At 47.0% G+C, this 144,179-nt stretch overlaps 5 protein-coding genes across 22 annotated transcripts in view; 1 reads left to right on the forward strand and 4 right to left on the reverse strand.

The window, feature by feature from the left end:
• The window catches only part of LOC147010439 (basement membrane-specific heparan sulfate proteoglycan core protein-like), a 57,764-nt gene extending 48,418 nt beyond the window's left edge, over nucleotides 1-9,346 (forward strand). The window contains exons 8-13 of the mRNA XM_085860184.1: nucleotides 601-840; nucleotides 1,181-1,495; nucleotides 4,797-5,096; nucleotides 7,910-8,200; nucleotides 8,522-8,627; nucleotides 8,809-9,346. Of these exons, the coding sequence (XP_085716310.1) occupies nucleotides 601-840; nucleotides 1,181-1,495; nucleotides 4,797-5,096; nucleotides 7,910-8,200; nucleotides 8,522-8,627; nucleotides 8,809-8,839 (1,283 nt within the window). The 3' untranslated portion in view covers nucleotides 8,840-9,346. The remainder of the gene's footprint in view (nucleotides 1-600; nucleotides 841-1,180; nucleotides 1,496-4,796; nucleotides 5,097-7,909; nucleotides 8,201-8,521; nucleotides 8,628-8,808) is intronic.
• Nucleotides 9,347-19,397: 10,051 nt separating this feature from the next.
• LOC147010440 (uncharacterized) lies at nucleotides 19,398-41,593 on the reverse strand. 4 transcript variants are annotated; one of them, XR_015052597.1, is made up of 5 exons: nucleotides 41,498-41,581; nucleotides 21,590-21,627; nucleotides 21,288-21,408; nucleotides 20,874-20,979; nucleotides 19,398-20,786 (listed from the first exon to the last, which is right to left on the reverse strand). XR_015052597.1 is itself a non-coding variant. In XM_085860659.1 (4 exons), exons 1-4 carry the CDS (start codon nucleotides 40,768-40,770, stop codon nucleotides 20,695-20,697), a joined length of 324 nt encoding a protein of 107 aa, XP_085716785.1. In that variant the 5' UTR covers nucleotides 40,771-40,989; the 3' UTR covers nucleotides 19,398-20,694. The 4 variants fall into 4 exon arrangements, 1 of the variants encoding a protein (XP_085716785.1); XR_015052596.1 differs by lacking the exon at nucleotides 41,498-41,581 and adding an exon at nucleotides 40,766-40,990; XR_015052598.1 differs by lacking the exon at nucleotides 21,590-21,627 and having other exon boundaries at nucleotides 41,498-41,593.
• A 1,168-nt stretch (nucleotides 41,594-42,761) lies between these two features.
• Nucleotides 42,762-78,211, reverse strand: LOC147010441 (uncharacterized). 7 transcript variants are annotated; one of them, XM_085860042.1, is made up of 10 exons: nucleotides 78,053-78,211; nucleotides 71,629-71,769; nucleotides 69,634-69,712; nucleotides 69,283-69,504; nucleotides 68,894-69,116; nucleotides 67,645-67,860; nucleotides 66,941-67,173; nucleotides 53,997-54,144; nucleotides 47,006-47,305; nucleotides 42,762-43,339 (listed from the first exon to the last, which is right to left on the reverse strand). In XM_085860042.1, the coding sequence occupies exons 2-10, from the start codon at nucleotides 71,751-71,753 to the stop codon at nucleotides 43,011-43,013; spliced, it is 1,875 nt and encodes a 624-aa protein (XP_085716168.1). In that variant the 5' UTR covers nucleotides 71,754-71,769; nucleotides 78,053-78,211; the 3' UTR covers nucleotides 42,762-43,010. The 7 variants fall into 7 exon arrangements, 6 of the variants coding, with proteins under 6 accessions (XP_085716168.1, XP_085716165.1, XP_085716166.1 ...); XR_015052480.1 differs by adding an exon at nucleotides 46,327-46,732 and having other exon boundaries at nucleotides 43,202-43,339; nucleotides 47,036-47,305; nucleotides 66,941-67,860; XM_085860039.1 differs by having other exon boundaries at nucleotides 66,941-67,860; nucleotides 69,283-69,495.
• Nucleotides 78,212-78,761: 550 nt separating this feature from the next.
• Nucleotides 78,762-102,294, reverse strand: LSR (lipolysis stimulated lipoprotein receptor). Of its 3 annotated transcripts, XM_085860550.1 has the most exons (13): nucleotides 102,116-102,294; nucleotides 94,285-94,484; nucleotides 94,056-94,197; nucleotides 83,854-83,973; nucleotides 83,373-83,426; nucleotides 81,575-81,721; nucleotides 81,327-81,458; nucleotides 81,168-81,224; nucleotides 80,884-81,003; nucleotides 80,507-80,759; nucleotides 80,238-80,397; nucleotides 79,969-80,094; nucleotides 78,762-79,443 (listed from the first exon to the last, which is right to left on the reverse strand). In XM_085860550.1, the coding sequence occupies exons 1-13, from the start codon at nucleotides 102,159-102,161 to the stop codon at nucleotides 79,411-79,413; spliced, it is 1,590 nt and encodes a 529-aa protein (XP_085716676.1). In that variant the 5' UTR covers nucleotides 102,162-102,294; the 3' UTR covers nucleotides 78,762-79,410. The 3 variants fall into 3 exon arrangements, with proteins under 3 accessions (XP_085716676.1, XP_085716677.1, XP_085716678.1); XM_085860551.1 differs by lacking the exon at nucleotides 83,373-83,426; XM_085860552.1 differs by lacking the exons at nucleotides 83,373-83,426; nucleotides 83,854-83,973.
• A 24,987-nt stretch (nucleotides 102,295-127,281) lies between these two features.
• LOC147010443 (zinc finger and BTB domain-containing protein 16-A-like) overlaps nucleotides 127,282-144,179 on the reverse strand; it is a 36,167-nt gene continuing 19,269 nt past the window's right edge. For 6 of the 7 annotated variants that reach the window (XM_085860561.1, XM_085860563.1, XM_085860562.1 and 3 more), the window contains 2 exons: nucleotides 143,462-143,632; nucleotides 127,282-128,438 (listed from right to left, as the gene is read on the reverse strand). In XM_085860561.1, coding sequence (XP_085716687.1) covers nucleotides 128,209-128,438; nucleotides 143,462-143,632 — 401 coding nt within the window. In that variant the 3' untranslated portion in view covers nucleotides 127,282-128,208. Of the gene's footprint in view, nucleotides 128,439-143,461; nucleotides 143,633-143,760; nucleotides 143,937-144,179 lie in introns of all 7 variants that reach the window. The other variant, XR_015052590.1, reaches the window with a different exon arrangement.

The raw sequence follows: 144,179 nt of genomic DNA on the forward strand, positions 1-144,179 counted from the left end.
GCCATCTCCGGCACCATGAACAAATTAAATTCCTGCTCCAACCCACAGTGGGCACTGCATCAGCGGCACGGCCGCGCTCCCAGCAATGATGCAACCAGCAGCCATAGGCTGCATATGAAACGAGAACAGCACTCAGTAGAGTGCATACCTCCACCAAGCTGAACAGTATCCTATTGATAGGTGAGATCTGATTCCAGACCTTCACCAAAATCGAATTGGCTTGTTTTTGTCACCTACCCAAGTCATTCACCAAGTTTCGTTCAAATCCGTCCACAATTTTTTGAGCCATCCTGCTCACAGACAAACAGACAAACAAACAGACATGGTGAAAACAACTTCCATCCACCTAATGTGGCAGACGTCATGAATGAAGCTTCGAAACAAGAGATGGAATGTCAAGATCGATATCGTTAAGATTCAGGAAGAGAAAGAAAGGGGAAAAGAGTCGCCAGGACTTTGGTTCAAATGATTCAGGTGATAAAAGTGATGCAGTGTAAGTTGTGACTTGTTGCTCATTTGCATGATCATTATAAAGTGTATAATTGCTTCCTGCTCAAGGTTCCTTGGGATGTATCACATTCCATCACTTTCTCTCCCTAGCCGCTCCGAAGGTCCGGATTGAAAAAGACGCTCCACCGTTGGTCACTCTCATTTGTGACAACATCCCCGCATCTTCACATGTGGAATGGAAAAAGGACGATGGACTGTTCGATGAAAACGCACGCTACAAGATGTTTTCGGACAGGCTGGAAATCTCTCCCGTTTCTCGAGAGGACAAAGGAAGCTTCACCTGTGAAGTCGACGGAGACCAGAGTGAACCAGTTTTCTTGGAACTTTTCCGTGAGATATTTTACCTTTCTTGTTTCATACACACTTTCACCAACATCCAGGTACACATATGCTATTGAAATGAACCAAGATAACTAGTCAGTGGGACAACGACGATGAGTAAACTAGAACAGGAATTGACACAGAATGACCCGAGTCCACATACAGATAGATTGTGAAAATGTTTTTTTTCTGAAATATACTCAAGAAGATATTTAGCAAATAAGTTCTTTCCAAAATGTTTCAAATTACTGCAGAGATTGAAATACAAGATGAACTTACCTTCTAATTCTGACTTTGTCTACCTTTCTATGTTTCTGTCATTGTCCTCTGACCTCATGCCTTCCCGCAGCATCCAAGCCATTCATAAAACCCAGCACATATGGAATGCAGATGGGGTCCAACCTCTCCCTCGAATGCAGAAATGTTTCTCCCAAAAGTGCAAGAGTGGCATGGAAGAGAGATGGACACATCGTAGCGAATAATTCAACCTCATTTTCAAATCTCAGTCGCTCAAACTCAGACATCACGGGCTTTCGACTGTCCGACGATGGACACACTCTCATATTCGATAACCTATCTCGCGGGGACAATGGAATTTACAACTGCATGGTCAAGACTCCTTATGGGTCTTCCTCTAGTGAGGACTTGTCTGTGGACACTACCTGTGAGTATGTAACCCTCCGCACCTGCTTACATGGTCATGTAACGTACAGTCAGGGCATAATGGATTAATCCACATCATTATTACCCCACATGCGCAAAGCGAAAAGCGTGGTTAAGCAATTGTTTCATTTTGTGTGTGTGTGTGTGTGTGTCTCTGTCTGTCTGTCCAAAAACGTCAGTTTTTGGTCTCGTCAGATCGTCAGGTCTCGTTTTGGCCTCGTCAGATCGAGGAATAACTTAGTTTACAATTTAAATGGATTGTTATATTTTCAACACTAATTGAAAAACGAAGCTGTAGTTTAACAGTACTTCAGCTCTGATTTTGTCCCAATCATACATGCGAAGAGAGGAGTGAGAATTTTTTTTTTAGTCTGTCTGCCTGTCTGGCAGTCAAACAAAATAAACAAGAAAAAGAGCAGAGATTGCAGACCCTCGCCAGGACTTGTGTTTGTGTGGTTTGTGTAGTTTGGTGTGTTATGTAATTTATGAGACATAACTGGAACTGCCACTGCATAACTGCTGGCAGTGACGACCGGGTACCAAGACGTCCCGCTTTGATTGGACACCTGACCCTGACTCATGACGTTTTTCATTATTATTCAATTTAACCTCGAATGGGATTAAAATAAATTCAATTCAAATCAAATGGAAGACCAGATAGGTACAGCCCTGCATAGGAGTCATCAGAAGGAACCCGAACAAGAAAAAAAAGCAAAGACGAAGTCATCAGGAGGAACCTGGATAGGATTTGCATTTCAGATGCTACTCCTCTCAAACTCATCCAAGCACAGCCAAGTGAACCTTATTCAAAAATATAAATAAAAAAATATACAAAAAAAAAAAAACATCAAAAAAATCAATAAGAAACCAGATCAAAAAATCAAATAATTCTGGCTACCAGACCATGTGTCTGATCAGGTTGAAATTTTAAACTTCTATTCCCCATCACAGCTTGATCATAATTGTAAAGTTTCACTTCGGTTGAATAACCAATTCAAGAGAAATAATTTTTTTTTTTAAGATTTTCGCTCAATCCACTATGGCTGTCAGACCATGTGACATCAATTATTCGTGAATACCCTGGTATCCCCATGGCTTAGGGAATATTTTTTGTGAAGTTTCCACTCGCCCTGTCCAGCCGTTCTGGAGAGGAAGATTTTTATTAATTTTTGTGTAAATCCAATATGGCTGCCAAACCATGTGACCTACGACATCATATGTGTGTGACCCTTTTGTTCCTCATGGATAGATGGTCATACGTGTAAAGTTTCGCCTTGATCTGTTCAGCCACTTTAGAGAAGATTTTTGAAGGTTAAAAAAAACAAAAAAACAAAACAATATGGCTGCCAAATCACACGACCGATGATGTCAACAATTTTTTGTTGTGGACCATTTTATCCCAAGATGACCCTCAAAACTTTTTCATACTGATCAGATGTAGCATTCTACATATGCAATTATGACATCATAACGAAGGCACCTATGACATCATTTTTTTAAAAAATCACACTTATTCCCCATGAGGAGTACTTGCCATGTGCCAAGTTACAATTTTTTCCTTGGCACGCTTTCAGAGATACAGAGGTCCAGATTTTTCTGTTTTTCCAACATGACTGCCACACCACGTGACCCATGACATCACGATTAGCAATAAAACATTCCACATGAGTAGTCGCTCCGATGGTGAAAATTTCATCTCAATCCGACAAGCGGTTGCGGAGAAAAACACGAAAGTTCTGTGCGGAACAAACAGACAAACAGAGAAATGGACCCAAATGCAGGGACCTCTCCTTCGGTGAGGGTAAAAATCATTCCAAACACGAAACCGAGCTCTTTTTAGCAACATCATAATGGACACAAACAACAGAGATGAAGAACTAAAGCAACATGTTAAATAAGATGGTGTAAACGAGGGTAAACATCAATTTTCTACAACCTTTTCTCATCTTTACTTTATTTTATTTGAATTATATACTTGAACACCGTAGAACACGTATCGCGTTTTTACCATTTTCAAAACCCTTTCGTTTAGTCGTACTTGGACATAATGCGGCATCAAATTTGCTGCTCGCAGAGCCTGCACATGTCCTATTTTCCTTCTTCTTATTATTATTCTTTCTTCTTCTCAACACTGCGTGGGGTAAGGTGTTCTATGAACTCTCTAGTTGCTTTTGACAAATGTGCAGACACTGGGTGAAGTGGTTTAATGAACAACAACAACAATGAAGAGGGGTTCAGACGTTGTGGGGCCAAGGGGGATTCTGAAAGCACATAGGGGGGCACGTGGGCAGTGGGCCGAGAAGCGGAATGCAGTCGAGTCGCAAGCCTACATTTTGTCTCTCGGAATGTTAACGAATGCCAGACCAGACAATGGATGTTAATGTCCCTGTTCACAACTTGGGAAATGATTAACACTTCTGATTAACACTACAACAGCCTTAGTGGCTCCGCAACCTCCAATTGGACAGCTGAACACTGAACAGGCCCCTCCCACCTCGATCATTGGGAGGTGATGACGCATTAGTGGAGAACGTCCAATGAGAATATGAGAATATATATATATATATATATATATATATATATATATATATATATATATATATATATATATATATATATATATATATATATATATATATATATATATATATATATATATATATACAGTGCTGTTCATGAGTATGTTGCGGTAACGGTACTAATGCTTAAGGTAATGTCTCGTCAATGATACTGTGGGATCTTCGTCAGTGTGGTTTGCAGATCACACACCGTGATTTATAAAGGCCGATATGCTCCATAATGCAGTGCCTCCTCCTAGAACTGCATAAAAGAACAGCAGTTTTCATCTGACATGAGATTGTCAGTAATCAAATGCAGGCCGACTCGGTTCAGGGGGTATCATGATGCAAAGAGTGGCACTCTGCATCCTATGTCGCCTTAAACCAAAAAGAACATTTTTCAAATGCATGATTTCCCAAAAATGTCTGAATCCTTACACTTTATGACTTACAAAGCACTTCAAAAGACTGATGTTTTTAAAACACTTAAACCTTTTTGCAGAAGGTCGCTTAGCATTGTTTGATCCTATTTAAAGTTCAATCCTCTAGCATATCACCAGGAAGGGGCTTTATGAACAATCGATAATCATGTCGAGGTTAATCATGCCAAGGTATCTGTCGCAAGACATCATTTGCATCTCGAATAGTTTGTTCCATGAAAATTGTACCCTGAGCCCATCTGATACTTGTATATCCCCAACGATGTACCACCTGAAGAATGTCTATTTCTTTGTCTGTTTTTAGATGGTCCACTGGATGTGACCGTCTGCGTTCTCATCAGCACCGGGGAAGAACATTGCTCCACATCGAACAAGCCTTCAAAACCGGTGCCGATCCTTTCCTCCACTTCATTCACACTAAACTGCACATTCGACTCCAAGCCACACAAAGACCATAAATGGAAGCTTCCAGATGGGAAAGTGAAAACGAGACAAATTGAGGTGAAGCATCCACGGAAGGCTGACTCGGGACCTTACACGTGCGAGGTGTGGAACGAAGTGACCGAAAAAGGAGTCAACATGAGCATCTCCATTGTTATCTGGGGTAAGTTTCATATTTGCATTAAATTCATTTATTCATGGTACCTATTAAAGGTGAATCCGTTCAATTACAGCAACAATTATTCATCGGGTGCAAAGGCAAGTATGGAGCTTGGTATCAGTTGTGATCATCCGAATGGTGTACTGCTCGATCCAAATGCTCTGCACGTGTTGCAAAACGTTCAACAACAACATAAACCCAAACTAAAGTTCGTATGTTATGACACATTCACTTTTTGACAACACCACCCCATGGATATCACAATCACTCATCCATATGCAAGCTCCCTCCTATTCCTGCTTCCAGATACCGATGTAATTCCAATATCAACCTACCTACCCCTATCTCCTGCCACTACCTTTCGGGGTAGACCTTCCCATGCATTAACTACTCTCCGACTTAAAGACCCCTACCTTAATCGTGTCCTCGCTCTCCTCTTTTTCACTCTCAAGCCTTAACCCCTGGTCCTATCACTGTCCATTCTCCTGAAAAAAAATTCACGATGTCTATCTTGTCCACACCCTTCATTATCAGAAACATCTCGATCAGATCTCCTGGTTATCACCTCCTTTCTAATATATAGAATCCTGTCTCCCTCAGCTGCTGCTCATACCTTCGTCTAGCTAAGCTTAGAATCAATCTAGTAGCCCGACACTGTACACCTCACTCTGGCATTAGACTAATAACACGAGAAGGGCACTTGGAACAGTGCATACCTCCACCAGGCTGAACAGTTGATGATTTGTATCCCACTGATCGGCTCGATCTGCATCCAGACATTAAATCAAAATCCTTAACCCTTCAACAGAAAATTGTTGATGTCACCAACCAAACTCATCCACCAAGTTTTGCCTGATATGAATCCGTCAATAACTTTTTGAGATATCATGCAATATATATATATATATATATATATATATATATATATATATATATATATATATATATATATATATATATATATATATATATATATATATATATAGTTTTTGGCCCTATCGCTCAATGGTGAAGAATCATTAAAATAATTTTTAAAAATTATCGTATCCGGATCCAGATCTTCACCAAAATCAAATCAATTCGTCCTTGTCACGAAGTAAGAAAGAAGTACGAAGTATAAAGGCCCGAGAAAGGAAAAAGCGATTTACAGGCAGTGCATATCAACGAGCATGATGGACAGATCAACCATTGAATTCAGATTGGTCAAAATCTCGAGCAAAACGAATCGCCATTCCAGATCCACGTGCGCCCTTTGGTAAGCGTGAGAGCGAGTATTGGCGACTACGCTAGTTTACTCCTTTAAGTCCACACAGGTCCTCCAAAACAGGAGACTTGGACCTCTCAACCGTCAAATGGACATTTCCTACTCACGCCAATTTCATCCAGGATTGTGGTGGCCCAGTGGATTACAAGAATCTCAGAAAGTCATTATAATCCATATGTAGCTGTTCGGGTTAGGATTAGCGTTGGTTCTTGATCACAGTATCAGGAGTGTTGCTGATACAGTGCCCCCTATACGTTTCAGCAGGAATTTGTAATTTGTTCAGGGTGCTGGCGATTGCTCATCTATTCTTCATGAAGGATACCGTGAGATATTTGAGGTCCACAGACTAATGCTGGCGGATGGGACACCCGGCTTAACGTCCATCCGATTAATGGCACACACATTGACGAATTGCTCTGCACGTGAAACATCAGAATTTATCATGCATTTGGGATTCTAACCGAGGCTAGACAGCTCAGAGGCGAGTGGACGTTGTCTACGCCATCCTGCCAGTCCAAAGTAGTCATTGTCGGACATGGTGGAAAACAAGACTCTCACTTTTCAGATAAAACAAAGTTAGTTGTGAAGCAGAGCAGCATTTCAGCTAAAATAGCATGATTCAGCTTACCTAGGTTTAGCAGCAACAAGCACTTATGACCCAAGATAGTCATAATCCCTTCCAACTTCAAATCTTTTGGGTATAAATTCTGCATCTGGATAAAGGAGAAGTCCCTTTATCATTGAACATTTCCGCTAAATAAACTTAACTTGGAACTCCTGACATCCGTAAAGAGTTGCAAAGTAAACAAGCAGCACAGCCTGCCATTTCCTTCCCCTTCTATTTTGGAACCGTCTCCCTTTGTTGATATTCTCTGCACATCATCCGGAGTTCATGTATTTTCACCGTATCATGGCAACAGCATTTTCTTATAATATGCTTGTGCAGTGCATCCATGCTTGGATAGTTTATACACACCATTTTCCATCTCCCAGCATATTTTATACACACATTCTGCAAATAAAGACAATGGGAGGCTGACGTGGAGAGCCTAGAGGTGTGTGCACCCACCTCTGATCTGTCGAGCCTTGGTTTGAATCCCGACCCAACCAGACTACCATCCTGGTGTTTCGCTTGTAGGTTGAGGCATCGATGTGTGCACCGTCCCTCAGATGGACGTTGAACTGGGGCGACCCATCTGCCGGAATTAGTTGGTAGGCGCTAACTCCCAACGGTAGCCTTCTCGAAAAGTAGGTGAGCTGTCACAGGCACCCTGAACAAATTACAAATTCCTGCCACCTTCGGTTTAACCTTGGGCCTGGGCAGCCGATTCGTGAAAGACTCACACAAAAAAATGGTTCCCCAACTGGCCTGAAAAGAGGATAGAAATAACAGGGGCCTACAAAGAACCATTAGTAGTCTGCCGATAAAGACGATGCACTACCCACTGCATTCCTGAACCTGAAAATGACAGTTTGTCGGATAGTGCAGAAGCTCACTCGTTCAATGAAGTGCGGCAAGTTACTTTCTTCCTTTTGCTTTGTGCATTCCCAGAACCCCTTCCACATCCCATCATAGAAATATCTCCATCAACACCTGTTAGCGGGTCCAAGGTGAACATTTTGTGCAAGTTGCCTCGACCACACAATACCAGCGCCGTTTCCGAAGGCCCCGAACAAAAGTTGATTTACTCGTGGAAGCTGAATGGAATGAGTGTCGAGGGAGCCAAAAGTTCGGAACATTCCATCCCGAAGGTCGGTCCGGAGCACGAGGGGAAATACGTCTGTGTGGTCAGCAACGAGCTCGATCAGGGTCAGAGCGAACCGGCTGAACTCAAACTCACAGGTGAATAACAAAGCAGCATCACAATGAAAGTTTTGTTTGTGTACCATCAAACTGATCACACTGTAATTACAATAAACCAACTATGAAGATCTAGTATTAGACACAGGAAGCAGACAGCAATATACTGCCAATGACCTATGAAGCAGTCATAAATAATTAATAACAAAAATTGATTGTAAAGTGCTACAGATCACAAAAGTTTCAGGTTACTGTACAGTGTTGGCTCCTGGAATAGCATTGCGATGATAAAGACAACTGGATGAACTTGCTTTGTTTTACTCAAAGGATTTCCTTTGTACAACTCTTTCTTGTGTTCTCCAGGGAGCACGCTGCTCATAGGAGTTATCGCTACCGTTGCAGTGCTCGCAAGCATCATCACCATGGGAGCTACTGTTTATGCATACAAATTCAAACAGAAGCAAGGATGGTAATACTCATACGGAATCTATTTTTTTTCAACACTCGGTACACCGTGAACCCCACCCCATGACCCTGCCAAAATCGCCACACACGTTACGTGACCCTCGACCACTCCCTTTTCTCTTCACCTGAACCATTCACTAAAAGATTAAAAAAAAAAATCCTTTTCTTTCTTTCCTCGTCAACAGTTACAATGTCGCAAGAACGAGCAACTGTTAAAGGTGCCTGCATACGAATGAGGAGGAACGAATGTCAGATGGTGACATGGAGAGATCTCTCAAGCAATTCCTGCGAGAAAACAGCAAGGACTGTAAAGGTATATCTGATGTGCAGAATGAGATTCCATGACCAGGAATGCAAATATGGGCGACTGGACTGTGAAGGCGGTGATGGAGGAAGGACGCCGATGGGGGAATGAACCCCAAAAGGACTAAACGAGCGATACTCACACTCGTTCTGTTGTTTCCCTTCTATTTATAGTTTCAATGTCCCCCGACACTATGTTTTGTTTTGTTGAGTTTTTTTTGTGATTGACGTTGCTCGCTATCGTCGAGCACGTGATGTAATATACATTGTACAATGTTGTTATATAGCTCATTTATCTGTGTTGATGTTCTCCGATATTTGTAAATGTACGTTGTGCGTGGCTCAGGCCTCCACGGAGATCACGATGATGTGCCACAATGTAAAACTTTTAAGAAATAAAAACGGTTCCTTATCGGCTTCCATCCTTTGACGTTGAGCAATGTATATGTCAAAATAATTTGCTTATGTACGATTTGCAAGATACGATCGAAACGTTTGCAAGGCCTCATGCACAGTTGATAGAGTGGTGATCACAGTGGACGGCGGCCTTCGTCATGACCCAAATGATATCAATTTTATTTTAAACTTACAAAGACGATTTCAGAAAAACGTGCCAAGTACAATGATGCTTTGGAATATTTATTCGCCAACGATGTATTACGTAAGCAGTGCGGACTTTCCGAATGCCGGAAGTGATGGCCCAAATATCATGACAGCCAAGTGGACACTCCCGCCACAATCAATGACCACACTAGGTGCTTGTCATTCCTCGTGGGGACTATCATTCAAGAAGACAGGGGTGATGGAATAATAAAAGTACTGTAACAGCACTCAGTAGCGAGCATACTTCCACCAGACTGAACAGTTTGTTTTGTATCGTACTGATAGGCCGGATCTGCCTCTGGACCTGAACCAAAATCTAATCGGTTTGTTCTTATCACCTATCAAACTCATTCACCACATTTCATCCAGATCCATCCATAGCTTTTTGAGATGTCATACACACAAACAGACAGAGACACACAGACAAACAGGGATGAAAACATAACTTCCGTTAACCTTCGGTGGTGAAGGTATTAGATTGAACAACTAAACTCGTTTTTGTTTCCGAAACTTCCATAATTCTTGTTCTGCACTCTGTCCTCTTCCATTCCTTCCATCACAACATTTATCATTTGATCAAGCTCCTTCCTCTTCTGCCTCAACCATACATTCACTCGTACCCTACACCATTCCCAACCCTCCCCCCACCTTCAAAACAATGAAGCAAAAACGAGACAACACCCCCTCAATCTCGGAATTTATTCCTTAAGGATGTGATGAACAGTCTCCTCGCGGCTATCCAACTTGCTGTGAAACCTCAATATGATGTATCCAAATAGGGGAGTTCCATGCAAGCTGGAAAAGGAAAGTCTCAAAATTGTTGAAACTGGACCTCACATGAACTTTTTTTTGCACCCTTTTTGAATTCATGGCACTTTCATGGTGAGGCACCAAACGTGGAAAGCTCAGAGTGTATAACTCGAACCGACAAATAATGAACCAATCAATCTCAGAGTTAGAATTCGAAAGAATTTGTTAGCATTTGCAATGGAGTAAGAATTCCCAAACATTTGGAATGGAGTAAGAATTCCCAAGTGTTTGGAATCGAGTAAGAATTTCCAAGCATTTGGAATAGAGTAAGAATTCCCAAGTGTTTGGAATTGAGTAAGAATTCCCAAGCATTTGGAATGGAGTAAGAATTTCCAAGCAGTTGGAAAAGAGTAAGAATTCCCAAGTGTTTGGAAAGGATAAGAATTCCCGAGCATTTAGAATGGAGTAAGAATTCCCAGGCGTTTAAGATGGAGGAGGAATTTGTTAGCATTTGGAAAGGAGTAAGAATTCCCAAGCATTTGGAATGGAGTAAGAATTCTCAAGCATTTGGAATTGAGTAAGAATTTCCAAGCATTTGGAAAAGAGTAAGAATTCCCAAGTGTTTGGAAAGGATAAGAATTCCCAAGCATTTAGAATGGAGTAAGAATTCCCAAGTGTTTGGAAAGGAGGAAGAATTCCCAAGTGTTTGGAATGGAGTAAGAATTCCCAAGTGTTTAGAAAGGATAAGAATTCCCGAGCATTGGCCGGTAAAGCATTCCAAAGATTGTACTTTTAAATGAAATAGAGATTTTCATGTCAATAATAGCTTATTGGTTATTTTCTCCCTGTCCTCGATTCAGTCTTCTTGTTTTCAATTTGTGTACATCTAGTGGTTTATTAAAAGGGGATGTTAAGGAATTGTAAAGACCCAGAAAGACTGCCTGCTCAGTGCATAATAAGGACAAACCTTCCCTTGATTGGTATTTTGTATGAGAAACGTGCTGTGTTGAATTGTCACAGAATAATCCATCCATCCATCGGGACCAGACTCTGTACAGAGTGTTGGTGCTGCCAAAGCAGTCGCCTTGGCTATTGGACACAATCCTGGATGGGTTGCCACTCCGACACAGGATACCAGCATGCTGGCACTCATTTTGCTGACCTCGGAAGGATGATAGGCAGAGTCAACCCCACCTGTTATTAATTCAACAGCCGAGTGGGATTTGAACTCAGGATCCTATGGTCCCAAGCCCACCACCCGAACCATTAAGCCAACACCAGGCTACACAAAATAATGGAAGATCCACATCACACACTTCATGCTTGTTATCCCCATGTTTTTTAAAAAAAATGGGTGGGAGATGTTGTAATCGTTTTCATCTGTCTGTCTGTCTCATTCATTCATCACATCATCTCCTAAATGGTGGTGCAGAAATTCACCAAACCTGGTCGTTGTGATCACCACATGACAAGAAGGTGCAAGAGCGACATCACTTTGGCCCCACCCCCTGGGGTTCCTGGGGCAGGTTCAAAAGGTAAAATCCCCAAAAATGCAATTACAGGCACATTTTAAAACATTTTTGTAATCAAACTTTGTTCTGTATATGCAATCAACATTAGGAATGCATGAAATATGTAACGAGTTTTGGATTTGATCTCCGGTTCATGCCCAAGGGGTGAGGGCGGGGTCGTAGGGGTCAAAAAAATTGAACTCTATTTGATATTGGGTCATTGCTGGTGGAACTTTTTTTTCCCCATCTTTCAACTTTGCTTTAGGTGCGAGGTGTGGGGATTTGCCATTGACTTCACTGCAATTATAGTTTTAATCAATCAAATATTTCCCTTTGCACCCCACTTACCTTCTGCTGTGGTTTTAGACCATCATTTGTTGTGCCCAATTCAATCCACATGTTTAATGCCAATGCAAAAATGATGTGATTGATGCACCCTTTTTGAATTGCGTTGCCAGTGGATGGAAAAAATTCCATATTTCACCTGTAAAATAAGTAATAAAATGGAATGATGGAGTGCTTTGCCCACAAGGAGTGCACGAGTTTGGAAAGAAGCATCACTAGTCATTCAAAGTATGCGGAGAGTGAAAATCCTGAAGATGATGGGATGACAAACCGGGAAAAGATTCATATCAAGGGCTTTATAGGAATTGCAGCAGCAAACTTTATCACCATGGGATAGAGAGGAAAGGGGGGAGGGGGGGATAAATTAGGTCGATGGATAAGTGATTCTCACTACACACTTGAAAGGAATCGTGAAAAATGTTTTCAAGCCAGTTGATAATGTGACTTGTCGGGTAGAACGGAAGGGAGCATGGGATGTGGAACATCCTGTTTCACAATTACATTCTTACCAGAATTCTCGGGTCCCATAAACTTGCGTTGTTAAGACCCCTTCACTTAACCTTCAACATCGTCATATCCCAGAGTTTTGTTCCCCTGGCACACCACATCAAAACATGGCTTATTATACTTCCTTTCAGAAGCAACACGAGGCTATGGGTTGCAGCATTTGCTGGGGGCACAGCTTTGTCGCTGAGCCAGGTCGGATGCATATTCATCTGAGTTTGAACAACACTTTGCTCATTGCTGTGACTTATCAACGTATGGGTTAAAGACTTGTTATTGAGCCAATGAATCAGCTGTTCGAACCACTCCAGAATTTTGAACGAGCATGTCCCACCCCACCTTCTTGGCGCTCACTTCAATTAACGAGCAGCTTAAAGAACTAAGACAATAAGTTAGAGCTCCAGCACCCACCACCGAAGAAACAGCCATGGGATTTGAACGGACGCCCTTCGAATGAAGAACTATCATCTTTAAACACCTGAATAACTCCAATGCCATTCATGACAATTTATCATTATTTTAACCAATTAAATACATTAACATTGTTGAACAAGTAAAAAAAAACAAAGACATAGAATGTCATGTTCATGTAATTTTGATGAATGGAGTTAAAGAGCTAGCCCATACTTATGTACAACAAAAATGGCCACCTGTCTACCAGTCGACCATCTTTGATTAGATCGCAAAATAAAGTGAGGGGCACGTATATGCCAACATGTACTGTGTTTGTGCCAAGTTTGAACACAATCAGACCATGCATGTCTGAGAAATGGTTGGGGACACATTTAGTAACAAAATGGCCATCAGCCGGCCATCTTGAATCTTCTCTGGCAAAAAAATGACGTGCACACGTAAGACATCGTTCATTGTCTGGGTGCCAAGTTTAAACAACATTGGTATATGCATGTCCGAGAAATGGTTGAGGACGTGTTCAACATCGGGGATTTTTACAACTAAAATGGCCACTAGTCTACCAGTCGGCCATCTTTGATCAGATGGCAAATTAAAGTTAGGTACAAGTGTATGCCATCATGTACTGTACTCATGCCAAGTTTGAACAAAATTGGGCCAAGTACGTTTGATAAATGGTTGAGGACGTGTTCGACACCGGGTCTTTGTTTTACAACTAAAATAGCCGCCAGTCGGCCATCCTTGATTGCATCGTGAAACAAAATTATGTGCATGTGTATACCATCATGTGTTGTCTTTGTGCCAAGAACGAATAAAATCGGTCCATGTCCGATATATGGTTGCGGACGCACGCACGCATGCACACGAAAATCGAGACCAAATCTATATTATGCCCCCCATTTCGGACTAAGTCCAATAGGGGACAATAAAGGATAAAATCATGGGATTCGAACCCACAACCTCACCAGCCAATGCTTAACCCACTCAACCTGTTAGGTATTTAAATTTAATAATTTCAGCAATCAAGTATTTAACTTGAAGAGCGCATAACTCTGCCACATAATGCCTGATCCATGAGAACATATCAGGCCCAAATTTTTTTTGAGATATCATGCGATATATCGTTTTGGGCCTATCTCTCAATGGTAAAGAATCACTTTAAAATTTCAATAATTATCGTATCCAGATCCAGATCTTTACCAAAATCGAATCAATTCATCCTCGTCACACACCCAACCTGTCCACCAAGTTTCATTTGAATCCGCCCACAACTTTTTGAGATATCCTGCACACAAACAAACAGATGGAGAGGTGAAAAGATTGTTGTGGGCCGGGGTTCGGTGGCGATACACGACCACTAGGTAGAGCAGTGGAGTCGTCTCCCACCGAACACCCGGAATTTAGGTCGTGACTCTCAGACAACTCCGAAAGGTCATGGGTCACTTAGAGGACCGTGGTCGCCAATATTTTGACGGTGTAAGGTCGGGTCCACTTGTCTAATTCCAATATACCTAAGTACTCACACCGTCCAACTACCGGGAAAACCACACCCTCGGCCGACTTTGTCCGAATCGAGTCGCTATCACCGACTCGGGTCCGGCGTAACCAAGCGGAAGTTACCAAAGCCATGCCGGACCAAATGGACAATTTATGGCACGAACGGCCTTACTATTTCTAAATACGCACCATGCTAGGTCAATGGGAGAAAGCACAGAAAACGAGCTGGTACATTTAACAGGGGTTTATTACAAATAATAATCGGGAAGGGAGACACAGAGCAGAGTTATCACGAATAAAGAAATGTAATATAAAATGAAAGGAAAACACTTATAAAATTCTACTTGCAGACAGGGCCCACGAACACACACACACACACACACACACACACACACACACACACACACACACACACACACACACACACACACACACACACACACACACACACACACACACACACACGCACACACCCAAAAAGAAATGGACCTCAATGCCCTATTTTCGGTCCCTCAGCTCAGGAGGGAAAGGCGAGCTGGGGATCAGAGCCTAGCCGGGTACCTCCCCGCCTCGTGATGTTTCACCGGACCCGCACTTGTGGAGCTCAGAGTCCGTGGACGGGAACGGGGATCCCACCTCGAGCGCTCCAACGCAAACCACCATGGTGGGACTCGAACCCACGACCCGAAGTTCACGGCCCACATCCCCGGCAGCACGGCCGCCACCACCACGAGAATCCACTGCAAAGGGCCGCAGATGCTTGAACCACGACCGCAGACCAAGCCAATCACCACAATCAATGGAGAACACACTCGTCCTGACCACTACACCCCTCTCCTTGAGGTGGGAGGGGTTTCTTTTCCTCGCCACTCGCCTCCTGATTGGACGGTCGGTTGTCAGGCGACCCGTGGCGGCCCTTCATTGGTCGGGCTGAACACTCCATCTGGCTAAGGCGGAGCCAGCCCTGAGGTGACAAAACCTCCGCTCAGGTCCGTGGTCCTGAACACGTGCGTAATGGCGACCGTGTCGGGTGAGGGTGATGTCGTTGTTGATATATAAATTCTAACGTTAAAATAACTCGTGGCGCATACACGAAATTCCCATTAGACAGAAGGAAGGATTCTAACTATAAACACATACTTATTGAAATAACTAAGCTTAGGGACTGCTGTCTGTTTGTGTGCAAAAGGCTTCCAGATTCGTAACAATATCCTCCTCTACCTTCGGTAGTGCAGGTAATAATCCTGAAATAATAGCTGAAACCACAAGATTCAAACCAGCAGTCCCTCACAACAAACACACTCTTTAACCAACGACACCAAACTCGTCCTCAAAACGGCCTTTTCCACCAAAAACGAATTCATAATCTTCAACCAAACGGAAAAGAAGGAACTGGAAGGGCACTAGGTAAAGAGGACAGAAAAATGAATACAATAAGAAGTTATAAACATCAATTATATACAGAAGAGATAAATAAGAAAGCGTTAGGAGCTTTTGATGATAAAAGATATATTTTAGAGAATGGAATCAATAGTATCCCTAATGGTTATAAGTATAAGTGTTAAGATATTGGGTTGGGAATTTTAACAGGCTACCGCCGTCTTTTAGTGGTTTATAAATGATAGAACCAAGCAATAACCAAAGCAAAGAGTGGAGATGTAATCAGCCTTGGTATTTAAATGGGAAACATAAAGAATGTGGGAAATATCAAATAAGTCTTATTGAAGAAATAACCGGGGTAAAAGTAGATAAAACAAATAAGCGGATAAATTTAATTACAAATAAGTTGGAGGATGTGAAGAAAAAATATATATATCCTTGAATGGACTAAAAACTTTGATGGTTATCAATTGAACAATGGAAAAACAATTTACTGCAATCTCAAAATGATATGTGGCTCAGGAGGTGGTCAAATAAAAGCATTAAGGGAAGTTTATCATTTCATTTCTGCTCAACAAAGACACTTATACCAAGAACCAAGTTCCAAGTTATTCTTTGTGAATATACTCAATGGAAATGAATGTAATAGGAAAATTAAGTTATTCCCTAAAGCAGAACATGGGTAAATATTAGTTGGTTAGCTCTTTGAGTGGAATGAAAATATGAAAGGGAAGAAGTGCTTTAATCAGTGTCAATTTTACATTTGCCTGTGTGGGAGGGGGAGGAAATGAGTCTCAATTTTACATTTTCTTACATGGGAGGGAAGGAGATAGGTGGGGAGAAAATCAGTCTCCTATTTTGGGATTTTGGGGCTTGAGTCAGAAAGTTTTTTCCCTTTTCCCCATTCATTTGAATGGGCGTCCCAGAAGCCCCATTTATCCTCTTCTTGCGTTCGTCAAAAGATAGTTCAACAATTTATTATATATCAATTTTTTGTTCTTAAACGTCCTCTTCTTCGTAGTTGAGCAATAGTGTGAAAGTATTTTGCACTTTGAGGTAAAAGTATGAAATGTGGCATAGTAGCCACTCGCCACTTCAATAAAAAAAAAACTGAATGCAGTACAAGGCTGCAAGGATTATGGATATCACATTGCACGTACCATTGTGTCACCACTGCGCAGCTACTCGCCGCCATGTTGCTCGGCCCAATGAATGATTCACCGTGCTCGCATGCCTTTAGTTTATGTGAGAAAACGTTCACATCATTGACTTTGACTTTCAATTCAAAATTAACATTCAATACTCAAGATCTCCCTAGAATTTATCACATGACAAAATGAGATTTATTAAGAACCTAGAATTTGTTTTTCTCTCTGTTATATAATAATATTCTCATAAAAGAGAAACCTGAACGCGTTGAGGTGATACTGCTGAGACTAGAACTCAATCGGTCGAGACGTCTAGGAGATAGAAAAATAAAAATTGACAGATAGACGGACAGACAGACAAGCCATTAGGCGGACATGGGTAGTCGACTACCCAATAGAACCTGACGCGATGTGCCCGTTCGATGGGGAATGACCTGAGGATTAAGCACAAGAAAATTCATAATTCTAGCTTCAAGGGTTAATGCTGCAGATTGTTTTTTCGTTAAAATACCCCCACATTTAGAGGTTTTTCAGCCATTGCTAGGCAACGGAAGGGTCCATAGCAACTGTTCTTTCTCACACAAAACTAGGACATACCATGAACCTACCATACCAGTTTCATGTATATCTGACGCATAGTCTCTGAGATATAACGAACTTCGTTTTTTTATTGTTTTCGACCAGGGTTCATTCAAAGTCTATCTTCGACAGTTTTCATAGGATCCGGCTGGAAATTTTTGACAATATAGCTGAATGTACTGCCCACAGTCGCTCGTGGCCCGATTTTTGATTTTCTAAAAAATTAATTTTTTTATGATTTTTCAAAAATTTCAAAGTCCCGTTGCTAGGCAACGGTGGTGTCCATTGCAAGGGTTCTCATTTGCACACAACTTGGTCATGGTATGAACCTACCAACCAAGTTTCATCGAAATTGGCATTGTATTAATGGAGCACTGGACCGAACAGAGGGACAGACAGACAGACAGACAGACAGACAGACAAACATATCGATGGAAAAAGTGATAATAAGGGTAGAACAAATTTCAAAAAGATATTTTTTTGAAAAAAATATATTTTTCGGCTAGATCGACTACCTAACAGGCGGACAGACAGACCTGAGGACATCGAACGGTTTTGCTGACCTAATAAACCATTTATAACGTATATTCGCCTATGTTTCCAGACTTTATGGCCATGCTGTATAAAAGTATCTTCTCATCAGACTTTATAAGTTTGCATTTTGTTCAGATTTCTTATTTACAACCAGCAAAGGTACCCAGCGTTTCCAGGCAATGCCGGGTCCCTTCCTCCTCCCATCCACACCTCACTCCGGGCTCCCACCCCCTTCCCCTACCTCCTCCCCCTCTCCCTCCGGACTCACACTCCACCCTACCCCTCTCCCTCCGAACTCCCACTCCACCCTACCCCACCCCTTCCCCTCTCAATCCTCCCCCTCCCTCCAGGCTCCCACTCCACTCTACCCCTCCCTCCTCCCACCCCACCCCTTCCCTCTAGACTCCAAACCCCTTCCCCTCCCTCCCCACCCTTTCCCCTCCAGACTCCCACCCCACATCTCCTCACTCCAGACTCCCACCCCTCCCCTACCTCCTCCCCCTCCATCCTCCCACCCCACCCCTTCCCTCCTCCTCCCATCCCCTCCCTCACTCCCACTCTACCCCTTCCCCTGCCTTCTCCCACCTTTCCCCTCCCTCCAGACTCCAACCCTTTCCCCACAACAGGTGGTGTCTCGTGTGTTTACAAGTTATGAATTGTAAGAAAACGACTTCTAAACCCCTAATATGGTATATCGTAGTAAAAAAAATGTGGTCCTATGAAGACAATATGAAAAAGTAACACATGCATTCACATCCCAAGTATAAACTCCAACTGAAGGTGTTGCTACTGCAATGCCATAGATTGAGCACTTTCTAGGACAGTAAATCCCAGCGTAAACAAAATCCACGTAAAACAAAACCAAGGGCCTATGGGAAAAAGGGGGTTAGGTTACAAGTTCAGTCCTCTCGCCTATAAACTCACGCCTCATGTACCGGTGCGGTATACAAGAATCACCTTTGCGTGCCGTATAAAACCAGAACATTCACTACCCCTTATGTTTTCTGCTCGTTCCTTTATTTGGCAGACATTAGATTCGTTAACGCCATAGCATTTACCCTGTGATGCCACACCGTGCCCTCGACTAAACTTATCCAAAACCTCAACTTTCTGTGTCAGACATCACTTTCCTCAACATTTTTGCACTTGGTTAATCACAAGCAACAGTTTTCCTCTTGGAAGCCATGGTTAAAAACCACAAAGGGGAAATAACCAAAAATAAAGGAATTTATTACAATTCCACGGAGCGTAGTGTTTCAGTGGAGAGAGAGATGGGTACAGCAGAATCCTCTACGCACTGTCTCAGTTACCCCTTGCACTGCATCAGTGCCGCTGAGTGCACACGACACTATGGCGGAGGAAGAAGAAGAATACCCACAAAACCGTGGGGGGGGGGCAGGGGGAATATCACATAAAAAAGTCGAAACCACATCAACCAAACGTTTAATGTAATGATGTATGACCGAAGCAGTGACTGCAACGGATGTAACTTAGGTCTGCAAGGTTCTTTTAACGCAGAAGAGAAGATCTTTGAAAAGCATTGCCCCGACATCAGCAGCATTACCCCCAGCACACTAAGCATGTCATTGTTAGGGTCAATGTCTGCTGCTGCCCACTCCTAAGTTACAGTCCCAATGAGATTTGAGCTAAAACAACACTCAGAAGACCAACATTGGAAGTCACGGTGGAGCACACACCACAGGAAGCATCTAAAGGCTGCCAGGAGCTTTTGAGGTATGGATGTCAGGTCGACAATTTAAAAGATACTTTTCTGATTTAGTAATGATTTATGGAATATTTTGGTGGCAATCTTGGATGTATGGTGGCCATTTTGGAAAATCCCAAGAATGCCTTTATCAGATATTGATCAGTTGGACAATTACAAGTGTGCCAAGTTTCATGCTTTTACCTCAATTCCCTCAATCCCACGCATCATATTGCTGTACTATCATCGACTGTGGTGAAGAGGAGCATCCTCCGTTCAGCCCCTTCATCCCCCTATCCATCCCCTCCCAGCACAGTCTGTCAATCATGTGCTCACTTACTGCATTCCTTCTCAACGTGAACTGTTGCATTTTCACTCGATAATCGACTTCAGACCGGAAAGAAAGTAAGAGGGTATTCCAACAGCGTGGTTGAGTGGTTTGGGACTCTCATCTACCATCTCGTTCTTTGTCAGTTTGACATTCAAATCCTGGCACTGGGTTTAACTACTTCAAATACATTGAACACAACATGTCAGATGTTTCCTTCCTGTGCGTGGTTGTGCGAGTGATCTTATCATGGACCAGTGTCTATTTGACGAACCCGAGCATGGTAAAAAAAAAGAGAAAGATTCTGATCGGCTCTTTGGGTGGTTGAGTGCAGGTTAGGCTTTAACAGTTTCTCCGAAGGGTGAGGAAAACAGAAGGTTCCACCTGCAAACGTCCCAGGTCCAGGAACGGTGAGCGAGAGTTCTCAAAATTAAAACCCACGCCTTGGTTGAGCAAGTGTGGTCTCTGTGAGTTCAACACGGACACAAAAGGTGCAGATGAGCAGCAAACACAGGAGAGAGATGCTCAGCAATGTCCACCGCCAGATAAACAGCTTGTCTGTCAACTGAGGGTCCCAAAAAAAAAAAGTGAGAACGAGTTAAAACAGGTCCACTTCCATCTACCCCCCCCCCCCCTGCTCCCCAAGGCTTACCTCCATGCTGGAGCTTGGTGTAAGAGAGGTCGAATCCTGCTTTGGAAAATAAATAAGGAGCAATGAAATGAAGGAAGAAAATATGAAAATGCCCAGCGACAGCAATCTATGGGGGACAGGTGATATCACGCACGTAAATGGGTGAGATGGCACAGGTAAGTCTGAAAACCTCAAAACGTTGAGAATCCAGTTCCAAATCCCATAAATTCCAAATCCCACACAGCACAGATTTGTCCATAGTCTACTCACATCTCTACAATGAATGTAACAGCACAACGATGGCTCCTGACGTCCTTGTTTTGCATATTATTTACTGTGCACCTGAGATCAATCAATTACCACTGTGCATGGCCTTACCTGATTTTGTTCCAGTAGTCACATCTAACATCACCTTTTCCAGCACCATCATCTTACCTCATCTTTCTTCCAGCACCAGCCAGCAAAATGCAAATGAAGAGACTGAAGACCCAGAGGGCAGCCAGAATAAATATTCCTATTCCGATCCCCATCCATTTTGGAGCACCCATCTTGCCACCTGGAACGTGCACCGATCGGATTACATCATCTCTGCTGGGACAATCCGCGTCTCGAAAATCCACGAGGTCCAAATGCCTCACCCCTTCCCTTATCGAAGAACTTTAGTTGTGATACACAAGCACATCTTTTAGTCCGACGAAGAGTTAATACCCGAAATGTCAGTACGGTGGTTAGCATACCTGGATCAACATTCTCTTGATTTCTTACATTGTTCTACCTGTCAAACACATATTGACACTAGTCTTCACCAACAAGGCTTGTTCTTCATTCTACAACATCCTAACGAGTAGGCTCATGATCACATCAACCTTCACTGTTAAAGTGATCCCTCCTTATGACACACACAAAAAAAAAAACACACACACACACACACACACACACAAACACATGATAATTTTATAATGACTTTAATAGTGGGGCAACTTAGCATAACAATTGTGCATTTTGTCAGGAAAGCACCAAATTTGGCACACTAGTAGCCTAACATATTATGAACAGATTTGGATATTGGGCCAACTCTAAATTTTTGATGGCAGTGGAAAATTGCTGCCACAGCCATCAGCGGCTGAATTTGAGATGGCCCAATATCCAAATGTGTTCATAATATTGTAACGAATTCGCGCCCACCAGCGTGCGATCGACCGCGTTTCCCTAATAGCAGCCGCGTCACCCACCGGACGGACAATTCAGTCGTGACCTTCCGGAACAACGCCGGAACCCTGTCACGGGTGGGTCTTCAACCCCACCACGGCCTAGTCAATTTTCTACCAACGCAAAATAGGGTCAATCGCCAAATAGATATACCTAAGTACCTGCGCGGGTAGCCTACCGGGAGACCGTACCTCGGCGCAGTTCGGCTTGGACACGAACCGCTCAAGCGGTCCGTTCCGTTCTAGAGTAATAACCAAGCAGGTATTATCGGCCGACCTCGCCAGATGCGATTCTATTTAACGGGTATTTAAAACCAAACTAATTTCCGCAATACGAGATGGCGTTCCAATAAGGGAAAGAGGACACGACGAACAGGTTAACATTTAAATCAGCACATTTATTATACACAGCACACATGCACATATACAGCCATGCAATGAAAAACACTTATACAGTAAAACAATCATGCACGGGATGGGGACAAAGACACGAGCAAGGTGAAAGCACTATGACCATCTATCAGCAATTATCTAGTCACTTAACAGTTTTTACTTACAGGACACGGCACCACCAACATTCATTCAAAAGAAAGGAAAAGGCCACCCTCAAAGATGAGGGCACCAGACAGGGTCCGTAGACCTTTAGGGCGTGGAGCCTGGATGACCGAACGGGCCCCACGAGACCGTTGCAGGTTACCTGCACCCTCGTGGTGCGATGGTGGGCGAGTCGCGACGTCTGTCCCCACGGCAGCTAGGACAGCCGCGGCTGAGCTCGGCCTTCCACAGGGCCGGCGACCTCTCTCCGGCGCTCTCCACACAGATGCACAGGCTTGCGCGACAGAGCTGGCAAAGTGGCGCCTCCCGTCCACGTCCCCCGTGCCACGCCCGGACTCCCTACCGACTGCGAACTCTGACGACTCGACCCGAACCACCGAACCCAAGACTCTCCGAAGACCAAGACGAAACCACCACGAAGACCCAGACCTGGCATCCTGCGCGCCCTTATATTCCTAAGTTCCAATGCCCTGCTCCTCCCCGTTTATCGCTCCGCCCCCCTTCCAGCTCCTGCGGGAAGCTTCGAGAAAAGGGGCGTTCCTTATCTCCAGCGCCTCACTTCCACGAACCGACCAATGACGAACGATCTCCCGATCGGCGCGCGGGAAAACAGGCGGGAAAATCCGCGCGCCACCGATGGAGGGTTGTGGCTTGGTTTGTGGAGAAGGGGATCGGCAGTTGGCGTAGCGGGGAAGGTGGTTAGGTGAGGTTGGTGGTTGAAACCTTGTTTGGTCCAAAATAACGATAGTAAAGAAAAACGGCTATCTCAAAGGATCACAGCCCTGTTAATACGAATAAATCCCATTAAACAATGGTGGGGAAATCTAACTGAACACAGACTTTTCGATCTAACTGAACTAAGGACCTTTCTGGTGTTCTGCGAATTTCCACAGCCGTAGCAATATGATAGGCTACTATTGTGCCAAATTTGGTGCTTTCCTCACAAAATGCACAATTGTTATGCTATATTTAGCTAAGTTGCCCCACTATAATGACAGACTGTCCCTTTGTGCAAAATAAGTGGGGACAATGTGGGGTCCTCTCAAACCTTTGCATATTTCAAATGCGTATGAGTGGCAGAGTGAATGAATGACTGTGTCAATGACAGAATGACTGGGTGAGTGGCAGTGTGAATGAATAATTGTGTATCAAGGAAGTTGTTGCAAATTCATTCCTTTGAAAATAATCTCTAACTTGCTCTTATGCCCTTTATCCCTCCCCCATCCACCACCCACCATCCCAGAGCCCCAGACCCAACTGGAGTCATGTGACAGTGTGAATGAATAAATTTCTAACAAGGAAGTTGTTGTCAATTAACTAATTTTTAATAATCTTTAACCTGGTCTTATCCCCTTTATTTATCTCTCCTCCACATGTGGAAGATGTGAGCCATGAACAGTGAAAAATAAAGAAAGGAAAAAGATTGACTCTTTTAATGTGGTTTTGGAGACGAATATTAAAAAATTCTGTGTTGTTCTGTGGGTTGTTGGGTACATAGCGTGGTTGTTTGGTGGTTAGCTGGTTGTTGGGTAGATAACTGGGTTGCTTGGTGGGTTGTATGGTATATGGCTGGGTTGTTTGGTGGTTAGCTGGGTTGTTCGGTACATAGCGTGGTTGTTTGGTGGTTAGCTAGTTGTTGGATAGATAACTGGGTTGCTTAGTGGGTTGTTCGGTAGATGGCTGAGTTGTTTAGTGGTAAGCTGGATTGTTCAGTGGTTAGGTAGGTTGTTATTTAGGTTGTTGGGTACATAGCATGGTTGTTTGGTGGTTAGCTGGTTGTTGGGTAGATAACTGGGTTGCTTGATGGGTTGTTCTGTAGATGGCTGGGTTGTTTGGTGGTAAGCTGGATTGTTCAGTGGTTAGGTAGGTTGTTATTTAGGTTGTTGGGTACATAGCGTGGTTGTTTGGTGGTTAGCTGGTTGTTGGGTAGATAACTGGGTTGCTTGATGGGTTGTTCTGTAGATGGCTGGGTTGTTTGGTGGTTAGCTTGTTGTTCTGTGGGTTGTTTGGTGGATAGCTGGGTTGTTCAGTGGTTAGGTAGGTTGTTATTTGGGTTGTTGGGTACATAGCGTGGTTGTTTGGTGGTTAGCTAGTTGTTGGATAGATAACTGGGTTGCTTGGTGGGTTGTTTGGTAGATGGCTGGGTTGTTTGGTGGTAAGCTGGATTGTTCAGTGGTTAGGTAGGTTGTTATTTAGGTTGTTGGATACATAGCGTGGTTGTTTGGTGGTTAGCTGGTTGTTGGGTAGATAACTGGGTTGCTTGATGGGTTGTTCTGTAGATGGCTGGGTTGTTTGGTGGTAAGCTGGATTGTTCAGTGGTTAGGTAGGTTGTTATTTAGGTTGTTGGGTCCATAGCGTGGTTGTTTGGTGGTTAGCTGGTTGTTGGGTAGATAACTGGGTTGCTTGATGGGTTGTTCTGTAGATGGCTGGGTTGTTTGGTGGTTAGCTTGTTGTTCTGTGGGTTGTTTGGTGGATAGCTGGGTTGTTCAGAGGTTAGGTAGGTTGTTATTTGGGTTGTTGGGTACATAGCGTGGTTGTTTGGTGGTTATCTGGTTCTTGGGTAGATAACTGGGTTGCTTGATGGGTTGTTCGGTGGATGGCTGGGTTGTTTGGTGGTAAGCTGGATTGTTCAGTGGTTAGGTAGGTTGTTATTTAGGTTGTTGGGTAGTTAGGTAGGTTGTTATTTGGGTCGTTGGGTAGATAACTGGGTCATTTGGTGGATTGATTGTGCTTGGTGTTGGCTTCATGGTTTGAGTGGTGGGCTTGGCATCCTCGGGTCCTGAGTTCAAATCCTGCTCGGCTGTTGAATTAATACCAGGTAGGGTTGACTCAGCCTGTTATCCTTCTGAGGTTGGCAAAAATGAGTTTCCAGCTTGCTGGTATCCTGCGACGGAGTGGCGACCCATCCAGGATTGTGCCCAATAGTCAAGGAGACTGCTTAGGAAGCACCAACATTCTGTACAGAGTATGGTCCTAATGGACGGATGGATGGATGTTGGATTATTCGGTAGATGGCTGGGTTGTTTGGGAGATAGCTGGGTTGTTGGATGGTTATCTGTGTTGGTTGGTGATTAGCTGGTTGTTCTGTGGGTTGTTCGGTAGATGGCTGGATTGTTCGGGAGATAGCTGTGTTGTTTGGTGGTTAGCTGCGTTGGTTGGTGGTTAGCTGGTTGTTCTGTGGGTTGTTCGGTAGATGGCTGGATTGTTCGGGAGATAGCTGTGTTGTTTGGTGGTTAGCTGGTTGTTCTGTGGGTTGTTCGGTAGATGGCTGGATTGTTCGGGAGATAGCTGGGTTGTTGGATGGTTAGCTGTGTTGTTTGGTGGTTAGCTGGTTATTCTGTGGGTTGTTCGGTAGATTGCTGGGTTGTTTGTTGGTTCGGTAGGTTGCTCGGTGATATCCTGGGTTGTTCGGTAGATAGATGATTGTTCTGTGTATTGGTTGCTACTTTGCTGGGTTGTTTGGTGGTGTGGTAGGTTGCTCGGTGATTAGCTGGGTTGTTTAGTACATAGCGGAGTTGTCCAGTAGAGAGCTGGGTTATTCGGTGGTTAGCTGTGTTGTTTGGTAGATAGCTGCATTGTTCAGTGGAAAGCTGTGTTGTTTGGTAGATTGCTAGGTGATTAGCTGGGTTATTCGGTAGTTAGCAGAACTGTCTGGTAGATAGCTGGGTTACTAGTTAGATAGCTGAGTTGTTCAGTGGTTCGCTGGGTTGTTCAGTTGTTAGATAGGTTGTTCGGTGGTTAGGTAGGTTGGTCAGTGGTTCGCTGTGTTTTTAGGTAGATAACTGCATTGTTCAGTAGGTTGCTAGGTGATTAGCTGGGTTGTCCGGTAGATAGCTGCGTTGTCCAGTGGTTTAGTCGGTTGTTTGGTGGTTAGCTGGGTTGTTTGGTGGATAGCTGGGTTGTCTGTTAGATAGCTGGGTTGTTTGATGGTTAACTGGGTTGTTTTGGAGGTTGTTCTGTGGTTGTTTGGTTGGTTGTCTGGTAGATAGCTTGGTTGTCTGGTAGATAGCTTGGTTGTTTGGTGGGTTGTTCGGTGGCTTGGTAGGTTATTCAGTAGATACTGTAGCTGGGTTGTCTGGTAGATAGCTGGACTGTTTGGTGTTTCGGAAGGTTTTTCAGTGGTGAGTTGGGTTATTATGGCTTGATTGCTTTAGCTGCTGGTTCAGTGGCTAGTTAAGAGGTTGATTGAACACAACTGGATGAACGGTTCTTTGAAACGTTGGCTCATCCTCACTTCAATTCACGGACCGGTGTTTGTGGGTTTGTTTGGTTGTTTTGTTGCGCGACTCCTCCTCCAGCTCTGACCTGTTTACATCCAGACTTGCTACAGAGGATCAGCAATGACCCCAGTCAGTGTACAGGGGGGTTTTTATCTTTCCCACTGGTCTTGGGGGGGGGGGGGGAGGTTCTCGATGTAAATGGGACGTGCTGAAGTTCACCAAGTTACGGAAATATTACTTTCATATATTTGTGTTTTACTGTACTTATATTGGCAACTATGGAAATACATGTTTTTAGAAATGTTAAAAAAGGGGTGTGGGGGTTTTACCTCACTTATTAGATCCTCGTGGAGGATCTCTAAGTCTTACTCACGTTGTTGTTCTTCATCGTCTTCTTGTGGACTTTTTTGTTTCACAGCCTACAGTTTTCATTGAAACTTCCTGAAACTTGGCATATATATATATATATATATATATATATATATATATATATATATATATATATATATATATATATATATATATATATAAATATATATATATATATATATATATATATATATATATATATATATATATATATATATATATATATATATATATATATATATATATATTGTTGTGGTTACCAGATTCGCAAACCACCATTCAGGTCCCTTAGGTGAGGTATCTCGGTAAGTGCATGTGTAGTTAGGCCCAAACCCGTTGTCTAGTGGGAATACATGTCATTTATGCGAGCTGCGACTCTTCAGGATAGCCGTTTTTCTTTTACTATCTTTATTTTGGACCAACCGCCATGATCACAACCACAACATCAACCACCGACCACAACCACCGCTTCACCACAACCGCCACGACCTTCACGCGCACCTCACAACCGTAGCATCGCCACCGTTCTTGCCCCGCTGTGGGTACCGGTGTTGGATTCATGCAGAACGCGCGTCGAACAGCGTGTACAAAATCACGGATTTTCTGCTTCAAAAACGGATCAAAAACGACACACGCCCACTTTTTGCCGTCCAATCGGTGAGCGAGGGGCGATTTGGCCCCGCCTCCAGAACGATCGATATATGCAAATTTGTGGATCAAAAAGCCTTCACGTCCACTTTTTCTCGGGCCAATGGGGAGCGAGGTGAAAGGTCAAAGGGAGGGGGTCAAAGGCGAAGTTACGGGGGGATAAAAGGACGGTGTTCGTCAGTCAGAAAGAGTCGGAGTCAGCAAAAAGGGAACGAAGAGTCAGAAGAGAGTCGCAAACAAGAACGGGTCGGAGAGTCAAGAAGAGGAGAGTCGGAAGCAGAGGGTCAAGACTTCGCGGGCGGTGGAGCTGCTCGTCGTGTGCGTTGGAGTCGGAACGGAGGGGACGGAGCTGTGGAAAGGCGGCGACATCGGACGAGGGGGTGCTCGCGTCGGTGCCAGGAGCTGCACGCCCGAGGGAGGCCGGCAGCGCGACCTGGCCGAGGTGGAGACGCACACCAGGGATAATAAAGATCCTCTATACCCCGAGCATCAGCAACCCCCTCCTGTTTCCCCCCGCGCTGAGATAGTGCGACCAAGGGGGCCCCGTTCCCACCCCCTGCCAGGCACTGTCCACGAGGCCCGCGGGTTGCGGGGCCATCGCCGCTCCGCGTCTCATCACCAGACGGGTAGGCCCGACCCGGTCTCGGCCCCAGGCCTACCTCATTCTTGGGGGATGTTCTTTTCCTTGGTTTTGGGTATGTGTTGTCGGCGCCGTCTGTGAAGTAGAATTGTATAAGTGTTGCCGTGTGCTCGGTAGTCGGTATTAGCTCTGCACTGTGTTTTCACTTTTATGTTTGCTTTTTGTGTAAATGGAATTGTGTTTTCTTTTTTTGTGTGCATTTGGTGGAATTGTATTTGTGTGCTTCCCGTGTGCCGCGAATAAATGTGCTTTATTGTTGAACTGTTCTCCCGCTTCGCTTCGTCTTTTCCTCCATTGAATCCCCATCTTGCTTCACGTAAAGGGTTGGTAGTGGGCTGAATACGCCCGATAATTAATCGAACCGTCGAGGTCGACGATAACACCGCTCGGTTATTCTGATAGTACGGAACGGGTCGCTTAAGTGGCCCGTGTCCGAAGTCGACCTGCGGCGAGGTGCGATCGCCCGGTCTACCCTCCGCGTGGGTACTTAGGTAGTTCGAATTTGGCGAGCAACCCTATCCCACGCGGGGGCTGATTGGCTCGATCGCGGTGAGACCGAAAGGTCCACCCGTGACTGGTTCCCGGCGTTAGTCCGAGAGGGTCACGACTGGATTGTCCGTCCGGTGGGCGACGTGCCGCGATTCGAGTTACGTGGCCGTCGCACGCCGGCGGGCGCGAAGACCGCAACACTGGTGTCAGGAGTGGGATACAAATTCATCGCCCTCCTCACGGCACTGGTAACGGAGAACAGGAAAACGGGCTCTCCTGTCTCCGGCTAAATTCACGGGAATCGGTCCAGGGGTGAGAGAAGCGACCCCCGATTCCCTCCAAATTACGAGCGAGCGAAATTAACCCTTCACGAGAAGCAAGATGGCGTCTCAAGGCGAGCGGGTGCCGGGTGGATTAGGTATGTGTAATAGTAATGTAGAATCCATGGCTCAGGACGAGATCACCGTGCAAGAGAAACCCGTACCAGAAGGTTGGGAAAGGCATCGATGCAGTTCATCTGGTCGGTTTTTTTATTATAACCCCACCGCTAAATGTAGTCAGTGGGAGTGGCCAGGGCAGGTGACGATACAGCACGTTATGGAACTCGTGCAGAGCATAACCAACGAAATGAAGAGAAATACGCAACAAATGGAAAATAAAAAAATGGATGGAAACGCACTCGAAGCGAAAAACCAATTAAAAGAAAGCCAGGAGGAGACAGAGGAGGGATTGAAGGTCGAAACGGTGGAGTGTGAGAAAAGACTTCAAGACATGAAGAGAGTTGATAAGCTGGGACTGGAGGTAAAAACGGAGACAGAGGAACTGGGAAGACGGGTAGAAAACCACAAGCGCAAGCCGGAAGAACAGTTAGAAGCCAAAGCAAAGTCTGAGTGTGCGGAGATGAGAAAGGAATTGGAAAATAAAGTTTCTGAGTTACAGAAACACCAAAACAAAGAGAGGGAACTACAAAACGAACTGAGAGTGTTAAAAGAGGAAAGGAAGAGAACGGAAAATGAAACTTTAAGAAACCACACTGTACAGATCGAACAGCTGGAAGCGAAGGCCAGACTAAAGAATGAGGAACAAGAAAGAGTAATGAAGGAAGAACGAATGAGACAGGAGAGAGAAATCAGTCAGTTGAAAGAAATGACGAGATTGCAGAAGGAGGAACAAGAAAGACAGTGGAATAGAAAACTGAAAGAGTATGAATTTGAAACTGAACGACAAAAGGAAAAAAATAGGTTTGAATACGAGGAGAAAGTAAAGGAGCAAGGAATGAAGCAGGAAGGAGAAATCAGGAGATTGAAGGACACAACGAGATTGGAGAGGGAAGAACGAGAGGAACAATGGAATAGAAAACAAAAAGAACATGAATCTGAGGTTGACCAATTGAAAGAAAAGCTGAGGCTGGAGTACGAGATGGACAAAGAACAGCGAATGAAACACAAACAGGAGATTAACCAAATGAAGAAAACCATGAAACTGGAGAAGGAAGGACAGGAGAGGAAACGAAGAAGAGTAATTCGACAGCAGCAAATGAAACACAAAAAGGAGATTAACCAAATGAAGCAAACCATGAAACTGGAGAAGGAAGGACAGGAGAGGAAACGAGGAAGAGTCGTGAGAGAACAACGAATGAAACACAGGAAGGAAATGAGCCAATTGAAAGAAACGATGAGATTGGAAAACAAAGAGCAGGAGGAACAGTGGGAAAGAAAACAACAACTCTATGAGTGTGAAATTGAACAACTAAAACGGAGGGAGAACGAACAGCTAATGGGGCTCAGAGAGAAAGAACGACTCAGATGGGAAAGGAAAAGGAACCAGGAAGAGACAGAAAAAAGGAACCAGGAGAGAAAATGTATAGAGACACGGGAGACAGACAAAATAGAGGAGAGACTGCACGATGAAGACGGGGTAAGTGACGCGCACACACACACGGAGGTGGTGGAGGACAATGGGGGTGAGCTCGCGGAGCGTGTAGAGACCCAGTGCGAGCACCTGGATGGCCTCCTCCAGGAACGAGGGGAGGGAGTCTGCCCCCTTGAGGCGAGTCACAACCAGGTGAGTTCGGTCGTGCTTTGCGAGGTTGAGGGGACGAGTGCTGTGGACGGGTGCACGGAGAGCTTGGGGGGTGTAGAGGCCCCGGAGACCCTTGTGGGGACACGAATCCCCAGTGTGGTTGTCCCTGTGTGTGTGGTGCAAGGTGTGAGTGCGTCCCCGTGTGTGGAAGCGACCCCGTGTGTGAGTGGTGTGGTGGCGATGGTGCCAGAGTGCGTGCTTCCCAGCACGCCGGGTGTGGATGGGGCACCGTGTGTGAGTGAGGCCGTGTGTGTGAGTGAAACGGCCAGTATGAGTGAGGCACCACGTGAGTGGTGTGGTGGCGATGGTGCCGGAGTACGTGCTTCCCAGCACGCCGTGTGTGGATGAGGCACGGAGTGTGAGTGAGGCACCGCGGGTTAGTGCCCCCGCGTGTGTGGGTGAGGCACCGTGTGTGGAAGAGACCGCGTGTGTGAGTGTCGCCGTGTGTATGAGTGAGGTACCGCGGGTGAGTGCCCCCGCGTGTGTGGATGAGGCACGGTGTGAGAGTAGTGAGGCACGCGTGAGTGAACGGCCGTGTGCAAGGTCGCTGTGTGCAAGGGAGACCGTGTGTGTGAGAGAGCGGTATGAGAGGGAGATGTCGGTTGGCATGCGGGAGCACGCAGCCGCGTCTCCCCGTGTGAATGTGATGGAGTGGACTGTGTGCGTCGTGACACGCAGGTGTGCGTGGGTCGAATGGAGACGGAGACGGCGACATGGGAGAAACGAAAGCCGAGTAGCGGCTGTAGTTGTTTCGAGGACCGTGCCGGGTTCACCCAGCAGTGAGCACGCGGTTCGTGCTGTGCAACGCACGAGACCGCCACGTGCTCGCTTGCGAGAGTGAAGTCCCGGTCCGGAAACGCACGCGGTGGATTTGCCGATCCCGCGGACGGACAAAGTTTAGGCAGGTAAATGGATTTGGACCGGACGGGTTCTCCACGCGATCGTGTGTGTTCAGCTCCAACGGGCAAAGCACATGTGTTCGCGTGGGAAACCCCTCGAGACGTGGGGCTTGTGTTTTTTTTTTGCGCACGGTGACGTCATGGCTGCACGTGTGGTTGGAATCCGGCAGGAGGGGTATCTCTGCCGGATGGCACCGTCCAAGGAGGGACGAGGAACACGTGCAGCTGCATGACGTCACGGACAGGTGCAAAGTGCGCGAGCTCTGAGTTGCCGCGCAGGTGCTGCGCATGGGAAAAAAAAAAAAAAAAAAAAAAAGCAAGCCTCACTTTCGGGTGTACAGGATTCCTGGGCAAGGGGTGAAAGACCCCCTTACCGGGGCACAGGATGGAAACTAGTTAGGGGGAAGGGTTAGCTTAGTTAGACCGACTTCATGGGGCAGGGGTAAGTCCTCATGCAGTCCGTGGAATGGATTAGTTAGAGGGATTGTAGCCAGATTTAGGTTGGGAAATAAAATGATTTTAGAGATTTGAGGACATGGACAGACTTTGGATGTGTAGAGGGGACGTAGTTTAGCTACGTAGTGTTAAAAGGAACGTGCTGTAGTTTAAGGGACGACGTGGGAGCACGAGTTAGTTAGGGGATGTAGTTAGAAGGATGGCAGAGTTCAGCGGTGAGTGTGTTGAAGAGTTGGAGAGTTTGAGGTGAGTACTTGTTGAGTGAGTGAGGCCAGCGGGTCTGTGTGAGTGGAGCGAATGGGGAATGCATGGTGCGATGAGTGATTGGGGGGAGGAGTGACTCCCGCCCAAGGGACCCCGGGGTCAGAGTAAAGTGAGTTAGCTGGGTTAGTCAAATTGAAAAATGGAGGTCGTTTTGCTGTTGGTGGGAAAGTAGGCTCGAGACCCATTTGGAGGGGTGCAGGAGCCCTGTTGACGGGCTTGGGAGCGTGGCTGCGAAAGGTGAGTATCGCTGAGTGGGTACCCCGGGCACCAGGCTAGTCGGCCGCGGTAGGCCATGGGCCCATGGGGGGCCGGGATAGAGTAGTGGGCACGGGTGCGCCTGCTTGGTGCGGGGGCAAGGGGCGCCATTAGCCGCGTGGGCAGTGCAGTGGGCACGGGTGACCCTCGGAAAGGGGCCCGGGAGGCCGGCCTGCCACGTGTGCGTTTCAGGGGAGGTGCCATGGGGGGCACTCCCCGGTGTTAGGGAGCTGGTAGGCTCGGAGGCAGTGTAGTGCCCGGGGGTGCCATAGCGGGAGATTCGGCAGAGGGTCGTGCCTGCCAAAGGGAGCCACGTGTCCCAGCCAGGAGACCGTGTGAGGGCACGGAGAGAAAATTGGGGGGCGAGGCCCGAAATTGTGAGGACACCAACACAGGCGACGGGAATCTGGGTTGTTAAAACCAATAGTTTAAGCGAGAGGCGCTTGTTGAAAGCCCCGGGGTAGTTTAACAGTTAAATGGTTAGGGTAGATTAGGAGATGTACCCCTCCGCACCATCCATCCCCTCGCTGTCGTTGTGGGCCGCTGGACCCACTTGGTGTTAAGATCGCCGAACTCTGGGGAGGCCATCCTGAGGCTTCGTTGGGCCTCGGCACAGGACGTTAGCTCTCCCTTGTTCCCCTCCGGGAAGGGAACGTAGGGGTTGGGAGTAGGCTAGGTGACAGGATAGGTTAGCCGAACAAGGACGATAAAGGGGGTTAGGGGACGATTTATAGTGGGGAAGTAAAAATAAAAACAATAAAAAAATAAGTTGGGGCTAAATTGGTTTTTCACAAATTAAGGGAGTGGGTATGTACAGTGACAGGCAAAGGCGATAGGTTGGGAGGGAGACAGGTAGGTAGGTCCGAGCCCGCCTTCCCAGTGGCCAGCACCACCGCACTCCCTCCACCAACCTCCATTGAACGGCAAAGGCTGGCCAACTTCATCGGCTGGCCGTGTTTTGCTTCAAGGCGGAGGCCGGCCAACTTCATCGGCAGCTGTGTGCTGCAAGGCCTGTGCCGGGCCAGTTCATCTGCTGGCTGTTTTTCTTCGAGGCCTGTGCCGGCCAGTTCATCTGCTGGCTGTTTTTCTTCGAGGCCTGTGCCGGCCAGTTCATCTGCCGGCTGTGTTTGCCTGCAACGGTCTTCTTCTGCGGGCTGTGTTTGCCTGCAGCGGCCTTCTTCTGCGGGCTGTGTTTGCCTGCAGCGGCCTTCTTCTGCGGGCTGTGTTTGCCTGCTCACCTTTGCCATGCCTTTCCCACTGCCCACGTTCACCAGCCCCGTTCAATTTTTGCTTTGCCCCCCCCCTGTTCATTTCCATGTGCGCCAGGATCCGCAAGGCAACAGTTTGCAAGCTGCGAGAACTGCCCTGTTGGCAGCTACAACACGGGCCTGCAGTGGCAGCCCGTGCACCGTGTTTGTGTCCATGCATCCATTCGTTGTGCTCATTGCGTGTGCCACTTGAGCTGGCACGGAGACTGCGTTTGTGCAGCCCAAGCACCGTTGTGGTTCACTGAGTTCAGTTCAAAAGGGAAGGCCTTGGACTGTGTGAGCAGCCAGCCACGTTCCCTGTCACCTGCATTATTTGAGCCAGAGACTGCATGTGGGCAGCCTGGCTCCCTGCTAACTGCTTTCTTTTGCAGAGTTCAATGATCCTGGGCCATGGTTTAGTGTAAGATTTGTAAGTTAAGGTAAGATGTACTGTACATATGAGTGCGCCCCCGGCATGTTTGTCTTAGCGCCGGCAATTTTATTTAAGTCGTCCGTGTGAGTGAGTTTGTTTAGATAGTTACGCAGCCCTCAGGTTATTTATTTTGGGGACACGAATACCATGAATGTCGCACTCAGGGATCCGTAGGTAAAATGTACTAGGGGAAAACTACACATGATGGCACACGAAAATTTGACGACTCGGGACGAGTCTGTAAAAAGGGAAGGGGGTAGTGTTGTGGTTACCAGATTCGCAAACCACCATTCAGGTCCCTTAGGTGAGGTATCTCGGTAAGTGCATGTGTAGTTAGGCCCAAACCCGTTGTCTAGTGGGAATACATGTCATTTATGCGAGCTGCGACTCTTCAGGATAGCCGTTTTTCTTTTACTATCTTTATTTTGGACCAACCGCCATGATCACAACCACAACATCAACCACCGACCACAACCACCGCTTCACCACAACCGCCACGACCTTCACGCGCACCTCACAACCGTAGCATCGCCACCGTTCTTGCCCCGCTGTGGGTACCGGTGTTGGATTCATGCAGAACGCGCGTCGAACAGCGTGTACAAAATCACGGATTTTCTGCTTCAAAAACGGATCAAAAACGACACACGCCCACTTTTTGCCGTCCAATCGGTGAGCGAGGGGCGATTTGGCCCCGCCTCCAGAACGATCGATATATGCAAATTTGTGGATCAAAAAGCCTTCACGCCCACTTTTTCTCGGGCCAATGGGGAGCGAGGTGAAAGGTCAAAGGGAGGGGGTCAAAGGCGAAGTTACGGGGGGATAAAAGGACGGTGTTCGTCAGTCAGAAAGAGTCGGAGTCAGCAAAAAGGGAACGAAGAGTCAGAAGAGAGTCGCAAACAAGAACGGGTCGGAGAGTCAAGAAGAGGAGAGTCGGAAGCAGAGGGTCAAGACTTCGCGGGCGGTGGAGCTGCTCGTCGTGTGCGTTGGAGTCGGAACGGAGGGGACGGAGCTGTGGAAAGGCGGCGACATCGGACGAGGGGGTGCTCGCGTCGGTGCCAGGAGCTGCACGCCCGAGGGAGGCCGGCAGCGCGACCTGGCCGAGGTGGAGACGCACACCAGGGATAATAAAGATCCTCTATACCCCGAGCATCAGCAACCCCCTCCTGTTTCCCCCCGCGCTGAGATAGTGCGACCAAGGGGGCCCCGTTCCCACCCCCTGCCAGGCACTGTCCACGAGGCCCGCGGGTTGCGGGGCCATCGCCGCTCCGCGTCTCATCACCAGACGGGTAGGCCCGACCCGGTCTCGGCCCCAGGCCTACCTCATTCTTGGGGGATGTTCTTTTCCTTGGTTTTGGGTATGTGTTGTCGGCGCCGTCTGTGAAGTAGAATTGTATAAGTGTTGCCGTGTGCTCGGTAGTCGGTATTAGCTCTGCACTGTGTTTTCACTTTTATGTTTGCTTTTTGTGTAAATGGAATTGTGTTTTCTTTTTTTGTGTGCATTTGGTGGAATTGTATTTGTGTGCTTCCCGTGTGCCGCGAATAAATGTGCTTTATTGTTGAACTGTTCTCCCGCTTCGCTTCGTCTTTTCCTCCATTGAATCCCCATCTTGCTTCACGTAAAGGGTTGGTAGTGGGCTGAATACGCCCGATAATTAATCGAACCGTCGAGGTCGACGATAACACCGCTCGGTTATTCTGATAGTACGGAACGGGTCGCTTAAGTGGCCCGTGTCCGAAGTCGACCTGCGGCGAGGTGCGATCGCCCGGTCTACCCTCCGCGTGGGTACTTAGGTAGTTCGAATTTGGCGAGCAACCCTATCCCACGCGGGGGCTGATTGGCTCGATCGCGGTGAGACCGAAAGGTCAACCCGTGACTGGTTCCCGGCGTTAGTCCGAGAGGGTCACGACTGGATTGTCCGTCCGGTGGGCGACGTGCCGCGATTCGAGTTACGTGGCCGTCGCACGCCGGCGGGCGCGAAGACCGCAACAATATATATGTAAAAATACCTTGCGCAGACAGTAAAGATCTCCGATTTTGAAAATTCCTCCAAGAAAAAAAAAGTTATGACGTCAACATATCTCCGCTAATGGAAATCGCCTAAAAAATTATCTCCGAAACTTAGCAAGCTTTTTGAATTCTGTTTGCGGGAATCGAACAGGGCATTAGCAGAGATTAATTACAGCACATATGATACATCACTATGATGTCATATCAATTTTTATGACGTCATTCCTATTTTTTGACATTTTTTGTTTCACAACCCAAAGTTTTCATGGGATCTTCGTGAAACTTGCCATGTATATGCAGAAAGCCCACGCGCAGACAGTAACCGTCTCCGATTTTGGAAATTCTTCCCAGAAAAAAGTTGACGTCATAATATCGCCGCTAATGGAAATCGCCTATACCATTATCTCCAAAACTAGGCTAGCTGTTTGAATTTTGTTTGCGGGAATCAAGCCGGGCATTAGCACAGATAATTTATCGCAAACCTGATACATCACAATGATGTCATATTCATTTTTATGACGTCATCATTAAGAGGACGAGGATCTTAGCTCATTTGAGCTTGTTTTGTTGTTTTTTTTTAATCTTTTTTAAAACTTCCATTTACTTCGGTGGAGCTCAATTATTCATTTTTTATTAGTATTATTTTTAAATTTTTTTAAAGTTACCGGTAAATACTGTGATGGCTGTGGAAATTCGCAATACACCATAAAGGGTCCTCAGGTGAGATATATCGATAAGTTCATGTGTAGTTAGCCCACACCTGTTGTTTAGAGGGAATATGTGTGATTCATCAGGGCTGCGACGCTTTGAGTGAGCCATTTTTCTTTCTCTGTCGTTATTTTGGACCATTAAGCCGCCAACAACTCAAACACCACCACCTTTGCCTCTTTACCTCTACAACTCCATCCCGCAAACATCACTTCACCACCATTCCCAAACGACGCCCGCCAACCACCACAGCAAACCCCCCACCACCTTCGCCTTTCTCCATCCACAACCATCGACCCCACTACCAGTCAACACCGAACGTCATACTGTCCGAAGTCGTTCGGTGATTGCTGCTGAACGCAGCAAGCCGCGAGTGCAATGGATGCCTTTACGGGAGAGAAATTCGGATCAGGAAGGCTTCACGCCCCTTTTCCTCCGTCCAATGGGCGAGCGCCGGGTGGCATGGCCTCACCTCCAAGCGCGATGAATGTGGATTCTTTACGGGAGAGAAATTCGGATCAGGAAGGCTTCACACCCCTTTTCCTCCGTCCAATGGGCGAGCGTCGGGCAGTATGGCCCCGCCTCCAAGCGCGATGAATGTGGATTCTTTACGGGAGAGGAATTCGGATCAAAAGAGGCTCACGCCCCTTTTTGCCACACCAATGGCTGAACAGAGGGTGGCGTGGCCCTGCCTCCAATTGCGTTTTGATCCTAAAATCTGCATACAGGCTCCTCCCCCCGTCTATAAAAGACGCGAGTCTGTGTGAAACTCAGAGTTGTAGTGTGGTGTCGTCTCGTCGCTGGGCTCGTCTCGTCGTTGGAATCGAGCCACCTTCGCTTCCACAAGCGACCAAGCCAGCCAGCCATTCCCCTCGCTCGACCCTGAGCATCAACAATTCCCCCCCCCCTCCACCCCATCCGCGCAGAGATAGTGCCGGTTTCCCCGTTTATTCCCCACCCTAACTGTGGTGCCGACCAAACCGTGCTTGCGCGGAGCACGCCAGAGAGGGCTCACCGACCACGCCAAGGGCACGGAGTCGGGGCGCAGCTGCGGCGACATTGCGGCTTGCCCGCCATCGTGCCACGAGGGCGCAGGTAGGACCCTTCGGTCTCGTGGACCTGGCCGCTCCTCCAGGTTCCACGCACATTTGGTCCACGGACCCCGTCTACCTCCCTGTCTATGGGGAGGTCTTTCCTGTTTATTTTGAATGCATGATGTGGCGCCGAGTCCCGACAAGTATAATTGTTTAAGTGTTGTAAATAATTATAGTCGGTAGTAGTGCTTTTGCTTTTGTTGCATTTTGCTTTTCCCGCATTGATTGCATGGCTGTACATACGTGCATGTGTGTGAAATAAAGGTGCTTTCTTGTTGAACTGTTTGCCGTTTCGTTGCGTCCTTTCCTTTGTTTGAAAGTTCCATCTTGCATCACGTAAGGGATTTGTAGTGGGTTGAAACACCTGATAAGTAATCTGAACCGTCGAGGTCGACGATAACTCTGCTCGGTTATCCCTGCAGCACGGAACGAGCTGCTTAAGCGGTTCGTGTCCGAAGTCGACCTGCGTCGAGGTACGATCGCCCGGACGACCACTCGCGCAGGTACTTAGGTAGGTCGAATTTGGCAAGCAACCCTATCCTACGCGGGTGGGCAATTGGCACGACCGTGTTGAGGTTAAACCCACACCCGTGACTGGCTCCTGGCAGTAGTTCTAGGAGGGTCACGACAGAATTGTCCGTTCCGGTGGGCGACGGGCCAAAATTCGCAACAATACTTACAAAAGCTCTTTTGTTTGAAGTCATAACCTAAACTTATAAACAATTTACTGATTTCCCAAACTGCAAGGATCATCAGCTGGGGGTCGTTTTTCATTGATGTTAATCAATAAATAAAACAAAATGTGTATCGTGTGGTGCCACCTCCAGGTTTTCCCTGGTATTACCACGGACTTCTTATAATAACCTGGACCAGCAATGCCATCTCCTCACAGCAGTGAGAACTGAAGTCACTGGAAATGGCTCAGCGGCCATGTTGCGTTGCCACTCGCTAGTTGCGCGCAATTCAAAAAACCTGTTAATGCATTAAGAGTTTTAACTATTTTGCCAGTATTTTGAACCGGTAAACGTAAAAATGCCGCAGTGCGTGGCGTTCGGATGCAATAATAAGTGTGGGAAGAGCTCCACATGCACCTTTCATCGGTAATAATGCGATTATTGATGCTTTTTTTTCTTTTCATTCGTCAATCTATTTGTAGGGTATTATTTTAAGAAGTTACAACTTAAACGCTAAACGCCAGTATAACAATCTAAATGATGGCAAAATACAGTCGATAATTTGAAAGAAAATGTAAAAAAACGATATTATCCAGGAATATGCCGGAAATTAGTTTTCCAGGCGTCTAGAATTCAATTTTTTTTCCAGAGATTCATTCCCCCCATCGACCGCCCTGGCTGCGTAAATAGTTGGGCGGGTAGCTCACAATATTTGTCCATTTGGGGGCACAGACCCTCCCTATCCCGAGGGTCCTGGCTCCGCGGTCCACCTAACCCGATGTTACCCCCAAAATCATTTTGCTTCCTACGCGCCTTAGGGTTAGGGGGTCGTATCTATCTTGATATCAGTGATCACATGTTTGAGACGGAGGCAGACTGTAATCATGTATTTTCTCTCATACATCACATCTGTGAGTGCTATACAAAGATTCGTCTCCACCATGTTGCTCAAACCATGAACACTGGATTGAAAGATAAACCCATCAGGAAAAAAATTCAGCAAACTGATCCTATTTGAACATCAATAGTTTACTAACCATTTGCATTGAAGTGTTTCTCCTTGGTTTCGACATGTCTTATGTTTCAACCTACTGCGATTATAACAGTTGATCGTAATCTTCTATAGGTCAATGCATATTAAACCAGTCCTCATTGGTGTGTAGATTATAGATCATGTTTATTAAGGTTGTCCAATGTCTGTTCAATGTTTTCATCATTCATCAATATATTATAGGCCATACAGGGTAGCTTTAAGCTACCCACTATGGCCTATAATATATTGATCAATCATGAAAACATTAATGAGACTAGTACTGGTTCAATATGCTTCAACCAACTACAGAAAGCTACCCTCTATAATATACACATATTAATAGGAGGCCATATAATATGAGGTCTGTAGATTATACATCATATTTATTAAGGTTGTCCGATGTCTGTTCAACATATTATTAATTATAGGCCATAAGGCCTATTATTATAGGGGGTAGCTGAAAGCTACCGCCTTATGGCCTATAATAACACAAATATTCTAGGCCATAGGGGGTTAGCTATACACATTACATTGATTATCATCAACACATTACACTGATAATATCATCAGATCATATGACATATGATATGATAATCATTCATGAGAATTGTGACACCTCGTACTCACTCACCTCATTGATTCGTGCTGCAGAGCTTAAATGAGCTTGGTAGTGATAATGGGCGGCGGAGACTGTTGTTAGTGAAATGAAAATCCTGTTCTTCTTATTAAGCTGTACAAAAATGTTGTTTCCAGAGAGAAATTCTGCACAGATTAATATATTCAATCCGTGAATTCGGATTGGCAATGCAACATGGCGACTTGAGTTGACAGAGGCCGTTGCTGGTCCAGGTTATTATAAGAAGTCCGTGGGTATTACAAGTCTCCACCATTTACAGTACGTACAGTATTCCAAATCTCCACGTTTTCCAATGCAATGTGAGGTGTTTTAAATTATAAGCAGTAGGTATGTTTTTGCTTCATACATGTAACCGGGTTTTTTTTTTGCCTATACACCGCCCAAAATAAAGGTATGCGTCAGGAGAACGCGTTGCATGTTTGGAACCAGATCGCCGGAAAGGCGAATACTCCACCGGGTGGAGAACCAATTTGAGAAAGGTAATGGCAATATGTGGTGGCGAGTGGAAGATGATTAAAAGGGGAGGAACGGCATGGTGGTACACGGGGGAGGCTCTGAGAGGGGAGTTTGAAGAAATATTCCGCCATATTGGCGAATTGTAAAGTGAACAGCGTGATACAATACAGATCGATCGGAGGATGAGAAATGAGGAACATCAGGAACCGTGGGAATGAAACAAAAAGAAAAAAAACAGTTGATGAAAAAGATTAAAACTGTCTGCTGTACCTTCTCGCTGTCGATCACACACCGCCTGATGTTTCCTCCTCGTGCATCGCGCGCTTGGAGAACGTTGCCACAGCAACAGTCCGCGCTCTCATTGGCTCCCCGCAAGGTGTGGGAGGGGCGTATTCGCTCATTGGCTCCCCGCAAGGAGTGGGAGGGGCGTATTCGCTCCGCCTCTGCCCGGAAGTTATTTCGCTTTTAGATTATATCCGTTTGATGGACACACGAGGTAAAGGTTCCGGTGAGACAGAGGACGATTTTACTTATTACGTACGCAATTATGCATTAATTATTTTTTTAATCGCCCCGCCCCCACCAGCTTACTTATATAAATCTTCTTACTCATTCTCTCAACTCCACGACCTGTTCTATCCCATCATCCTCCTTTTCCTATTGTGGCTCCCTCCCACTCTCGCATAACAATTGGAACACAACCCGAAAAACAGACTGGACAAAAGTTAGCAGACAAGGGGGGGAAAAAAAACAAAAAAAATCCCCAATTCAAAAGATGTTGTCAAAATGCCATGAATGTCCTTGACCCATCAAAATGTCCCTGAAAGTTTCATCCACAAAAGACGACTCCATGGAACCATCTCAGGTTTGGAGAGTAAAACCAGACTCGGGAGCATCGTGCCAAGAGAGCTTGCTCTGACTCGGCACGGTCTGTGGTTCAACTCCGACCTTGGTTGAGTCACACCAAATGCTTCTCCTCGGTCGATGTTCAGCATTTATAGGACAGAGCACGGACAAACCCCGGAGGAATTGGCATCGATGGGGAGGAGGGAATTCCTCCTTGATCCCGCGTTGAGAAAGCGTGTCGTCGTAAAGACGTCGATGGTCCACGGAATGTCCCAGAAGTTACGTCGCTTCCCCAAAGCTCAGTAGTTGTCAGAAATGCAAAGTTTAGCGTTCTCTCACCTGCAGTTGATGTTACAGCTCCTCCAGGATCCTTAGAGCTTGCAGAAAAAAACAAAAAAACGGAAGCATTTTAATGTTCCAACCTCAACACAATAACTTCAAATAGAATGATGGGTGTCAGCACCCGAGTGTGCATATTTCGGGGACACAGGTGCAGGGAGGTTCACTTCTGATGTCCAAGGAGTCTCTGTACGTGCCAGGACATTGCCATGTACGGCAACACAAAAATGAATATCGAGGAAGGGACGGGGTTTGAACGTGAAACAAAATTCCCATTTTAAAATTGCTAAAACACAGTGAAAGGTACGTGGTGGGGGATGAATACATTCTAGAAAAAATATGTAAAACATAGATTGTAAAATTCAAACTTTATTCACAGAATGTAAACTCAACAAGCAGGAGCAACATATATTGCATAACTTAATCTTAATTTCCAGGAAACGTAAAAGAAAATAATAGAAAACCCAAAGGGAAATACGAGGAAGAAGATGAGAACAGATTCGGTGTTGTGGGGGAGGGTGAAGAAGGCGTGGAGGAGATCCGGTGGTGGAGAGGATAGCGGAAGATAGGATGATTCAAAAGAGATCGACGGACTGAATCAGCCGGCATCTCTGGGTGCTGCCATCCGGGATAAACCAGGCGAGGCTCGCCGTTGTCTGGAATGTTCTGGTCTAAGAGGAGGATGTCCTCCTGGCGGAAATGGAGCCGCACCGGGGGCACCGGCGGGGAACGGATGGCAACTGTAGGTGGAACTTGCAAAGTGGCCCGGATGTTGTGGTGCCTGCGGACCGGGTAGTGTGGAGCCAGTTGGAAAGTACTGTAGCGTCTGACTCGGTCGCTCTGCAGGCATGATTAAGGTGAGATCAAACTCTGGAAGTCCACTGGCTCCAGATCGAATGATAGGAATCGGAGGCGAGAGCTGGGAAGCTGTAAAAGGGAGTTGGGGTGGCGTTAGAAAGGGAGGCAAAGAGATGGACATGAGAGAAAGGGAAAATGGAAAGAAGGACAAAATGATTTGCTTTGAACTTTCAAAAAACAGTGCATCAAAAACAGAACAAAACAAAACAAAACAAAAAAGTCCTTTTGTGCTTACTTTATATTCAATAGCAAAGTACATGATCTCTCCTAAGAACTTCGGAAAAGCAAAAGTTTCCTCTTCTAACAAGGACAATCCAATGGAAAGTTGACATCAAACTTGAGAATAAGGACACCAGAAGAAGATCTGCAACTCGGTCATGGCACATTCAATCAGATCGAGCCCAAAAGGGATGCTGAACATCCACAAGCAACGAGACAAGACGACAGATTCACATCCTCAGTAAAAGACTAAGCACTATGATGAAGCACCTTCCTGGCATGCAAAAAGGATGAATGAGAGGCAGGTTGTAATCAGTGGACAATTAGAGGTGTAGGTCCTCCTCGGTGGATAATTAGAGGTTTTGGTCTTAATAAGAGGACAATCAGAGATATGGGTCCTACGAGGTGGATAATTAGAGGTGTGACCTGCAGTATTTGTGCTGGGATTTTGATATGACAGGAATGGTATAAATCGTATTTTGAGGTCCAAGTACCCACGCTAAAGGCTCGGAATTTACTCTGTTTACCGAGTTGACAACTTCAGTAGCAGGGTTCACCTGTAGTGTGAAAAGGGCTTGAGAAAGAGAAAAATAAGTATTGGGGGGCGCAAGGAAAAAAAAAAAAAAAAGAGAAAGATAAAGGACAATGCTAAGCATAACCAGGGTTGTGTCGATGAACTTTTCACATGGTATCGTACATATACTACACTTCATGCCAAATATCAGGATGTACGTCTAGTCTTCTTCTCGAAAGCTTATATTCCCTCCACCTCTGCAAACAGCAAGGCCATCTCTCTTCCATACTTCTTCTGGGAAAGGGGTGTTCCTGGTCAGATGTTTCAGTTTATCGAACTTCTCCAGCTTTTAGATCTGTTGATCCAGAGAATATCGAAGACTGAACAACCACCTGGATAATGACCTTCAACCCTGGGCAAGTCTCGTAACAACAGGCAGGACCATCAGGAACACCAACTACATCTTACTGTGATAAACCACTTGCAGATGTCCTGTCAATGAAACATGAAGTCTCACTACCAACTAGAAGAGCACTCAGTAGAGCGCTGACCTCCACCAAGCTGATTAGTTTACGTTTTGTATCCCACAAATAGCCCAAATCTGGATTCGGACCTGAACTAATATTTTAATCGGCTTGTTCATGTCACCGAACCAACTCATCCACCAAGTTTTGTCCGAAGCCATCCATAACTTTTTGAGATATCGTGCAAGATATCGTTTTAGCACTATCACTCAATGGTGAAGAATCACTTGAAAAATTATCGGATCCGGATTCAGATCTTCACCAAAATCGAATCAATTCTTCCTTGTTGCAGACCCAACCTGCCCACCAAATTTCATCTGAATCTGTCCGCAACTTTTTGAGAAATCCTGTTCACAAAGAGACAGACAGACAGACGTGAAAACATAACCTCCATCCACCTTCGGTGGTGGAGGTAATGAATAAGACTGTGAAAGATGGCCTCTCATGGGAGGGAAAAGTGGCCTTGAGAGCCTTCTCCACTCAAAGTGCACAAGGCTTTTGTCTTATTTGTTGGGTTTCATGTTCTTTCACCATGGGCCAATCCTCTTCATCACGTAGAAGCTTCCAAGCCAACAGCATCAAGGATTGTTGGCATTTCCCATCATGAAGTCCACAACCAGAACTGTGTCTCCTCAAGACCTTCAGAAGGACTCAACATTCTGTTATTGATACAATGAATGTTTAACAGAAGTTGCTTACTGTGTTCATGAACCTCAATCTGGAAACAAGGAAAAGTGAAAACAAAAAGGTGATGAAAATGTAGAAAGGACAACAAAGGATAGAGGCCCTCGATTTCAGACATGAGATCAGGGCCGTCTCTCTCGACATACATCATGCTGTTGATGCAGTGTGACATCCCACATTACTCTCAAAACTCTCTGCCTATGGCATACAAGGTCAACTCCACACATGGCTGACTGACTTCCTCTACTCTCGTAATGAGGCATCAACAGAATCCTTTCATCCTGTCTCCCTGTCAAGGCTGGACTGCCCCATGGCAGTGCTCTGGGCCCAATCCTATTCATGATTTTCATAAATGATCTCTCTGTCTGGAAAATCCCCTTTATCGATTTGCTTATGACTACACCCTCTGCCATGACACCCCTCATCCTTTAGAGTTTAGACAGACAGGCAGGCAGCAGCCTCTTCCCTCTCTTTAGACCTTGAGAGAATCACAAGATGGCCAAACACTTGGAATATGTCTATCTATCCAGACAAATCACATTCACACTATTTCTGTCTGAAAGGACCGTCTGGCAACCCCCACCCCCCACCCCTCATACCCCTCCCCCAAACCCATCGACTTTCTCAACAATCCGCTTGAGGAAGTTGTCACTCAAACTCCTGCTGGGTCTCACTATCATTCACGATCTTTCTTGGGCAAACCACATTCCAAAGTTGGCCTCCAAAGCCAGTCCCTGACTCGACATTCGCCTGCCATCGTACAAAGTCATTCCTTGGCACACCTGAACTCCTATCTACGTACAAGGCATCCATTTGCAGGTTCATAGAATACTGCTCCTCACTTTTGGCTGCCACCTCACACTTTGCTCTGCTTGATGCCGTGAAACCAGGGTCTTCAAGATTATTGGTATCTCCTGCGATGAAGCTGAGTCGATGAGCCTATCACTATGCCATCACAGACAGGTCGGTAGTCTCTCGGTCTTCTACCACCTCCTTTCTGGTCTTTCACCCTCTGCCCTCTCTGCTCTGCTCACCTCCAGGTTCCTGCAGGATGCACACAATCCACCAAAAAACCCCTTCTGATGAAACTCCAAAAATCCAGGATCCCTGCTCACCTCCACTCCTTTGTTCCTCTTTTTTCTTGCCTTTGGAACCAGCTTCTACATTCTCTTCAATCTCATTATCCCCTCCAAGTCTTCAAGAAAGCTGTTCAACACCATCTCACATCATCCCCAATCCAAAACCATTCTGCCCTCGTTAACCCCCCCCTCCCCCAGCCCCTGCTCCTTCCAAAATTTCCAGTTTTTCCTTCCTGAAAGTCTCCTTCTGTATCCATATTGTCCACCTCGTATGCATCTTTTACTGCACCCCATTCCTCCCCACACCCATTCTTTGTCCAATTCTCCCTCTATTTTGTCCTTCAACTCCACTGTTGGTGTTTCACCCCCGCTCTCTACTGTTCCTTTTGTCCCGTTGCGTCCTGATCCATTCAGTGTTCCAGCTCTTCCATTAGCATCAACTCTGATGACAAAAAAAGAGGGAAGAGAACAACAATAATGTCACCATGTTCCATATCTGATCAAGGAACAAATGCAGATGCAAAAGATGGTTGCTTAAGGCCGAGTGCATCCATAGCTTTGTAGGTGGAAATTTGAGAAGAAGTTGGGGTAAGTGGGGGTGTAAAGTGATAACTAATAAATACTAAGTTATAACACCAGGAAGGTACAACATGAAATAAACAAGGAACTGTTTTCATTAAGACTGATAATGTTCAAGATTCTCTGGTGTACGCACAGTAATGGTGGATAGGCAGATGAGACTCACCCACAAGAGTCGGCGAAGCACCCTCCCTTCCATCCATGCCTGCTCCCCCTTCCTCCTCAGAGCTCGCAATGGTTTTGATGGCGTCGTGGAAGAGTGGTGCACCGCTGGGGAGTGCAAATTGGGACATTCTCGACATGAGGGACAACGGGTGCTGGAGGCTGGCCGGGGTGAGCGGAGAGAGTTCATCCTCTTGTCGCTCTCTCCCTACAGAACAGGTAGCCATGTTGCCACTTTCTGTGGTTTTCAGTAACTGTTGGAAACAGTTTGGTGCTGAACAAAGAGGTGGGGGAGGACAGGTTCGTTTGGGAGGACAATGCGATTACGAAGGTTAATTTTGGGCAAGTATCCACCATTTATAATAAAATGTATTGCTTTCGTCATCCAAGTGTGCAGTGAGGATTAATCTTTTGATCAAACTGTTCAAAGCGACAGGCACTGCAAATAAATGTCAAAAACAAAAACGTTGATGTTGATAACTTGACTTCCGGTTCCGGGTTTGGGGCGACGGCAGCTTCTCTCAGTAGTCCAAGAGCATTAGGGTTTAACCTGGACATTTTTGGTAACAAGCTGATTTTTTCAGGAAAGGTCCAGGAATGTGTGTGAAATAACATACTAAAAGTCCTCATGAATCCTCCTTGAGCGTTTTCCGCAATCCAAGATGGCGTCCAAAATGGCCGCCATTTCATATTTTTCTCTTAACTTTGCAAGTAGGTTTCCCCAAAACGCACTTTAGATGTCTAAATATATGTTTTGAAGTACAAGGAACTCAATAGAATACATTATAAGAGATGTAGAAGCACACAAGTGCCAATGCCATCACATGATTGCCATCACATGATTCTGCAATTTCTACAACACATCACAATCACAGTACTCTATAGCATGTTTACATATTGATACCTGTGAAGTTAAATTACGGATGAATCAACTCATTGTGGGGTGCCAGAATGTCTGGTAGGAATTGTATTGGGCAGAGAAAATCTCGCAAGGAAACCCGAGAGGAAAATGATGATGATAGTGGCTACTCCACAGAAATTCACTGCCATGTAATATGTGACTTGAAGATTAACTTATTTTGTTATCCCTAGATGTGCACTGCACTTGTACTGTCACAGCCTGGTAATATATTTTATCTCCTATGACAACCAGGGATGACATCTCATAGCACTTTGTATCCAATGGAAAAGGCACTTTAAAATGTCTGCTATTATTAATAATGAATGTATACTGGCATATCACAATATAGGAATGACATGACACACACAAAAAAGGAACCTTTTATACAAATACAGCATACATGTACCAATAGGAAGGAGTGTCATACACTCTCTAATTTCTATCATACTATAATTCTTTTCATCTGCATGAAACAAATAAAATGATTCAATACAATGTTTTAGGTGTAACGATAGACTACTCCACAGAAATTCCCTGTCAAGTGATATTACACAGTACTGTGTAGTACATGCATGAAGACACAAATTTTGATCATGCATTTAGTCTGGGTACCAAAAATAATAGTTTTACTTCCTTAATGATAACGGAATGTTTCAAATAGAACTCACCTCATGGTAGACATCAACTGCATCTTGTTGGTAAAAAAAGGTTAGCACCAAGTTTTCAATTTCCGAGCTTTAGGTGACGAAAATGGACCATATGGCAAATTTATGTCGCCCTGTCTGTTTAGCATCAAACTGATGGTACAATGTTTCCCTCGTAATGTCATAAGCGATTAAGGGCACACTTCTAGACTTTAACATTCAAATTGATTTGAATACTGTATGCACAGCAACCACATTTATAATTGAAATGTTTGTTGAATATTTTCAGGATGAAATATCACAGTTAATTAATTAATGATAAATATTTAAGCAATTTTGAGATAAAATTGTTGATGACGGCCATTTTGGACACCATTTTGGATTTTTGGAAGAGCTCAAACAGTTTTATTGGTACTTGCGTGCTTCAACATCTCTTAAAATGTATTCTATAGAGTTCCTTATACTTCAAAACATATATTTAGACATTTAAAGTGTGTTTTGGGGAAACCTACTTGCAAAGTTATGACAAAAAACAGTAAATATGGTGGCCATTTTGGACGCCATTTTGGATTTTTGGAAGAACTCAAGAGGTCTTATTGGTACTTGCGTGCTTCAGCATCTCTTAAGATGTATTCTAATGAGTTCCTCATACTTCAAAACATATATGTAGACATTTAAAGTGTGTTTTGGGGAAACCCGCTTGCAAAGTTATGAGAAAAACAGAAGAGGCGGCCATTTTGGACGCCATCTTGGATTGCGGAAAACGCTCAAGGAGGATTTATGAGGACTTTTAGTATGTTATTCTAGACATATTCCTGGACCTATCCTGAAAAAATCAGCTTGTTACCAAAAATGTCCAGGTTAGGGCCTATTTTGACCTAATGCTCTTGGACTACAGTGGTCTCTGCCAACTTTCTCATAGTTAAGTTTCCAGTAGTTATATGTCAGGTTTTAACTGTTTGTTTTCTCACCTCCATGTTTACTGTGATGCGAGTTCAGTTTTGTTTCAAAAATCGTGCTATTTTGAGAGTTTTCGTCGACCTTGTCTTATCGGGTTCCTTGAGCCGACTCGTCCTTCCCATCGAGGTGTATGATCGTTTCCTTTGTATTCTCTCCCTATTACCTTCAATTTCTATTTTCCCCACTTTTCCCAACGTCCCCCATCTGTCCCTCCCAATGGCACCCTCTGTTTCTTGTCTTAAATTTTTTAAAAAAACAAAAAAAACAACAACCCTTCCTCCATAGCGACGAGTACCAATCCTTCTTCTTCCCCCTTCTGCCGGCACACCATCTTTCTTCTATTGGAGCTGACACTCAACATTACCTTCATGATTTCTTCCCACAACCTTCCATTCCTGAATCTTACCTAATCTTCAAAAATCCATAAAAAAAAAAAAAACAATAATTTTTCCTTGTATCCTTTCTCACTACACACCTCCTGTAACCACGCGTCTCTCTCCACCTTCTTCCTGGTACTTTTCATTGATCTATCAGCTTCACTCTGCGTTTACCGTTCCAAATTCACCATACACCTCCACGATTTTACTTCAACCTTCCCTTGTCCGAATGTTATGCATTTCTTATTTTAAAAATAAATAAAATAAAGACATAAATTCACTTTTAACTACACACCTCCCGTAACCACGTGATCCGTTTCCACCTTCTGCGATTACCAATCCAAATTCACCATTTACCTAACAATTTTTTTCTTAATCCTTTCCTTTACCGAATCTGATGAAAACTCTCTCAAAAAACAATAATAATAATAATAAAAGCAATCTCTTTTAATGCTTCATCTTGCTCTTTCACACGTGTGGTTCTCATTACTGTATCATAATGCACTACTCTTCTTCTATTTCAACAGACTGCTCTCAATTCGACCTTTCCTTCATACCTTGTCAAAAAAATCCAACTGCTACATCGTTTTTTTTTCTCTCCAATCTCAATTTGCCTTCATTGCATCCATCAAGAAATGTCTATAGTCGCATCTCTGACCTAAAAAAATTTAAAACCCCACTTTGCTATGTATGTTCGCTTTCCTTCAATCGTCATTTTTTTTCCAACATCAGTGCAAATTCATCCCTCGCACCTCCCCCTCTCAAGGCAACCATCATACTCCTCCTCCAAGCTTCCCGATCACCTTTCTCAAAAACGCCCCCCCTCACCTTTTCCCTCAACTCTCCCCACTCACCCTTCCCACTCCATTCACAAAGCTTCCTCCTTCCCCTGCCCTCTCTCCTCCATCTCATCACTCTACCTTTTCAAATCCTCAACTGCCTTCTGCTCCCTCTCTTATTACTCCCAACTGTACCTCAACTCAGCACCACAGGGCCTTTTCTCCTCCTCATCTCGCTCTTCTGCAATCGCCCACACTCTTTCAACAACTCTCCTTACCTCCCCCCCCTCCTCCCTTGACCTCCCCTCCCCCCTCCCCTGCACTCAAAGCTTCCACCCCTCAGTCGTCATTAACAGTGTGGACCTCAAATATCCGGGCATTTGCTCAAACCTGACAAATCTTTCCATACAGGTTGCCACTGACAAACCAGGAATAATCTGCCTAACAGAAACTTAAATCCCTCAAGATGTCTCTGACTCCTAAGTATCTCTCCCTGGTTACTCCCTCCTCCGGTATGACAGACCTGAGCCTCATCCTGGTGGAGGATATGCTCTCTTCATCAAAGACTTTATTCCTCACTCTCCATACACTGCCCTCACTCCCCCACACCCCCAGGAATACCTCTGGCTACGGCTTCCCTTCCACTTCCACCTCATGTTCATATGTGTGCTGTACCATCCACCAAACAGTGATGACTCCATCTACACCTCACTATCTGAAAACATGGACCAACTACTATCCTCTCATCCGAACTCTCACTTCCTCATAAGTGGTGACTTCAATTGTCATCATGCCAGTTAGCTCAGTGTGGGTACCTCTCTCACCTGTCATGGCACTTCAGCAAAAGACTTCTGCGACTCATTGGGACTGACTCAATCGGTCAACTTTCCAACCCGGATCTCAACCCACGGTACTCCATCTCTTCTGGATCTGATTTTGACAAATTTCCCTGAAAATATCTGCTGCTCTTCCTCCACTCCAATCGGTTCTTCTGACCATGTGCTTGTCAAAGTAAACATCTCTGGCTGTTATTAGAGAACCACCTCAGCACCGTTGAGTCTGACATTTCATTCAGGCTGACTGGCAGGGTCTCCAAGCAGCCATCAAACTTCAAGACTGGTCTCCCATCTCTACTTTCTCCAACATCAACTCATCCTGGGAATTCTTTCAAAGAAACTTGCTCTCTCTCATGCACATATTTATCCCCTCTCGTCTTCAGTTATCCTTCCCTTCCTCCCGCCCATGGAACACTGAAGCTTGTGGCGTGGCAGTTGTCCTGAAACAACTTGCCTTTGCCTTATGGAAAGCAAACCCAACTGAGGGTAATCTCAGTTCCTTCCATAAAGCTTGGAACAGTGAGTGTGTGTCTACCCTCAGGAGAGCCAGAAAACAGCATCTTTCAAATCTCAAGTCTGGACTCTCAAACCTCTCTCCCTCCTCCAAATTCTGGTGGTGTCTACTCAAATCTGTTTCTGGTGTATGGTTCCCCCTCCATCCCCTCCCTAACCTCAAATGACCACACTGCTGGTACCGCACATGAAAAGGCTCAATGCCTAAACTCGGTGTTTGCATCTGAATCTTGTATCCGAAACCCATCGCTTTCTGTACCCACCTGACCCAGTCGCACCCATCTTTCCCTGGACTCTGTGTCCTTTTCTCCTGATGAAGTGGAGAGTTTGCTGTCAAACCTCGACTCGGATTCTGCAACCAGTCCGGAGGGCATCAGCCCACGTGTCCTAAAAACCGGATCCACTGCTCTTGCTCACCCTCTCTCTGTTCAATTCACCCTATCATTTGCTCAAGGTCAAGGTCTTTGCTGATGACTCCACCCTCTGCCGTACCATCTGTCATCCCTCAGATCGACAAGCAGAAGCTTCTTCACTTTCTGCAGATCTGGATAAAGTCACAAGCTGGTCCAACATGTGAAACATGTCTTTCAATCCTGACAAATCTCACACTCTACGTCTCTCCGAAAGGACCGTTTAATCCCCCCCCCCACCTACTTTCTCAACAATCCTCTGGAAGAAGTCCTTTCATTCAAGCTTCTGGTTCTCACTATCTGCCATGATCTTTCCTGGGAAAGCTGCATCTCCAAACTGGCCTCCAAAGCCAGTGGCCGACTGGGAATCCTCTGTCATGAAAAGTCCTTCCTCGGCCCACCTGAGCTCCTGACCACATACAAAGCTTTCGTTTGCAGCCTGAAGGAGTACTGCTCTCCCTTCTTGGCTGGTGCTCCTGCCTCTCACCTTTCTCGGTTTCACGCTGTGGAAACCAAGGCATTTTGGATCATTGACATCTCCTGCGATGAGGCTGAATCTTTGAGCCTCTCACTCTCTCACCGCAGGCAGGTTGGTGGTCTTTCTGTCTTCTACCAACTCCTCTCCGGTTTCACACCCCCCTCCCCTGCTCTGTCTGTGATATCCTGGGAATTCTTCCCTCCCCCCCCCCCAATATTTCCGCAGGACGCTCAGCGTCTGTCAGCAACCCCCATCTGGTAAAACTACCAACATCACGAATCACTGCTCACCTTCACTCTTTCATTGCTCTTTTTTCCCGCCTTTGGAATAAACTCCCACACTCTCTTCAATCCTATTCTTCCATCCAGGCCTTCAAAACAGCTGTTCACTACCACCTCTTATCGTCCCCCATCCAAATCCTCAAACTTTTCTACCCACGTTAATCCACCCCAAACCCACCTCCTTCCAATTCCCTGCTTTCCTTCCTCAAAGTCCCTGTAATGTCCATCTTGTATTCCCCATGTTCCCCACCCCATCCGTCTCCGTTCCACAGATCTCCTAATGTCTCTGTTCCCCACTGTTTTGTCCTTCCCTCTCCCGCCCCTCTTGCTTCATGCCCCCCTTGTTGTGCGTTGTGTGTTAGCTCTCATACAAGTCTCCACAACGTTTTCAAAATAAAACAAAATAAAATAAAATCCCACTCTTCCCTCAAAGTCATCAAAACAGATGTTGACCATCATCACTCATCTTCCCTATACAAAACCATGATCTTTTCTACCCCTGTTAATCCATCCCAAACCCACCTCCTTGAATCAAATTCCCTGCTTTCATTCCTGAAAGTCCCTGTATTATCCAGCTTGTTTACCCCATGTACCCCACCCCATCCCTCTGCCTTCCACAGATCTCATGTCTCTGTTTGTTCCCCCACTGTTTTGTGCTTCCCTCTCCTGCCCCTCTTGTCTCCTGCTCCCTTTGTTGTACGTTTTGTGTATTAGCTCTTATACGAGCCTCAATATTGTATGCAAACAAACAAACGAAAAACAACAACAACGCCTTGACAAACTTACCGAGATTCATCAGCTGCTGGCTCTCTCTGCTCGGCCCCGGGCTATGAATGGGGGTTGGCATGGGGCCGGGAGATTGGTGGGGGGAACCGCCCCAGGCAGGGAGAGAGCCTGAGATGGGAGAGTGGAGCAAGGAGGGGGAATGGGGCAACTGGAGAGGGGATAGAGAGAAAAATGAGTGAAATAAGGGAAAATCAAAACAAACAGGAAGGGCACTCAGTAAAGTGCATACCTCCACCACGCAATGCCTGAACCACGAGAACATATCAGGCCCAATACATTTTTGAGATATCGTGCTATATATCGTTTTTGGCCCAATCTCTCAATGGTGAAGAATAACTAAAAATTCTAGTAGTCGGATCCGGATCTTCACCAAAATCTAATCAGTTCGTCCTTGTCACACACCCAACCCATCCAAAAATTTTCATCGAAATCTGTCCACAACTTTTCGGTTCACGAAACAGTCAATGAACCACTGTTTGGTTGCAGCGCCTCAAGCCCAGCCTTCCTGTTTGTGATCTCATCATGACGGGCTTGCTGGTGCGAGTACGATAAGTGTTGATAAAATTGTCACTTCCACCTTTATAGTATTGCACAAGCTCAAGCCTTTGGAAGATCCCAAAAGATTGATATATGCTCTCGATGGCACATCGGGCTTCGTGAGCCTGGCAATGGGGACTACAACAGAGGACCCAGCCAAAATAGCCATTGACGCAGCATTCAAGCGAGCTCATTTCTAGGATGATGTCACACCTAAATTACTCACTTTTATTCACCTACTATAGCTGTAATCTCATGAGATTATCGTGCCCTCGAAACTTTGAATGAACTGAAGAGAACGTGTTTTCTATTGTGTGCAAATTGTTTTTGGGACATGGCATTTTGAATGGCCTTTTGTAGGGCTGGGCGATATCTCGATAAGCGGTTTGTGACGGTTTTTGGAGACCCCGGGGAGGCACATACAAGACACATAAAGGAACCCTCATGTAGTTATCTCTGTAGTACAGTATATTGTGTCGCTAAATTGACTCTCCCCATATCAGTGAAAAGGGAACATGCATTGTGTTTGTGCAGGAATCGAATCCCATTGTGACTGTGTGCGCTCTCACACTCACGCACGCACACCTGGTTTGGTTGACGGTGGCGCTGTAGGTCCTGGGCACAGCCAATGGGTTTCACCTGGACACAGGACAGGCCAATAGGAGGGCAAATCCCTGCCAGCCTCGACAGCAACCACGGGAACAGAAATCGCAGTAACCCGAAAGGAAGCTGTACAAAGGCCACACCATGCTTCCACACAGCTTATAAAAGCCAGAGTGGAGCGCAGATCGGAATTGACGCATATGGGATTCGACACAAACGAACTGGTGGCACGAGAGCAAGCTGGTGACCGCAGAGCAGTGGACGGCTGTTGGAAAGTGTGAGCGAGCGAGGTTCCGAACAGGGAACGGGCCCGGCGAGTGGAGAATTCCCAGACGCGTTTGAAACTACACAATGACTCACTCTACCTATCTCTTGCTTTCCCAAAATCTACTTCGTTCACTTTGGACGCATTGAGCATTAAACGTGCCAACGGCTCTTTAGAGCACTGACTTGCACCTCACACTGTTTTCCTCTAAGCTACGCACAGACAGCACCTGCACCTCTCCCTACACGTTGCATCACACTACCTACTCTCCTCTTCTTTCTTCCCCTCCCCCCTCTTTTGTTGGGACCAACGTAAACCCACCGGCTTGCGTACGGTGACCGAGAGGCTGCCAACACACCTCGTACTTTTCTCTTCTCTCCCTAGCCCCTTTCCTTACCTTATTTCCCCAGAATGACTGAGGTGCCTGTGTTGCACAACTGTGACTAAGTAACTGAATAAGAAGGGCTTCTGTTCTCGGGGTAAGAGCTTTCCTTTTGTGACACTGCCTTGTACATACGTGCCTTTTGTTAACTCTATAAACCATTTCCCAAACTGTCTGATTGCAAGTTTCCATTGGTTTGACATGGTGTGACGTAGTAACAGGGAGTTCACCCCTGCCACAAGTTGCACCGGTACAGTCATCACATCTGAACTCCAACTCAAACCTCATTCAGGAGAGCTTTTATCAAGATGACAAAGCGTGCCAACAAAAAGCATTGCCCCCAGGGCAGCTCATAAATATGCTGCTCTCAGAGTGGCAAACAGCATAGTCAAACATAACACTCACCCACCACTGTATATACTGTTACGATCGTGCGGGTAGATGGAGGAATTTAATTGGGAATATAGGCATTGTGTTGAGTTGCTTGGTCTGTGGATATGGAGGAAGTATCTCAATGGAACTAAGTAGGGAACCTGTGAGCTTAAGTTTTGTGTCACCACACGGGGGGTGGTGCGATGTTAATTAGCCGAAGGAGTAAGAATAAGTTCCCCAGTATGTAATCGCCCCCCTGTGATTTTCCCCTATGTTTTTATATTTCAAGATCGGCAATAAAGGTGGGGAACATCCCTAAAACAACGACAAGCGCGCAGAAAGCCCCGCCTTCAAAGCGTGACAACAGGTGAAGTCATGCCCCCGAGGCTGATGATTGATGGGCGTGACGTCAGCAGCTAGCTGAGCAGGCAGAATCCCCGCCTTCCTGGGTTTTGTGCGAGCAGGCCACACCTCGGAGACGGAGGATATATTGTGGCGCATCTGGAAGCCATGAGCACACAGACATTCAGGTTCCTATAGCTTAGTTATTTCATAAGTATGTGTTTTCCAGTTAGAATCCATCCCCTAGTCTAATGGGTGAATAAATGTAAATGCGCTGTGAAGTTATTTTAATAGTCAGGTTTTCTTATATTTAACAACACCAACGACAACAACAACAACGATAACAACACCAACGATAACAACACCAACGATAACAACGCCATCTTCACTTCTATCCTGACGCCATGAGGCTCGCAGCATTCTTCGCGCGCTCGCCAGCAGGTGCGCGTGTGTGCAGAGTCAAGCGTAGGTATGGCGTCCCTCCTTAGCCAATCGGCAAGGAGCGGGTGTCTCACCCTCCCCATTTCCGACTCAACCCGATCGCCATTAAGCACGCGGTCAGAGGTGAGGAGGTGGGTGGAGCCACAAACGCCTCCGCTCGGGACTCCGCCCAAGAGGGTGGGAGTTGCCCCACCTACCGTGCGTCTGTCCAATGGAGGGTGGCCAGGGAATCGCGTGATGGTTCCTGCCAATCAAGAGGCAAGTGGTCAGGAGAAGAGGCCCCTCCCTATGAGAGAAGGAAGGTTGGTGATCTTTTGGACGAGGAAGAGAGATTGGTGTGATCCTGTCGCCGGCGTCTACGCTCATCGGATCCCGACGCTTGCTGGTCAGCTCGAGCGCGGGTCGCATCTGGACGCTCGCTGGTCATCTCGGGCATGGGTCGCAGCTCAACGACGCTGGGCTGGTCTCGTCCTGGTTCGCTCGTCTCGTCGAAGACCACACGAGGCAGTAAGGTCCATGTCGTCCTGGGTTTTTGTGTGTGCATGTGTGTGTCCTGTGGGCCCCGTCTTTAAGTAGGAATGGTTAAGTGCTTTTTGCCTGTACATTGACTGCATTGCTTTTATAGTCGGTTTAATTCTGCTCTGTTTCCCCTTTCCCTGTTGTGAATAAATACCCCGACTGTTCAATGTTTTCAGCTCGTTCGTGTCTATTCTTGCATTGACCGAGCGTGTTGCGTGTGAGGGATTAGCTAGCCATTTCCGTTGTCACAGGATAATCGGGTCCGGCGGTTCTCGGCGATGAAACCACTCGGAATCGCACACGGAACGAGCGCGCTAAGCAGCTCGTTTCCGTACGAGTTCCGTCGAGGGTGAAATTCCCCGGTAGTGGACCACATGGATATTTAGGAAAATTGAAATTGGCAATCAACCCTACCCCACGTGGTCTATCCATTGGCGAATTTCGGTCCGATAGAGGACCCATCGACTCTGGATTTATCTGGGGCGACGATCTGAATTCCGGGCGATCGGTCGAGCAGACTCGCGGCTCCATCAAGCGGACAGACCGCAGCCAACGTCCTGGCCCCGCAACATTGGTGTTCAGGAGCGGAATTTGAACCCATCCGCCTCCACAAAATTAACGGATTCGGATCAGGTGTGTCGGGAGCGAACCCCCCCCCCCCCCCCGTGTCCCCAAATTGCGAGCTATTAAATTTTATTTCCAGCACGCAACATGTCCAGCCAAGACGAGTTGAGGCAGGTGAGCAGTGATAATCGTGTAAACGGATCTATGGCCCAGGACGAAATCAACGTGCAGGAAACCGCCATGCAGGTTGACTATTCCCCCGCAACCAAACTCAGAGCCCAAAAGGGGCGCGCGTGGCGGTGTATGACAACCCCCCCCCCCTCCGTCAAACTTCCTCCCCGATCCCGGCCGTTTCTGCGACCGATCATGGCGGATCGGCTGCGCCAAGTTCGTTTGAAATGGGCCAGTTGTTCGCAATGTTGACAAAGATGGATGCGAACATGCAAACAATGGAAAACAGGATGGGAAACAAAATGGATGCGAGTGCGCAAAGCATCAGGGATGATATGCAAACCCAGCGGGGTGAGATGCAGAGCATGGGGTTGGGCTTGCATGCAAGTGTGGACGGCATGAAGGGCATAATGGCGCCTGCGCGTGACGAAACGCGGACAACGGAGCACAAAATGGCGGCGGCACGGAGCAGTACGATCGAACCAACGAGGGGGAGTGTGGAATGTGACCGGCCCGCAATGGATACGGGTAAGGTCGGGGTGACGAGAGACATGATTAATGGGGTGACTGAAACGTGTAGGGTGAAACACGAGGAGACGACGAAGGAAATAAAAACGAAGATCCAGGAAGAAACTAATAAACACGAAGAGATGACGGAAATAAAAACAGAGACATGGGAGATGGAGGGTGAATTAAATGAAATTGACGAGCACACACACATGGAATTCGTGAGGGACAATGGGGTTGAGCTTGGGGAATGTTTTGTGACCCGGTGCGAGCAGCAGGATAGCCTCCTTCAGGAACGGAGGGAGGGAATATGCCCCCTTGAAGTGGATCACGACCAGGTGAGATCGGTCGCATCGTGCGGGGTTGAGGGGATGAGTGCTGCGAATGGGTGCACGCGCAGCTTGGGGGGTAAAGAGACCCGGGGACCCCTTGTGTTAACACGATTCCCCGAAGTGATTGTCCCGGAGTGTGTGGTGAAATGTGTGGGTGGAAAAGGTGAGTATGGGGCGAGTGAAATAGCATGCGTGAGTGAAACGCGGACGTGTCCAGACGGGGGACGCGAATGGCGAGCCGAAGAGGCCACTTAGGGTTATTGCGGGAACCGCGCCGGTTTCACGGGACGTCGCGAACGGCCCTCGCACGCGCGCCTTCGTGGAGGGATCTCGGCGCGGGAACGTCCCGCGGTTCGGGAAAGACCGTCGCACGGACGGTTAAAATGAAGGCGGGTGTCGGGGAAATTCGGCAAATGGGGGTTCCCATGTACGCACGGGCACGTGTCCAGGGAATCACGTGCTGCATACCGCGTGTTCTGTTCACGGAGCGGGTTCCCGGAACGAAACACGCGCGCCGGCTGCAGGCTCGGTGCACGGGTGATGTCACCAGGCATCTCGCGGCACGAATGCCGGGTAAACGGCGCACGTCGTCCCGCGTGGGGAATTCCCCACGAGCGAGCGCTTGTTGCGATGTGCAGAGTGACGTCATGGCTGCACGCATTGCCCGTTGGAAGGGACGTTGGCATCGCCCATAAGGACGAACGGGCGTGCCCTAAACCACCACCATGGCATTGCAGGAAGGAAAAAAAATAAAATAAAAAAAAGAGAAAGAAAAAAGCCTCGCTCCCAGGCCACAGCCCTGCAGAATGTGGTGGACATCCTGTGTTTTTGGCCAAAGTGGGAAGCGTTTTTATTTTTATTATTTATTTATTAGGAAGCGTCCCACTTGTTAGTGGGAAGGGTTAGCGTTAGACCGGCTTCATGGGGACATGGGTTGTTCCTCATGGAGCCCGTGGAATGGGTTAGTTGGAGGAATTTAGGTTAGATTTAGAAAATGGATTTTAGAGACGTGGACAGACATGGAATGTGTAGTGGGGACGTAGCTAAGCGACATCGAGTAAAAGGAACGTGCATGAGAATAAGGGATGACAAGGGAGCATGAGATATGGGAATTTAGTTAGCAGAATGGCAGGGTTGGAGTGTGATGTGAATTGAAAAGGGAAAATATGTACAATGAGTGAGTATGGGCCAGCAGGCCTAAGTGTGTATGGAGTGAATGTGGAATGCATGGTGCGAATGACTGATTGGGGGGAGGAGTGAAACCCACCCAAGGGACCCCGGGGTCAGTGTAATGTTAGTTAGTGGGTTAGTTAAATTTACAAAAAAAAAGGAGGTCGTTTTGTTGTTGGAGTTGAGAGAAGGCACGAAACGAATTTGGAGGGGTGCAGGAGTTAATGGACCGGCTGGGCGCGTGGCTGTCGAAAGGCGAGTATTTATTAGAGGGCACCCCGGGCACCGGACTAGTCGGCCAGAGTAGGCCAAGGGTCCACGGGACCGGGGTAGTGTAGCGGGCACGGGCGACCCTAGGAAAGGGACCCGGAGCTTCAAAATGCCACGTGGGCATCGGTGGGGGGCAATGCCAGAGAGGGAAACCCCCCACGTTCATAGGCAGCTGGTAGGCTCGGAGACAGCCTCAGGGCCCGGGGGTGCCATGGTTCGAGTTCGGCAGAGGGTAGTTCCTGCCAAGTGAGCCACGCTGCCCAGCCATGAAATTGTGCGAGGGCACGAATGAAAATTGGAGGGCTAGGTCCAAATTTATAATGGACGCCAACACAGGCGACGGGAATCATGGTTTTTAGAACCGATAGTTTAAAGTGGTGAACTGTGGTAAACTGTCTCACATTAGGTGAACTGTGGAAGGGAGAGGGATGGGAATGGGACGGGGAACATGGCGAAGAGAAGATGGACATTACAGGGACTTTCATGAAGGAAAGAAGGGGAATTGAAGGAAGTGGGCTTGGGTGGATTATCGGGGGTAGAAATGATCGAGGATTTGGATGGGGGAAGATAAGAGGTGGTGGTGAACAGCTGTTTTGAAAGCCTGGAGGGAAGAATGGGAAAGAATAGAGTGAGGAAGTTTATTCCAAAGGCGGGAAAAAAGAGGAATGAAAGAGTGAAGATGAGCAGTGATTCGTGATTTTGGTAGTTTTACCAGAAGGGGGTTGTTGGCGGACCTTGAGCGCCCTGTCGAAATGTGGTGGGGACAAATCGCAGAGAGAGCAGGGGGGGCAAGGCTGGAGAGGAGTCGGTAGAAGACAGAAAGACCACCGACCAACCTGCGGTGATTGAGTGAGAGGCCCAAAGACTCAGCTTCATTGCGGGAGATGCCGATGATCTTAAATGCCCTGGTTTCGACAGCGTGAAGCCGAGAAAGGTGGGAGGCAGGAGCACCAGCCCAGAGGGGAGAGCAGTACTCCATCAGGTTACGGACAAAAGCTTTGTAAGTGGTCAGGAGCTCAAGAGGGCCGAGGAAGGACTTTGCACGACAGAGGATTCCCAGTCGGTGACTGGCTTTTGAGGCGAGGTTGGAAATGTGACTTTCCCAGGAAAGGTCATGGCAGATAGTGAGACCCAGAAGCTTGAAAGAAAAGACTTCTTCCAGAGGATTGTTGAGAAAGTGGATGGGGGGTTTTCTAAACGGTCCTTTCGAAGAGACATAGTGAGAGTGTGAGATTTGTCTGGATTGAAAGACATGTTCCACGTGTTGGACCAGTTTGTGATTTTATCCAGATCTGCAGTGAGCGAAGAAGCTGCTGCTTGCCGGTCTGAGGGATGACAGATGGTACGGCAGAGGGTGGAGTCGTCGGCAAAGAGAAATAGAGGATTTTCCAGAGAGCCGGAGAGATCATTGATGAAAACCAGAAAAAGAACAGGGCCCAGAATGCTACCTTGAGGAACTCCAGCCTGCACAGGAAGAAGGGATGAAAGAACTCCATTTAGGGCCACACGTTGACTGCGACAGGAGAGGAAGTCTGCGAGCCATGAGTGGACATGGCCTTGAATACCATGGGAAGAGAGTTTGGTGAGTAGTGCAGGCTGCCAGACTGTGTCAAAAGCACGTGATATGTCCAGAGATACGGCTCCGATTTCCTGTCTGGCATTGAGGACCTCCATCCATTAATGTGAGAGCAGAAGCAGCATATCCAGGGTAGAGTGACCTGGTCTGAAACCAAATTGATGATTGGAAATCAAGCCATTGGAGAAGAGGAAGGATTTCATGTCTGAAGCGATGATGGATTCCATAACCTTGCTGATGATTGGGAGAAGGCTGATTGGTCTGTAGTTACAGGGATCTGTTTTTGCACCTTTTTTATGCAGGGCAGTGATGTTAGCAGATTTCCAAGCAGATGGCAGATGACCTTGGGCAAATGAGAGGGTGAATAGAACAGAGAGAGGGTGAGCAAGAGCAGAAGAGCAGGCTTTGAGGACACGTGGGCTGATGCCGTCTAATGTGTGTTCCCCACTGTTTTGTCCCTTCCACTCCCGCCCCTCTTGTCTCATGCCCCCTTGCTGTGAGTTGTGTGTTCGCTCTCATACGAGCCTCGGCAAGGTATACAAAAAAAAATATATATATATAAAAAAAAAGTGAGAGGCATTTTGGAAAGCCCCGGGGTAGTTTAAAGTTAATAAAAAGCAGGATAGTTAGGAGATGTACCCCTTCGCACCATCCATCCCTTCGCTCTCGGTAGGCCGCTGGACACACTGTGGAGAAGACTGCTGAATTATGTGGGAGGCCATTCTGAGGCTTCGTTGGGCCTCAGGACAGGACGCTAGTTTCTTCCCTATTCCACTCCAAAATGGGAACGTAGGGGTTGGGAGTAGGCTAGATTGACATAATAGGTTAGCCGGACAAAGACAGGAAGTGGGTTAGGCAGACGGAATTATAAAAGGAAAAAATAATAATAATAAATATAAATAAAATAAAAATAAAATGGGCTAAATTTTTGTTGGGTTTGTGTTGCAAATTAAGGGAGTGGGTATGGACAGAGACAGAAAGGCGATAGGTTGGGGGGAGACAGTAGGTTAGGTCCGAGCCCGCCTTCGGAGCGGCCGGCACCACCGCACTCCCTCCAGACCCCCAAGGAACGAGACCAGAGGCTGGCCAGCTTCACATGCCGGCCTGTTTGTGCTACAGCGGCCTGTTCCGCGTTTGCCTTACCATGCCTCGTTTGCCTGCCTCTGCCCTAACCCCATTTGCCCATGTCAGCAACCATCACCATGTGCACCAGGATCCATCTCCAGTGTGTTTTGCAAAGACTGCCCTGCAGGCAGCCACATCACGAGGACTGCATTCGTGCAGCCCGTGCATTGTTTTGCATTCCAGCCCATCCAATTCATTCTTGTGTTTTGCTTCCATCCAGTTCACTTCAGGGAGGAGCCAGGGACTGCATTGGGCAGCTGGCTACCTTCTGTTCCTGCACAAGGGAGCCAGAGACTGCATTTGGGCAGCCTGGCTACCCCCTTCAAATGGCCTGTGGGATGGCATATGACATGCCGGGTCAGGGTGAGTTGCCTCCAGCAGCTGGAAACTGAAAAAAAAAGGTTCAGTGAAAAAAAAAGGGACCTTTTGAACAGGCCCTGAAGACGTCTGACCTTCAGCTGCGGAGCACTCACCCTCACATAACTGTTGACATTGCTATGCCTTCTTTCCCACAGATGCCAGGTCCTGGGCCATGTTAGTGTAAAATAAGAGATAAGTTAAGGTAAAAATTGTAAATAAGTTTACACCACCTGCATGTTTGTCGTAACGCCGGCAATATATTTAAGTTGTCTGAATGAGTCTGTGTGAGTTTGTTTAGTTAGTTACGCAGCGCAGTAGGTTATTTATTTTTGGGACACGTATTTGAAAAAAAAAAAAAAAAAAATGTCGCACTCAGGGATCCGAAGGTAAAATGTACTAGGGGAAAACTTACACATGTTGGTCACACGAAAATTTGACGACTCGGGACGAGTCTGTAAAAAGGGGAGGGGGTAGTGTTGCGAATCTGGAAGCCATGAGCACACAGACATTCAGGTTCCAAAAGCTTAGTTATTTCAATAAGTATGTGTTTTCTAGTTAGAATCCATCCCCTAATCTAATGGATGAATAAATGTAAATGCGCTGTGAAGTTCTTTTAATAGACAGGTTTTCTTTTATTTAACAACACCAACGCCAACACCACCAACGATAACAACACCAACGATAACAACACCATCTTCACTTCCATCCTGACGCCATGATGCTCGCGGCATTCTTCGCGTGCTCGCCAGAAGGCGCGCGCGTGGGCGGAGTCTTGCGTAGCCATGGCGTCCCTCCTTAGCCAATCGGCAAGGAACGGGCGTCTCACCCTCCCCGTTTCTGACTCAACCCGATCGCCATTAAGCACATGGTCAGAGGTGAGGAGGTGAGCGGAGCCACAAACGCCTCCGCTCGGGACTCCGCCCAGGACGGTGGGAGTTTCCCCGCCTACCATGCGTCTGTCCAATGGAGGGTGGCCAGGGAATCGCGCGATGGTTCCGGCCAATCAAGAGGCGAGTGGTCAGGAGAAGAGGCCCCTCCCTATGAGAGAAGGAAGGTTGGTGATGTTTTGGATGAGGAAGAGAGATTGGTCTGATCCTGTCACCGGCGTCTGCACTCATCGGATCCCGACGCTCGCTGGTCAGCACGAGCGCAGGTCGCATCTGGATGCTCGCTGGTTATCTCGGGCATGGGTTGCAGCTCGACGACGCTGAGCTGGTCTCGTCCTGGTTCGCTCGTCTCGTCGAAGACCGCACGATGCAGGAAGGTCCATGTCGTCCTGGGTCTTTGTGTGTGCGTGTGTGTGTCCTGTGGGCCCCATCTTTAAGTAGGAATGGTTAAGTGCTTTTGCCTGTACATTGACTGCATTGCTTTTATAGTCGGTCTAATTCTGCTCTGTGTTTCCCCTTTCCCTATTGTGAATAAATACCCCGATTGTTCAATGTTTTCAGCTCGTTCGTGTCAATTCTTGCATTGACTGAGCATGTCACATGTGAGGGATTAGCTAGCCATTGCCATTGTCACAGGATAATCAGGTCCGGCGGTTCTCGGCGATTAAACCGCTCGGAATCGCACACGGAACGAGCGCGCTAAGCGGCTCGTTTCCGTACGAGTTCCGTCGAGGGTGAAATTCCCCGGTCGTGGACCACGTGGGTATTTAGGTAAATTGAAATTGGCAATCGACCCTACCCCACGTGGTCTATCCATTGGCGAATTCCGGTCCGATAGAGGACCCGCCGACTCCGGACTTATCCGGAGCAAAGATCTGAATTCCGGGCGATCAGTCGAGCCTACGCGCGGCTCCATCAAGCGGACAGACCGCGGCCGACGTCCCGGCCCCGCAACAATATAGGCGTAATCGAGAGGAAGGTTGGCTTGCGCTTTTTTGGAGAGCCATGGTCAGAGCGGAGGCACGCGGCACATTTTGGAGGCGAGAGTTGAGGGTGAGTGCACATGACGAGGAGGACGGCATGATCCTTGTATTCATGGTGAGGCGATTTGGCCCACGTGGTGAAGCAAAACGCCGGCCTTTGACTCTTGGTTGGGTGGGTGAAGATGATCGGCGCACGAAGTCGTTACACTGGGTCTCTGAGCCGCTGGTGTGGAGTGCCGCTCGTGGATTGCCCGGCATGTGTTTGTCTCGCTACGAGAGAAACAACGTGGCACCATTTTTCCTCGATTCCAAGTTCCACAAACATCAGCTCGAGGCCAAGCCAAATCTAAGAATACTCGAAAGGAGGGTGTTTTCTTTTTATTTTGTTTTCCCTTTATCTGTATTCAAGTCTGTGTGAAGAGGTGCCTCGACTTTAGGATTTATTTATTATTATCATCATCATTACTCTTTTGAATTATTGCCCTTTGTAAATATTTGTTTATTTTCATTAAATGTATTCCTTTTAAGAAGCTGTAGCCGTATATTTGTAGTGAGGTTTGAGTATAAAACTCCCTTGTGCTGTGCTCCTCCACCCCTCCGCCATTGCACCCCCTTTCTGCGTGCGTATTACTCTCCGAGTCTCGGTTGTCGGCCTTCAAGGGAGAAGCTTTGCCATCCTTCCAGGTAGGGGTTACACCACCTGGACACGACAATACATATATACATCCACACATACATACAAACACACATAAATTAGCACACAGACACAGATATATTATGCACTGGTAGGTACTTACAAAAACTATTTTATTTGAAGTTATAACCTTAACTTATAAGCAATTTACTGATTTCCCAACTGCCTGGATCTTCAGCTGGGCACCGTTTTTCATCGAGGTGGTTGCCTGATTGCACAATGTCAATATATCGCTATATCATCGATATTTGGACAGATGATAATAACTCGCAAAAATATATAATATCGCCCAGCCCTAATCTTTCATCAATATGCATTTGACGATGAGATGAAGACACTTCTGACACTCCACGACATTAGGACTACAAAAAAACGGCCACTTGGAAATGTGCGACAAAATTTGGGAACATGATGATGACATTTCGTGAAGCCACAATGGCCAAGAAGTTGAGCAGACTCTTCTTGATAAGTTAGGTGGGAAACCTGAAAATCCAGGGAGGTAAAGTAGAAACACTCAGTCTTTAGATGCTTCCTTGGATGCGAACATGTAGTATAAATGGGATTCATGAAGGAAGCCCGCAAATCAATCACTGAACATTGTATGAAATAAATGCGTAAAATAATTTGAAAAATAGCAGCAGTCATGAAAATAAATGGGTTGATAAAGTACTGTAAACGTGAGGTTGCCAAGGTGGACGACAACCAGAGCATGTCCCCAAAATGGTACAATTGTCCCTTGTGATATTTTACATTGAGGGGTTGTTGAAAGGATGCAAACAAAAAACAAACAAAAAAGGTATCCCTCACATAATCCCAGTGCACATTTGCATTCTCAATTCCTCACCAAAGCTGGTGACCTTATCGAAGGTCCTGAGATGAGGCCTACACCTGATGGTGTGTGGACAATTGGCGACACGTGCCCTCCTGCTCCTCCGCTGACTCCAGGAGACACCGGGAGTTGCAGCGTAAGAATACGGCGACCGGCCGCACGGACCAGAGCCTCGGGCCTTGGCCCTGATTCCCCGTGCCTCCCAACCCCAAGTACCACTGGTTGCTCCAAAGCCGCCTCATGGCATTCTGGGAAAACAATGCCGGACGGCTCAGCAAATCGCGCTGGCGGGCGGGCATAAGGTCGGGGAGAGGAACGCAAGAACTCTTCCGCCAGCATTGATCGCACAGGAGAAATAAAGACAGTTCCATTTGCAAAGAATTTTGGAGAGAAGTTCTGGCGTTGCTGCTGTTGTTGCTGTAGATTGAGATATTGAAGCTGCTGATAATTGCACGTCTGTGATGGTGGCATGCCTAAAACAGACGCTGTGGCCAATTGTTGTTCCATTGTGTAATCCTGCCCCATCTCAGATCGCACTCGACATCCCATTGCAACATTAGGCCCTTGTGCCCTAAGTTCCAGGTTCATATCTGGCCCAGTAACAAACGAAGCATCACCGGGGTCAAGCAAGCGATACGGTGGAGGGGGCGGACGATTTTGCTGCATGTGCAGCCTGCTGCCGTGCTTTTGCCTCCGACGTTTTTCCTCGTAAAACTCACGTTGCAGGTGCAGCCAGGCCAACTGGTCCGCATTGAGATGCCCTGAGGGGTTGGGCATCTCCGTGAAGTTCAAAACTCTAGCCTGCAATTGCATGGCTTGAAGAGGGTCTTCAAACTGCCTCCTGGGTGGTCTGTGGCCCCAATTCTGCTGGGTCGTCGGTGTGCATGTTGGTTGCAGCAGGTCCTGTTGTCGAATTTGTGACGTCAGGTCCAAACCTGACACACATACACACACACGCAAGAATGGTACTTAAAAGATGTGATTATAGATGTCCAAAGTACAAAAAGAAAGAAAGCACTTGCAAGGAGCTTGCACAGTAAATGCATGAAAAACTCAAGGACATTCAGACACACAAAGGAAAGCCAGAGAAGATGTGGGAAAAAGATTGAAAATAAACTGCAAAAGAAACAATACAGCATATTTAACAATGCAGACCATTGCTGGGGTATGTGGATTCCAGTAGATCTGAGAACTAGTGCGGTCTCACTCACTTGTTGACTGACACACAACACCATTACAATAGCTTTTCAGGTTCTTTGGGAATGTGCGAGGTTAATAAGTCATCCATTGAAGAATATATCGATCAGTGATGGTTCATAAATCGTGGAAGTTAACCAGTTAAATGACAATCATTCATTAATTTTATATGAACTCGCAGGATACCTGCCACACAGAGACAAACATCCCATATAAGTAGAAAAGATAGGAAAGGTATGACCCTTGACAACAACACATAGATGCACAAACAGACTTGGGATGAAGAGACAATATGATTTATAAAACCTCAAGATTAATCGTTTGGATGAGAGACAGGCTGAAGTAGTTGAGGTTTGGATGAGAGACAGGCTGAAGTTGTAGATGTTTGGATGAGAGAGAGCGTGAAATCGTCGAGATTTGGATCAGAGAGAGAGAGAGAGAGAGAGAGAGAGAGAGAGAGAGAGAGAGAGAGAGAAGGACCAAAGGGGCAAGATGAAACAACATGAAACCAATCACGAACTACATTCACTAACCAAGTACATGTGTTCACATTAACTCCTGCCCTCTGCTCATAATCTGTCGATATTTTGATCTAAAATGACCCGAAGTGGATGGAACAGAAGAAAATACGAACATGACGCACTCATACACCCGCTTTGTGACACGACACACTCGTACACCCGCTTTGTGAACCTGTCTGTCACTGTGGACGAGAAATTCTCTAAACGCCCACCCTGGCGGCACGTTTGGTCCACTCGAATCAACACGCACCTGGGTTGCTGGGTGCTGAAGGTACAGACTGTGCCGTCAATGTCGTGAGAGCCTGTGGTACTACAAGACCGGGGGGATTTAAGGAGGCCGGAGTTCTTCTTTTCTCCCCCTCCCTGTCTCCTTCCTTGTCTGCCTCCCTGGGTCGCTCTCCCTGTTGAGGGAACAGCATGCGGTGGATGTGACGAAGTTTCTGTAGAGACAGTTCTCTGTGCTGCAATTGTTCCTGAGGAAGCAACACAAAGGAAAAAAATATTGGTGACTCAACGAGGAAGAAAAACGAAGCCCGATACCTCATTTGCACAAAACAAGTAATCAGTAGTGACAACACCACACATGACTGCTGTTACAGATTACATGGAGAACCTTTCGTGCTTGCAGATGGCCTTTACCTGCGATAATCCTTCGGGATTCATAGGCATTGAGGGACGAGGGGAGATGGAAGGTGAGGGTGAAGAAGAATGTGAGGAAGAGGAGGGAAGTGGAGCCTCTATAGGGGTCAAAGGAGCATTGTGAGAGTGAGGAGAAGCAGCTTGATTGGCCGGTGCCGACTGTGACTGGACAAACAGTGGAACGGCCGTGCTGAGCGCTTGGGCGTTCTGTGGCTGCACAAGCTGTGGTTAGAATGTAGAAAATGAATGCAAGGAGCGAAAACTGAAGGAAACAGTTTTGCATCTACAACCAGTAAGAATGTGTAAAAGTGCAAAGAATATAAATTTTAACAAAGAAGTGAAGGAAGTTACTTTGGTGTGTGCAGTTTTCTCTTGTCTGTGGAAGGTTAAAATGGAATCTACGTGGCCTTGGCACACAGCTTCTGCCGCCCTTGGGGCATGGGATGTGGGAAGGGCAAAGGGGTTACCAACACATACTTCACCCCCATTTCACTGCTCAAAAGGTTACAGAGGAGGAGAGGGTGCTACGATGGAAAACGAGGTTCAACTGCAGCAACAGCAGGAAGTAAAGAGGAAAGTCAGTCGTGGTGGAAATAGGGATGTTTGGGTTTCACATGTGCCAGTGAGAAGTAAAAAACAACAAAAGGGGGGGGGGGGGTGGGGAGAAACAAATTATTCATCTTTCAAAACAGCTGTTCACCACCACCTCTTATCTTCCCCCATCCAAATCCTCGATCTTTTCTACCCCCGATAATCCACCCAAGCCCACTTCCTTCATTTCTCCTGCTTTCCTTCCTGAAAGTCCCTGAAATGTCCATCTTCTCTTCGCCATGATCCCCGTCCCATCCCCATCCCTCTCCCTTCCACAGTTCACCTAATGTGTCTGTTCCCCACTGTTTTGTCCCTTCCACTCCCGCCCCTCTTGTCTCATGCCTCCTTGCTGTGAGTTGTGTGTTAGCTCTCATACGAGCCTCGACCAAGGTATACAAAAAAAAAAAAAAAAAATTATTCATCTACATATTACGTAAAGAAAATGGCAAAAACTTTCATTGCACAGCCATACATCGGGACATCCGGCGTTTCAATAAAAAAGATCCTGCGGGACTTTAAGAAGAGCAGGCCTTTCGGCCGGTGTTGTGAATTAGTACAGGATAGGTGGGATTTACACTGAATTAATGTGGTGGGCCTTCAAAACGACAATCAGCCGGCCATATGCACAATGCGTTCACGGATGTGCACTCAATAAAGCGGCATGTCTTCTCGTTTCGCCGAAACCTAATTCCATCCATTTCACGTCATCGCCCTTCACGTCACTCTTCCACAAGGCTCGATGTCTGTGTGCAATCACACTTGTAAAAAAAAATAAAAAAAAACAACTTGTGTCAAGCCTCCACAGGCAAAAATTAATTGCCACGGTAACATTAGTAACTAGAACGGCACTCCATAGAGCGCATATCTCCACCAGGCTGAACAGTCCACGTTTTGTATCCCATCGATAGGCCGGATCTGGATCCGGATCCGGAGCTCAACCAAAATCTAATTGGCTTGGTATTGTCACCTACCGAACTCATCCACAAAGATTTGTCATAACCCGTCCACAACTTTTTGAGACATCATGCTATATCGTTTTCGGTCATATCTCTGAATGGTAAAGAATCACTTAAAAAAAAAAATTCTCACATCCAGATCCGGATCCACATCTTCACCATAATCGAATCGGTTCCTCCTTGTCATATACCAACCCTGTCCACCAAGTTTCAAGCGAATCTGTCTATGTCCTTTTGAAATATGTTGCCAATATACAAGCAGACAGCGGTGAAAACATCACTTCCCGACTTCCGCCCCACCTTCGGTGGGGGAGGTAAAACCCGAGCGATTCTGATTCTCATCTCAAAATTAACATCAGATTTGTAAAGGTGATGTAATTTGCCACACAGATATGGAAAGCAGGTAAACGACGTGACGTCACTCACATGACACCAATCCGATCCCATGCAATCCAATCCGACCTGAATCACTTTCAATTAATTAATTAATATGCAAATCAACCTTCACAGCACTCCCCCCCCCTCCCTCCTTCCCTGCTCCCCTCTCCAGAAATAATGTTTTTTCACTCGCGTTCATCTTGACAATGACCGATTTGGAGAAAAGAAAAAAAAAAAGAAAAACTTCATGATTAGCGAAAGTCCAGCACATTTTTTTTGTTTGTTTGTTTTAATCTTTTAAAATTTGTATTTTTTTTTTAATTTAAAATCCACTTTAAAAATCGGCATTTTACACGATCCATTCGGATGAAGGAGTTACGATGTAGAGAGCAATGTTAACAGGAATGGCATCATCACTTACCTGTTGGCAAGTTCGGTGGAGAAGAAGAGCCGACAATCTGCTTCTCCCCTTTTTACAACCTTTGGGTTCGCTTCCTCGTGAGGAGGGCTTTGAGGAGGATGATGCGCAGGTGGAGGCTCCTTCATAATGGATGGTTATCAGCTGGAGGAGAATGTCGGAGGTGAGTGAAACAGACAAAATACAAGGTAGACCAATATAAACATTCAATAAAACTAGATTATGTTCATTACTCTGGCAAAATTAAAAATAAAAATAAACGCAAGGAGCCGATAATATCGGTCCCCCACCTTTTGGGTGGTATGAGGAATAGATCTGTGTAATATGAAAACTAAATCTTGAACGTTTTTTTTTTTTTAATAGCACGTACACAAGCCAAGCTACCAAGATGGGTTTCCATGACAACATAATTCAGCCAATCACCGCCGTTATCTCATCAGGTTGAGATAATGTCACGATGAATAGATATCTGCAATATGAAAGCTCCATGTTCAACGGTTTTTGGAATATCGTGCACGCAACAGGACATGGACAGATGGTCGTTCGGTCGGTCAGAGCTCATTTTAATGCCCCCGTCTCCAACCTTTTCGGAGGGGCAGGGGACAAAATACACACACACACACACACACACACACACACACACACACACAGTTAAAGGCCATTTTCCCCGCTAAAGCAGGGGTTAGCCTTGTGGGCCCCATGACAATCTTCTCCACTTTACCGTTTTCTGCATCTCCCCTTAATCCCCTTGCCCACATTTCCTCTTCCACCACATTGAGCCAAGTTTTTCTCGGTCTTCCCCGTCCTCTACTTCCGACTACACTCATTTCCAACACTCCTCTCACCCAGTCACTTTCATCCTTCCTCAACACATGACCCAACCATCTCAACCTGTTTCTCTTCACAACCTTCATCACAGACTCTATTCCCATCATCTTCCGCAAGTCATCATTTGTCTTCCTCTCTCTCAACGATACTCCACACATCCACCGAACCATTCGCATTTCCAGCCTTTGTTGCTGCTCCATGTTCAGTACTCACGTCTCACTCCCATAAATCATCGTACTCCTCACACATGTAGCATACACCTTTCCCTTCAGCTTCAACGACACTCCCCTCTTTGTCAGCACGCCTCTCAGTTCCCGAAACTTCTTCCATGCACATCTCACTCAAGCAACCGTCGAAGAGTCTGATCCACCTTCTCCATTCATCATGTCTCCGAGATAGCAAAATGTTTTCACCCCTTCCAGCTTCACACCATCTCCGAGATCCAACTCAACCTTCATCTGCTGCTCCCTCGATGCACAACTTACACTTGAATGTAGCTGCCACACTGGTTAATGACCCTCTCACCCCACTACATTTTCGACGAACCCATTCAGCACACATTGTACACTGAATGGAGTTCACTCCGACACCCTTCCTGCACACAGCACACGGCCACTTCCCAGTCCTTTCCACCTCACCACATGCTTTACCACTTGCCATCACCTTCGTCTTTCCGATATTCACCTTCAAACCTTTTGCCTCCAAACATTCCTTCCACTTGTTCATCTTCTCCTTCAGTCCATCCATACTCTCTGCAATCAACACCAGATCATCTGCATACAGCAGCTCCCACGGTAAACCCTCCTTTACCCTCCGAGCCAGCACCTCCATCACAACTACAAATAGAAGTGGACTTAGTACCGACCCCTGGTGCACTCCTACCCTCACCTCAAACTCACCACTGTTCCCATCCTTTGTCCTTACAGCTGTGCGCGCTCTCTCGTACATGGCCATCACTACTCTGATCAACCATTCCTCCACTCCTAACTTCCTCAATGCCCATGCCATTACTTCATGTGGAACTCTATCAAATGCTTTCTCCAGATCAACAAACCCAAAAAACAATTTCATCCTCTTCTCCAGGTACTTCTCCTGCAACTGCCTTACAATAAAAATTGCATCTGTCGTTCCTCTTCCTGGCATAAATCCAAACTGCATTTCGTCAATCTTTACCTTCTTCCTTATCCTCTTCTCCAACACCCTTTCCAATACCTTCATTCCATGCTCCAATAACTTTATTGCTCTATAGGAGCCACAGTCCAGAGGGTCACCTTTCCCCTTGTACAGAGGGACGAGGGTACTCAGTTCCCAATCCACTGGAATGCGGCCTTCTTTCACCACCAGATTACAGATCTCTGTCATTCTCTTCACACCCCAACTTCCCGCTGCCTTCAACATATCTCCCACAACTCCCGTCGGCCCTCCTGCTTTTCTACTCTTCATTGCTCTTATAGCTTCCTCAACTTCCTCCTCAGTTATCTTCTCTGCTGGTCCTAAAACTGGGTTACTCTCGATGTTGCTATCCCATTCATTTTCTACATTCAACAGCCTTTCCATATATCTCTTCCATCTTCCTTTAATTCCATCTGAGTCCACAACGATTTGTCCCACTTCATCCTTCAAGCAACTCACCTTCAAGCAACTCACCCCCGTCACATCAAATCTCTCTCTCGCTATCTGCTTTGCAATCCTAAATACCGCTCTCTTACCCTCCTCCGAATCCAAGCGTTCTCCGAACATTTTCCTATTGGCCTCCTGCGCCTTTGCAACCTCTTTCTTTGCAGCCTTCTTGGCTTCCTTATAACTTTCATGTGCAGCCTCTTCTTCCACCGCATCCTTTGCCTTTTGCCATTCCTTGAACTTCTTCCTCTTCTCTTCAATCGTCTTTCCAACTTCATCACCCCACCACCATGTTTCCGAGTGCCTCACACCTCACACTCCATGTCTCACACCATATCCATAACCCCCATGGACTCCCTCAAAACCGTCTGGACTCCTTCCCACATGTCCATTCAATTCTCCTCCAACCACAACTTCCTCATCTTTCACATTTTCCATCAACTTCTCCATCGCACACCAGAACATGTTCTTCTCTTCATCGCTTCGACCGACCTGCGGGGCATATCCAGAGATGGCGTTCACCAAGAGATTTCCGATCACAATTCTCACCATCATCAACCTTTCACTCACTCTAGTCACACTCACTACACTGTCTACAAACTCCTCAGAAAACATGACACCAACACCATGCACGCCTTCCGGGCACCCTTGCCACATGAACTTGTACTTCTGCCCCTGCCTTCCCTTCACCATTCTCACACCACTTTCCTTCCACCGTGTCTCCTGCACACAACATTTGTCCACTCTTCTTCTGACCAATGTTTGAACCACTTCTCCAGATCTCCCTGTCATTGTCCCTACATTCCATGTACCAAACCTCAGAAACCGATCTCCACGTGGAGCATCAGACGATTGGTCATCATAAATGTAAAAATTTCCTCCATTGCTTCGATTGGGTTCCCCACCTTGAGTTTTAACGAGAGGGGGTGAGGACCCCCACGGGGGTACTTCGGGCTGTACCCTGCCCATCAGTTGTACTCATGGTTTCCTTTTGAGGCGATGTTTTTATGGCCGGATGCCCTTCCTGACGCCAACCCTTTTAGTATAAATAAATAAATAAACAAACAAACAAATAAAAAGTTGTGAATGACATTGCCAACTCTGAAAACAAAAGGAAGCACTTCATATAATTATGAGTGAAGGGCAGGGAAAGGAGTGGCAAAAGGGGGTGGGGAGTAGTGGAAAGAAGAGTACTAGTAGGAGGAAAAGTTGGAGTAGGAGGAAGAGGAGTTGTAGTAGGAGAAGGAAGGAGTCGTATGAGGAAGAGGCAAGGTTAAGGATGAGAACGAGAGAAGACTGATCCAAAGAGGACGAAAGAGCAGGTAAAAGGACACAGAGAGGTGGGTGTTGGGGTGGGGATTAGAGCAGCCAGTACAAAATGTCCTTCATATCTTTCTGGCTTGACCGCTGCAGCATCAACAGCAACCATGGATCCCAAAAAGTTTTGCAACAGACAACAACAAACAACAATCGAATGCTGAATTCTCCAAACTGAAATCAAAACGACAAAAAAAAAAAACAACAGAAAAACATATGCTGCACCTGTACGGAAGGTGAAGCTTATGAACGCACATGCGCACACACGACGACGTTTGACATGACAAACATAACCGCTGTTGACCTTGGTGGGGGAGTCACCCTGATTGCTGGCGGCCCCATCTTGTGACATCAATTTTCTCTCCGTAGTCAGCAGGGCAATTAAAGAGGAACATCACCCCCACCACCTTCCACCTCACCATCAGATCACGACTCAGAGAATGCACTCTAACCACAAAACCACCGAGTGTGGTAGATATGCACACACCAAGCATATCGTGGGTACTTACGGTTCACAGTCTCCGATGACGCAGTGCTTTTTTCCCCCTTTTATTTACCGATTCATTTGGCTCCTTCAGACTCAATCTTTACAAAAAAAAAAAAACTTTGTCCGTCATCAAGTTGGATTACAAAATGGAACTCTTACCATTAAGTTCTGCTATGACCGTGCACGTCGCTTTCGAAGGCACGGCGAGAGCTTAACATGGGGACTAAAGAACCAGGTTGTCAAGGCTCGTTGGAGGAGCTTGTACACAGCTCACATACAGTCGTACGAGGATATCAGGAGATGACGGACAAATCAAGAGAATGTGGGATCGCAGCATGAGGCAAGTGCTCAGATGGGAATGGCAAAAAGACCAATCATTGCTACTCTCTGGTGTTTTCTATTTGACTGCCATTGAAGGTTGATTTTCCTATTCTCTGGTTCAAATCGATAAACCGAGAGATTATGTGAACGAATCGTGTCGTGCCAGCAAGTTTTGTGCGCCGAGGGACGGCAGGGGAGCTCACTTGGTGGTGTGCTCACCAATGTAGCTCTCAGGTCATGGGTTCCATGTCGCGCGGGTGGAGTCAGACCACAAAGCTGCCATCAGGACGCAGCCAGGATAGCACACCAATCCTTCAGATGGGAATTAAAAGCTGGCAGTCAATTAGCATTCAGACCGTGGACATTAAAAGACCCCACGATATCCCTCGACATGAGTAGGCCATGATATTGATTAATTATAGATTAATTTAAAAAGAAAAAAAATCAGAAAATGAACCCTTCCATTGGAACTTTGTGTGTCGGAGTAGCGACCCGTCCAGGATTGTGCCCAATAGCCAAGAAGACTGCTTTCGGCAGCACCAACGCTCTGCGTAGAGTGTGGTCCCGATGGATGGAGGAATTGGGACTTGAGCAAAGGGAAAAGTTTCGCATCGAGCGTTTATATTGTCGCAAAAGGTGACAACTCCACGTACACGATCTGAATGGAGTTCACCACAATGTCATGTTACTCGGGTCATGCGGTTGTGCGATTGGCCTGGAAAGATAGCCGAAAGGTACGCACTCCCCCCCCCCCCCGAACCGTCCGGCCTGGGTTTGAATCCCGACCCAGCTGGAAACTACCATCGTGTTGTTTCACAGGCAGGTCGAGGGATCGACGTCGAACCGGAGGTACCATCGGCCAGCATTAGTTGGTGGACGTCAAAGATCCCACGGTGTCCTCAGAGCGAAGAGTGGACGAGTTATCTCCGGCAACCTGGAGAAATTACTTGAACTGTCACCTCCAGTCGAACGTTAGGTTTGGCCATTCGGTTCGTGAAAGACTTTGGTCAAAAAAAAAAAAAAAAAAAAAAAAAAAACATTCCCCGCTCGACCCCACACACGTGGGAGGGAATAATCGAGGTGGTTAAAGTGGTGGTAGCTCAAAGATTATTTGACACAAGCTCAAAGAAGTGGTTCAAGACCAGGTGTCCAATGTTCAGGTGGCACTCAGCACTCCATGGCCTATTGCAAGCCGATGATTCACATCGAGGGACCTTCGTGAAACACACCAGGACATTCCCAAGCCTCAAAAGGCAACGACTTGAACCTGTGGCACACGTGGACCCCCTCGCAGGTGCAGGTGGTCCCACGAAACACACCTGTGTCGATGTCATGAGAACACAGTCGTTGGTTGGAGGGACCTGATCATCGTCGGTCTTATTTCTGTATAAATACTGTAAGTCCCACCAACGTGGACGACCTGTCACTCCATGGCTCTCAGTGGGTCAGGTGACGTCAGTGCTGACGTCATCAAGCATGCCGGTACGTTCGTGCGAGTTCGCATACCTGTTCATCACATGACGACCATGTTGAGTGACGAGGTACCTCGTTCAAACACCACGCCTAGTATCAGGACGGACGGCCGAATGGCACAAACAGTAGTAAAACGAACCCATTGCCGAATACAGGGCCACGAGTGGAGGACAGTACTGTACGCTACTTGAAAAAACGTGCAAGCCCCGTCCGACTGCGGGTATAACCGGCTTTGTTACCACGAACGATCTCGAACACGAAGCAGAACAACAAAACCCAACAAACCACAACAAGCACTCGCGGGCCACCCCGCAGACAGGAAAGCGATAAAACCCGCAAGGAGCGCGCGCGCGTCCACGCACACCTGTCCGTGTCGCTCACCTGTCGGCTCACGGAACACAAGGTGCGGGAAAAAAAAACACTCGGGTAGGGGAGTCTGCGGGGGGGAAGAGGAGGCCAGTCGGTGTTGAAGGAGCGAACAGGCCCTGACTCCGCCGCTGCTGTTTGGACCGTCCTACTTCGACTCTTCGTTGGGGGGGGGGAGTGCCGATAGAAACATGTCGGCAGGGTTCGACTCGCCGAGGATTCCCGAATTCCTTAAAAAAAAATTACGCTGCAGACTGTGGAGTAATACTTCGTTAAATCTTCTTTAGAGTCGGTACATTACACGTATGACGAATGGTGGGAAGCAGCGGAATATCGTCATAGTTAATGACATCACCCCCTGCGCGGTTGGTAGAGTCCAATCCCTCCGATGTAATTTGACGAAGGGGCAGGGCGTGACGAAACGGGCGGGGATTGGTCGAAAGGGGGTGTGGTCTAGAAACAAGGGCTGAACTCGATAAGACGTGACTGTGGCAAAGGCCGATTACATTAATTAATTAATTAATTGGAATAATTTCCCTTTGTAATCCCAACCCCTCCTCTCTCATACCTTATATCCATCATTCGCCTTTAAAATATTCATATACCCAACACGTATACATAATTAATAGATAGTCCCAATATACATAACAAGACCCATCAACGTCTCAACTATTCATGGGGAAGGTCTCGAATGACACAAAGTTCATTCAGCGCAGGGACAAAGTCAAGAAAACGTATTTATTCGTCATAGCTGTGATGTTTAAAAGTAATGAAAACAATCCAAGGTGATTAAAATCCGTGGTACACTCGATTCGGTGAAAAAGTGGCGAATGGAAGTGACGACTACAGCTCTACAAGCATGAAAACATTAACATTATAAAACACAACAGTCCGGTGATGCTGAAAACTCCAGCCCGCTCATGTGTCATCTCACCAACACACCGCGTGACCTTTACCCCTCTCCCCCCCCTCCTCCCTCCTCCCTCTTCTATCCCCACAGCCGGCGTTGGAACACTGCTTTGGGATTCAGCATCAGTTTGGACCAAGAAGGAATAAAAGCAAATAGTAAACTATTAAGCAAGTTCAATTAACAGCAGGTAAAAGGCATTTTGTCGAACTAACGGTATACACATTTGTACACGTCTTCATTACAAACGTAAAAAAGACAAAAAAAACATGTTCTAACAAATCCCTGAAGGTGAATTGTAAAATGTACACTGGGGGGGGGGGCGGGGGGGGGGGACATTTACATTTACAAACATGTGACCACACTTGTGAATCTCCGATTATTCCTACATAAACCTCTCCCCTAAACAACAACAACAACAACAACAACATATCTTCCCCCTCCACGTCCGTCTCCAACTTCGTCCTCACACCCGAAGAGATTCTCGACCTTGCAGGCCCTGCGAAACATGACGGAGAATCGAGACACCATTAAGCAGGCTACCTGTACATGCCGGATTCCACAGCTCAAGGTCCCCTTAAGAAACCACAACGGTTCACCACCACCGACGGCGGTGTTTTAAACAACTCACCGCTCACCCCTTCGCCGAGTGAGAGTGCATGAACACAGACAGCATGGTTGAGAAACACCGATCCGTTTATCGATTCCACGTTCAGAAAGCAACGGTACCACATATGTGTATAAATATATATATATATATATATATATATATATATATATATATATATATATATATATATATATATATATATATATTCCCCCAGAGTTGAGGCTCATGGAAGAGCTATTGCCAGTACACTCAACAGATCCACACACAACAAGAAAGTTCCGATTGGTAATTCCGACGATGCAAACAACCAAGTGGGATTCCGAATGACCGTACGGGCTTACCCTATAATTACGAGTGGGGCATGGGGGCATGACATCATTGGCAAACAAATTCATAAGAACTACAATGCCTCACCTTCCTCTTTCTCTTTCCTTGTCCCGATCCACTCCGCGAATCCACATCATCCGAGCGGTACGATGGCGGAGCCCCGGGAGTCGGAGGTGTGCGGGAATTGGGATGAGAACGAGGAGAACGCTGAGGCTTATTGGAGGAAAGAGAAGGTAGAAGGGGAAGGGATAACGATAACGAGAATTTAATACATTAATGGTCAGAAAAAAAAAAAAAAAACAGAATCATTGAACAAACATCTGGAAACAGGATAAAGGAAGAGTAGTGACGGATACTTCATTAAGAGCAGACTCGTAGGAACGACTCATTGCAGAGGATTTTGGAGGAAGGCGCCCATTCCGGCTGTCGCTTTCAAAATCCTTCATTCTTGCTTTCCCTTTCCGCACTGAGGGATAGTAATAGTCATTACTTGCTGAAGGAGATGGAGAGCGGCGTCTGAAAAAGAAAAAGAAAAAAGACGACGACGAGTTCAGTTGCACCATTCATGGAAAGCTTGTTAAATAAGCATCCCATTGTGGCAAGTCACATCCAGCATTACACCCACCCTCTTCCTCTGCTTCGGTCCTCTCCACGTCGTCTTTCTCTACCCCAATCGTCAAGAACCTCCATCGAGCGTGCCCTCATCTCTCCATGCCGGGATCTTTGCCATTCTTCATCGCTCTCTCCCTCCGACAGGTCGGAGAGTGGAGGAAGAGCTCGCTCCCTAGCTTCGCGCAAGGCCATGTGGAGGGAAGAGTCAGCCCTGTCTCTCTCCCTCTCTCTGCTTCTCCCCTCATGAAGAGAAGAAAGCTCGGTCACTATGGAGAACAAAAAGCGAGCCGGTAAGGTTTCCAACAAAATAAGTGGCAGACACAAGGCTCTTGAAGTTGTAGTGGTGGGGTAAGAGAAAGTGTTTATCACGTCGCGGGAGGCGAAACTTACTGCGATCAAATTCATTGCGATACGAAGGCACCGATGGTGGCCGCATGTTGCTGAGCTCTCTTTCCGTCACATACAGGACCCGAGGCCCAGAGGCATCATGTTGTAAATAAGTGTTGCGCCCTGGAATTGTACAATTGGTAGGGTCGGGTCGAGGTGGGGTGAAAAAAAATAAAAATGAAACGATTGAGAATTTATTTTCCTCCATATGTAATCGAACTACCCGACACCTGTTGGTCCACTACACAGTGCAGTTCTTGCCAATCCTCCTTCACTCATCCGCTTACCAGTCGAATTTGAACCATCGTCGAAAGGGAGCAACGGCGCTCGAGAGCTGTTTCCAACTGCAACGATCAGCAATACAGCAATACATTACACATGAGGTCAAAGGGTACAAGAATGTGACAGTACATCATAGATGAGAGAGTGCATTACTGAGCGAGTACCTGAGCTACCGCCATCCATATCAGAAATGGCAGGGTTGGCATTATAGGGGTACATTCCAGGTATTGGGGTGAATATAGTTGGAGCATGAGAGCCCACGTACGAGCCAGTCGCTGCCTTGCCCGCTTCATACACTGCAATGATATAAAATAAAATTAAAAAGGGGGACAAAAGTCTGGCGTGATCACGAAGGTCTGAAGAAAGAACCAACATATTCCAAAAGTTGAACACGTAGTCACCAAACACTTACGTGCTCGTGGACAGCAGCAACGTTCTGGACAGCAGGGACAGCGAACGTAGCAAGGACAAGTGTGTGGACAACATTGGCACCAGCATATGGACAGTAGAATAATTAGAATAATGCCAGCAAGGGCCACCAGGACCACAAACAACCAGTCTGGGGGAGGACGGGGAGAAGTGAGTACTATACGTCAATATAAGGGATTACGTTGCAACATCATGTACCATCAATGTATGGTCATCGAGCAATGATCCAGACTCAGTGCAGTAATGGTTAGAGTGTCCGTTCTGAGTCTGAGAGGTCGGCGGTTAGATTCTAGCTGACTTTCATAAAGGTATGTGCTGCTTCCTCACTTGACTGACACCGAGCTTTTCGAGTATAGGGTATGGAGTATGGAGTATGGACATACTCCATGGGTTGCCATCCCAAAGGTAGAGTGGGAGAGGGGAAATATCTCCTTCATTGCCCCACTGTCACAAAGATGCCCTCACCTGCACCCAGATTTCCCCAGAAAGTTACGTTGCTTTCCCCCCAAGGTCACCAGCTATGTTTGTACGTAGCCAAGTCCTATGTTGTCTGGTGTCTGTCTCTCCGTACGTGTGTATGAAATTGCTATGACCGCTCTTCCACGAGTCTTAGACCCTGTAAAAAATGAAATAAAATACCAACAAATCCTTCAGGAGTCCGAAAGGTAGCAACATCATTCATCAAGGGTGAACCGAGCTGGTTCATGAAAATGATGTCAGAACTACAGATTTTACAACAAGATGTGACGGTGTTAGGAAAGTGACAAGAGACAATCTTTTGCCCACTTAACAAGGGGACACAATCGAAGTAATGGAACAGGACTTTGAGGTTCCGTCATCGCAGGATTACGGAGACTGCAAACAATGTCAGGAGAGTTTAGAAACGGAAGGACAACCTTTAGAAAGCACTTCAGATTCGACGAACCAATGACACGAGACGCTGGACTCGGAATTGGAAACAGTTCCTGCGGCTAGAAAAAGCAACGGTGTTAGACATGGTCCACAGGAAGCGAGTATGAAGTTCCGAACAACGGAGGTTACGGTGTAAGTATGTGCAGCACAATTGTAACACATTTGTTAATCGCTGACGGCGTATTGCGAGCCCTTGACGACAGCAGATGCACATACACCACTCAAGATGCTTGTGGACTTGCATCACGAGCAACACAAAGCCATTTTGTAACGGTGACGCTTCCAAAAAGGGTAAAAACAAAACACCTGCTAAATAATCTCTTATGGATTGGTCGTCTCAGCCTCGAAAGACCGCAGACAAAAGACACAACCTTGGTTTTCAAAGCAGGAACTAACAGCTTGCTCTTAAGAAGGAAATGACCCAACTATAATCGACGTGTCCTCAAACATTCTGAAAGCGAGCACAACGTAAGCGAACAAAGGTCGACCCGATTGCAAGGCGAAATGCAGCCACAATGCGAGGGACAAACATCTTCTTCTCCACAACAATCCAAGGTTCTGAGGGACACTGAACACGCGATCCGCTGCGTGGCACACATATCCCACTCATGGGAGCCTTGAGACATTTTGCATTGAAAGAGGTAAATGCAAGAGGACCGGCAAAGGTTAGCAAACAGTCAGGGCGTGCGTCCATCCATCCTTCAGGTAGGTCAGGCTCAAGTCGAGGAGTAAAAACAAAATAAATAAAAACAAACAAACAATTAAAGGATGTGCGGACAGACGCAAAAAGGATGGGCAGGTGGAGGGTAAAGGGAAGGTACTGGCAGATTTGATGGGAAGGTAAAGTAGAATTTTGTTTTGAGATATACCTGGAATGTTAAGTGATAAACCAGGTAAGAGCTGGGCTTTGTCTGTTGTCTGTCCTGCAGAAAGACAAAGATAGACGTGCCAAAAGAGGGGCAAGGGACGGCAACATTCTGAGGGGGATAGAGGGGGCGATGGTAATGCGCTCAAAGCAGATTTGAAACAAGAAAGACGGAAAACAGCAATCATCAACGCATAACTCATGCTACATTAACTCTTAAGTTGGTTTCTTTTGGAAAATCTCAGCTGGAATTGTGACGTCATTACGGGAGTCATTTTAAAATAAAATCATCCACAAAGCACCACTCGGGGTGTAACAGGCAATGTCACAACAGTGCTTGCGCTTTTCTTTGTAACCCCCTTCACAAGACAGACTTGTCCTTTAGTCAAAGGAAGCGACTGTACATTCCTGCAAGTGTCACGAACCATTAGTAATGCTTAACCACACAAACTCACAAAGGAAACATAAACTCATTGATGACTAACCAAGAACAAGGACCTCGGCGAAACCTTCGTTGTTCCCAGCAAGATCTTTCACGGATATCACTTGACAGTAATAGACTCCACTGTCCCCCCATCCAGCCCTTTCCAAGGACAGAGTTGCCTCTGAGTGGACAAAACAGATGGGATGGAAGAGTGGGGAGATATTCAGTCCATTTTGGGGTTGTTGTTGTTTGTTAATAAAACACACACACACAGCAATCTTTATCCATCTTAACAACCTTCACTGTTAAAAAAAAGAGTACTGCTCAATGTATACCACGAGAGGTTCCTCATACATGTTGAGTATTCAAAAAGTTCTTCAAATGCGACATAGAATCAACCCAAACTACATACGGTATATACATATTATGTACGTAAAATGTCAGTTCTCCAATCTCAGTATCAGACACCGGAAGGAGCATACCTGTGAACATTGCATTTTGGGACTCGAAATGTTAACAAAAAAAAAAATATATATATATATATATATATATATATATATATATATATATATATATATATATATATATTACAGTTCATAGAACACCTTACCCCACACATTCTTGAGCAAAAGGACATGGGAAGGCCAGAAGGGTCTTTTCAACTCTTGCTTAATGTGTTTCCGAGCGCGATCTGTATTTCCAACGAGCCGTCATTATGTCTGAATCTCGATAGTCTCCAATGTCATGAAAGCGGGCGGTAAATTTGATTGGTGGAGATGACGTAAAACGGTAGACTATTTTGTGCAAGTACTGCTCAACAGAAGGCTTTTGAAAGTGTGAAGAAGGTGATTTGTGTTCCACAGTGTCAAGTGTGTAATTCAATTGAAATTAAAACAAGCTCAAATGAGCTAAGATCCTCGTCCTCTTAATGATGACGTCATAAAAACGAATATGACGTCATTGTGATGTATCAGGTTTGCGATAAATTATAATCTGTGCTAATGCCCGGCTTGATTCCCGCAAACAAAATTCAAACAGTTTGCCTAGTTTTGGAGATAATGGTATAGGTGATTTCCATTAGCGGCGATATTATGACGTCAACTTTTTTTCTCGGAAGAATTTCCAAAATCGGAGATGGTTACTGCCTGCGCGTGGGCTTTCTGCATATACATGGCAAGTTTCACGAAGATCCGATGAAAACTCTGGGTTGTGAAACAAAAAATGTCAAAAAATAGGAATGACGTCATAAAAATTGATATGACGTCATAGTGATGTATCATATGTGCGGTAATTCATCTCTGCTAATGCCCTGTTCGGTTCCTGCAAACAGAATTCAAAAAGCTTGCCTAGTTTCGGAGATAATTTTTTAGGTGATTTCCATTCGCGGAGATATGTTGACGTCATAACTTTTTTTTCTAGGAGGAATTTTCAAAATCGGAGATGGTCACTGTCTGCGCAGGGTATTTTTACATATGTATGCCAAGTTTCAGGAAGTTTCGATAAAAACTGTAGACTGTGAAACAAAAAAAGTCCACAAGAAGAAGATGAAGAACAACAACGTGAGTAAGACTTAGAGATCCTCCACGAGGATCTAAAAACATTTTTCTGGAGGTTTACCGCCGTTGGTGCAACGTTTTTTACGCCACCTTATTTAACATGTTACCTTAGTTATTTGTGCTTATTGTTTGTGTCATTTATGGTATCCTTACAAACAGTGCATTTCCTGTTTGAAATGATTTTCAATTTTGTTTGACTGCAAGACAGACAGAACTAGAAGAGCACTCGGTAGAGCGCATACCTCCGACACGTATTTCCTGATCCACAAGAACATATTGGGCTCATTACATGTTTGAAATATCATGCGATACAGAACTATATCGGTTTTGGTCCAATCTCTCAATGATGAAGAATCACGTTAAAAATTAAATAATTCTCGTATCCAGATCTTCACCAAAATCGAATCAGTTTGTCCTTATCCCACACCCAACGTGTCCACCCAGTTTCGTCTGAATCCGTCCACAACTTTTTGAGATATCCTGTACACAAACAGACAGACAGACAAGCCGGTAGGTGGCGATGGGTCGCCGAGGATGGAAACTATAAGATATAGAGCAAAATGGATGTCATATAGCGGATAGGGAATCACCTTAAGATTATGCATATCAAATCTCATCCAGTTCCATCCACTGATAACTACTCGGTATTCATTTGAATGAAAAGTACCGAAAATGCGGTTTGAAATTGGAAATCCCCGAAGTTCGAGGGGGTGCTGTGGGTGAACAAAGATCTAATCAAAAATCCGGCTCGATCGCTTGTGCACAATGTATTCCAGACGATTAGTGTGAATTTTCATGACCATCCGACCATAACCCTAGGAGGAGTAGCATTTGGCACGAAGGCATCTCCAGCTCTCGCATATTATCGATTTTTACACTAACTGACCTTTGACCCCTGACCGAAGCGAAATCAGTCAATATGTCCTGAAGCAAAGTTGTAGTACTCATTGAGTACCATGAACCTGCAAAGTTTCATTCGTATCGATGCACTCACCCGGTCGCTAGGGGGCCTTCAATTTTCGCCAATTTTTGCACATACCCTAATTGTAGGGGGCGCTGCGGGTAAAGTATTCCATATATCATAAAAACCCGAATATATTAGATAGAGCATCACCTGTAGATCATTCGTGCCAAATTTCATAACCCTACGTGGGATGATGGCTTTCGGAATTGATTTTGCGTGAACGGTACCGATTTTGAAGGTTTTCCGGCTGTTGCTAGGGGACCAAAGCGTCCCTAGCAACCATCACAATTTCCAAAGCACGAGGTCATAAGATGTACCTACCACCGGAGTTTGGTCAAAATCCGCCCACGTTTACTACCAATTATGCTGATGACAAACGAACAAACATCCAAACAAAGACAGAATTACTGACAATAAGGGTCACGCATTTCGACGACCCAAAAGAGGTGAAAACGTAACCTCCTTCACCTACGCTGGCAGAGGTAAAAAAAACAAATTACCCCACTCCTCTCTGCGCGTGCACACTTAGGACGAGATTCTGCACCATTGTCCAAATTCAGGGCAAAAGCAATGCGAAACTACAGGTTTGTGTTCCGATTCATATTCCATTCATGTTATGCTCGGTTCAAAACATAAAATTGAATTGAAATGAAGTTGTTCCTCGATCATAAACTGACATCTGTCGACAGACAAAGTGAACCAATTGCTTTACCCCGCTTTTCTCATCACACTTGCGTGGAGGTAAAAATCACGCACTCAGCTCCTCCCAATGTCTGCAGCAAAACGAACTAGAACGGCACTCAGTAGAGCACATACCTCTGCCAGGCTGAACAGTTTACATTTTGTATCTCACCGATAGGCCGGATCTGCATCTGGACCTGAACAAAAATCTCATTGACTTGTTCTTGTGATCCAACCAACTCATCCACCAACTTTTGTTATAATCCATCGAGAGGGTTGTTGAAAAAACAGAAGGGAGGATTTGCGGTACGGTCTTTTTTGGACAGAGAGAGTGAGTGTGTCGGATTTCTCAGGATTGAAAGACATATTCCAAGTGTTTGACCAGTTTGTGATTTTGTCAAGCTCTGAGGAAAGGGAAGAGGCTGCTGCCTGTCTGTCAGAGGGATGAGGGATGTAATGGCAGAGAATGGAGTCATCCACAAACAGATGGAGAGGATTCTCCAGAGTCAGTGAGATCATTGATGAAGATTCGGAATAAGATGGAGCCTTGAAGACTGCCTTGGGAGGCTCCAGCTTTGACAGGAAGAGGAGATGAAAGGATTCCGTTCAGAGCCAGACGTTTGCTATGAGAGTGGAGGATGCCGATAATCCACGAGTGGAGTTGGCCTTGGATTCCTTCGGCAAACAGTTTGGAGAGCAAGTCAGGATGCTTGCTAGACTGTATCAAAAGCTCGAGATATGTCCAGAAAGACGGCCCTGATCTCATGTCTGATGTTGAGAGCCTTCATCCATTATTGGGGGAGTCGAAGCAGCATGACAAAGGTAGAGTGACAAGGTCTGAATCTGCATTTATGATCTGAGATAAGGCTGTTGGAGAAAAGGAATAACTTTATATCAACAGTGATGACGTATGGGTGTATGATATGGACACCCAGCAGGATTAAAAACAAAACCTGTCAAAGGAGCTACTTGTCAGCCAAAGTCCATCCATTTCTACTGCCCATCTGTGTCTGCGGACGTCCTCCTGCAGTTGTGTTACGTTTTTTTAGGAGCTTGGTGGCAGGATTTGCACTCTGGCCACCGTAAAACCCTTCATTCTGCAAAAGCCACAAATGTAAGGAAATCAGCGCGGTGTGTACCCCGGTCAGAATAGGTACACTGTATCCCTGCGTGTCGTAAGAGGGGACTAAAAGGGTTGGTGTCAGGAAGGGCATCCGGCCATAAAAACATCGCCTCAAAAGGAAACCATGATGAGTACAACTGATGGGCAGGGTACAGCCCGAAGTACCCCGTGGGGGTCCTCACCTCCTCTCGTTAAAACTCAAGGTGGGGAACCCGATTGAAGCAAGGGAGGAAATTTTTCCATTAATGATAACCAATCGTCTGATGCCCCACGTGGAGATCAGTTGCTGAGGTTTGGTACATGGAATGTAGGGACAATGACAGGGAGATCTGGAGAAGTGGTTGAAACATTGGTCAGAAGAAGAGTGGACATATGTTGTGTGCAGGAGACACGGTGGAAGGGAAGTGGTGTGAGAATGGTGAAGGGAAGGCAGGGGCAGAAGTACAAGTTTATGTGGCAAGGGTGACCGGAAGGTGTGCATGGTGTTGGTGTCATGTTTTCTGAGGAGTTTGTAGACAGTGTAGTGAGTGTGACGAGAGTGAGTGAAAGGTTGATGATGGTGAGAATTGTGATCGGAAAGCTCTTGGTGAACATCATCTCGGGATATTCCCCGCAGGTCGGTCGAAGCGATGAAGAGAAGAACATGTTCTGGTGTGCGATGGAGAAGTTGATGGAAAATGTGAAAGATGAGGAAGTTGTTGTAGTTGGAGGAGACTTGAATGGACATGTGGGAAGGAGTCCAGATGGTTTTGAGGGAGTCCATGGGGGTTATGGATATGGTGTGAGAAATGGAGAAGGTGAAAGGATCTTGGAGTTTGCTGATGGAGCTGATTTGTTGCTCTGTAATACTCAATTCCAGAAAGCGAATAATAAGCTTATTACATACACGTCAGGTGGGTTGACGACAACCATTGACTACCTGATGGTGCTTCAGCAAGATAGGGGAAACCTCCGGGACACAAAGGTGATCCCAGGGGAGGAGACTGTTTCGCAGCACCACCTGGTTGTCTGCGATATAAGGGTGAAAGGTGCGCGGAGAATTCGGCGGGTGAAGTACCAAGTGAGGATGAAGGTGTGGAGGTTGAAAGAGGCGACAGTGAAGGAAGCATTAAGAGAGAGGCTGAGTATGGTTGAGGATGATGTGGTTGAGCTTGAAAGTGGTTGGATGTCAATGAAAGATAGTCTATTGGGAGCCGTTGGTGAGGTATGTGGATGGACAAAAGGACCACCGAGGGACTCGGAAACATGGTGGTGGGGTGATGAAGTTGGAAAGACGATTGCAGAGAAGAGGAAGAAGTTCAAGGAATGGCAAAAGGCGAAGGGTACGGTGGAAGAAGAGGCTGCACATGAAAGTTATAAGGAAGCCAAGAAGGCTGCAAAGAAAGAGGTTGCAAAGGCGCAGGAGGCCCGTAGGAAAATGTTTGGAGAACGCTTGGATTCGGAGGAGGGTAAGAGAGCGGTATTCAGGATTGCAAAGCAGATAGCGAGAGAGAGATTTGATGTGATGGGGGTGAGTTGCTTGAAGGATGAAGTGGGACAAATTGTTGTGGATTCAGATGGAATTAAAGGAAGATGGAAGAGATATATGGAAAGGCTGTTGAATGTAGAAAATGAATGGGATAGAAACATCGAGAGTAACCCAGTTTTAGGACCAGCAGAGAAGATAACTGAGAAGGAAGTTGAGGAAGCTATAAGAGCAATGAAGAGTAGAAAAGCAGGAGGGCCGACGGGAGTTGTGGGAGATATGTTGAAGGCAGCGGGAAGTTGGGGTGTGAAGAGAATGACAGAGATCTGTAATCTGGTGGTGAAAGAAGGCCGCATTCCAGTGGATTGGGAACTGAGTACCCTCGTCCCTCTGTACAAGGGGAAAGGTGACCCTCTGGACTGTGGCTCCTATAGAGCAATAAAGTTATTGGAGCATGGAATGAAGGTATTGGAAAGGGTGTTGGAGAAGAGGATAAGGAAGAAGGTAAAGATTGACGAAATGCAGTTTGGATTTATGCCACGAAGAGGAACGACAGATGCGATTTTTATTGTAAGGCAGTTGCAGGAGAAGTACCTGGAGAAGAGGAAGAAGTTGTTTTTTGGGTTTGTTCATCTGGAGAAAGCATTTGATAGAGTTCCACGTGAAGTAATGGCATGGGCATTGAGGAAGTTAGGAGTGGAGGAATGGTTGATCAGAGTAGTGATGGCCATGTACAAGAGAGCACGCACAGCTGTAAGGACAAAGGATGGGAACAGTGGTGAGTTTGAGGTGAGGGTAGGAGTGCACCAGGGGTCGGTACTAAGTCCACTTCTATTTGTAGGTGTGATGGAGGTGCTGGCTCGGAGGGTAAAGGAGGGTTTACCGTGGGAGCTGCTGTATGCAGATGATCTGGTGTTGATTGCAGAGAGTATGGATGGACTGAAGGAGAAGATGAAGAAGTGGAAGGAATGTATGGAGGCAAAAGGTTTGAAGGTGAATATCGGAAAGACGAAGGTGATGGCAAGTGGTAAAGCACGTGGTGAGGTGGAAAGGACTGGGAAGTGGCCGTGTGCTGTGTGCAGGAAGGGTGTCGGAGTGAACTCCATTCAGTGTACAATGTGTGCTGAATGGGTTCATCGAAAATGTCGTGGGGTGAGAGGGTCATTAACCAGTGTGGCAGCTACATTCAAGTGTAAGGTGTGCATCGAGGGAGCAGCAGATGAAGGAATTGTTGAGTTGGATCTTGGAGATGGTGTGAAGCTGGAAGGGGTGAAAACATTTTGCTATCTCGGAGACATGCTGAATGGAGAAGGTGGATCAGACTCTTCGACGGTTGCTAGAGTGAGATGTGCATGGAAGAAGTTTCGGGAACTGAGTGGCGTGCTGACAAAGAGGGGAGTGTCGTTGAAGCTGAAGGGAAAGGTGTATGCTACATGTGTGAGGAGTACGATGATTTATGGGAGTGAGACATGGGTACTGAACATGGAGCAGCAACAAAGGCTGGAAAGGGTGGAAATGTGGAGTATCGTTGAGAGAGAGGAAGAAAAATGATGACTTGCGGAAGATGATGGGAATAGAGTCTGTGATGGAGGTTGTGAAGAGAAACAGGTTGAGATGGTTGGGTCATGTGTTGAGGAAGGATGAAAGTGACTGGGTGAGAGGAGTGTTGGAAATGAGTGTAGTCGGAAGTAGAGGACGGGGAAGACCGAGAAAAACTTGGCTAAATGTGGTGGAAGAGGAAATGTGAGCAAGGGGATTAAGGGGAGATGCAGAAAATGGAGTAAAGTGGAGAAGATTGTCATGGGGCCCGCAAGGCTAACCCCTGCTTTAGCGGGGAAAATGGCCTTTAAATGCGTGTGTGTGTGTGTGTGTGTGTGTGTGTGTGTGTGTGTGTGTGTGTGTGTGTGTGTGTGTGTGTGTGTGTGTGTGTGTGTGTGTGTGTGTGTGTGTGTGTGTGTGTGTGTGTGTAAGGAAATAAAAAAACCCACCCCGTGGGAGTACCTCCTGTGCTGCTGACCTTCGCAGGGCAGCTCACCCGATGACAGGATTGGGGCAAAGCCGTCGGGACCCCCATCCCTTGATGATAGGAGGAAAACAACAGGGTAAACCTCCAGGGTCAGATTGCGGTGACGTGTGGGGGAGCAGTGCTGATGTGTCGTCCACCAGGCGTCGATCTCCTTGGGTTAACATGAGGCTGTCCTTTCGGGTGGGTGCCTGGAATGTCCTATCTCTAAGAGAAGATGATCACGTCTCTCTGTTATCATCTGAGCTCAAGCATTTGAACATTATCAGGTATTGCAGCATGCTGAGGTTCAGAGACTGGATAGTGGCGAGATCATGGCGGGTGGTTACACAGACTATCGGTTGGGTTGCTCTGATGGTTACCATGCCCAAGGTGTTGTTGTAGCTATGTCCAATAAGCTGACTCCAATGATGATCGAGGTAACACCGGTCAACGAGCATATTATGAGACGAAGGATTCGTCACTCCTTGGGTGTCAATTCCTTGGTCTCTGTATATGCTCCAACTGAGGCGAGTGATCTCACCGTGAAGGACGCATTCTATGCCGCGGGATCATGGCGGGTGGTTACTTGGCTATCCTTCGTCGGAGAATCCTTGGCTATCACTGGTCAGACTTTGTGTCCAACGAGCGGTTGCTGAGAGAGACTCAAATGAGATTTGTTACCTGCATGGTCCGTGAGTGTCAGCTGCGGCTGTATGGACATGTGGCTCGTTTTCCTGACGCTGATCCTGCTCACCAGATTCTCTCAGCGAGGGAGTGTGAGTGGAGGAGGCCAATGGGCCGGCCACGTGCTTCATGGTTGCAGCAGGTTGATCAGTATCTCAAGGAGATGGGGATGGGCCAGGCAACTGCCTGTTGGATGGCCAGATGGAGGCCCCTGGAGTACCGGCAGAAAGTGGACGCAGCAACGCGCTGCTCTGGCGCATGCTCCCATACCTGACCTGACCTGTGATGATGGATTCCATGGTCTTGCTGATGAATGGAAGTGAGGTAATTGGTCTGCAGTTAAGGGAATCCATTTTTGCACCTTTTTATGTCATGCTGTGATGTTGGCTGATTTCCAAGCAGATGGATGATGACCGATGGTAAAGGACAGGGTGAGAAGGGCAGGGAGAGGAAGCGCAAGCAGCAGAGCAGGTTTTTAGGCCACGTGAGCTGATGCCATCTGGTCCAGTTGCAGTCAGATTCGAGGGTTGCCAGAAACTTTTGGATTAAAAAATTATTTTTTTTAAAAAAACAACTTAAAAAAAACTGTTTTTCTTAAAATACATAAACTATATTTTATACATTTTTATACACAACTTAACAAGCATAAACTAACTTGCATTATAACTTACAACTACTGAAACTTTTTTCACAATCTCTTAGAAAAATATAAAACATTCTCGCATCTGGATCCGTATTCAGATCTTCACCAAAATCGAATCAATTCATTCTTGTGACACACTCAAAGTTGTTGACCTTTGGCCTATGTTAACCACAAAAATAATTGGTGGTTCAATTCAGTGACCTGATATGTAAATGCTCTTTTAATTTTAAGTCAATAAGATGAAAATTGAGGATTTTAGAATTTACATCAAAGTTGCTGACCTATGGCCTATGTTGACCTCAAAAACAATTAATTGGTGGTTGAAGTCAGTCAGCTGATCTGAAAATCCTGTTCAAATTTCAAGTCAATCGGATGGAAATTGACACTTTCAGAAATTTGGTCGATGTTGATCTTGAGAAAGTTTGACACATGACCGTTGCAGGGAATGTCAGCGAAAGTTTCAGAACGATCGGCTGAATGGTTTGGGCTGCAGGTGAGCGGACAGACAAACAAACTTTTGGAACAGATCAACATATACTTGGCAGAAAAAAATTTTTGTCAAGTAATAATAGACGCGACCAACAATATACTTACAGTATAAAAAAAAAAATCTTTGATTAATTATCGCAAGTAACAAAGAAACAGACAGACAGGGGTCAAAACACAACCTCCATCCACCTTCGGTAGCGGAGGTAATCAGCGAACATGGAAAAAAAATAAAACATTCTCCAGGTGTCACTCGTGGGTCGCAGATTAACTCACTGTACGTGATCGTAGCTCTCTGGCCGGGCTGTGTAGTGGTAGTGCACAACGCATTTGCGTGGTGGGTGATGCTTGTGAACACAACATATGGCAATTATTGTGATGGGACTCAATCTGTCACAATGCTATATACCACGAGGGAGCTTTAGACATGTACATGCATAGAGACACACAGAGACACAGAGACAGACACACACAGTGGCGGGCGGACACACACGCACGCGGTCAGACACACCCACAGGCAGACACATTGGGGACTGGATGGAGGATTGTGGCATACGTGCCAACCCATCCTTGGGTGCTGCCAAAACCTTTCTGGAGTAATAGAGAACAAGAGGGTCCAAGAGGAAAGAAAATAGAGTGTGGGGATATTCACGTACGATCTACGATGGTTATTCTCCGGGCTTGGTATTCTGCACCCAGGGTTACGGAAGTTCCTTGCTTGGTGGCAATGTTTCGTACTTCCCGACTGGAATCTGGACAATCTGTGTACACATTGTAGTTTGGGTCGGCTTGATGCATCTGAGGACACATGAGAGAATGTTTTGGACAAACAGTCGGACAAACGTTCATGCACACGGTCTGCTCAGACACAGAGATTATCTCAACCTGTGAGTTGATCTGTTGAGCTGAACTGCTGGGGTTAAAAGCATCAGCGATTCGGTCCCGACAAAAGGACTTGTATTTCCACGTGACGATGGGTTCTGTGCCCGAGGTGGCAGCTGTCGAGAACTGGCAGCGCAGGCGTACAGGCTGGAATAACATAACGACCTTCCAAGTGTCAAGCATGGTCACCTGCACTGCACACGCTATTGGTGGAGGTAAGGAGCAGGTGGGGATTGGGGTGGGAACAGAATGAGCATTGATGGTAAATGACAACTTTGCTCCACTTTACCAGTCACTCGCTCCGGAATGACTTAAAATGGAAGGAATCCGCTCAAGGTACGGTACTTTATTTATTTATTTATTTTTACATTTCCATGAGTGATGACACCTGTATTTAATTTAAAATGAAGGAAGAGTAAAGGAAGGAGACTAAGAGACAATAAATAAAATACGGTTGAAGAAATAAATGCAGATTAATTTTATTTTAAAAGGATATTTTATACAATGTCTCAGCAATTGGTAGAAATGAACAATGGAGGTTGGAAGGTTAACAATAAAACAATGGAACAAAGGGGAGCAAACATACAAAAGGCATCAATAAAATCAAGTTCAGTGTTGACATGTTGGGGGAATAATTGGATCGGGAAGGAAAAGAGGAAAACAGATCACTCATGATGGGTGATGATACGGGCTGGTAGTGAATGGACCATCTTGAACAAGTGTAGAAAGGAGTAGGAAATGCAGACACAGAGAGGCACTTGAGAGATGGGTTCAAGGGGTGGTGGTCAATATCGAGCTTGAATCTTGGAGGGCATTTTTTAATAAATGCAACTCTCCTGAGTTCTGACAAACATTATGAAAAAAGAGGGGGGGGAGTAGGAAGAGGAGGAGGAGGAGGAGGAGGGCTGATGGGGCAACTGATGAATCATCAGAAAAAAGCTGGCAGTAAAAGAGATCACCACCAATCGGAAAGGAGTAGGCCTGGTGTCTTGACTTCTTGTCAAGAGATTCCAGTAATACCCAGGACATTCCCTTCCACTGCTTCCAGGACAGCAAGGAGGGACAGAGGACTCCCTGGTGTTTGCTTTTGAACCTGGTGTTAGCTTAGCGGTTATGGTGGTGGCTTGGGATCCTAGGGTCCTGAGTTCAAGTCCCGTTGGATGCTGAATTAACATCAGGGGGTTGACTCAGCCTGTCATCCTTCCGAGGTCGGTGAAATGAGTACCAGTGTCGCAGCCAAAAGGCTGCACACGAAGGGAAGGGTTATTGATGGATTTATTAAATCTGGTATTGATGTGGTGCAGGCATGATGGGCCGAATGACCTTCTCCTGTGCATAAAAAATTCCTTGTAAAAAGTCCCAGCCCACAGAGGACTTCAATAATTAATCCATTGGAATGTGCCCAACAACCTTGACAATTGCAAAATAAGAGGTGTCGAGGAAGGATAGACTGGAAAAGTATTCCCAACAGACAGCAGGCTTTTGAATCCATTCCCAATCGAGTCTGTCCAGGAAAGATGGCATCAATGGAAGGGCCAAGAAGTTCCAGAATTTTGCAGTTTCCAAGCTGTGGTGGGAGAAAGATAACAGGAGTTTGCAAGCCAAGGAATTTCTAAGATATTTTGGAGCAAACCTCTGTAAAGATGGGGGATTCCTTGTCCTTCATATGCAGCACAAGGCTGCGGGTAGCTTCATTGGCTGAGGGCGTGGCTGTGCCACTGATGCAATACCCCGATTACCAGTACATGGGTACTCATTTTGCCGACCTCGGAAGGATGACAAGCTGACTCAACCCCAACAGGTGTTAATTCAACGGGTGACAGGGGATCAAACTCAGAACCTGAACATCCCAAGCAGGCTATCCGAACCGCGAAGCCAACACCAAGCTTAGATGAGGGATTAAAGTTAAAAAGCATGTAGACAACAAAGTAGCAGACAACAATGCTGTCACAGCCTGCCTGTTGGCGAGAACATAATATATTGCACAAAGTGGGTTCTCTGGTGTTTGAGTGAAGAGGACATTAAAATGGCATCCCGGAATTTGGGGGTTCCACTCTAACTGAGAGCAGCAGGCACTATGTATTTGGATCACGGGAACCTTAGAGATTACGTTTCCAAATGATTGCCGAACACCCAGCGAGAACTAGTTGGCTGGTCTTCACCATGTGGCATGTACAGACCTACATGTGGTTCCAGTCCACCAGTTGTGGGTTCCCATGGCAAAATATTGCTTGGAAAAGGCAGTGCCACTCATAACAGTTCTCACATCCTACCCAATGCCTTCTCCCACACTATTCTGTCGAACTTCTCTCCCTTTCTAACTGTACCCTCCCCCAGTCTACATTCAACCCAAACAACAAAGGTGCGCAAGGATGCACAAGGAACTTTGATACAGGAGGGCATTTGGTCCAACAAGCCTGCACTACAACAGCATCCCATTCATGAAATCTTTAAGAGTTTATCAACTTCAATTCACTGGGGGGGGGGGGGGGTGACTGAACCCGATTGTCCAAATCATTGATGTAGATGAACACAAAAGGCCTGTGTTAGTCCCCGATGAAGCACATTCTGTTCCGGTAGCTGAAAAGTTGGACTTTTTGAACTTTTTCCTTTTCACCAAAAAAAAATGTTCGAGTTAGGTTTGCGCTTTTACAAACGGAGAACTGAATTATCTGAAGTATCAGTGCGATTGATTGCATGGGCTGGCAGGGTGGGCTGGAGGTACGCACACTCACCTCCAAGCTGTCTGCCCTGGGTTTGAATCCAGGCCCAGCTATAAACTGTCATCCCGGTGTTTCATCAATGTGTGCTGTCCCTCGGATGGATGTTTAACTGGACGCCCCATCTGCCAACATTAGTTGGTGGAGGTTAAAGGTCCCATGGTGTCCTTCGCAAAGAGTAAGTGAGCTATCGGCGGCACCATGAACAGACTACCAATTCCTGCCATAACCATAGTAGAACGTCAGGCCTGGTCAGCCAGTTCTTGAAAGACTTGGGCCAGGCTTCCTGCGGCCAACCCCACAAAGTCGCGGGGGTGGGGGTGACTATCATGCCGGGGATACAGAAAGTAACAACACATTTTTACCCCCAAACCCTCAAACAAGGGGCAAAGATCTACCTACGACATAACTCAATCTTGTGACTCCTACGTGTACACGAATGCTCTCCCCCGAGGTACATTTCATTCAAGGAAATTTTCAAGGACAGAGACTTCAAGGACAACGGATGGACCGTGGTTTTCATTCCTACGTATATTAACTGAACGTGATGAAAACTGACGATTTCTGTGACCTTGACCTTTGACCTCAAAAAATAAAAATAAAAACAGGATTCCAGATAGTCACTACCCTTGCCAGGTGGTTAGGTTTCGTATCGATTGGAGTCATGACAAACTCCGATCAATAGACGTGGGGATGGTAGAAATGTGTAAAAACAATATGACGTGTAGGTGATTGACATACAACAAAAAAAAAAAGAGACAGACAGACGGACAGATTAACAGACCAGACCAACCAATGTACTTGCTGATCTTCAATTTCACAAGTAACAAACAAACAAACAGACAGACAAACAGGGTTGAAAACATAACGACCATCCACCTTCCGTGGCAGAGTTAACGAACACTTTGACCGGTCTCTGCTTGTTGTTACAAGTCAACAAACACAGAATGCCTCAGATTGCTTGTGGGCATGGGGTGTACCTGCAAATCCCCAAAATACAAAAGGTAATCGAAAATTCCAGCGTCGAGGTGCCAGTAACCTGAAAATCCTAAAAGGTAACGAGGTTGAGGACACATTCTGAAATCTCAAATCAAAATTACACAGAGTTCAAAGTCTCAACTTGATATCTTTATTCAGTGGCACGATAAGAGCCTCCCAAATATGGCAATTATTAGTGTTGATTAACAGGTGCGCAGAATGGGCACGGAAGCACTTTCAGGCCAAAATCCCACCGCGCTCGGAGTTGTGAGTTGAAATCTTTTGTAGGGGTCCTTTTACCCCTAAACATTTGGGTTTTGAGCGTTTTCTTGGTTCATAGATTTATTAATTTTGAGATGGCCGCTTCGGGAACGTTTTGAAAGTTAGTAGAGTTGTTGAGGAATGACCCCATTGTTTGTTTGCGCTTTACAATCCTCGACCCTGGACTTCACACAACGCTCGCAATTACGTCAAGCAAGACTGTCCACCAGGTAAGGAAAACATCCTGAGCAAGTCGAGCTGGGTACCAATCGGCGGCCTCGTCTCCAAGCTTGTGCGCTGAGAAACGCCCCGCTTGCCGCTGTGCGCCGGCCGGGACTGAGGCCGAGCCAAGATAAATCAACACACCATCCCCAGGTGGTCTTGGCTCCTCCGTGAGCCGAGAATTTGAATGCAAAGATAAATAAATAAAAGATAAATTTGAATGTCCTCGAATGATGTCAACGCGAGCGTGCTGAAGTCGACCTGATGATGGGTGACATCACGTGGACGGAAGAAATCCGTTAATCTTGACACCACGAGTACAAAGATAATGTCGACCTTCCGTTTCGTTGCAGTTGGGTCTTGGTCGTGAGAGACACAGAGCTTCAATTTCAGATTAGTCCCGTCCTTGCACAGGGAAAACACGGGCCATCTCGCGCCGACGAGGCCCAGAGATGACCCCTGACTTGTCGAGTGTCGAAGTCCAGCGCCACCGTGTTGTTAATCGAGCGACTGGAGCCAAGCGAATTCGGCGACCTGTGATCGAGCAGGTAAATAGGAACGATTCCAATCTAAAGCTGCGATTACAGACTCCAGGACTTTGCTTACGAAGAGGAGAAGAATGATGGATCGGTCTTGGTACACTTCCTGTGTGTCAGGAAGGCAACCAGCGGCACAGGACCTGGGTAAGGAGGCAAACAAAGGGCTTAGCAGGCACCAGGTAAGTGTAAAACGGTTTCAGGTGCTGTCAGGTCCAGTTGTAGAGTGTCAAGGTGTCTTAGTGACTTCACCTTTGCAGTAGGGGAAGGCTATGGATGTTAAAAGTCAAGAGGTTTAGCCGATGAGCTAAAGCTCAAGTTTAAACCCTCTACCTTGGGGAAAGCATCGAGGGAAGGAAGACAGGGACTTGCAAGTCCGATGGAGGACCATAAGGATCACCGACAGGCATATGCGTGGCAAAAGCCGATTATCTCGGGGGAATAAGAGGATATTACCAAAAGGTGTTCAGGTGGAAAGAGATGTGAAATGGTGGAATTGCTACAAACCAGGGACTTTCAAACCAGCGAGAGAAAAGAAAACAGGAATTGTTGTTGTGAAAGAGTGTTGCGTCGTGGTCCGTTTCACAGACAGGTTGCGCACAGTCAGGTACACACCTGGTAATTCGTACGAGTTGAAAATAGACGAATGGCTGAAAGGTAGACAATGGAAATGAAGATTGAAGGGTCGTGACTCGCACGAGACTAAATGAACATCACTGATGATCATCGTGAGATCCCAAAAAGTTAAATAAATAAATAAATAAATTCAAATCCTGAAAACCGGACCGATTGAAGAAGGGAAACAAGTCTGCTGGAGCGAAAAGGAGGACGGGGAGTCAAAGTAGGACATCGAGACATCTTAATAAAAAGGGAGCATTAAACGAGAGAGAGGGGGTAGAGGAGGGGTGGGGAGAGGGTGAGAGGGACACAGGGGGTCCTACTCAAATAAATCCCGATTGTCTTTGAAATAGTTTTGGTGATTAGTTATTCAATCAGAAACAAAATACTACTTTGATGATACCATCGTCGTACACTGGTGATGATGTTTTATGGAGATGGTAGAGTGGGATCGTAGGGTGTGGGGATGGCAGAGTGGGATTGTAGGGTGCGGGGATGGCAGAGTGGGATTGTAGGGTGCGGGGATGGCAGAGTGGGATAGTAGAGTGTGGGGATGGCAGAGTGGGAGTGTAGGGTGTGGGGATGACAGAGTGGGATTGGAGGTTGTGGGGATGGCAGAGTGGGATTGTCGGGTGTGGCGATGGCAGAGTGGGATTGTAGGGTGCGGGGATGGCAGAGTGGGATAGTAGAGTGTGGGGATGGCAGAGTGGGATAGTAGAGTGTGGGGATGGCAGAGTGGGATTGGAGGTTGTGGGGATGGCAGAGTGGGATTGTCGGGTGTGGGGATGGTAGAGTGGGATTGTAGGGTGTGGGGATGGTAGAGTGGGATTGTAGGGTGTGGGGGTGGTAGAGTGGGATTGTAGGGTGTGGGGATGGTAGAGTGGGATTGTCGGGTGTGGGGATGGCAGAGTGGGATTGTAGGGTGTGGGGATGGTAGAGTGGGATTGTAGGGTGTGGGGATGGTAGAGTGGGATTGTAGGGTGTGCGGATGGTAGAGTGGGATTGTAGGGTGTGGGGATTGTAGAGTGGGATTGTAGGGTGTGGGGATGGTAGAGTGGGATTGTAGGGTGTGGGGATGGCAGAGTGGGATAGTAGAGTGTGGGGATGGCAGAGTGGGATAGTAGAGTGTGGGGATGGCAGAGTGGGAGTGTAGGGTGTGGGGATGACAGAGTGGGATTGGAGGTGGTGGGGACGGCAGAGTGGGCTTGTCGGGTGTGGCGATGGCAGAGTGGGATTGTAGGGTGCGGGGATGGCAGAGTGGGATAGTAGAGTGTGGGGATGGCAGAGTGGGATAGTAGAGTGTGGGGATGGCAGAGTGGGATTGGAGGTTGTGGGGATGGCAGAGTGGGATTGTCGGGTGTGGGGATGGTAGAGTGGGATTGTAGGGTGTGGGGATGGTAGAGTGGGATTGTAGGGTGTGGGGATGGTAGAGTGTGATTGCAGGGTGTGGGGATGGTAGAGTGGGATTGTCGGGTGTGGGGATGGCAGAGTGGGATTGTAGGGTGTGGGGATGGTAGAGTGGGATTGTAGGGTGTGGGGATGGTAGAGTGGGATTGTAGGGTGTGGGGATGGTAGAGTGGGATTGTAGGGTGTGGGGATGGTAGAGTGGGATTGTAGGGTGTGGGGATGGTAGAGTGGGATTGTAGGGTGTGGGGATGGTAGAGTGGGATTGTGGGTTGTGGGGATGGTAGAGTGGGATTGAAGGGTGTGGGGATGGTAGAGTGGGATTGAAGGGTGTGGGGATGGTAGAGTGGGATTGTAGGTTGTGGGGATGGCAGAGTGGGATTGTCAGGTGTGGGGATGGCAGAGTGGGATTGTCGAGTGTGGAGATGGCAGAGTGGGATTGTCGGGTGTGGGGATGGCAGAGTGGGATTGTCGGGTGTGGGGATGGCAGAGTGGGATTGTAGGGTGTGGGGATGGCAGAGTGGGATTGTAGGGTGTGGGAATGGCAGAGTGGGATTGTAGGGTGTGGGGATGGCAGAGTGGGATTGTAGGGTGTTGGGATGGTAGAGTGGAATTGTAGGGTGTGGGGATGGCAGAGTGGGATTGTAGGGTGTGGGGATGGCAGAGTGGGATTGTAGGGTGTGGGGATGGTAGAGTGGGATTGTAGGGTGTGGGGATGGTAGAGTGGGATTGTAGGGTGTGGGGATGGTAGAGTGGGATTGTAGGGTGTGGGGATGGCAGAGTGGGATTGTAGGGTGTGGGGATGGCAGAGTGGGATTGTAGGGTGTGGGGATGGTAGAGTGGGATTGTAGGGTGTGGGGATGGCAGATGGGATTGTAGGGTGTGGGGATGGTAGAGTGGGATTGTAGGGTGTGGGGATGGCAGAGTGGGATTGTAGGGTGTGTTGTTAGTCGAGTGGGATAGGAAGATGTGGGGATGTAAGAGAACGAAAGTGGTAATGGAGTGAGGAAGTGTGAATGGAGGGAGAGTGAGTCACAACCCAGACCAAGCGAGCCATGACAAATGTACGGGAACCACACAGTTTGAACTGTTTACCTGTACAGGTTAGACAAGCCAAAAGTAAAGTCCGCAGAACCGCCATGGCCAGGATTCAGTGTCAGGAGGCGATCGTGTTCCGATGAATCGAGTATGTGCGAACGAACCGGGATGGGGGAGAGGTGAGGGGGATATCTCTGAAACCCAGGTAGAACAACAGATGGATGCGTCCAAAGGGGGGAGGGGGGTGTTCACTTCTCATGTCATCAACAAATAATTCTGTCCTTCACCTGACCGTGAATTGCCAACTTGTTTTTCAAAAGTTTACCAATCAAGCCAAAGTTATCTATTTGTTTCATGAGCCAATTGTTTTCGTGCATCCTCCGGTTGATAGGAAACTTTTTCCTCTCCAGTGAGTTGGTACAGTCCGTTCTCAGGGCCGCGCTTTGGACGAGTCCATCAGAAAGAAGATTGAGGGGTCCTGAGGTGAGGTAAAAGTGTGAAAAACTGCGCATTCGGTTCGTGCTTCATACTTTAGATCCAGGTTTTGAGGACAACAACGAAAGGTTCATTTAGTTATTGAAATTGGTTATTGATCCGCGAAACACTGACGCTGATATCACAATTTGTCTCCTCGACCCTTTTCATCACGTGACTCACTCGCTGGCCAATGAGGGCGCGGCTATTCGTGGAATGGGGAGGGGGGGAGAGAGGAGAGTGCGCTGTGCGCAGCTGGGCAGGCAGCAGGTGCCGCCTCGAAACACTCCTTCATGGCATATTAAGCCGGCTGTTCCAGGCAGCAGTATTCCTGTGAACAGGAGAGGTTTTAAAAAAATATTTTTAATGACGAGTAGGCCTTTGTTGGGAACCTGCTTGGCTGGTAAAAAGTTATACATTCCTCCACGCGTTGTTGAAATTCTCCAAATGAGAATGGGTAGATACTGTTGTGCATCGATGTAAACACCTGTTCACTCTCTCCCCCCCTCTCACTTTACAAACATGGTACGTTCCATGGGTGTGGCCACTCGTCTTTCCTGCTCAGTTGGACGTTTTGATCCGGAAATCACTTTTGAGAAAGTTATTTATTTATTTTTTATTTTAACTTTTTCTCATTTGTTTTCCCAACACGTTAACTTGGTGACAAATCATTTGGAATTGTGCAAATTGATCTTTTTAATTTAAAGACTCAACATGTTAAAGGTAGACCTTTGGAAAGGCGGGAAGTGCAAGACGTGGTTAATGAAGCCAAACAATACGAAGGGAAAGCAGACTTCCTTCCCTTAGGCTGGAAAGGTTTTGATTCATTAAGGGTCCCAGAGGATCGATCCATGTGAACCTTCAAACACGTTTCACACAACCAGGGGGAGAGAACAACGAAATACATAGGCTAAATGGTTTGCTTTCGGTTCCATCTATTTACTACGTCGGGGAGGGGAAGGGAATGCAGTTCGTGTTGGAGGTGGGTGTCTAATTCTTCCATATTCGCATACAAATTAAATGGAGGGTCCCTCGCTGTTTGTACGGATGGAAAAATAATATTCCTCTCTCTCTATCCATATATATATATATATATATATATATATATATATATATATATATATATATATATATATATATATATATATACATATATATACATATTGTTACGGATTCGCGCCCGCCGGCGTGCTGACGGCCACGTAACTCGAATCGCGGCACGTCGCCCACCGGACGGACAATCCAGTCGTGACCCTCTCGGACTAACGCCGGGAACCAGTCACGGGTGGACCTTTCGGTCTCACCGCGATCGAGCCAATCGGCCCCGCGTGGGATAGGGTTGCTCGCCAAATTCGACCTACCTAAGTACCCACACGGAGGGTAGACCGGGCGATCGCACCTCGCCGCAGGTCGACTTCGGACACGGGCCACTTAAGCGACCCGTTCCGTACTATCGGGATAACCGAGCAGTGTTATCGTCGGCCTCGACGGTTCGATTAATTATCGGGCGTATTCAGCCCACGACCAACCCTTTACATGAAGCAAGATGAGGATTCAATGAGAGAAATGACGAAGTGAAGCGGGAAACAGTTCAACACCAAGCACATTTATTCGCGATGAACGGAAAGCACACATATACAATTCCACCAAAAGCACATAGAAAAGAAGACAAAAAGCAAATGCGACAATGCAGATATAATACCGACTACGCGAGCACACGGCAACACTTATACAATTTTACTTCACAGACGGCGCCGACAACACACACTCCCAAAGCAAAAGAAAAGAGAACCACCCTCCAGGATGAGGGGGTAGGCGGGCCTGGGGCCGAGACCGTGTCGGGCCTACCCGTCTGGTGATGAGACGCGGAGCGGCGGTGGTGCCTCAACTCCGCGGGCCTCGCGGACAGTGTCTGGTAGGGGGTGGGAAGGGGGCCCCCTTGGTCGCACTATCTCAGCGCGGGGGGAAACAGGAGGGGGTTGCTGATGCTCGGGGAAAGGAGGATTTTTACTCTGTCTCGGGTCCCGCGACGAGCGTCTCCACCTCGACCAGGTCGCGCCGTCGGCCTCCCTGGTGTGCAGCTCCCGGCACCGACGCGAGCACCCCCTCGTCTGTCTTCGCCGCCGCCATCTCTCCACAGCTCCGCCGACAACTCGTTCCAACGCACAGCTCGTTCCAACGCGCAACTTCCTTCCAGCTCCACCGACGACTCTCTTGAACTCCGAACTCACTCTTTCCAACGCACACCACGACACTTTTCTGACGAACGCAGCCGCTTATATAAGCCCCGTGGCTTCGCCTTTGACCCCCTGCCTTCGACCTTTCACCTCGCTCCCCATTGGCCCGAGAAAAAGTGGGCGTGAATGCATTTTGATCCATGAATTTGCATATAGCGACCGCCCTCCAACGCCCTGGAGGCGGGGCCAAATCGCCCCTCGCTCACCGATTGGTCGGAACAAAAGTGGGCGTGTGTCGTTTTTGATCCGTTTTTGGAGCGGAAAGTCCGTGGTTTTGTACACGCTGTTCGGCGCGCGCCCTGCACGAGTCCAATACCGGTACCCACAAGCGGCGCAAGAACGGTGGCGATGCGACGGTTGCGAGGTGTGACGGTAAAGGTCGTGGCTGTTGTGGTGAAGCGGCGTTGTGGTGGGTGGTTGATGTTGTGACGACTGTTGAGACGTGGTTGGTGGTGGTAATAATGGCGGTTGGTCCAAAATAAAGATAGTAAAAGAAAAACGGCTATCCTGAAGAGTCGCAGCACGCATAAATGACATGTATTCCCACTAGACCACGGGTTTGGGCCTAACTACACATATACTTACCGAGATACCTCACCTAAGGGACCTGAATGGTGGTTTGCGAATTTGGTCAACCACAACAATATATATATATATATATATATATATATATATATATATATATATATATATATATATATATACATATATATATATATATACATATATACATACATATATATATACATACGAGGTGTGTTAAAAAAAAAACCTTAATTTTTCGTGCGTAAACAAATGAAGCTAGAGAGGCGTAGTTTGGTGCACGTATGTAGGCGATCCTAATCCGTATGTATATATATATATATATATATATATATATATATATACATACATATATATATATACATATATACATATTGTTACGGATTCGCGCCCGCCGGCGTGCTGACGGCCACGTAACTCGAATCGCGGCACGTCGCCCACCGGACGGACAATCCAGTCGTGACCCTCTCGGACTAACGCCGGGAACCAGTCACGGGTGGACCTTTTGGTCTCACCGCGATCGAGCCAATCAGCCCCCGCGTGGGATAGGGTTGCTCGCCAAATTCGACCTACCTAAGTACCCACACGGAGGGTAGACCGGGCGATCGCACCTCGCCGCAGGTCGACTTCGGACACGGGCCACTTAAGCGACCCGTTCCGTACTATCGGGATAACCGAGCGGTGTTATTCGTCGACCTCGACGGTTCGATTAATTATCGGGCGTATTCAGCCCACTACCAACCCTTTACGTGAAGCAAGATGAGGATTCAATGAAAGAAATGACGAAGCGAAGCGGGAAACAGTTCAACACAAAGCACATTTATTCGCGATGAACGGAAAGCACACATATTCAATTCCACCAAAAGCACATAGAAAAGGAAAGAAACACAATGCAATTTTACACAAAAAGCAAATGCGACAATGCAGATCTAATACCGATTACGCGAGCACACGGCAACACTTATACAATTTTACTTCACAGACGGCGCCGACAACACATATCCAAAACCAAGGAAAGAAAAGAGAACCCTCAAGGATGAGGCGGGCCTGAGGCCGAGACCGGGTCGGGCCTACCCGTATGGTGATGAGACGCGGAGCGGCGATGGTGCCTCAACTCCGCGGGCCTCGCGGACAGCGTCTGGCAGGGGGTGGAAAAGTGGCCCCCTTGGTCGCACTATCTCAGCGCGGGGGGGAAACAGGAGGGAGTTGCTGATGCTCGGGGGAAAGGAGGATTTCTACTCTGTGGCTCCCATCCCGCGACGAGCGTGTCCACCTCGGCCAGGTCGCGCCGTCGGCCTCCCTGGTGTGCAGCTCCCGGCACGACGCGAGCACCCCCTCGTCTGCCCTCGCCGCCTCTCCACAGCTCCGTCCCCTTCGCTCCGACTCCAACGCACACGACGACGACCAACTCCTTCTTGCTGCTTCTTCTTCCCAACTCCACCGACTGCGAAGTCTTAACTCTCCTGACTTGACGAACGCGGTCGCTTATATAAGCCCCGTGGCTTCGCTCTCTCATCTTTGACCCCCTGCCTTCGACCTTTCACCTCGCTCCCCATTGGCCCGAGAAAAAGTGGGTGTGAATGCTTTTTGATCCATAAATTTGCATATAGCGATCGCCCTCCAACGCCTTGGAGGCGGGGCCAAATCGCCCCTCGCTCACCGATTGGATGGCACAAAAGTGGGCGTGTGTCGATTTTGATCCGTTTTTGAAGCGGAAAATCCGTGGTTTTGTACACGCTGTTCGGCGCGCGCCCTGCACGAGTCCAACACCGGTACCCACAAGCGGCGCAAGAACAGTGGCGATGCGACGGTTGCGAGGTGTGACGTGAAGCGGCGCCGCGGTGGGTGGTTGATGTTGTGGTTGGTGGTGGTAACAATGGCGGTTGGTCCAAAATAAAGATAGTAAAAGAAAAATGGCTATCCTGAAGAGTCGCAGCACGCATAAATGACATGTATTCCCACTAGACAACGGGTTTGGGCCTAACTACACATATACTTACCGAGATATCTCACCTAAGGGACCTGAATGGTGGTTTGCGAATTTGGTAACCACAACACTACCCCCTCCCCTTTTTACAGACTCGTCCCGAGTCGTCAAATTTTCGTGTGCCATCATGTGTAGTTTTCCCCTAGTACATTTTACCTACGGATACCTGAGTGCGACATTCATGGTATTCGTGTCCCCAAAATAAATAACCTAAGGGCTGCGTAACTACCTAAACAAACTCACTCACACGGACGACTTAAATAAAATTGCCGGCGCTAGGACAGACATGCCGGGGGCGCACTCATATTTACAGTACATCTTAACCTTAACTTACAAATTTTACACTAAACCATGGCCCAGGATCAATGAACTCTGCAAAAGAAAAGCAGTTAGCAGGGAGCCAGGCTGCTCGCATGCAGTATCTGGCTCAAAACAATGCAGGTGACAGGGAACGTGGCTGGCTGCTCACACGCAGTCCAAGGCCTTCCCTTTTGAACTGAACGCAGTGAACCACAACGGTGCATGGGCTGCACAACGCAGTCTCCGTGCCAGCTCAAGTGGCACATGCAATGAACACAACGAATGGATGGATGAATGGATGGACGCAAAACACGGTGCACGGGCTGCACAAACGCGGTCTCCGTGCCAGCTCAAGTGGCACACGCAATGAGCACAACGAATGGATGGATGGATGGATGGACGCAAAACACGGTGCACGGGCTGCCACTGCAGGCCCGTGTTGTAGCTGCCAACAGGGCAGTTCTCGCAGCTTGCAAACTGTTGCCTTGCGGATCCTGGCGCACATGGAAATGAACAGGGGGGGGGGCAAAGCAAAAATTGAACGGGGCTGGTGAACGGGGGCAGTGGGCATGGCATGGCAAAGGTAGCAGGCAAACACAGCCCGCAGAAGAAGGCCGCTGCAGGCAAACACAGCCGGCAGATGAACTGGCCGGCACAGGCCTTGAAGTACCACAGCTGCAGATGATCCGGCCGGCACAGGCCTTGCAGCAACACAACAGCTGCAGACGATCCAGCCGGCACAGGCCTTGCAGCACAGCAGCTGCAGACGAAGTTGGCCGGCCTCCGCCTTGAAGCAAAACACGGCCAGCCGATGAAGTTGGCCAGCTCTTGCCGTTCAGTGGAGGTTGGTGGAGGGAGTGCGGTGGTGCTGGCCACTTGGAGGGCGGGCTCGGACCTACCTACCTGTCTCCCTCCCACCTATCGCCTTTGCCTGTCACTGTACATACCCACTCCCTTAATTTGTCAAACCCCAATTTAGCCCCAACTTTTTTTTTTTTGTTGTTTTTATTTTTACTTCCCCGCTATAAATCGTCCCTTAACCCCCTTTATCGTCCTTGTTCGGCTAACCTATCCTGTCACCGAGCCTACTCCCAACCCCTACGTTCCCTTCCCGGAGGGGAATAAGGGAGAGCTAACGTCCTGTGCCGAGGCCCAACGAAGCCTCAGGATGGCCTCCCCAGAGTTCAGCGATCTATAACCAAAGTGGGTCCAGCGGCCCACAACGACAGCGAGGGGATGGATGGTGCGGAGGGGTACATCTCCTAATCTACCCTAACCATTTAACTGTTAAACTACCCCGGGGCTTTCAACAAGCGCCTCTCGCTTAAACTATTGGTTCTAACAACCCAGATTCCCGTCGCCTGTGTTGGTGTCCTCACAATTTCGGGCCTCGCCCCCCAATTTTCTGTCCGTGCCCTCACACGGTCTCATGGCTGGGACACGTGGCCCCCTTTGGCAGGCACGACCCTCTGCCGAATCTCCCGCTATGGCACCCCCGGGCACTACACTGCCTCCGAGCCTACCAACTCCCTAACACCGGGGAGTGCCCCCCATGGCACCTCCCCTGAAACGCACACGTGGCAGGCTGGCTTCCAGGGCCCCTTTCCGAGGGTCACCCGTGCCCACAACTCTGCCCACGCGGCTAATGGCGCCCTGGGCCCCCGCACCAAGCAGGCGCACCCGTGCCCACTACTCCATCCTGGCCCCCCATGGGCACATGGCCTACCGCGGCCGACTAGCCTGGTGCCCGGGGTACCCACTCAGCGATACTCACCTTTCGCAGCCACACTCCCAAGCCCGTCAACAGGGCTCCTGCACCCCTCCAAACGGGTTTCGAGCCTACTTCCCCACCAACAACAAAACGACCTCCATTTTTCAATTTGACTAACCCAGCTAACTCACTTTACTCTGACCCCGGGGGTCCCTTGGGCGGGAGTCACTCCTCCCCCCAATCACTCATCGCACCATGCAGTCCCCATTCGCTCCACTCACACAGACCCGCTGGCCTCACTCACTCAACATGTCTCCACACAACTCTTCAACACACACACCGCTGAACTCTGCCATCCTTCTAACTACATCCCCTAACTAACTCGTGCTCCCACGTCGTCCCTTAAACTACAGCACGTTCCTTTTAACACTACGTAGCTAAACTACGTCCCCTCTACACATCCACAAGTCTGTCACAGTCTCCAAACCTCTAAAATAACTTTTATTTCCCCACCTAAATCTCGCTACAATCCCTCTAACTAATCCATTCCACGGACTCCATGAGGACTTACCCCTGCCCCATGAAGTCGGTCTAACTAAGCTAACCCTTCCCCCTAACTAGTTTCCATCCTGTGCCCCGGTAAGGGGGTCTTCCACCCCTTGCCCAGGAATCCTGTGCACCCGAAAGTGAGGCTTGCTTTTTTTTTTTTTTTTTTTTTTCCATGCGCCTCACCAGCGCGGCAACTCGCGCACTTTGCACCTGCCCGTGACGTCATGCAGCTGCACGTGTTCCTCGTCCCTCCTTGGACGGTACCATCCGGCAGAGATACCCCTCCTGCCGGATTCCAACCCCACGTGCAGCCATGGCGTCACCGTGCGCATAAAAAAAAACACAAGCCCCACGTCTCGAGGGGTTCCCCACGCGAACATATGTGCTTTGCCCGTTGGAGCTTAACACACACGATCGCGTGGAGAACCCGTCCGGTCCAAATCCGAAATCCTGCCTAAACTTTGTCCGTCCGCGGGATCGGCAAATCCACCGCGTGCGTTTCCGGACCGGGACTTCACTCTCGCAAGCGAGCACGTGGTGGTCTCGTGCGTTGCACAGCACGGACCGCGTGCTCACTGCTGGGCGAACCCGGCACGGTCCCCGAAACAGCGACAGCCGCTACCCGGCTTTCTTTTTTTTTTTTTTTTTTTGTATACCTTGGTCGAGGCTCGTATGAGAGCTAACACACAACTCACAGCAAGGAGGCATGAGACAAGAGGGGTGGGAGTGGAAGGGACAAAACATTGGGGAACAGACACAGGTGAACTGTGGAAGGGAGAGGGATGGGGATGGGACGGGGAACATGGCGAGGAGAAGATGGACATTACAGGGACTTTCAGGAAGGAAAGCAGGAGAATTGAAGGAAGTGGGCTTGGGTGGATTATCGGGGGTAGAAAAGATCGAGGATTTGGATGGGGGAAGATAAGAGGTGGTGGTGAACAGCTGTTTTGAAAGCCTGGAGGGAAGAATGGGAAAGAATAGAGTGAGGAAGTTTATTCCAAAGGCGGGAAAAAGAGGAATGAAAGAGTGAAGATGAGCAGTGATTCGTGATTTTGGTAGTTTTACCAGAAGGGGGTTGTTGGCGGACCTTGAGCGCCCTGTGGAAATGTGGTTGGGACAAATCGCAGAGAGAGCAGGGGGGCAAGGCTGGAGAGGAGTCGGTAGAAGACAGAAAGACCACCGACCAACCTGCGGTGATTGAGTGAGAGGCCCAAAGACTCAGCTTCATTGCGGGAGATGCCAATGATCTTAAAAGCCCTGGTTTCGACAGCGTGAAGTCGAGAAAGGTGGGAGGCAGGAGCACCAGCCCAGAGGGGAGAGCAGTACTCCATCAGGCTACGGACAAAAGCTTTGTAAGTAGTCAGGAGCTCAAGAGGGCCGAGGAAGGACTTAGCACGACGGAGGATTCCCAGTCGGCGACTGGCTTTTGAGGCAAGGTTGGAAATGTGACTTTCCCAGGAAAGGTCATGGCAGATAGTGAGACCCAGAAGCTTGAAAGAAAAGACTTCTTCCAGAGGATTGTTGAGAAAGTGGATGGGGGGTTTTGTAAACGGTCCTTTCGAAGAGACATAGTGAGAGTGTGAGATTTGTGTGGATTGAAAGACATGTTCCACGTGTTGGACCAGTTTGTGATTTTATCCAGATCTGCAGTGAGCGAAGAAGCTGCTGCTTGCCGGTCTGAGGGATGACAGATGGTACGGCAGAGGGTGGAGTCATCGGCAAAGAGAAATAGAGGATTTTCCAGAGAGTCCGAGAGATCATTGATGAAAACCAGAAAAAGAACAGGGCCCAGAACGCTACCTTGAGGAACTCCAGCCTGCACAGGAAGAGGGGATGAAAGAACTCCATTTAGGGCCACACGTTGACTGCGACAGGAGAGGAAGTCTGCGAGCCATGAGTGGAGATGGCCTTGAATACCATGGGAAGAGAGTTTGGTGAGTAGGGCAGGGTGCCAGACTGTGTCAAAAGCACGTGATATGTCCAGGGATACGGCTCGGATTTCCTGTCTGGCATTGAGGACCTCCATCCATTGATGGGAGAGCAGTAGCAGCATATCTAGGGTAGAGTGACCTGGTAGAGTAGAGGTAGATCCAGGGTAGAGTAGAGGTAGAGTTCTTTCCTTACATGTCGCCGTCGTCGCCATTCAACACACGCACACCTGCGTGTTACGACGCTCACAGTCCATTCCCTCACATTCACACCGGGAGACGCGGCTGCGTGCTCCCGCATGCCCACCGACATCTCCCTTACATACCGCTCTCTCACACACACGGTCTCCCTTGCACTCGGCCGTTCACTCACGCGTGCTACCTCTTTCGCACACGTGGATCCACGCACTCGCGGCCTTCCACTCACTCGTAGTGCCTCATCCACACACCGTGCCTCACTCACACACGCGGGGGCACTCACCCGCGGTGCCTCACTCACACACCGTGCCTCACTCACACACGCGAGGGCACTCACCCGCGGTGCCTCATCCACACACCGTCCCTCACTCACACACGCGGGGGAACTCACCCGCGGTGCCTCACTCATACTGGCCGTTTCATCCACACACACGGCCTCACTCACGCACGGTGCCTCACCCACACACGGCGTGCTGGGAAGCACGTACTCCGGCACCATCGCCACCACACCACTCACACACGGGGTCGCTTCCACACACGGGGACGCACTCACACCTTGCACCACACATACAGGGACAACCACACTGGGGATTCGTGTCCCCACAAGGGTCTCCGGGGCCTCTATACCCCCCAAGCTCTCCGTGCACCCGTTCGCAGCACTCGTCCCCTCATCCTCGCAAAGCACGACCGAACTCACCTGGTCGTGACTCGCCTCAAGGGGGCATACTCCCTCCCCTCGTTCCTGGAGGAGGCCATCCAGGTGCTCGCACTGGGTCCCTACACGCTCTGCGAGCTCACCCCCATTATCCTCCACTACCTCCGTGTGTGTGTGTGTGTGTGCGTCACTTACCCCGTCTTCATCGTGCAGTCTCTCCTCTATTTTTTCTGTCTCCCGTGTCTCTATACATTTATAAGTTTCTGTCGTCGTCACCTCGTGTCTCGTCTCACACGTTTTGGTCTCCCCATTTAATTTTTCCCTTTTGGTCACCGTCGATTCCTCTGTCACGACCCTCGCCCAACACGCCCCCCGAATTATTTTTTTACCCGCCTCCACCGCGGGCCTGTCAGCCGCTGCACCCCCTTCCAGCTCGTTTGCTTCCACACGTGGAGTCGCCATTCCTATCTCCCTGGTCACGGCCTTCATGCCCGCCTGCAGGCATCGGCCCATGTTCTGCGTCTCACCCCGTAGCTCTTTCATTTCTTCCCTCATTTGCTGTGTATTCGCATCCATCGTCGTTTTCACTTCATTTGTATTTGTATCCATCTTTTCGTTCATTTGTTGTGTATTCGCATCCATCTTTTGTGTATTCGCATCCATCTTTTGTGTATTCGCATCCATCTTTTGTGTATTCACATCCATCTTTTCGTTCATGCCTTTCATTTCGTTTTTCATTTCATTTGTATTTGCATCCATCCTTGCTGTCATTGCCGCCAGCATGGCGCATAGCTGGGCCATGTCGGATGCACTCAGCTGAGCCGTTTCGGCAAGGGTTGGGGAAGGGTTTTGGTGGAGAGGGGGGGGGAGGTGTCATACACCGCGGCCGCTGCCGCACCTATTTCGGGCTCTGGGTTCAGTTGGGCGAGTCCGTGTTCCTGCACAATCAACATTTCCTGCACGGGGATTCCATCCTGAGCCATGGATTCCACACATTCTACATCCATTTCTAATACCCCCGGCTCCCGCTCGCCTTGAGACGCCATCTTGCTTCTCGTGAAGGGTTAATTTCGCTCGCTCGTAATTTGGAGGGAATCAGGGGTCGCTTCTCTCACCCCTGGACCGATTCCCGTGAATTTAGCTGGAGACAGGAGAGCCCGTTTTCCTGTTCTCCGATACCAGTGCTGCGAGGAGGGCGATGGATTTGTATCGCACGACCTGACACCAGTGTTACGGATTCGCGCCCGCCGGCGTGCTGACGGCCACGTAACTCGAATCGCGGCACGTCGCCCACCGGACGGACAATCCAGTCGTGACCCTCTCAGACTAACGCCGGGAACCAGTCACGGGTGGACCTTTCGGTCTCACCGCGATCGAGCCAATCAGCCCCCGCGTGGGATAGGGTTGCTCGCCAAATTCGACCTACCTAAGTACCCACACGGAGGGTAGACCGGGCGATCGCACCTCGCCGCAGGTCGACTTCGGACACGGGCCACTTAAGCGACCCGTTCCGTACTATCGGGATAACCGAGCGGTGTTATTCGTCGACCTTGACGGTTCGATTAATTATCGGGCGTATTCAGCCCACTACCAACCCTTTACGTGAAGCAAGATGAGGATTCAATGAAAGAAATGACGAGGCGAAGCGGGAAACAGTTCAACACAAAGCACATTTATTCGCGATGAACGGAAAGCACACATATTCAATTCCACCAAAAGCACATAGAAAAGGAAAGAAACACAATGCAATTTTACACAAAAAGCAAATGCGACAATGCAGATCTAATACCGATTACGCGAGCACACGGCAACACTTATACAATTTTACTTCACAGACGGCGCCGACAACACGTATCCAAAACCAAGAAAAGAAAAGAGAACCCTCAAGGATGAGGCGGGCCTGAGGCCGAGACCGGGTCGGGCCTACCCGTCTGGTGATGAGACGCGGAGCGGCGATGGTGCCTCAACTCCGCGGGCCTCGCGGACAGCGTCTGGCAGGGGGTGGGAAAGGGGCCCCCTTGGTCGCACTATCTCAGCGCGGGGGGAAACAGGAGGGGGTTGCTGATGCTCGGGGGAAAGGAGGATTTCTACTCTGTGGCTCGAGTCCCGCGACGAGCGTGTCCACCTCGGCCAGGTCGCGCCGTCGGCCTCCCTGGTGTGCAGCTCCCGGCACGACGCGAGCACCCCCTCGTCTGCCCTCGCCGCCTCTCCACAGCTCCGTCCCCTTCGCTCCGACTCCAACGCACACGACGACGACCAACTCCTTCTTGCTTCTTCTTCCCAACTCCACCGACTGCGAAGTCTTAACTCTCCTGACTTGACGAACGCGGTCGCTTATATAAGCCCCGTGGCTTCGCTCTCTCATCTTTGACCCCCTGCCTTCGACCTTTCACCTCGCTCCCCATTGGCCCGAGAAAAAGTGGGCGTGAATGCTTTTTGATCCATAAATTTGCATATAGCGATCGCCCTCCAACGCCCTGGAGGCGGGGCCAAATCGCCCCTCGCTCACCGATTGGACGGCACAAAAGTGGGCGTGTGTCGTTTTTGATCCGTTTTTGAAGCGGAAAATCCGTGGTTTTGTACACGCTGTCCGGCGCGCGCCCTGCACGAGTCCAACACCGGTACCCACAAGCGGCGCAAGAACGGTGGCGATGCGACGGTTGCGAGGTGTGACGTGAAGCGGCGCCGCGGTGGGTGGTTGATGTTGTGGTTGGTGGTGGTAACAATGGCGGTTGGTCCAAAATAAAGATAGTAAAAGAAAAACGGCTATCCTGAAGAGTCGCAGCACGCATAAATGACATGTATTCCCACTAGACAACGGGTTTGGGCCTAACTACACATATACTTACCGAGATATCTCACCTAAGGGACCTGAATGGTGGTTTGCGAATTTGGTAACCACAACAATATAGATATATATATATATATATATATATATATATATATATATATATATATATATATAAATATATATATATATAAATATATATAAATATATATATATATATATATATATATATATATATATATATATATATAAATATATATATATATATATATAAATATATATATATATAAATATATAAATATATATAAATATATATATATATATATAAATATATATATATATATATATATATATATAAATATATATATATATAAATATATATATATATATAAATATATATATATATATATATATATATATATATATATATATATATATAAATATATATATATATATAAATATATATATATATATATATATATATATATATATATATATATATAAATATATATATATATATAAATATATATATATATATAAATATATATATATATAAATATATATATATATATATAAATATATATAAATATATATATATATATAAATATATAAATATATATATATATATATAAATATATATAAATATATATATATATAAATATATATATATATATAAATATATATATATATATATATATATATATATATATATATATATATATATATATATATATATATATATATATATATATATATATATATATATATATATATATATATAAATATATAAATATATATATATATATATATATATATATATATATATATATATATATATATATATATATATATATATATATATATATATATATATATACATACATACATATATTTTGTTACGGTTGTGGAAATTCGCATTACACCATAAAGAGTCCTCAGGTGAGATATCTCCATAAGTACATGTGTAGTTAGCCCAAACCCGTTGTATAGGGGGAATTTATGTGATCCATCCAGGCTGCGACGCTTTGAGTTAGCCATTTTTCTGTTCTATCTTTTATTTCAAACAAACAGCATCTCAACAACCACGCCATCCCCACCACAGCGCCAACCACACTACAACCACGGCACCTCCACCACCTACGCTACCACATCTTCGCCACTCGCCATTCAATAGGCCCCGTGCGGTTACGAGCGCCGTGGAAGAACAAAAACCACCAACGATGCTTGGGGGTTTTTCCTGCCTGTTTCTCCCAACTAAATTCTCCGCGCTCGGTGTGGTGAAGGTGCGATCCGAGCCGGGGGTCAAAGGTGAGAAAAGGTGGGGGCCTCTTTTTGGGGGAATAATTCTCTGGCCCTGAGCCAAAAACTGACTCCCCCGGCCCCCGCATGGCGCGGGGTGGAGGGAGAGCGAGAGGGCACGCCCCCCTTCGAGAGGCTTCTCCAAGAAGCTCGAAGGGAGGCGGGGCCAAAAACGGGGCGGAGCGAGGGGCGGAGCCCCCCGCTACAAAAGGCGGACAGCACGGATCTTCAGTAGGTAGAGTTTGTCTTCGAGGCTTCCTGGCTCCTTCTCTTCAAGAGTTCCTGTGTTCTTTGGGTTGTTTGAGCTTCTGGGCTGGACGTCGTCTCCTTCTTGGCGCTGCTTGTCTTATCGGGGGAAGAGGTCCTGCGCTCGCAGCTTGGCGAGCGGCCTGTCAACGAAGGCACGAACGGGAGACGCGGCAGCGCCCGTTGTGAGGTGGACCTGCGTGTCCGGACGCGGAGTGCCGGAGAGGGTTCGCCGGCCGCGAGAGAGGTCGGAGCCAGGCGCGACCACGCGGACGGTCGCGGGAGAGCGACTCACCAGCCATAAAAGGGAAGTCGTGACTTCTTTCTTTCTTTCTTTTCTTTGGGGTTTTTGTGTAAATGTCTGTGGGTGGCGCCAGTCTGGCTCAAGTATTGTTTTAAGTGTTGCCATGTGTATGTGTATAGTCGGTTGTAGCTCTACATTTGCTTCTATTGTTTTAACTGTTTTATGTGCATTTTGACTGTATGGCTGTGGATACGTGCGTGTGTGTGTGTGTGTGTGTGTGTGTGTGTGTGTGTGTGTGTGTGTGTGTGTGTGTGTGTGTGTGTGTGTGTGTGTGTGTGTGAATAAAAACACTTGCTTGTTGAACTGTTCCCGCTCTGCTTCGTCTCTTTTCCTTTTTTATTGACCCTCCATCTTGCATCACGTAAAGGATTCATAGTGGGTGCAACATCCTGGTAATGAATCGGAACCGTCAAGGCTGACGATAACACTCTCGGTTATCACTGTAGCACGGAACGGACCGCTTAAGCAGTTCATGTCCGGAGTCGGCCTGTGGCGTGGTACGATCGCCCGGTCGACCATTTGCGCAGGTACTGAGGTCGATCGAATTTGGTGAGCAACCCTATCCTGCGCGGGTGGGAAATTGGCACGATCATGGTGAGGTTAAACCCCCACCCGTGACTGGCTCCCGGCGTTGTTCCGAGAGGGTCATGACTGAATTGTCCGTCCGGTGGGCGAGGAGGCCGCCATTCGAGTCGAGCGGCTGATCGCAGGCCGGCGGGCGCGAATTCGCAACAATATACACACACACACATACATACATACATATATATATATATATATATATATATATATATATATATATATATATATATATATATATATTGTGACGTCCACGGGACTTGAAGAGTCCCGCCAACGTAGAATGAGCCGAAACGATGGAGGCGGTTTATTTATTTATAACCCAAAGATGGCGGTTCTAATCGCTCTACCGCAAACGGGACGAGGAAGGTGGCACGAGTCTCTTTTCACTGAATTGATAACGTTTATTCCTCTAACCAGAAATAACAAGACTCGGCAAGAAGAGGGATCCGAGGCGATTCGACGGGATGGTGTGGGATCGGGCGTGGGGAAAACAGACAATTCCAATGAATATACAAATCTCAAACCCTCTAAGGCGCCAGGTACACACACGCGTACGCACACGCACACGCACACACACACACACACACACACACACACACACACACACACACACACACACACACACACACACACACACACACACACACACACACACGCACACACACACAAACAAAACGTAGCTATTCCTGGTGGTCAGGCTGGACCGTGGTGTGGACGCAACAGTCCCTGGATTGGCGTCGGACGAGCTGGCCTTGCTCTCGTCAGGGGGGGCAGGAGAAACCGTGGTGCTGTCGACCTCCTGGTCTTGGCCCAAGTCCGCTCACAGCCGCCAGGGAACCAGTTCTGGTGCCAAATTGCGAGCAGGAGAGGGAGGCAGGTCCGCCCGCCGTTCGACCCCGTACTCCGAACCAGCAGAACCCCAGAGCCAACCAAGGTGAGGCACGAGGCTCAGCAAGGCTACAAGACACGATCAAACCAGGGCCGAATCAGCGCAACAACACAGCACGCTCCCAGCACAACAACCTCCACCCCCAAAAAAAAACGGTCTTTCTGTCCCGATCTTCTTCCTCTTCCTATCCGACCCCGAACAGAACCTTTTTATCCTCCCGTCGTCACTTCCAATCGAGCCGTTTTATTGGCCCTGCGCCGTCGCCTTCCGCCAGTCGTGATCACGGGGCGGAGCCATCCGCAGCACTGTCCTGTGACATCACGGCCAGCCTCCAGGGACTACTAAAAGGGGTTTACGCAGACACACTTACCCTATCCCGTGTCCCTATCTAATTACGTGACAATTATCATTTCCCCCTTGAAGAAATGGACATTTACTAGACAACTTATCACCACTGAATTGCTACTTATTACATCGAGATCCTGGTACACTCGAACAGCATGGCATACCTAATTAAACATCCTAATTACCCTTTGAATGCATACCCCCCCCCCTCAAACGTAACACTGCCCCCTCCTCTGGTACTGCAGCTCCTGCAAGGTATATCACAGGCGCTACCGTACCAGCCTTAACACTTACTGATTCACACCTATTTAACCTAACGAAATAAAGTAGGAGGGGCAATGGGCAGCGAGTCGCAGCTAACTTACCTATCCTGCTTAATGTACTACCCCCTTATGGCCTTATCCTCGCCTAAACAATCATTCATTTATTTATTTATTTATTTTATTTTATCACATGAGAGCACTGAGCGAAGTTGCACTCCATCCTCTGGATCATCACTCTTGCCCAACACTCTTCCAGTGATCTGGGGAGGGGAAACAAAAGGTTCCACAAAAACACAACACTTATACTTTACATTCCTACTCTAAGCCTAAACGACACTATTCACAGGATATTTACACTTGACCGCCTCCCCCAGTGGATGCTAATAGACCCAGCGTTACCTGGGGAGCCAATTTTCAAATTTGCTTGCCCCAAAATTATGCGGACATCATGCCCTTGCTGCACATGTCAAGTTGTGCGGGATCGAGTGGGACTCACACATCTTCACAACACTCACACCATGGTCATCATCACATTTCTCGGTCATGGTCCCCATTTTAATGATGCAGGCTGAATCCCGTCATGGCCGTGGGGTGGGTTACCACAAGATAATGGGGGCATCTCAGGTGCAAACATGCCCACAGGTAAGCTTTAGTCCAACCCGGACGTTTCTCCGCCCCGCTCCCTTTGATTCCCACCCCCTTTGAGAATGGGAGGGCTTCTTAAAGACAAAACTAACAGGTCTGTGAGAGCCGGAATTCTTACTGGTGGGTGGTAGGTGATCAAATACTTATTTCATGCAATAAAATGCAAATTAATTATTTAAAAATCATACAATGTGATTTTCAGGATTTTTGTTTTAGATTCCGTCTTTCACAGTTGAAGTGTACCTATGATAAAAATTACAGACCTCTACGTGCTTTGTAAGTGGGAAAACCTGCAAAATCGGCAGTGTATCAAATACTTGTTCTCCCCACTGTATATATATATATATATATATATATATATATATATATATATATATATATATATATATATATATATATATATATATATATATATATATATATATATATATATATATATATATATATATATATATATATATATATAGTGGGGAGAACAAGTATTTGATACACTGCCGATTTTGCAGGTTTTCCCACTTACAAAGCATATATATATATATATATATATATATATATATATATATATATATATATATATATATATATATATATATATATATATATATATATATATATATATATATATATATATATATACCGGTAGGTGGCGATGGGTCGCCGAGCATGGAAACTATAAGATATATAGAGCAAAATGGATGTCATATAGCAGATAGGGAATCGCCTTAAGATTATGCATATCAAATCTCATCGAGTTCCATCTACTGATAACCACTCGGTATCCATTTGAGTGAAAAGTACCGAAAATGCGGTTTGAAATCGGAAATCCCCAAAGTTTGAGGGGGTGCTCTGGGTGAACAAAGATCTAAATCGAAAATCCAGCTCGATCGTTTGTGCAGAATGTATTCCAGACGATTAGTGTGAATTTTCATGACCATCCGACCATAACCCTAGGAGGAGTAGCATTTGGCACGAAGGCACCTCCAGCTCTTGCATATTATCGATTTTTGCACTAATTGACCTTTGACCCCTGACCTAAGCGAAATCAGTCAATATGTCCTGAGGCAAAGTTGTAGTACTCATTTAGTACCATGAACCTGCAAAGTTTCATTCGTATCGATGCACTCACCCGGTCGCTAGGGGGCCTTCAATTTTCGCGCATACCCTAATTGTTGGAGGCGCTGCAGGTAAAGTATTCCATCTATCACAAAAACCGGTATATATTTGATAGAGCATCACCTGTCGATCATTTGTGCCAAATTTCATAACCATACGTGGGATAATGGCTTTCGGAATTGATTTCGCGTGAACGGTACCGATTTTGAAGGTTTTTCGGTTGTTGCTCGGGAACCAAAGTGTCCCTAGCAACCATCACAATTTCTAAAGCACTAGGTCATAAGATGTACCTACCACTCGAGTTTGGTCAAAATCCACCCACGTTTACTACCAATTATGCTGATGACAAACGAACAAACCTCCAAACAAACAGACAGAATTACTGACAATAAGGTTCACCTATTTCGGCGACTATATATATATATATATATATATATATATATATATATATATATATATATATATATATATATATATATATATATATATACAATTTTATATTATTCGTTATAAACAGCTGTGTGTGAATGGTGGAAAAAAAAAATTGGCTCGGTAATTTAGAAAATACGTTAATACTGCAAACGGCTCAGAATTCGGGAGTTATCAAATATATTTTGCCTTGAAACTCAAAAAAAGGAATCGTACAACCTTTGTAAAGCAAATCTGATTACCAAATGCTTTAGAAACAGGTGTGGGGACAAAGGAAAACCTGATGGAACCTCCATAAGATGTGGGATGAAACTTTGTCACCACGGCACCTGTAACAGTTGTGGTATGTCCACACACCTGCGGAGAGTCCGTATAGATCCAAATCTACCCATTTGTACCACGTCCGTGTATGCTGTATGCATACCTCTACCTTGTAGTAACTGTCGACTGCACATCCTGATTGGGACACGAACTGGACCGCTACTGTCAGGCGCTCGGTAAGTGGCTTAAGCACTCGAGGAATATCCGAACTGGGTTACTGAACTTTTTTTCTTTTTTCAGAAAAATAGAAAAATCTGATTTCAGCATCGGAACTATTGTTGAGCTTAAATTTTGTAATTCCTCTGAGTTGAAGAGATTCTCAAGGTTATCACATGGAGGGGGGGGGATGAAGTAAAGCCACGAACGCTGGCATCTCCAGGCCTTTGTAACCATTGCAATGTACCCGCCGATTCATAGCTCTGATCAGGTATTATTCGATAATATGAGTGAGGAAAGTGGGGGAAAAAAGACTTTATAGTTAAGAAATTGTTGCGGCCTGTTCCAAGTCATGTCATGTTGAGCAGGCCGAAAAACATGGCGGCTTCAGACCCCAGCGAGGTTACCCAGGAAACGCCTTAAGACCCCAGAGGGCGAGGTTGGCCGAGGATCGCCTGATGAAGGATATAATTAAATAAGGCCGTTTATTATTTTCAAAAGGAGTGTTTTAATTAACCCAAACACCTCATTTTCACTCCTGCACTTCCTTGGAGTTTTCTTAATATTCATGCAAAGATTCAGGTTGCAAGGTTTTATAGTTGTGAAGTTATGGGGGAGACACACTGACACACACACTGGTGTCTATATATTAATACTGAAGGACCAATTTTGTGCTCCTCCTAGCGGTCGCGTCACGTTTTTCTCGGTACTGTGACCTGGACTGAAAGAAACTTCGTACCTGTAAGAATGGATCGCACATCGTGGCAATAGTCAACCTTCGGAATCCGTCTGTGATGGGGTTTCGGCGAGTATATTATTATTAATCAATATAATAATTAATTATTCATTAATAATCGTAACAATCAATGTGTCAGTTCCGTATGTGAAATGTATGGTAAACATTAAATTCAAGGGCAAAGTACTGGCCATACCCTGGAGACGACATAATGGATGGATGGATTGTACGGTGTCAAATTGGTACGTTACGTCTCAATGACGTGAGCCATTAATAATTACAAAATGAATTTTCTCAAACACTATTCTAATGTCCTGCATTAATATTCAAAATATACTCCATTTCATGATCCATCAATTTACCAATTAGAAAATTTGAATTAAACTGCAAACACTTAGACTCGCTGCCACACCCTGGAGACGAATTTCGAATGGACCTCGTTACATATAAATGCATTGAGGCAATAACTCCTCGATCCCATAATCTGCATCAGCCAATCGCATGGGTGCAGCTTCCCAATAATACTCGCCAGACCAAGCCAACACTCATCAACCTTTTGTGGGCCAATGAAATGCTGTCCTTGGCCCGCATGGATGCAGGGTGGAAATCTGGACATCATTGTCATCCTCTGATATAACCACCACCTTCCCGATCCACCAAGCGTCCCCGCAGATGGTCACCACAAATCATTCCCTGAAAACATCCTCCAGATTCACAGTATTGGCGCTCTCATCAGGCGAGTCGTCTTGAATTGCGAACTCGGTAACCAGGGAACCTACGGAGGTGGTATACTCGGCTGGAAACTCAAAAGTGGAGTTCTGGTAAAATTCTACCCTCAGACCATCAGGCTGAACAACGCACTTCAAATGGCGAATGTGGAGGGTTCTGGGAACAGCTCTGACTGGTGTGAGTCATCTGTTGGTGTGAACTTTATGTCTTCCAACCTCACAAATATAACTAAACTCGCCACCAAATGAGAAGGGTCATGATGAAATACCTTCAATGTCACATCGCTTGACCAGGGCGATACTTATAAAAAAAAATTTTTGACATGTTGCCCATACCAACGAGGAATTCATGTTAAATTGCTGAAAAGTCAACTTACATCTAATTTCTGCCTCAATGGGTCCAAAATATACATCAGCTGTTGAATTCGGTGCCATCAGAAACTTGGCCTTGAAGATTGTCACCTTGACGATGACACCTATCATATCAACCGTATTCAAAGCACCTGGAATTCTCTAAAGTTGAGTAATTTTTGGGTATATATGGACATCAAACAGGAGGAATTATGCGTATGATCATTTTTCAGAATATTCACACTGTCTAAGTTCCAATTGCATCCATTTCATGAACAAATAAGGTGCATCAAAAATGATGCATCAGTCATCGATACTGACATGGAATTTTGTGGAACGGATCTCTGTGGATAATTCAAACATTTGAAAAAGTGACGGGACGAAAAAAGGATATAATGGCGATACGGATTCTGAGAATCATTGGAGGTCAAAGGCTAAATGGGTGGCCATCCAGGAACCACTCTCATTGTTACATCTGACCATGTCAACAAATAAATAAATAAATATATATATATATATATATATATATATATATCCACATACAAGCCTGGTGTTGGTGCAGTGGTTAGGGCAGCGGCTTGGGATCCAAAAGGTCCTGAGTTCAAGCCCCGTTGAGCCACTGAATTAATACACCAGGGGGTTGACTCAGCCTGTCATCCTTCCGAGGTCGGCGAAATGAGTACCAGTATACTGGGCCGGTGTATACCCCGGTTAAAATAGGTGTACCATATCCCTGTGTCGTAAGAGGCGACCAGGGTTGTGTCAGGAAGGGCATCCGGCGTAAAACATGTGCCAAATCACTATGCGGATCATACGGATGATCTGCTGTGGCAACCCCGAACGGGAGCAGCCGAAAGAAGAAGAAGAAGAAGAAGAAGAAGAAGATGTATATGTATCCACATTCATATATACTGTATATTGATTTCGTCCCAATCCGCAATAACGAGCTTCTCCAACTTCAAATGTGCTCCATATGAGGAATATGAATTTTCTCAGTAAAAAAAAAAAAATTCCTACAGGTCATGAACTCTGAAATTCTGAAAACTCTGAAATTCATGATTGATTGTCCCAAATTGGCTGCACTGTGAATACTGAATTAGTGAACCGAAAAACCAAGAAGGCGATGACAGGCGAGACAAAAGGTGTTTGAAACAGAAACAAACTGTTCATTCCAACGTTTTATTAAAAAGCCAGCAACGACTGTTAAGTACAGGTACAAGGCAGTGAAATGTACAACGTCCTTCTGTCATTACAATCAAAAAGTCCTCACTGTAAAAAAAAAATAACTACTTTGCAATACTACCGTGTCTGCCTTCCACCAAATACCCCATTGTGAGTCCCAGTAATGCTTAACAAAATGTCTCACAGCATCGTCATGGTACTCTATCCCGTAGCACCGCCACGGTACTTCCACAGCACTGCCGTGGTACTCTCACAGCACCGTCACAGTATTCTACTCTCATAGTAATTCCACAGCACCGTTGAGGTACTCTCACAGCGCCGTCACAGTACTCTACTCTCATCGCATCATCACAGTACTCAACTCTCAGATCACCCTCAAAAGATACTTTCACAGTAACGGCACAGCAACCTCATGTTACTCTCAGCAGCACCATCATGGTATATTAGCTGGGTAGTGCTCTGTGGCTAGTGCTCCGTGTTAATGGTCGGTGCAGATCTCAGCATCACCAGCGCCATCTTGGAACTCTTTCTCTCTCTTTCTCTCTCTTTCTCTCTCTTTCTCTCTCTTTCTCTCTCTTTCTCTCTCTTTCTCTCTCTTTCTCTATCTTTCTCTATCTTTCTCTATTTTTCTCTATCTTTCTCTCTCTTTCTCTCTCTCTCTCTCTCTCTCTCTCTCTCTCTCTCTCTCTCTCTCTCTCTCTCTCTCTCTCTCTCTCTCTCTCTCTCTCTCTCTCTCTCTCTCTCTCTCTCTCTCTCGCTTTCTGGTGGTACATTCATCCCAGTCCTATTGTGATGCAGTATTCCTAAGCTTCCCAGGTGTTCTTTTTCTTTCCTAGTAACAGTTGGCACACATTTTCCATACTACCTCTTCTTAGGTGCTCTTTCTTTCAATCAAGCACTCTTATGATAAATGCTGGACCTTCCTTGCTGCATGATCAGCACCTCTTCAATCCCACTGCAGAAACGATCTTTCTCAATGCTTTGCTCCCTATGAACTAACCGCTGCTTTTTTTCCATCCGCACCCTCAACCCCCCCCCCCCCACTCCCTCTTGGGACACCATTTAACATGATAGAAGGCAAAACACTTTGGTTAGACTGAAAGGCACACGAGTGGGTGTTTTGGGAAATGATGCGGAATATTAATTTATCTCATAGAACCTGTCTAAAGTGGATGGTCGCACTCTAAGGGTGGGTTCCACAAAGGCGTCGATAACTCTTCAATGAATGTCCCCAAACAGGCAATCTTGGCCCAACGCTGAACCAACCAGTGTATGTAAAGATGCTGGCTGCTAAAGTTGTTTAACATCATGCCGATAATACCCTCTTGGACATCATCCATGCTGGCTGGGGTAATACTGGCCACATAACAGTTTGTATAATTATATCTCGACAACACTACTGGCTCTGCGTTCAGCTGTCAGAATCACTCAACCAGATTCAATATTCACTTCAATGGACAGATAGACAATGAAAACAATGGAGCTGGACACACAATCCAACCGACCGGACAAACTCTGAGAGACCAATGTGTTGTCTTTCATTGAGGTAGATTGTTTTGCCAAAAAAAAAAAAAATTCAAATATATAAAATGGTGTCACAAGCCCATGGGGGTATTCAAGCAGCCACACATTTTATACCGACATGGAAACAATCCGAGGGAACATGAACATTCCTTCCAGTCCCATGCTCAGTAAATTCACAGCTGAACAAGAAAATAAAAGTTAAAAAAAACAAACAAACAACTAAACTCACTTTGTAAATGCAGCAACTGCAGTGATGAAACAAGAAACAACAATAATATTGACGATTAACCTTGGCAGTTGGTTTATCACAGTTTCACTCCATAACGAGCCCCACCCACAATGCAAGCCCCACCCACACTGCCAGGTCCCCCCTAAAACGCAAGCTCCACCCACAACGCAAGCCCCACCCACAACGCAAGCCCCACCCACAACGCAAGCCCCACCCACAATGTAAGCTCCACCCACAATGCAAGCCCCACCCACAATGCAAGCCCCACCCACAACGTAAGCCCCACCCACAACGCAAGCCCCACCCACAACGCAAGCCCCACCCACAACACAAGCCCCACCCACAACACAAGCCCCACCCACAACGCAAGCCCCACCCACAACGTAAGCCCCACCCACAACGCAAGCCCCACCCACAACGCAAGCTCCACCCACAACGCAAGCTTCACCCACAACGCAAGCCCCACCCACAACGCAAGCTCCACCCACAACACAAGCCCCACCCACAACGTAAGCCCCACCCACAACGCAAGCCCCACCCACAACGCAAGTCCCACCCAGCTTAACAGCTGCCCAGGAGACATTCCACATCATATGGCTTTCAAATTCACAGTCAATGAAACACATTCATTGTAGGAGAGACAAATTTTTCTGTCATTTTGCTCCTCTTCCCGTAAATTCACATTTAAATGACTCCAAGGCACGAAATCGAATTTCATGCACATCAAAAGAACGTCGTTTTAACTGTTCCGTATAAACGAGAATTTCTACATTGTACCTTGCTCTTCAACTACATTCCAACCACGCTTCATGTTCATCGTCGAGTTCTGCAACAGGAACTCCCCTAAAACTGCTATGCACAATCACATCGTTTGCACTCGTGTGACCGTGTTCGTCCCGATTTTAATCCACTGCCATGACACCCCCATCATAACTGCCATGACATCCCATCACTTCCATTCCTTCCCAGGTGGCATGGGGAATGGAAGTGACCAATTTCTCCAATCCTATGTATTTATCACCCCCAACTCCTTCTCCCATCCCCTCCACAAACAGCCAAGCTCACTCTCTCCTCCGAAATATTCCTCAAAAAACATCTCGATGTTAAACAACAATCCGTTTGATTGGCTTTCCTTGCTGACATATCCACCCATTGATCCAACCGCTACCCCCAAACAATCTTCTTTCATCTCAAAAACCACCGACCCGTTCCTTTCGTCATTCTCCATTCACTCGATCACGAACTCTCCCCAAAACGACTACAGATCAAGAGGGAAAGGAATACAATTCCGGAGCTCGATTTGGAACGAAGTTCTCATATCCTTCTCTACAATCATCTACGACTCACGTACACACTCTCATCCCAACTCGATAACCTGGGCTCCCTCCGGAACCCCAGGCATCGTTGACAATTACAGTCACCGTTCCCTGCCAGCCGCTCACACGTAGCACAGGTAGAGGTATGCGTGTTCCAATCGCCAGCCGACCGGCAGCTCCGCTGAGGAGTGACATCGCAGGTGTCGCTGCATCGCGGCCAAAGAAGAGCAGAATTGCCGACACGCGGGACACTGGTAGGGGGCGGCACCGCCATGTGTGCGGAGGTGCTTGATCATCGCCGAGTAGTCCCTGGACCTCTGGCTGCAGAGTTTGCACTCAAATGGCTTCTCTCCTGGGAAAAGCAGTGAAGAGAATACAAAAATTGGTCTGACAGGCAGCAACAGGCGTTATTACAAGCCCCTCTATCCTATCCCCCCCCCCACCTCCCACAATTTGGCAAAATAACAAAGGTGACAATGGAGCTGGATGGAAAATGAATGGACAGGGTGGCCCACGGAATGATGACACAACTACCAATGTGATTGAAAAGTATACATCTAAAGCAACAATGTATTATTCATTAAATACAACACTACAGTAATCTCTCCATTTACAAACACCAAGTGTTCTTGAAAAGTAGTTCGTAAATCGAAAGTTCTTAAAATCGGATGTGATTTTTCACATATACAGTGGACACACACACACACACACACACACACACACACACACACACACACACACACACACACACACACACACACACACACACACACACACACACACACACACACACACACGGTTGGTTCGTCAAGCAGTGAAGCAGTGTGACTACGTGTCTATTAATTACGTGCTCTTTGAACGCCAGTTTCACCCTGACTTCACACACGTACGTCTATTAATTATGTACCATCGGAATGTACCTTTGGACGCTTTACACTGTTGAGAACCCTTCGACCGTTGAAGACCCTTGAAGACCCCAAATACCCAAAAGACCCAGATTCCCCAAAAGACCCACAAGAACCCTTTTACCTTTAAAACCCTTTCAACACTTTAGATCCCTTCAACCTTTAGAGTTTAGACCTTTTATACCCTTTTGACCCCGAGAACCTAGAGACCTTTACACCCCTTAAGTCCCCTTCGACCTCAACACCGGTTAGACAGATTCGACAGCTTAGACTCTTGACCACTTTGAGCTTTTGAAAACTTGGACCTTTTCATATTACAAATTAATATATCATCGCCAATGTTAAAAAAACAAATTCCTAGAAAAGCAATGTTTGCATTATGATTGGTGCAAATCATGACAACACAGCAAATCTGTGACGTCAATCTCTGCAACGACGTGTGGAGGGACGAGCGCAGTGAGCCGATCCACGCTAGTGTGTGTGTGTGTGTGTGTGTGTGTGTGTGTGTGTGTGTGTGTGTGTGTGTGTGTGTGTGTGTGTGTGTGTGTGTGTGTGTGTGTGTGTGTATATATATATATATATATATATATATATATATATATATATATATATATATATATATATATATATATATATATATATATATATATATATATATATCACGCGGACGGTGATGTCTGTCCGTGTCTCCCGTTTACGGCGACCACTTCCCACTCTGCGTTTGTAAAGCCGCACATGCAGGCAAAGCTAAACATCTACTTTTTATTGTTCCTTCCAGTAATCTTTAAAAATCAACATGAGCATCTGGATTGAAGTAGATTTAATAAAGATCTTCGTGGAGAAACACACAATTTTAAATAACCGATATATTTTACCTTCTTTTTATACAAATCAAACCTCTGCCACTAGATGTTGCACCAACATTTCGCAGTGGGCGGTATAAGTTGCTCAGAGCTTTCGCTCCGATTTGGAAGCAAGAGTGCAACACAATTATTAATTAACCTCAACACAATTAACCAACGCAGTTCATTGAATTTTTTTTTCACCAATCAGAAATTGTCGCAAGAAGCCCTAAAGTGTGTACTTTCGATTTCGCCAGTGACGTCACACCGTGAACTCACCTTGATCCGAATGGCGGTTTACGTAGACAAACGGTGCATGTCGAGCTCGGATTCAGATACCCATTCCACCGTCGTTAGCAACACTGAAGGTTCTCAGAATGCTGAAACTGATCAGTGGGAGTTTGAAGAAACTATTGGAGACGAAATTAGTGATGGAAACGCTTTCGGGGGAATTGTGGAGACGGTCCACAAGAGTGGAGGGAGGGTCCCTGTAAGTTTTAGCGACCTCCGTCAAATCCTCTCACAGGAGTCGATGATGATGCATACCTACTTTCTCTCCACTATAAACAGAAGGTGGTTCATTTGATTTGTAGAAATTTGTGTTGACAATAGATTAATTATTTTTAGGTGCTCTTGTGGTAACTGCCAGGTAATGGCAACAGGTGTTTGATTCACCGCTCAAATCGTCCGTGTACATGTGCTGGTGGCTGGGTAGAGATGGTGTTACAGTTTTGAGTGACGGCTGTGTCTTCCACTTGATCATGAGTTTTGAGGGGGATCATGGCAAGTTCGAAACAGACTTGGACAAACAATGGGTGTGGGGAGGAATGGGGGGCAGGAGAGGATGCATGGACAAGATGGATACAGAAGGAATCTCCAAGGAGGGTAAACTTGAAAATTGGAAGGAGGAGGTTGGAGTGGGGTAGTGTGGGTGGGGTGGGGTTAACGAGTAGAGGTCGATCGATATGGGCTTTTCAAGGGCCGATACCGATATTTAGAGAGTGGAGGGAGGGGGAGATGACCGCTATAATGCATCCGATTGAACAATTTAATCACAGAAAAATGAGAATTACATAAATTTGGTGAAGTTACATTAACAAATGTATTTAACACAATATTAACTTAGCTTGCTTGCTCATGCACAACATCACAGTCCAAGATAAGTTAACTGCCAACAATATTTTAATTATCAACACATTGATAATGTCGAGCAAAGCTTATACAGGTAACCAGCCACAAATCTGGGATTGTAAAATCTGGTTTTACCTGAAAACCACCAATTTTTCAACATCACACTATAATTTTAAGAGTTGGGTGAAAATGAAAAAAATGTAAAAAAAAAAAAGAAACAAACAAACCAAAAAACATTTTCATTCCTGCTTCCCACATAGTTCTTGTACTAGCTGCCACGTTAGGGTGGCACCTTGAGTGGGAGGGCGTGTTTCCCGACGTTTGTTTCATTATCCCCACTTTGAGCATCATATAAAGCAATTCCTCGTTTAACGCGGTAGTTGCGTTCCAAGAATTTACCGCGTTAGCTGAAAACGTGTAAAACGAAAGTAATTTTCCCTTAAGAAGCAATGTAATCGGTCGAGGTAGTGTGTCAGGACGTGGGTGGATGGGAAAGGGAGACAGAGACAGAGACAGAGAGAGAGAGAGAGGGTCACTTTGCATTTTAATAAAATGAAACTTCACCATCCTATGTTAAATGTTGTGGTTTGCGGTGATGGAGGTGGAGGGTGATTGGTGGAATTATCGAGAGGAAGAAGGTGCAGGGTCAACATCTGATGTAGCAGTTAATCACTTTAATCTGACTTGCAGTTAATCAGGTTGCACAATGTAGAGGTTGGTTCCACAGGTGGGAAAAAAAAAGAGGAACGAATGAGTGGAGGTAAGCAGTGATCCTGTATTTAGGTAGTTTCAGCAGAGGATGGATGATGGTGGACCTGGTGAGTCCTGCAGAAACTTGGGAGTTTGGGGGAGAAAGCATGGAAAAGGGTGCAAGATCAAAAAAGGAGGTGATAGAAGAGAGACCACTGATGGTAAAGTGATTTGCCCAAAGATTTGGCTCCGTTGCAGGAGATTCCAATGATGTTGAAGGCCTTGGTTTCCACCGTGTCAAGCCGAGAAAGGTGAGAGGCAGGAGCACCAGCCGAGAGGGGAGAGCAGTGCTCCTTCAGGCTGCAAACGAAAGCTTTGTATGTGGTCAGGAGCTCAGGTGTGCCAAGGAAGGACTTTGTATGACGGAGGATGTCCAGTCGGCGGCTGGCTTTGGAGGCCAACTTTTAAATGTGGTTTGTCCAAGAAAGATTATGGCTAATACTGGGACCCAGGAGTTTGAATGACTGAACTTCCTGAAGATTATTTTTAAGAAGTAGATCGGAGGGTTTTCCAAACAGTCCTTTCAGAGTGAGATTTGTCAGGATTGAAAGACATATTCCAAGTGTTTGACCAGTTTGTGATTTTGTCAAGGTCTGAGGAGAGGGAAGAGGCTGCTGCGTCCCTGTCTGAAGGATGAAAGATGTCATGGCAGACAGTGGAGTCATCAGCAAATAGATAAAGAGGATTTTCATTGATGAAGATTTTTTAGGTGCTCTTGATCATTGATGAAGATCAGTAATAGGACTGGGCCCAGAACCATGCCTTGGGGTACTCAATCCTTGACAAGGCGAGGAGATGAAAGGATTCCGTTGAGAGCCACACGTTGGCAATGAGAGTAGAGGAAGTCAGTAAGCCATGTGTGGAGTTGGCTTTGGATTCAATAGGCAGAGAGTTTGGAGAGCAAGGAGGGATGCCAGACTGTATCAAAAGCACGAGATATGTCTAGAGAGATGGCCCTGATCTCATCTCTGGCATTGAGGGCCTCCACCATTGTTGTGTGAGTAGCAGCAGCATGTCCAAAGTGAAGTGACCCAGTGTGAAATCAAACGGGTGATCTAAGATGAGATGAGGTTGTTGCAGAACACGAAGGATTTCATATCAACTGCATTGATGATGGATTCCATGACCTTGCTGATGATTGGAAGTAAGATAATTGATCTGTAGTTAAGGTCATCAGTTTTTGCACTTTCCCATATGTAATGCTGTGATGTTGGCTGATTTCCAAGCAGATGGAAGATGACCTAAGGTAAATGACAGGGTAAAAAGGGCAGAGAGAGGATGTGCAAGAGCAGTAGGGAAGGTTTTCAGGACACGTGAGATGATGCCGCCTGGTTCAGTAGCCAAGTCAGAGTCAAGGGTTGAAAGAAACTTATCAACCCTCTCAGGTGCAAAAGACACAGAGTCCAGGAACAGTTGGGAAAGACAGGGAAGGATGGGTACCGAGATTGAGGAGTCTGGGACATAAGATTTGGAAGCAAACACAGAATTGAGGCATTCGTCCTTCTTAAGAGCAGAGTTGGCAGTGGTACCATTTGAAGAGAGGGAAGGGCGAGAAGGTGAGCATACACCAGAGAAAGATTTAAGAAGGCATCAGCAGGTTTTAGTGGGGGGAGACGAGTTTAAAATTTCAATCTTGAGATTTGACAGATGTTGTTTTCTGGCTCTCTCGAGAGTCGACACGTACTTGTTGCGGACTTCTTGGAATGCACTGAGATTGCCTTTGGGCGGATTAGCCTTCCAGGAGGAGAATGCAAGTTGTTTTAAGGCAACTGCCTCACCACAGGATTGAGAATACCAAGAGCAGGAAGAAGGGGAGGATAATTGAAGACAAGATGGGATGAATCTGTGCATGACAGAGAGCAGGTTTCTATGGAAGAATTCCCATGCTGAATTAACATCAGGGACGGCCGATATGAGGACGGTCCTGAAGATAGATGGCTGCTTGCACAGTCCCTGCCAATCTGCTTGAGTGAACTGCCAGACTCGCTAACATTGAGGCAGTTCTCTGAGAATAGCCAGAGAGATATTGACTTTCACAAGCATATGATCAGATGAACGAATCAGAGCAGAGGAAGAGCAGGAGACATTTGTGGGGAAGTTAGTTATCACCGAGTCCAGAAGGGAGGATTTGCCATTGGGAGGAATTCAGGTGGGAAAGTTCACAGATCGAGTCAGTTCCGTGGAGTCACGGAAGTCCTTTGTCAAAGTGCCATGGCTGGTGAGAGGTATCAACACCCAGCCAAGTTGCATCGTGACAATTGAAATTGCAACATATGAGGAAAAGAGTTGGGATGAGTGGTTAAAAGTTTGTCCATGTTGTCTGAGAGAGATGTACATGGACTCGTCACTGTTAGGAGGATGGTACAACACACAGACGAATAAGAGGTGGGAGCGGAGGGAAGTCGCAGTCAGAGCTACTCCTGGGGGTTGGGAGGTGTAAGATCAGTACAATGGCAGTTAAAAATGGTGTTATTTATGTAAAGTGCAACTCCGCCACTGAGGTGTGGTTCAGGTCTAGCAAATCAGAGGAGAAAATAACTGAGGAGAGACACTGAGGGGTCGGGGGTCAGGGGGTGGCGGGGGGGGGGGTCATCCTGTGGGAGGAAGGATTTTGTTAAATTGATGATGTCTCTGCGTCGGAGTGGTGACCTGTCCAGGATTGTGCCCAATAGCCCAGGAGTCTGCTTCAGCAGCACCGACACACTGTACAGAGTGTGGTCCCGATGGATGGGATGAATGGATGATGTCCAGTTTATTGGCAGCAACCTGACTTGAGAGATCTGTCAGGTTAGAGTGGAGACCTCGGATGTTTGAGATCCACACAGTTATAGATAGTGGAGGAGGGGGCGTTGGGTGGTGCAGGATGGGGAAGGAGGCTTTGCAGGGGCAAGGTGAGGCTTTCGGGGGTTGGGGCGAGGGGGAGGTTTGAATGTATGGGGAGCGGGGCAAGGTTTGATTGTGTGGGTTGTGGGGCAAGGTTTGATTGTGTGGGGTGTGGGGCAAGGTTTGATTGTGTGAGGGTTGCAGCTGAAGGATTGAGCGTGTGGGGTGCATGGGAAGGTTTGAGCGTGTGCGGTGTGCAGGAGGGTTTGAGCGTGTGGGGTGCGTGGGAAGGTTTGAACGTGTGGGGTGCGTGGGAAGATTTGAGAGTGAGGGCTGTGTGGCAAGATTTGAGTGTGTGGGGTGCGTGGGAAGGTTTGAATGTGTGGGGTGCATGGGAAGGTTTGAGCGTGTGGGGTGCATGGGAAGGTTTGAGCGTGTGGGGTGCGTGGGAAGGTTTGAGCGTGTGCGGTGTGTAGGAGGATTTGAGCGTGTGGGGTGCGTGGGAAGGTTTGAGCGTGTGGGGTGCATGGGAAGGTTTGAGCGTGTGGGGTGTATGGGAAGGTTTGAGCGTGTGGGGTGCGTGGGAAGGTTTGAGCGTGTGGGGTGCGTGGGAAGGTTTGAGCGTGTGCAGTGTGTAGGAAGGTTTGAGCGTGTGGGGTGTGTGGGAAGGTTTGAGCGTGTGGGGTGCATGAGAAGGTTTGAGGGAGTGGGGTGCATGGGAAGCTTTGAGCGTGTGGGGTGCGTGGCAAGGTTTGAGCGTGTGCGGTGTGTAGGAGGGTTTGAGCGTGTGAGGTGCGTGGCTAGGTTTGAGCGTGTGGGGTGCATGCGAAGGTTTGAGCGTGTACGGTGTGTAGGAGAGTTTGAGCGTGTGGGGTGCGTGGGAAGGTTTGAGCGTGAGGGGTGCGTGGGAAGGTTTGAATGTGTGGGGAGCATGGGAAGGTTTGAGCGTGTGGGGTGCGTGGGAAGGTTTGAATGTGTGGGGTGCGTGGGAAGGTTTGAGCGTGTGGGGTGCGTGGGAAGGTTTGAGCGTGTGGGGTGCGTGGGAAGGTTTGAGCGTGTGGGGTGCGTGGGAAGGTTTGAATGTGTGGGGTGCGTGGGAAGGTTTGAGCGTGTGGGGTGCGTGGGAAGGTTTGAATGTGTGGGGTGCATGGGAAGGTTTGAATGTGTGGGGTGCGTGGGAAGGTTTGAGCGTGTGGGGTGCGTGGGACGGTCTGACCGCGTGGGGTCCGTGGGAAGGCTTCAATCTGTGCGGTGCATGCGAAGGTTTGAATGTGTGGGGCGCGTGGGAAGGTTTGAGCGTGTGGGGTGCGTGGGAAGGTTTGAGCGTGTGGGGTGCATGGGAAGGTTTGAGCGTGTGGGGTGCGTGGGAAGGTTTGAGCGTGTGGGGTGCGTGGGAAGGTTTGAATGTGTGGGGTGCATGGGAAGGTTTGAGCGTGTGGGGTGCGTGGGAAGGTTTGAATGTGTGGGGTGCGTGGGAAGGTTTGAGCGTGTGGGGTGCGTGGGAAGGTTTGAGCGTGTGGGGTGCGTGGGAAGGTTTGAATGTGTGGGGTGCGTGGGAAGGTTTGAGCGTGTGGGGTGCATGGGAAGGGTTGAGCGTGTGGGGTGCATGGGAAGGTTTGAGCGTGTGGGGTGCGTGGGAAGGTTTGAGCGTGTGCGGTGTGTAGGAGGGTTTGAGCGCGTGGGGTGTGTGGGAAGGTTTGAGCGTGTGGGGTGCATGGGAAGGTTTGCGCGCGTGGGGTGCATGGGAAGGTCTGAGCCTGTGGGGCGCGTGGGAAGGTTTGAGCGTGTGCGGTGTGTAGGAGGGTTTGAGCGTGTGGGGTGCGTGGGAAGGTTTGAGCGTGTGGGGTGCATGGGAAGGTTTGAGCGTGTGCGGTGTGTAGGAGAGTTTGAGCGTGTGGGGTGCGTGGGAAGGTTTGAGCGTGTGGGGTGCGTGGGAAGGTTTGAATGTGTGGGGTGCATGGGAAGGTTTGAGCGTGTGGGGTGCGTGGGAAGGTTTGAATGTGTGGGCTGCGTGGGAAGGTTTGAGCGTGTGGGGTGCGTGGCACGGTGTGAGCGTGTGGCGTGCGTGGGAAGGTTTGAGCGTGTGGGGTGCGTGGGAAGGTTTGAATGTGTGGGGTGCGTGGGAAGGTTTGAGCGTGTGGGGTGCGTGGGAAGGTTTGAATGTGTGGGGTGCATGGGAAGGTTTGAATGTGTGGGGTGCGTGGGAAGGTTTGAGCGTGTGGGGTGCGTGGGAAGGTTTGAATGTGTGGGGTGCATGGGAAGGTTTGAGCGTGTGGGGTGCGTGGGAAGGTTTGAATGTGTGGGGTGCGTGGGAAGGTTTGAGCGTGTGGGGTGCGTGGGAAGGTTTGAGCGTGTGGGGTGCATGGGAAGGTTTGAGCGTGTGGGGTGCGTGGGAAGGTTTGAGCGTGTGGGGTGCGTGGGAAGGTTTGAATGTGTGGGGTGCTTGGGAAGGTTTGAGCGTGTGGGGTGCGTGGGAAGGTTTGAATGTGTGGGGTGCGTGCGAAGGTTTGAGCGTGTGGGGTGCGTGGGAAGGTTTGAGCGTGTGGGGTGCGTGGGAAGGTTTGAATGTGTGGGGTGCGTGGGAAGGTTTGAGCGTGTGGGGTGCATGGGAAGGTTTGAGCGTGTAGGGTGCATGAGACGGTTTGAGCGTGTGGGGTGCGTGGGAAGGTTTGAATGTGTGGGGTGCGTGGGAAGGTTTGAATGTGTGGGGTGCGTGGGAAGGTTTGAGCGTGTGGGGTGCGTGGGAAGGTTTGAGCGTGTGGGGTGCATGGGAAGGTTTGAGCGTGTGGGGTGCGTGGGAAGGTTTGAGCGTGTGGGGTGCGTGGGAAGGTTTGAATGTGTGGGGTGCGTGGGAATATTTGAGCGTGTGGGGTGCGTGGGAAGGTTTGAGCGTGTGGGGTGCGTGGGAAGGTTTGAATGTGTGGGGTGCGTGGGAATATTTGAGCGTGTAAACTGACTTGACTGAAGTTGAGCAAAAGTTTGCGATGTTGGGTTTGGAGGTTGTAAATCAAATTTTTCGTGTCAAAATGTTTTTAAAGTAAGCAAGGTTGAAAGTTTGTAATTCAGGAGATTACTGTATATTGATCACACACACACACACACACACACACACACACACACACACACACACACACACACACACACACACACACACACACACACACACACACACACACACACACACACACACACACACACACCTGACAGTTATTTAAAAGTTTTTGCTTTGTTGCCATGACAACATTTTGTGGCAGAGTTTTTTTTTATTATTGACAGAGATTATCGCATGGAAGAGCTCAATGACGCAACAGTAATGTTGACACATCAGACAGAGCGGAGCGAGTTGGCACACAGAGGACGATGGAGAAACATGGAAGGAACAAACACACGGGCAGCATAAGTGGGGACGTATAGACAGGACAACGGAACCGAGAGCATCGAGGAGACCTGAAAAGTTGGCAAACAGAGTACGTGTGGAAGAGAGGTGTGGGTGGACGGAAGAGGAGAGACAAGTGGGAATATCAAAGATTGGGAATTGGGAATAGGGGATGACTCACCGTTTTAGAAGAATGGAAGTAAGAACACGATTGGAGAGACTCGGGAAGGCGATCCCAAAAAAATCGAGAGAAAAGCTGGTGGAGGAGTGGAGGTGAGCATTTGGAGTGGATTTGAGGAAGTGATAAGGTTTGAGTTGTTAGCCGAGTGAGTTTAAATAGTTAGTACTCTTATTTATTAAATGATTTCAAATGAGCACACTGGTAACCCATTGACTCTCACTTTCTGCAAGGCTAGCTTGGGTGAATGGAACAATGGAACAATCAATCTCAATATATATCTCTATCTCTATCTCTCTCCGCACCTCCAAGCAAATGCCCCCCCCCTCCCCAAAACGTCATAGCCTATGAGAAGCTCGTTGACACCGGTTATATAAAATAATGATCACAACCTAACCTTTTTACCACACCACCGAAGGTGGGTGGAGGTTATGTTTTCACCCCGTCTGTCTGTTTGTTGGTTTGTTTGTTTGTTTGTTTGTTTGTGAACAAAATATCTCAAAAACGTTGCGGACAGATTTGGACAAAATTTGGTGGAGACCTTGGGTATGTGATGATCCGAATCCGGATCTGAATCTGAGAATTTTTAAAATCTATTACAATCAGGACGGATTCAGAGCCACAGAAGTGCTAAACTACAGGGTTTTTTTTGTATACCTTGGTCGAGGCTCGCATGAGAGCTAACACACAACTCACAGCAAGGAGGCATGAGACAAGAGGGGCGGGAGTGGAAGGGACAAAACAGTGGGGAACAGACACATTAGGTGAACTGTGGAAGGGAGAGGGATGGGGATGGGGCGGGGAACATGGCGAAGAGAAGATGGACATTACAGGGACTTTCAGGAAGGAAAGCAGGGGAATTGAAGGAAGTGGGCTTGGGTGGATTATCGGGGGTAGAAAAGATCGAGGATTTGGATGGGGGAAGATAAGAGGTGGTGGTGAACAGCTGTTTTGAAAGCCTGGAGGGAAGAATGGGAAAGAATAGAGTGCGGAAGTTTATTCCAAAGGCAGGAAAAAAGAGGAATGAAAGAGTGAAGATGAGCAGTGATTCGTGATTTTGGTAGTTTTACCAGAAGGGGGTTGTTGGCGGACCTTGAGCACCCTGTGGAAATGTGGTGAGGACAAATCGCAGAGAGAGCAGGGGGGGCAAGGCTGGAGAGGAGTCGGTAGAAGACAGAAAGACCACCGACCAACCTGCGGTGATTGAGTGAGAGGCCCAAAGACTCAGCTTCATTGCGGGAGATGCCGATGATCTTAAATTCCCTGGTTTCGACAGCGTGAAGCCGAGAAAGGTGGGAGGCAGGAGCACCAGCCCAGAGGGGAGAGCAGTACTCCATCAGGCTACGGACAAAAGCTTTGTAAGTGGTCAGGAGCTCAAGAGGGCCGAGGAAGGACTTTGCACGACGGAGGATTCCCAGTCGGCGACTGGCTTTTGAGGCAAGGTTGGAAATGTGACTTTCCCAGGAAAGGTCATGGCAGATCGTGAGACCCAGAAGCTTGAAAGAAAAGACTTCTTCCAGAGGATTGTTGAGAAAGTGGATGGGGGGGTTTTGTAAACGGTCCTTTCGAAGAGACATAGTGAGAGTGTGAGATTTGTCTGGATTGAAAGACATGTTCCACGTGTTGGACCAGTTTGTGATTTTATCCAGATCTGCAGTGAGCGAAGAAGCTGCTGCTTGCCGGTCTGAGGGATGACAGATGGTACGGCAGAGGGTGGAGTCGTCGGCAAAGAGAAATAGAGGATTTTCCAGAGAGTCCGAGAGATCATTGATGAAAACCAGAAAAAGAACAGGGCCCAGAACACTACCTTGAGGAACTCCAGCCTGCACAGGAAGAGGGGATGAAAGAACTCCATTTAGGGCCACACGTTGACTGCGACAGGAGAGGAAGTCTGCGAGCCATGAGTGGAGATGGCCTTGGATACCATGGGAAGAGAGTTTGGTGAGTAGTGCAGGGTGCCAGACTGTGTCAAAAGCACGTGAAATGTCCAGGGATACGGCTCGGATTTCCTGTCTGGCATTGAGGACCTCCATCCATTGATGGGAGAGCAGAAGCAGCATATCCAGGGTGGAGTGACCTGGTCTGAAACCAAATTGATGATTGGAAATCAAGCCATTGGAGAAGAGGAAGGATTTTATATCTGAAGCGATGATGGATTCCATCACCTTGCTGATGATTGGGAGAAGGCTGATTGGTCTGGAGTTATAGGGATCTGTTTTTGCACCTTTTTTATGCAGGGCAGTGATGTTAGCAGATTTCCAAGCAGATGACAGATGACCTTGGGCAAATGAGAGGGTGAATAGAACAGAGAGAGGGTGAGCAAGAGCAGAAGAGCAGGCTTTGAGGACACGTGGGCTGATGCCGTCTGGACCGGTTGCAGAATCTGACTCGAGGTTTGAAAGCAAGCTCTCCACCTTGTCAGGAGAAAAGGATACAGAGTCCAGGGACAGTTGGGTGCGACTGGGTAAAGTGGGTAGAGATAGTGATGGGTTTAGCACACAAGATTTAGCTGCAAACACCGAGTTTAGACATTCAGCTTTATCACGTGTGGAATCAGCAGTGCGGCCATTTGGGGTAAGGGAGGGGATGGAGGGGGAACAAACACCAGAAACAGATTTGATTAAACGCCACCAGGATTTTGAGGAGGGAGAGAGGTTTGAGAGTTCAGACTTGAGATGAGAAAGATGTTGTTTTCTGGCTCTCCTGAGGGTAGATACACACTTGTTCCGAGCTTTGTGGAAGGAACTGAGATTGCCCTCAGTTGGGTTTGCTTTTCATGAGGCAAAGGCAAGTTGTTTCAGGACAACTGCCTCGCCACAAGCTTCAGTAAACCAAGGGCGGGAGGAAGGGTAAGACAACTGAACACGAGAGGGGATAAATCTGTGCATGAGGCAGAGCAAGTTTCTTTGAAAGAATTCTCAGGATGAGTTGATGTTTGAGAAAGTAGTGATAGTTGACCAGTCTGTAAGTTTGATGGCTGCTCGGAGACCCTGCCAGTCGGCTTGAGTGAAATGCCAGACTCGACGGTGGTGAGGTGGTTCTCTGATAACAGCAAGAGAGATGTCCACTTTGACAAGGACGTGGTCAGAAGAACCAATTGGAGCGAAGGAAGAGCAGCTGATATTGTCAGGGAAATTTGTCAAAATCAGATCCAGAAGAGATGGAGTACCATTGGTTGAGATCCGGGTCGGGAAGTTGACCGATTGAGTCAGTCCCAATGAGTCGCAGAAAGCTTTTGCTGAGGTGCCATGGCAGGTGAGAGAGGTACCCACACCTAGCCAACTGGCGTGATGACAATTGAAGTCACCACATAAGAGGAAGAGAGAGTTTGGATGAGAAGATAGAAGATGGTCCATGTTTTCAGATAGTGAGGTGTAGATGGAGTCATCACTGTTCGGTGGACGGTACAGTACACATATAAACATGAGGTGGGAGTGGAGGGGAAGCCAAAGCCAGAGGTATTCCTGGGGGTGTGGGGGAGTGAGAGCAGTGCATGGAGAGTGAAGAATAGAGTCTTTGATGAAGAGAGCAACACCTCCACCAGGACGAGGCTCAGGTCTGTCATACCGTAAGAGGGAGTAACCGGGGAGAGATACTTGGGAGTCAGACACGTCTTGGGAGAGGAAAGTTTCTGTTAGGCAGATAATGTCTGGTTTGTCAGTGGCAACCTGTATGGAAAGATCTGAAAGGTTTGAGCGAAGGCCCCGGATATTTGAGGTCCACACTTTTAATGAAGAGGTAGGGGAGGAGGCTTTGGGTGCAGGAGGTGGAGGGGGAGGGGGAGGGTAGGACAAGGGACGAGGGGGGAGGTAAGGAGGGTTGCTGAAAGAGTGTGGGGTATTGCAGAATAGCGAGGGGAGGGGGCCGAATGAAGAGAAGAAAAGGCTCTGTGGTGCTGGGGGAGAGGGGGGACAAGAGACAAGGAAGATGGCAGTTGAGGATTTGAGGAGGTGGAGTGAAGAGATGGAGGTGAGAGGGCAGTGGAGGGAGGCAGGTTGGTGGATGAGAGGGGGGCAACTTAGAGAAGGAAGAGTGAGGGGGATGAAAGGTGGGAGAAAGGTGAGGGGGGGATTTTTGAGAGAGGTGAGAGGGAGGTTTGGAGGGAGAAGAGTGGGATGGTTGCTTTGAGAGTGAGAGTGAGGGGTGAGGGGGGTGAGGGGGGTGAGTTGGCACTGAAGTTGGAAAAAAAGAATGGTTGATGGAAAGCGAGCATCCATGGCAAACTGTGGTTTTTAAAAGTTTTAGGTCAGAGATGCGATTTAACACAATTCTTGATGGATGCAATGAAGGCGAATTCAGAGCATGGAGAGAAGAAGCGCTGTAATCGTTGGATTTTTTTAGGCAAGGAATGAAGGAGAGGTCGAAATGAGAGCAGTCTGTTAAAATAGCAGAGAGTAGTGCATTGTGAAACAGTAAAGAGTACCACATGTGTGAGAGAGGAAGATGAAGCATTATAAGATCGTTTTTGTTGTTAATATTAATGTATGAGAGAGTTCAACAGATTAGGTCATGGAAGTGTAAAAAAAAAAAAAATCGAGGAAGAAGATGAGGAGGAAGTTAAGAGGAAGAAGAAGAAGAAGCAGAATCGGGAGAAGGTGAGCGTGTTGTTGTTGTTGTTGGGTATATTTTTTATTTTATTTTATTTTTTTTTTTTTTGAGATAAGAAAGAGATTAGTTGGGAGAATGGGGGATGTTTGGAAAGTGGGGAGGATGAAAATTGAAGGTAATGGGGAGGATAGAAATTGAAGGTAATGGCAAGAAAAAACAAACAAACAAACAAACAAAAAAAAAAAACGATCGAATACCGAGTGGAACCAGTAGGCCTCAAGCCTAGGACTAGGCCTCAAACACCAGGTAAGAACGTCGACAAAAATACTCACAAAATAGCACGATTTTTGAAACAAAACCGAACTAGGAACACACAGTAACATGTAGGTGAGAAAATTAAACAGTTAAAACGGGACAAATAACAACCGGAAACTTAACTTTGAGAACGTCAGCAGGGAGCCCCGAAGGAGACCTCTCGCCGCTCCAAAACCGGAACCGGAGACAATATGTTCACAATATGTTTTCCGATTTGCACTCAAAATACAACATTCAATTGAAATCAAGTTGTTCCTCAATCATAAACTGACGTTTGTAGACGGACGGACGGACAGACAGACAGAAGTGAACCTATTGCTTCACCCCTGCGTGCGCAGTCTAATTAGGGATTCACACCTGGGTTTCCCACTTCATGAACCATGGGTTCAGGTGGGAAACCCAAGACGGGCCAAAGAAGAGAATAAGGGAAGGAGAGAAAAGCTCAAGTGAGCAGAGGGTAGGAGCACCGTGACAGGTTACAGCAGATGCTGAAAGAGGTCGCGGTACCTGTGTGCACCCTGTAGTGAGTTTCCAACTGGTGCTTCAACGAAAACCTCTTTCCACAGCCATTGCATGTGAACGGCTTCTCTCCCGTGTGGATCTGCCTGTGGTTACGAAGGGAGTTTTCATCCCTGTAGCAGCACCCGCAGAACTCGCACTCGAACGGATGTTCTCCAGCTTGAGGGAGAAGTGAGAGAAAGTGGTCAGCAAGCAAAGGTGATCCGGAGAGCTATTTCAGCCTCCGGTGTACTCGAAGAAAAAAAAATTAAAAATCCCCAAAAATTATTACAAACAGAAATCGAGACCTGTGGAGGAGTTACACGGTAGAGAGCAACGGGTTCACGAACAGACGGAGGATCAGAGAGATGAAGTCATCGAACATGAGTGGCAGAAAGGGAAGGGGTACGGAGGACAGAGCGGTCATGGAGAGGAGAAGGTCAGGAGAAAGCATAAGGTGATTACGGGCAGCACTACTGAAGAACTGGAGGGAGGGGCAGGAAACAACCGACACAGGAAGTGAATTCGACAGTTAAGAGAATACAGAGAGTGAAGGAATTGGGGAGGATGATCAAGTGTGGGATTTTGGAAGAATGCACGTGACATTACGAGGGGGGAGGATGACGGGAAAATGAGTACGGCACAGAAGTGAGGCATTTCAAACATATGTAAACATGATGCAGATACGCATACGTTCAAACAAACAACTACAACCAATCATACACTT

This window comes from Eptatretus burgeri, chromosome 16 (genome assembly GCF_056783735.1).
Source record: "Eptatretus burgeri isolate ZD-2024b chromosome 16, Ebu_testis_v1, whole genome shotgun sequence".
In the NCBI taxonomy this organism is placed as follows: domain Eukaryota; kingdom Metazoa; phylum Chordata; class Myxini; order Myxiniformes; family Myxinidae; genus Eptatretus; species Eptatretus burgeri.

Bases quoted from the DNA above. Each gene is read 5' to 3' on its own strand.
- LOC147010441 (XM_085860037.1), bottom strand. From the start codon at position 71,753: ATGAAGGAGCCTCCACCTGCGCATCATCCTCCTCAAAGCCCTCCTCAC. The intron at 67,861-68,893 runs GTGCGTGTTGAT...TATGTGTGTCAG, and splicing joins TTCAGCACCCAGCAACCCAG to GTTTGGACCTGACGTCACAA. The intron at 47,306-53,996 runs GTAAGTTTGTCA...CTCTTTGTTCAG, and splicing joins CCAGCAGCTGATGAATCTCG to CACCAAACTGTTTCCAACAG.
- LSR (XM_085860550.1), bottom strand. From the start codon at position 102,161: ATGGCGGTTCTGCGGACTTTACTTTTGGCTTGTCTAACCTGTACAG. The intron at 80,095-80,237 runs GTATCCGTCACT...TCCTCCAATAAG, and splicing joins ACGAGTCTGCTCTTAATGAA to CCTCAGCGTTCTCCTCGTTC. The intron at 79,444-79,968 runs GTGAGGCATTGT...CATGTTTCGCAG, and splicing joins AAGGAAAGAGAAAGAGGAAG to GGCCTGCAAGGTCGAGAATC.
- LOC147010440 (XM_085860659.1), bottom strand. The intron at 20,980-21,287 runs GTAAGATGATGG...TGTCCCCCATAG, and splicing joins GGTGCTGGAAGAAAGATGAG to ATTGCTGTCGCTGGGCATTT. The intron at 20,787-20,873 runs GTAAGCCTTGGG...TGGGACCCTCAG, and splicing joins CACCAAGCTCCAGCATGGAG to TTGACAGACAAGCTGTTTAT.